The following is a 144,179-nucleotide window of genomic DNA, read 5'->3' on the forward strand; positions in this document are numbered from 1 at the left end:
TAACATGCTGATATATATATATATTTTCTCTAAAGGAGAATTTAAATTAAAAACAAGAGGATTTAGAATTGGATGATAACAGAAGTCATTGGTTTTCTTTTTTTCAGTTAATGGAAAGATTTAAATTTGATAAGAAGTAAAATAGTAAGATTGATGTCTTTGATATATGGTATGTTTGTGTTAAGATATTTTCCAAAGCCTTCATACCAGAGTGTTTTGTGTAGTTATATGTCCATGGAGAGTTATAATTCTTCTTTCTTTCATTTCAAGGGAAACATATTTCATAGACACATAGAATTGGGAGATATTATAGAGATCGTCCAATACAATATCCTGCTTTATGCAGAATTCACCCCAGGAAAGCATTTCCCAAGCTAGATAACTCTCTGATATGTGGACCAACTCCCTGAATTTATCAGCCAATATAATTTTTGTTTAGGATTCCGGGAGTTGTATTCCACATATCACAATGATGCCAATTTGGGAAGTACTACTTTATAATATTTCTTACAGGTGACGCAACAACCTGTTGGAAAACTCCTAGTAAAGGAGAATTCAGCTGTTCTACTGGATGACAGCCTGTCATTTTTCTTCTTTAAGATTTCAAGTTCTTGCATCTGACTTAACTTTTTCTACAGTCTGCCAAAATCCATTGTTCTGAAGTTTAGAACAAACTCTCTCAGTTTCTCCTTCCTCGGATAATATACATTGAAAAATGACAATTTTCCCAAGATGCCAGTCACTTCCTCAACCAACTTGTGACAAAAGAAGTTATTAAAAAGAGAGGACAAAGATTTGTTGAATGACTGATTCTTGGCAGAAATTCCCAACTTACTATAAGAAAATTGAACATCTCATTATCACAATCATATAGGTATAATGCCTCTTTGAAAAATTGGCTATCTGATGCAAAAAATGCTTCATCTGTATCTTTGACCTGCCTAAGTCTCACATATGACTTTTGTTCCTCTCCCCTTTTATTTTTACACGCACCCTGAACACAATGTCATTGATCCAGTCCCTTAATTTATATGCAACTTAATTTTTTTTATTTATGTACACTCCAACAGTCCTTCTGCTTCTTCTGAATGAATTGTAGTCTTTTACTGTATGTAACGCATGTATGTATGTATGTATGTATGTATGTATGTATGTATGTATGTACAGTATATCGCTATAGAGCACACCACACCAAGATAGCTAGACACAAGGACAGATTTTTCCCAAACATCACCACTCTGGTAAACCAATAATACTAATAATAATAATTTATTAGATTTGTATGCCACCCCTCTCCACAGACTCGGGGTGGCTCACAACAACAATAAAACAGTATACAATAAACAAATCTAATATTTAAAAAATATCTAAAAGACTCATTATTTTTTAAAAAGCATATAACACAAGCATACCATACATAACACTATATAAGCCTGGGGGAGATGTCTCAATTCCCCCATGCCTGACGGCAGAGGGGTTTGCCAAAGGCAGGGAGGGTGGGGGCAATCCTAATCTCCGGGGAGAGCTGGTTCCAGAGGGTCGGGGCCACCACAGAGAAGGCTCTTCTCCTGGGTCCCGCCAGACAACATTGTTTAGTTTACGGGACCCGGAGAAGGCCAACTCTGGGACTTAACTGGTCATTGGGATTCGTGCGGCAGAAGGCGGTCTCGGAGATATACTGGTCCGATGCCCTCACCATTGTCAAACTATTTGCTAAGGTTGCATTACTATTATATTAGTTTTTCTCATCATATTCTCCCACTTATGACTGTATGACTGTAACTTGTTGCTTGTATCCTTCTGATTTATATTAATATTGAGTGTTTCCTGATTTCTTATTTGAACCCTATGATAATCATTAAGTGTTGTACTTCATGATTTTTGACAAATGTATCTTGTCTTTTTATGTACACTGAAAGCCTATGCACCAAAAACAAATTCATTTTGTGTGCAATCAGCCTTAGCCAATAAAGAATTTTATTCTATTCTATCCTACAATCATTAAGCCATCAAGTTTCAGTAATGCCTATCATATATGATGAATTAGTATCGCTAGCGCTATTTTATTGTCCATGGTCTGTGCAGTGATGTTTGATTTTTTATATTTTGAATGGCACCACTCACTGATCACTCTGTTGTAGATTCTTGCAAAACTGGCCTTCTCCTTCTCCCTTTTTATTCTGCTGTCTTAGCATCTATTGTTCTAGTTTAATGAGAATTCAGTGAATCATAACCCTTGTATATTTAGAATAGCCCTACTTGGAAAGGCTGGTGTGAGGGGTAAAACTTAAAGAATTTGTGGTTCTAACTAAGGTCCCAGTATTTATGTTGGCAGTAGCAAAGATACTGTAATTTCTACCTCACAGAAATCCCATTTTAAAATTAGATCTGAAGGCATGCATCTTTTGTAGTGTTTTTTTTTTTAAAAAATTTGCAAATGCCATTACGCAGCTGAAAGTCCTTTGCAAATTTGGTGACTTGTTGAAAGTGACAGTTTGGAGATAATTTGGAGATAGTTGGAGATAGTTACTTTAGACATACTATTAGTTACTTTAGACATAGTTGGAGATAGTTATTTTAGACATACTATTATCTGCATTGGAAACATTTTGTGAGCAAGCGGTTCCCACTTGGTTCTAAGCACATCGAATGTTTCAATCATATGAATCAGGCTTGGTTATGTGGCTCTTTTCAGTCAGCTATCCGCCACAGTGAATAATCGAACAATGAGACACTGCCTCTGTTATTGAGCTGCGGTCATTAGGAAAATCTATCCACGATTGACCTCTCCAGGTTGCTAAGAAGTCAGTAAGGGGCGTGCATGGGTGCACTTTTGTGCCTTTCGTCCCCTGTACAATTGTCTCTCCTTTATCTCATATATCTTTTCTTCCTTTCATATATCTTCTCCTCTATTTTTATATCTTTTCTTCTATCCTTTTCTTTATATATACAGTGATCCCCCGCTCGTTGCGAGGGTTCCGTTCCAGGACCCCCCGCAACGAGCGGGTTTTCGCGAAGTAGCGCTGCGGAAGTAAAAACACCATCTGCGCATGTGCAGATGGTGTTTTTAACTTCCGCAGCGCTAGCGAGGAGCCGAACATTGGGGGCGGCGCGCCTGCTTTAAAACGATCGGAGCCGGCTCCGATCGCTTCCCCGCTTTAGGAGTCAGCGGAGAACGGCGCGCCTGCTTTAAAACGATCGGAGCCGGCTCCAATCGCTTCCCCGCTTTAGGAGTCAGCGGAGAACGGCACACCTGCTTTAAAACGATCGGCCGGCTCCGATCGTTTTAAAGCAGGCGCGCCGTTCTCCGCTGACTCCTGGCGAACTTCCCGGGCGAAGGGCAAAGGGCGGGCGAGCGGGTGCTGGGGGGGCTTCGCCCTCCCGCCAGCAAGAGGGGGAAGACCCAGGGAAGCCGCCCAGCAGCTGATCTGCCGGGCGCCATCTACGCATGCGTGCCCATAGAAAAAAAGGGCACGCATGCGTAGATGGTGTTTTGACTTCCGGGTTCAAAAATCGCAAATTACCCTGTTCGCAATGGTCGGGGACGCAATAACCGGGGGATCACTGTATTACTACTTGTCTATTATCTTCAATATGTATTGTGTATTGGACAAACAAACAAACAAACAAATAAAATAAACAATATCCAAAGATACTTCACCAGAAGAGCCCTTCATTCCTCCACTCAAAACAGAATAACCTATGAAAATAGACTAACAATACTGGGTCCGGAAAGCTTAGAACTATGATGCCTAAAACACGATCTAAGTATTTCCCACAAGATCATATGCTGCAACGTCTTGCCTGTCAATGACTACTTCAGTTTCAACCGCAACAACACAAGAGCACGCAACAGATTTAAACTTAATATTAACCACTCCAAAATTGACTGCAAAAAGTATGACTTTAACAAACAAGTTGTAGAAGCGTGGAACTCATTACTGGACTCAGTAGTGTCAACCCCTAACCCCCAACATTTTCCCTTAGACTATTCATGATTGACCTCTCCAGGTTCCTAATAGGTCAGTAAGGGGCATACATAAGTGCACCAGTGTGCCTTTCGTCCCCTGTCCAATTGTCTCTCCTTTATCTCATATCTCTTTTCTTCCTTTCATATATCTTCTCCTCTATTTTTATATCTTTTCTTCTATCCTTTTCTTTATATATATTATCACATATCTATTCTCTTCAATATGTATTGTGTATTGGACAAATAAACAAATAAAATAAAATAAATAAATGATCTTCCTATGAGACTGGTGAATCAGCTATCAAATACTTCCTTCCTAGTCTTTGAAAGATGTGGTTCATCCCTTCCCAGGATTTCCTCATAAAGGATGGGATCTTTCCTTTCCTTGCATAAGATCACCTTTTAAAAAACAGGATGGCACAAATCTGAAATTCTTTTTCAGGTGCAGGTTTCTGCTTTTTCGGTTACATAGACTCCTCGATTAGAACTAAAACCAACTCATTGTGCACCAGTTGCGGCCCTATCTGGACCGGGACTCACTGCTCACAGTCACTCATGCCCTCATCACCTCGAGGTTCGACTACTGTAATGCTCTCTACATGGGGCTACCTTTGAAAAGTGTTCGGAAACTTCAGATCGTGCAGAATGCAGCTGCGAGAGCAGTCATGGGCTTACCTAGGTATGCCCATGTTTCACCAACACTCCGCAGTCTGCATTGGCTGCCGATCAATTTCCGGTCACAATTCAAAGTGTTGGTTATGACCTTTAAAGCCCTTCATGGCATTGGACCAGATTATCTTCGAGACCGCCTCCTGCCGCACGAATCCCAGCGACCGATTAGGTCCCACAGAGTGGGCCTTCTCCGGGTCCCATCAACTAAACAATGTCGGTTGGCAGGCCCCAGGGGAAGAGCCTTCTCTGTGGCGGCCCCGGCTCTCTGGAACCAACTCCCCCCGGAGATTAGAACTGCCCCTACTCTTCCTGCCTTCCGTAAACTCCTTAAGACCCACCTTTGCCGTCAGGCATGGGGAAATTAAACATCTCCCCTGGGCACGTTTAATTTATACATGGTATGCTTGTGTGTGTGTCTGTTATTACATGGGGTTTTTCTTAAATCTTTAAATATTTTAATTAATTGGATTTTGTGACTGTTTCACTTGTTGTGAGCGGCCCCGAGTCTTCGAAGAGGGGCGGCATACAAGTCCAAATAATAAATAAAATAAATAAATAAATAAAATAGAGGGGGGGGATGAGGGTTTAACAGTAGTAAAAGAAAAACAGTAAAAATGCACATTGACATTTGAGAGGAGGGAAAAAAAAATATTTTCTTGATTTCAAAACAGCTCCTAGAATGGATCTTTCCTTTTCGTACAATTTTCTCTCACCTTTCTACTTACAGTTCCACTTCCAAAGCCATTATATTACCATAAGACTACAAATTAGTTTTGTTTATAATTTCAGAAACATCTTACAATATCATTAATTCCTTTTTGGTTATTGCTGGGAATAAGAAAGTATCGTTTACAGTTCTTGGTGATTAATGGAGAGTCTTATGGGACAACTTGCTGCAACAAATCCAACATTTAGTGCCAGTCCAAAGGGAATTTCCCCGCCTCTCATTACTTTTCTTCTTGTTAATTATTTTAAACTTATTGTTTTATATCTGTGTAAATCATGCAGTGAAGTCATTAGTTCTTATGTAGAGACTTTCTTTATATTTTCATTCTCCGTGATGGATTCTATTGTTTCTGCTTGTAATTACTTTTGAAATTGCTTCTGTAGTTCTTGCCCTTCCTTTTATTGCAAGATTTGCATGGCAGACCAAAAACAATACATTTAATGGAAAGCACCTTTATAGAGCCTGTTATTGATATGACAAACACTTCAGCACTAATAGTGACATGCTGAGGAGCAGCCTTTCACTAACTCCGTTCTCTTTCTTCTTTTCCCTGTTTGGAGGGCTGATTCGTATAGAAACACACATCACCAAATAGCTAATCAAACTGAATGTCTGAACTATTTTTGTTTGAAGATTCTCCTCTGAAGCTAATGCCATCATCCTGTCCCCTAATTGTGACACAAACACGCCCAGGCAGCTATTTTTGAATGTCTTAATCATGATGTTGCCTTCATCTCATACCCACAGCTGAGACATCTTAACATTGTTTTTGATTATTCCAACTTCAAAGTTGGAACTGTTCCTATTTGGACAGGGAGTCATTGCTCACAGTCACTCATGCCCTCATCACCTCGAGGTTCGATTACTGCAACGCTCTCTACATGGGGCTACTTTTGAAAACTGTTCGGAAACTTCAGATCGTGCAGAATGCGGCCGCGAGAGCCATCGTGGGGCTTCCTAGATTCGCCCACGTTTCTGCAACACTCCGCGGCCTGCACTGGCTGCCGATCGGTTTCCGGTCACAATTCAAAGTGTTGGTAAGGACCTTTAAAGCCCTACATGGCATTGGGCCAGAATACATCCAGAACCGCCTTCTATTGCACGAATCCCAGCGGCCGATAAGGTCCCACAGAGTTGGCCTTCTCCGGGTCCCATCGACCAAATAATGTCGTTTGGCGGGCCCCAGGGGAAGAACCTTCTCTGTGGCGGTCCCAACCCTCTGGAATCAACTCCCCCCAGAGATTAGAATGGCCCCCACCCTCCTTGTCTTTCGCAAATTACTCAAGACCCACCTTTGTCGCCAGGCATGGGGGAGTTAGGATATTCCTTCCCCTAGGCCATTAAAAGTTATGTATGGTATGTTTGTGTGTATGTTTGGTTTTTTTATAATAAGGATGTTTAGTTGTTTTATTAAATTGGATTGTTACATGTTGGTTTTTTTTATCATTGTTGTTAGCCGCTCTGAGTCTGCGGAGATGGGCGGCATACAAATCCAATTAATAATAATAATAATAATAATAATAATAATAATAATAATAATAATAATAATAATAACTTTCTCTCCTGACACAATTTTTTGCCATGAATGTATGCTAATATAGGTAGCCCTTGATTTACCACAGTTCATTTAGTGATCATACAAAGTTAAAACAGCACTGAAAAATGTGACTCATGACCGTTTTTCAGAGTTACGACCTTTGCAGCATTCATAGGATCAAAATTCAGATGACTGGCGATTGGTTCATATTTATGGCCTTTGCGGCATCTCCAGATCATGTGATCACCTTTTGCGACCTTCTGACAAGCAAAGTAAATGGGGAAGCCAGATTCACTTAAAAAACAGGTTAAATAACTTATCAACCTAACAACTGTGGCAAGAAAAGTTGTTAAAATGGAACAAAACTCACTTAACTAATATCTCACTAATATCACTAATATACAACTAATATAAGAACAGAAATTCTGGACTCAGTTGTGGTTATAAGTTAAGGAACCTTACAATGATTTTGAACCTTGAACATTTAAGACGTCTGGACTTCAACTCCCAGAATTCCACAGCCAGCCATACTAGCTGTGGTTTTCTAGGATTTGAAGTCCACACATCTTAAAGTTGCCAAGGTTGCAAAATTTTATTCTAATATATTTTGACAATGGGGTTTCTGATGCAGTTGGGTTAGACACAGTGGTTCTCAACCTTTCTAATGCTGCAACTCCTTAATACAGTTCCTCATGTTGTGGTGACCCCCAAACATAAGTCTAGTGCCAATTCTCCCAACAGAGCTTTAAGCTGATTGGCAAGAAGGTCAGAGGGACATCCCCACTATAAACACCTGGTTGGCTGGATTGTAAAAATATGTTCTAAGGTGCCAGAATAGAAGCTTTAGTTTCTGACACCATGGGAAGTTTGTCTTTTTCCAAGGTCTTAGGCGCCCCCTGTGAAACGGTCGTTCGAACCCCAAAGGGGTCCCGACCTCCAGGTTGAGAATCACTAGATTAGAGGCTGTCCAGTTTCTCTTGGCCATTTTAGTTACTATAGGTACAAGTAGTCCCCGACTTACGACGGGGATCCGTTCCCACGGCCCATCGTAAGCCAAGTTTGGTATAAGTCAGAATATTCCGATTTACATGAATATTCCTACTTACATGGCGGCAGCAGCAGCGGTGGCTTCTTCAAGGGACCAACAGCTGGTCCTTCTCAGTGCTGCATTGCTGTAGCCTCCGAGGCTGCCCACCACGGAGATCCCCTCGCCCAAATGGAGGCGGCGACGGCGGCGGTGGTGGCAGCAGCCTCGGAGGCTGCAGCAACTCAATGCCAAGAAGGACCGGCTGTGGGTCCCTTGAAGCCGGTCCTTCTTGGCGCCGTGTTGCTGTAGCTCCGAGGCTGCCCACCGTGGAGATCTCCTTGCCTGAACGGAGGTGGCGGCAGCAGCAGCCTTGGAGGCTGCAGCAACGAAGTGCCGAGAAGGACTGGCTGTTGGTCCCTTGAAGCCGCCGCTGCCTCTGTTCAGGCGAGGGGATCTCCGCAGGGTCTCCGAAGCCGCCACCCATCGCAGAGATCCCTTCACTTGAATGGAGGCAGCAGCAGCAGCGGTGGCTTCGAAGCTGTCCCCGGGTCATTGTAACGACGAAACGTCGTACATCGGGGATGACGTAACCTGGGGACTACCTGTATATCCTATTTTGCCTCTTAGAGCTGCCTTATATGATTATTTGGTTTCCAGGAGAAACTAAACACCTGGATTCTGAAAAGGTATCTGTCTACCTAATACTAAACAAGTCCTTTGCAAAGTGCTTGTTAAGTCTTATGCTGACTTATTATAAATACAAGTTTAACCTCATTTGAAGCAACCCTGTGGAGAGCTTTTTACAAAAGTCAAAAGTTAAACTCAGAATGACAGTCAGGTTCTGACTGCTGTATAATTGCTCCTTCCATCATTATAAGATTTGTCATATATTTTTCTCTGCTTCTTTCAACAAAGGTTTTCAGGTGTTTATACTTTTCATTAAGCATAGGAGGACACAGAATCGTTTCGCCCCTACTAGGGGAAGGCAAAGTTGGCTCGTCTATGATTTGTGGACTTCAACTCCCAGAGTTCCTGAGCCAGTCATACTAGCTCAGGAATTCTGGGAGTTGAAGTCCACATGTCACAGAAGAGCCAACTTTGTCTACACCACCCCGGTGCCATGATCAGAACTGAAGACAGAATTGAACAAGCTGTCCATTCCTGTCAAACCATTCAAGCCATAGAAAAAGTTTGCTTGTATTTTATTGGTACCAATATTGCTATTTTATACCCACATCTCTCCTCTTCATGTGAAACTTGATGCCAGGTTTAGATCTAGGTTTAGCACTCTTTCCAAACAGTGCTCGACCTACGTTCAATAGTAATGAGCAAATTGATAGGACACAGGTACAGGGTGCTCCAAATCTGTGATTGGTTAATCCAGCATTTAGCAAGAGGCATACAGTATTTCTCCAAGCATCCATCTATGCTTGCTCAACCTTATCCCATTACATATAAAGGGCAGGGATTAGTTAATAATAATAATAATAATATTAATAATAATAATAATAATAATAATAATAATAATAATAATAATTATTTATTGGATTTGTATGCTGCCCCTCTCCGCAGACTCGGGGTGGCTAACAACAACAATAAACACAACATGTACAATCCAATAATAAAAACAACTAAAACCCCTATTATAAAACCAAATATACACACAAACATACCATGCATAACTTGTAATGGCCTAGGGGGAAGAGCTATCTCAACTCCCCCATGCCTGGCGGTATAAATGAGTCTTGAGTAGTTTACGAAAGACAGGGAGGATGGGGGCAGTTCTAATCTCTGGGGGGAGTTGGTTCCAGAGGGCCGGGGCCACCACAGAGAAGGCTCTTTCCCTGGGGCCCGCCAAACGATATTGTTTAATCGATGGGACCCGGAGAAGGCCAACTCTGTGGGACCTTATCGGTCGCTGGGATTCGTGCGGTAGCAGGCGGTTCTGGAGGTAATCTGGTCTATTGCCATGTAGGGCTTTAAAGGTCATGACCAACACTTTGAATTGTGACTGGAAACTGATCAGCAGCCAATGCAAGCCACGGAGTGTTGAAGAAACGTGGGCGAATCTTGGAAGCTATTACTGTAGTTGCTATTTTCCTGCCAGGGGTGAAGCTTGGTGGAGGGAAAATGAAGCTGAGGGGATTTGTCAGTCATCTTCTTAACTTGCTCTTCCAGTTAAAAGTAAGGACAGCATCCATTACTTCACTTGTTATTGTTACAATGGGGTAGCAATGTTCTGCTGCTGTCAGCTCAAGTGTTGGTGAAGAGCAGTTTTACATTGCCATCTGACATTGCCCATAATGAAATTCTGAAAGAATGATGGATTTTGTGAATCCAAAAATGCCATTAATATGCTCCTGGAATACAACATGTCTGTCCCGTTGAAATGCATTGGAGTCTTCTAATGGACATATTTCTTTTGTTATGCATCTGGGATAGAATGACACTTCCAACTAGTTGTATCCCATCTATTCAAGGTTTCAGCACAAGAGAATATCCTACTATATCCAGTTAGCTAGAGTCTGAGTCTTCAACCTGTCTCTAGGAAAAAAAAATAGATAGACGCTTTGATTTTTTTGCCCTAGAGCCAGCAACTCAAAGAAATTCATGAATGATCTCCAAGGAAATCTTTGCAGTTGTTCAGATTTATGCATTATGAACATTTTAAAAGAAATCTACTTTAAAATAAGACTCTTCTGTGTTCAGATATAAAAAGTTTATTTGAGGAGGGAAAAACCCCCCAAGAGACTATAATAAAGATATAGAGATAATCCCAAATATAATCAGTCAAAGCTCATTCATTATATATTAATTGAAAGCAGTCTTGAATTTCAGAGTTCATGCAGAATTGTGCATAAGAGAATGGTCTTGATGGCCTCATATAATACACTAGAAACAATCACAGAGCAATCTTGCATATTTGTAAAAATAAGGTAAATGAAACCCAGAGTTTTACTGGAGAAATATTTCCAGTTTTCTATTTATTTCTGGTTTTTAATTGAAATATGTAAGCTTGCCAAATAAAATACTATTTGAAGAAAAATAAATCCCATGAAATTTTAAATACATATTTGGGGGCAAAAGATCTGGCCCTTCCAAATTTTCAACATAATGTCATCTTAGCAAGGACTCTTGGGCCCAGTGTTGTTTCTGCTAGATTTTAAAATAAAAGGGACATTTGTTACAATTGTACCTTCTATCCTTCATGTTGTTCAAAGTATCAGACCTGATATCATACCTGAACAAAATCAGACCTGATATCATATCTGAAAAAACTACAGTAGTACCTCTAGATACGAGCTGCTCCACATGCGAGTATTCCAAGATATGAGCCACGAGAGGAGAGAAATTTCTTTTCGAGACCCGAGCTCAAATTCGGGATACGAGCTGAGCGTCCACTAGGTGGCGCAAGAATCCTTGCTTCTGGTTATCTCGGAGGGGAAAAACAAAGTCTAAAGCCATTTGTTCCAGATACGAGTTGTTTGACATACAAGCTCCCTTCTGGAATGAATTAAACTCGTATCTAGAGGTTCTACTGTATTAGTTTTTTCTCATCATTCCAATAACCCATTTCCTCTGACTTATGACTGTATGATTGTAACTTGTTGCTTGTATCCTTAAGATTTTTATTAGTATTGATTGATTCCTCATTGCTTATTTGACCCCTATGACAATCATTAAGTGTTGTACCTCATGATTCTTGACAAATGTATCTTTTCTTTTATGTACACTGAGAGCATATGCACCAAAGACAAATTCCTTGTGTATCCAGTCACACTTGGCCAATAAAGAATTCTACATCTTCCCGCCAATCTTATCTGATTCCATTGGGTTAGTATCAGGGGTGAAATTCAGCAGGTTCTGACAGGTTCTGGAGAAATGGCAACGGAAATTTTCTAGTAGTTCAGAGAAGTGGCAAATACCACCTCTGGCTGGCGGTCAGAGTGCGGTGGGAATGGGGATTTTGCAATATCTTTTCCCCAGGAGTGGGGTGGGAATGGGGATTTAACTAAGACACCTTAAACAAGATCTAAGTATTGCCCACAAGATCATATGCTGCAATGTCCTGCCTGTCGGCAACTACTTCAGCTTCAACCACAACAACACAAGAGCACACAACAGATTTCAACTTAATATTAACCGCTCCAAACTTGACTGTATAAAATATGACTTCAGTAATCGAGTTGTCAAAGTGTGGAACTCATTACCGGACTCCATAGTGTCATCCCCAAACCCCCAACACTTTACCCTTAGATTATCTATGGTTGACCTATCCAGATTCCTAAGAGGTTAGTAAGGGGTGAGTACAAGTGCACTAGAGTGCCTTCTGTCACCTGTCCTATTGCTCTCCTATATTTCCTATACCTTTCTTCTATTCCTATATCTCTTCTTCTATTCTTTCATTGATATGTTCTATTACTATATCTTCTTTTCTATTCTTTCTTAGATATATTTTACTATGAGTATCTCCTCTATAACCTTCATCATGTATTTTACTATGTGTATACACACTAAAGCCCTCATTGTGTATTGGACAAAATAAATAAAATAAATAAACAAATAAATAAATATCCTTCCTTTGCCACGCCCACCAAGCCACTTAACGCCCACCAAGCCATGCCCGCAGAACAAGTAGGGAAAGTTTTTGATTTTCACTCCTGGTTAGTATGGCAACTAGGTCAATAAGGTTTGTGTTGATGATGGGTAGTGGGTGGGTTCCACTTACATTCACCACCATTTCACATTGTGACATTTCACGCACATCCCCTCATGCAATTCTGCTTCCGCACATGCTCAGGAGTTATAATCAGCCCAAAACACAGCCGAGGAGCTGATCAGCTGTGCTTTGGGCAAAAGAATAAAGGTAATTATAAACCTGAGGGCAGGCAGGAGGGCCCTTTTTTCAAGCAGCAGCAGAAGGAAAAACTTCCAAACAGTAAGAAATATATTGGGAAAAAAATGAGATGGTGACATCCATGGATTGGCACCAATTGAACTGGATCCATGATGCCATCATGGTGTCACCAGCGGGTCGCTACCAGTTTGGCCGATCCGGTCCGAACCAGGAGGAACCCACTCCTGGTGATAATAATAATGGGCACAGTGCCAAAGGATCTCAACGGACATTTGAAAACCATTGGAATTGACAAAATCTCCATCTGTCAATTGCAACAGGCCGCTTTACTGGGATTGGCAAACATAATTCGCTGCTACATCACACAGTCCTAGGTGCTTGGGAAGCGCCTGACTGGTGATGAAATATGAAATCCAGCATAGTAGTAGTAATAATAATAATAATAATAATAATAATAATAATAGTAATAGTAATAGTAATAGTAATAGTAATAGTAATAGTAATAGTAATAGTAATAGTAATAGTAATAGTAATAGTAATAGTAATAGTAATAATAATAATAATAATAATAATAATAATAATAATAATAATTTATTAGATTTGTATGCCGCCCCTCTCCGAAGACTCGGGGCAGCTCACAACAATGATAAAAACAGTATTATACTGAAACAAATCTAATATTAAAAAGAAATATATAAAACCCTGTCATATTAAAACCAGACAACACATACATACCAAACATAAAATATAAAGAGCCTGGGGGAAAGGTGTCTCAAATCCCCCATGCCTGGTGGTATAGGTGGGTCTTGAGTAGTTTACAAAAGACAAGGAGGGTGGGGGCAGTTCTAATCTCTGGGGGGAGTTGATTCCAGAGGGCCAGGGCCGCCACAGAGAAGGCTCTTCCCCTGGGGCCCGACATTGTTTAGTCGACGTGACCTGGAGAAGGCCAACTCTGTGGGACGTTATTGGTTGCTGGGATTCGTGCGGTAGCAGGTGGTTCTGGAGGTACTCTGGTCCAATGCCATGTAGGGCTTTAAAGGTCATCACCAACACTTTGAATTGTGACCGGAAACTGATCGGCAGCCAATGAAGGGCTTCAGATGAGCCCTTGAAATTTATAGTGGACTTTAAACCTGTGAGCATAATCCATTTAATGTGGAATAAGCTTTATTAAACTGAGTGGACCTTGTGGGAAATTCAGCTTGCTTGCATGCATTTATTTCTCAGTTGCTTTTCCTGGCTTTCTATTCAGGCAGTTCTTCAAGAAATTGTGCTTACTGTAGCAAGTTGCTCTGAAAAGCAGAACTAGAAAAGTCATACGAACCCCCAGAAATACCTTCTTAATCAGAAGGATTGAATTAAAAATTTATGTAAACTGTAGTTACGAAGTTTAGTCAATTTATACCAATGTGGGTTCCCCCCAACATATGCTGATATGGAATCCTTGGAGGTGATGTGAATAATACACGTAATGATAACATGCAGCCAGCAGATGGCACTGTTAAACCTCACTGTATCTTCAAAAGAAAAATTCCAGGAGAGTGATATAATTGCAACAGTCTTATATCGGTATATACTGTACAACAACTATGAGGGAAAAGCTTTATTCTGAATATTTATTGCATACATACCCCAATCATTCCTTGGTATCAACAGCTAGTAGTCTGACCATCTGCTTTATTCCACCTTCTGAACCAGTAACTACTAGAGGAAAAGAGCAGAAAAGTACATATTTGAAAAGCAATTTAAAAAGTTGATTTTTTTTTCTTGTTTCTAAAAGAGTTTAAAGCAGTAATAATTAGTTGTTTGATATATTATAGCAGCATGTAAGGAGACAGTCAGTATGCTGCATATTAGAACAATACACTGGCCCTTCCTTCCAAATCCAAGATTTGATTTTGCAATATCTGGAATCATTAACTGGATACCTTTGGAGGTTGCCAAGGTGAGGAAAACTGTGTAAGAGGACTATCACATAGAATAGAATAGAATAGAATAGAATAGAATAGAATAGAATAGAACAGAACATAATAAAATTCTTTATTGACCAAGTCTGATTGGACACACAAGGAATTTGTCTTTGATGCATGTTCTGCTGGAGTGTTTCAACTGCCCATAATTACAGGGAAATTAGTCCAGGAAGACACACACCACACGATAAAAGGAAAACCCAAAAGTTTTTATAAACAGAAAACCAGAAACAGCTCCCTTTTTAAATGTCAAAGGGATTTTCTGGTACACACAAGGCACAGATTAAATGCAATCCAATTGCTCACCGAATAACTGGGAAATTGAGTCCAATTCTAAAGTCCAGAGAGTCCACACACAATCTTGAACAGCACAAAAACTACGATATTGACGAAACAATGAATCAGATAAACTGACATGAGGCTAAAACACCAAGCTGCACTTTTATCTGTAGCACTAACTACAGCAGCCCCACCCAACCACAGGTGGCCTCATTTTCTCTTGTAATAATCCTTCAGTTGTTGTCTCGTATGCATCACTCTACGCATGCGTGGATGTGTCATTAATTCTTGTTCAGAATCCAGGGATGATACAGATGATTGATCTCCTCCTGGGCTGTCTGCCAAATTCCCCTCTTCCCTGTCACTCACGCTTCCTTGGTCAGAGGAGGCTTCGTCGTCAGATTCCATCGGGAGCAAAACAGGCCTGCGGCATGTGGATGTTTCCCCTACATCCACCTGCACATTCCTTGGGGCAGGAGCTGGGCCAGAGCTAACCACAATAGATGCATATACTCTCAGTGTACATAAAAGAAAAGATACATTTGTCAAGAATCATGAGGTACAACACTTAATGATTGTCATAGGAGCAACTTTATGTTCATTAGTCCTTTAGGAAATGCAAATCTTCCTCTTAAAGATGCAATGGAAAACCTGAGTGAATGTTTGATAGCTCTGCTATTTGTCATTCTTCCTACTCTCTTACCCAAGGTCTTGAATGCAATTTAGTGGCCAAAATGTTGGACTCAATGGTCAGTGGTTAAATCATTGACAGTGGTTGAAAATAGTCTACAGTTGACATTATATCATCTTTTATTTACAAATATTAATATAATGATAAGGGGAAAATTAGAGGCAGAGGTTCAAGGCCCTTCTCAAAAGAATGAATAGGAAGACCACTGAAATATTAATGAGTGGGCTTTTCATCTCTTTCAATAGGCAAGATAATATGCATTTATCCTCCCCACAAAAGGAAAAAAAGCCCCCCCTCGAGACTTCAAAGTTTAATATTGTTCGATCCGCACTACTGTAACAAAGACATTGAAATCCTAGGAAAAGGTTAATAATGACTGCTGAGACACTGTGGAATTTTTTTGCTATTGGAATGGAAATGAAAGCTTTTAGAGTATTACCATTAGTTGTCACCAGGGACAAGGCTCATTTTGAAAATGCAAAATATTCCCAGTGCAATATGAGAGATTCGGTTGGGATACTTATCAAGTAAGCTGAAAAACTGAAAATGTATTGTTGAAGTCAGATGGAGTCATCTGGGTGGTTAAAGAAGCTTCAATGTTCGGAATAAGGGAAAAAAACCCGTTTATAATGGAAGAAATAAACATGCTTGTGAAAACATGAAAATATATTTCTAAAATAATAATACAACAAAAGCTCTTCGGCTATTGGGTTTCAAGCATTCATGCCTATAAATCTCCCTTCAGTTCCTTTTAATAAAAAAACAACATGCCTTTTCACTTGTGTTGACTTGTTCATTTTGATTCACCGGACTACTTACCAACGTTGAGCTTACTAAAGCCAGGATATTCTGGGAGCAATTGCAGCTTTTTTATTGACTTTACTGAAAGATAGACAGCCTTCCCAAAACTTGCCTGTTCCAGATATACTGGGATTGAACAGTGGTGGGTTGGAAATAATTTTACCACCGGTTTGTGTGCACGCTTGTGTACATGTTCAGAAGCATCCCGGGTGGGTGGGTGTAGCCTCCTGCTATCAGTTTTAAGAACATACAGTAGTCAAAAATGAAAACCAAATACATATGCAATAGTTGTGCACTCAGGATATCAGATATTCTAAAACACATTACTAAAATGATTGCTCATCTGGAGGAATAGTCATAACAGCTCTTTTCCTAAGGCTTGGTAAAATAATGCATACATGTTGTTTTGTATTAACTCTTCATTCATATATCAAAAGGAAGCATAGAGATTTTACTCCTTGTCCCCTCAAAGTTATGCTAAAAAAGGGGAAAAAAATCTTCGTTTCATTATGAATATTATTATTATTATTATTATTATTATTATTATTATTATTACTTATATCAATACAACACAGCAAACAAGATCACTATGCTGGATTTCGTATTTCATCACCAGTGGCCTTTTGCAATTGACAGATGGAGATTTTGTCAATTCCGATGGTTTTCAAATGTCCGTTGAGATCCTTTGGCACTGTGCCCAGCGTGCCAAGTACCACTGGGACCACTTTCAATGGCTTATGCCAGAATCGTTGCAGCTCAATTTTTAGATCTTTGTATTTCACTAATTTCTTTAGCTGCTTCTCCTCAATTCTGCTGTTTCCTGGGATTGCAATGTCGATGATCCATACTTTCTTTTTCTCCACAATCAGGATGTCTGGTGTGTTATGCTTCAGAATTCGGTCAGTCTGAAGTCGGAAGTCCCACAGTAGTTTTGCTTGCTCATTTTCGACCACTTTTTCAGGCTTATGATCCCACCAGTTCTTTGCCACTGGTAAATGGTAGTTCCGGCACAAGTTCCAGTGGATCATCTGTGCCACAGCATCATGTCTATGCTTGTTGTCAGTCTGTGCGATCTTGTTTCATCTGTTTCTTTATTTATTCATTATTATTATTATTATTATTATTATTATTATTATTATTATTGTTGTTGTTGTTGTTGTTATTATTATTATTATTATTATTATTAAGATTTTTTATGCCACCACTCTCCGAAGACTTGGAGACTAATTGAGGTAGAAGACTAATTGTGGCAGACTTTTTGGAAAGTATTCAAAACATTCTTTAGAAAGACTTGCCTTAAATTCTGAGTTACCTTCTGTTCTGTGCATGGCCACTGGAGCGAACCCCCTGACTCAAAAGTCCCTCATTTCACGGTAAAATCACACTCCTAAGAACATAAGAAGAGCCATGCTGAATCGGGCCAAAGTCCACCGAGTCCAGCATTCTGTGTCACACAGTGGCCCACCAATTGTCCATGGGGATCTTGAGCAGAAAGAGAAGGCAAAACCCTCCCATTCCCTTGACCCCCCCCCAACAAATGGTATTCAAGGGAATCCTACCTGCCTCAACACTTTCATGCAAAAACAACAGCAACAACACTTTCACTTCCTTTATCCTGAATCCTTATCAATCAGCTTCCCTGAATGACCTCAGATTCTGCTATTATGAGAGGGAGAAAAATACCTTATAAAAGAACATCTTGTAATTTTATAATCCTTCATCCTTTTCTGAAACAGCACCGCCTTTTTCAGCATCACTTCTCAATTTCCCGCCTATATGACAGTTAACACAAGAATAGTTTTCTGATTACGGTGTCAGCAGAGGGACGATATTCTACCATAGTATATTTTTACACTGTGGTGTAGATGCTGCGGTATCTGACACAATAAACATTTCCAATGTTTTTGTTTTGTTACATCTTTCAAAGGATAGAGAAGGGTTAATTGAACTGATTTAAATTTGCCACTGGCACCAGCAGACCTGTAGCAAGGTTTCAGAACCTCCAGAACTGCCTGCTACTGCACGAATCTCAGCGACCGATAAGGTCCCACAGAGTTGGCCTTCTCCAGATCCCACCGACTAAACAATGTCGTTTGGCAGGCCCCAGGGGAAGAGCCTTCTCTGTGGCAGCCCTGGCCCTCTGGAACCAATTCCCCCCGGAGATTAGAACTGCCCCCACCCTTCCTGTCTTTCATAAACTACTTAAGACTCACTTATACCACCAGGCATGGGGGAGTTGAGACACCTTTCCCCCAGGCTTTTTTATACTTTGTTTTATGTTTGGTATGAATGTTGCTGTTTGGTTTTTTAAATAATGATAGGGTTTTATATGTCTTTAATATTAGATTTGTTCTACCGTTATATTGTTTTTATTGCTGTTGTGAGCCGCCCCGAGTCTTCGGAGAAGGGCGGCATACAAATCTAATAAATAAATAAATAAATAAACGAACGAACGAACGAACGAACGAACGAACGAACGAACGAACGAATAAATGAATAAATGAATAAATGAATAAATGAATAAATGAATAAATGAATAAATGAATAAATGAATAAATGAATAAATGAATAAATGAATAAATGAATAAATGAATAAATGAATAAATGAATAAATGAATAAATGAATAAATGAATAAATGAATAAATGAATAAATGAATAAATGAATAAATTTATGTTATTTAGTGCAGCTTGTCGACCTGACCCTGGTTCCCTTTCTTCTGTTGTCTTTGCTGTGTTTTGAGTCTGTTACTGTTCACCTTGATGACCCATGACTGCTATGTCAAGTTTGCTACGAATCATATTGTGAAGTATGCAGATGACATGGCAGTGGTGGGTCTTATTTGGGATGACAGTGAAGATTCTTATAGGAAAGAGGTGAAGGTGAAGGAAGAGGTGAAGGTTTTGGGTGGACTGGTGGAATAAAAATAACCCAGTTTTAACAAAACAAAGCAGATTGTTGTTAATTTTAGAAAGAGCAGGCATAGTTAAATTCCACTTTGGCTGCAACCAGAGGTAGGCTGGTGCTGGAACGCATAATTGTGCGCAGCTCCGCAGCTCTGGAATGTGAGCGCGGGATCGAGCACATGCAGGGAAGCAAAAACCTCCCAGAAATACGCCTGCATGAGCATCCCTGTGTGTGATTTTGTTACCTGCAGAGGTGCAGGAAGCATAATTGTGCTCGATCCTGCACTCACATTCCAGTGCCACAGAGCTGCGTGCAGTAAGGCATTCTGGCAGCAGCCCACCACTGGCTGCAACTATGGAGGCGGTCAATAGTACTAAGTATCTGGTGGGTACAGATAACTAACAATCTGATTTGGTCTCTCTATACGTCATCCTTAGTGAAGCGTATAAATCAGCGCCTGCATTTCCTGCGTCGGATGAAGAGAGCAAAACTTTCTCCTTTTGTCCGGACCAATTTTTATAGAAGCACAATTGAGAGCATTTTAACAGACTTCATCCCTGTTTGGTTTGGTGGCAGCACTGCCTCAGATAGAAGATCCATACAGACAGTGGTAAGGACAACGGAGAACATTATAGGAAACTCACTTCCTGTTATTCAGGATACTGCGCTATTAGAGCTTAAAGCATTGTTAGCTACCCACACACCGACTTCACCATCTGTTTCTATTGTTCCCCTCTGGGAGGAGGTTTCGAAGTATCTATAGCAGGACTACTAGATTCTGTAACAGCTTTGTTCCTTATGCCACCTATTGTGTAAATTCACAGGATTATTTTTCCAGCACCATGTACTGTATTTTTCCGAAGTATAAGATGGACTGGAATATAAGATGCACCTTAGTTTTGGGGGAGAAAAACAAGGAAAGAAAAATCTGCCTCTGCCTCCCAGCAATTTGCCTCCCAGCAAACAGTTAACAGTACAGAGGATATATACTATTTGCTGTGTATTTCTGTGCATGTGTGTCTGACCCATAGAAATAGCAACAAATTGGAGAAATGTATCTTGTGGCAGTATATCAATGCCAGAAAGTTTTCTTAAATGTAGTCACACTAACTCTTCCCAATTATTTAAATAGATCTACTCCAAACATGACTAAGTCCGGATTTAATACAGCTGCCTTATCTTAATACTAAAATAGGAAATTGTTACATTTCAGATTACATTTTTACAGATCTTTAAAATTGATGTGGCTTTCTGGAATTATTATTCTCTGCTATAGGTACAATAGCCCTGGGCCTCTTCAGATCAAGCATTTATTTTAAAAAGCGTTTTCATTTTGTTAAGTTGTCTTGAACAATAATAAAGCAGTCTTTTAAAAAACAAGTCTAATGATTTGAACATTCTACAGACATTTATAGTTATTGATTTATCTCCTTGCATCCAGCTTCAGCAATCCCATTAGCACAAGAAAATAAAATTCTGCCTCTGCCTTTCCCACTCAGCAATTTGCCTCTCTGCAGCTAGTTTCACTTTCACTTTTAGCACGTGGCCTTCCTGCAGCCTACTGAATCAGCTGTGGGTTGGGAGGCTGAAAATCAGTTGCTTCTTCTAATCAGGCTCTGCACTGTTTATTGCAAGGAGGTAAATTGCTGGGAATCAATAGCTAAAGGGTGGGGTGGCTGGGTGGGTGGGGCAACATTTGGGGTGTATACTCTGAAAAATATGACACACACACACACTCAAACTAGATTGTGGTGTTCCTTTGAGTCATATATATGTGTGTTATCATTCCAAGTAATGAACTCCGGGAGATCAGGACTTTGACACTGTGTTCAGGTTCAAGTAACCCTTTATTGAGCACATCATATCGGTACTTAGAAAGATGAAGCTAGCTCTAAATTATATCCAGGCTTAGGGATAGTTAAAAGAATGAGATTTTCCCGCCACTCTATATCTCTCAGGTCACATGAACCAATCAGTCCAGATGCAGATTCCCATCCAGCTTCAAAATGTATCCATTGACATGAACTTTCATGTTTCACACACTGGTAGATATTATGGCTAGCCAGCATAACATTCCCAAGTCTCTCCCCCCTCCTCCTTTGAATGGTAACCAAGAAACGAAGCAGAAGTAAGCATGGCTTCAGCTGAAGTTGTTTTGCAGTTGTTGACAGTGTGTCTATGTGGGTATGCATAATGGTCATCATTTGAGAGCTGAATGCAATGAAATTTCATTTTAAAGTATGCTGATTAGTGTACATTTAAAGTGACAATGAAGTTTTTATTCTATTATAAAACATGGGGGGAAAGAAATGCAATGTGAGAAATTCAATGACATTGGCAGAAGAGTCTGAGAATCATGGGAATGCAACAGAGTGTATCATGTTATAGCACATGTAACCTGATATAATTATTTGAATGAACCTATTGCATTTGGGCAGGGCATTCGATTTTTGTCCCACACTATAATTTAATAATATATTGGATTTTCTATGTATCCAATGAAATGCAAAAGAAAATGTCCATATGTGTTAGCATGGTGAAGAACATAAATACTGAATATATTATAGTAGTTAAAGAAATTAAACATAACACAGATAATTAAGTAAATGAAAAGCTCCACTGATAAGCATAGATATTTACATGAAATTAATTCAGTTGTGCTTACTAAATCTGGGACATGTAGCAACATAATGTGTCATTTTCTCATTTTTCAGCTTGAAGATTTTTCAAAGATAAAGCAGAAACTGACATCTCAGATTCATTTTTTAAAGTGATTTTCTTTCTGTTTTTTTCTACCTGTAATTTGAATTGGTACAGATATCTATTGGTCTAGTACAGTAGTTCTCAACCTTCCTAATGCTGCGACCCTTTAATACAGTTCCTCATGTTGAGATGTATCCCAACCATAAAATAATAAAATTATTATCAAACTCAGGGGTGGGTTTTAACTTACCTTACTGCTGGTTCGCTTCCTCCTGCGCTGTGTGACCACAGCCCTTTGTGCATGCCAATAATTTAAAAATAAAATTGCAAAAAAAAAAAAAAGCAAAAACCAAGATGGTAATTCATGCGCAGTGCCGTAAATTTGGCTTCTGCGCATGTTCAGAAGTTCCCATAGTACATATTTTTTTTCTTTTGCAGTAGTCTATTTGCATATGGGTGGATCTGTCTGGAGATGGAGCTGTGTCTTTGTTCCTAAGACCATGGACAATGGAAAACATGTGTTTTTGGATGGAAAACATGTGTTTTTGGATGGAAAACATGTGTTTTTGGATGGAAAACATGTGTTTTTGGATGGGAAACATTGTTTTCGGGTGGTCTTAGGTGATCCCTGTCAAAAGGTCGTTCGACCCCCAAAGGGATCATGACCCACAGGTTGAGAACTTCTGATTTAGTGAACTATTTTTCTAGTGCAGAAAGGAGACATGGGAACCTAATTAGGATTACAATTAGAAAGGCCCTGAAAGCTGCAACAACCCTGAAAAAGTGACTTATGACTATTTTTTACAGTTATGATTGTTGACGCCTTCCCATGGTCATATGCTCAAAATTTGGACACTTGGCGATTGACTCATATTTGTGACAGTTGCAGTATCCCAGGGTCACGTGATCACCTTTTGCGATCTTCTGACAAGCAAAGTCGATGGGGAACCCAAATTCACTTTTAACAACTAATTTAACAATGCAATGATTCAAATAACAACTGTGGCAAGAAAGGTTGTAAATTAAATTGGGCAAACCTAATTTGACAATTACGTCACTTAGTCATAGAATGGTTGGGTTCAGCTGTGGTTATAAATTGAGGACTACCTAGATGTTGAGATAAGACGCAATGACTTGTTCAACATCACCCACTGAGATTCCATTGCTAGGGTTGGACTTGAACCCCAGCCGAAGTGCCCGTTTTTGCGCTGCTGGGATTCCCCTGAGGTTCCCCTCCATAGGAAACCCCACCTCCAGACTTCTGCGTTTTTGCAATGCTGCAGCTTCAATTCAACACTCTAATCACAGTGGTTCTGTGTGGTAAAAGCAAAATGGCTTCTCTTTTTGCCTTTTACAGATCACAGATCACTGATCTATAAGCAAACCAACCTAGTGCCTTCTTCCACTACCTTCTGTTGCAGCCTTAGTAATTTTTTATTTTTTTTTTATTTTTATTTATTTATTTATTTTGTCCAATACAATAAATTACTTGCTTGAACAGACCTTTAATCACATGGATTCCTGGCAACTCTTCTCCAGACACATTGCAATGCAGCTACCTCAGAGATGAACTTCTGCCAGGAAAGACCAGCTGGATCTGTTCCATCAAAGAACTTTGAGACTATATCAGGAAGGTCAGAAGGTCAACCTTTCTCTTAAAACATGGGCCTGTCTTGCTGGAGTGTCTTGTAGTTGGAATTTGGGCTCTGCAATGTCCTGCTCATCAGTCAATACATTATTCCTCAAGTAAAAAGCCTGTTTTCTTTTTTCTGCCATGCAGAGCGTACTGTATCTAATGCTTCCAAATAATTTTAAATTATGTTTGGTTGTAGGTCAGACTAGTGTTATTTCTATTGCTCTAGTGGAAGTATGAGGCTTATCATATTAAAAGTACTATTCTGTTCTCCAAGTGAAGTTGAGGAGTGTTGATATTGTGTCATGCCATTCTATGTCCGTGGCTGCTTTAAAGCCACAGATCAAGTTAACACATTACAAATATAGAACATGAGCCAATCTGGAAAGCAACATTAGCATCCTGGCAAGTTTAAACAAATAGAGATATTGAACTGACCAACAGCTATGTTTCTGTAAACAACCTCAGACTTTTCCAACATACTTACTGCATAGGTACGTTGAGGAGCTTTGCGCAAAAGTGATCCTTAGGTGCAGGTAAGTACTTGTTCGGATAATGACTGAAAAGAGGAAACTTGAAACCTGTAGGAATCATATATGAAATGTCTTAATTGCTGCTAGATCTGTTTGACTCCTGCCAAAATGTAGATGTATTTGGGTGCAAGGAAAAAGAGAAGCAATATACCGGTAAATACAATATAATTACTATAAAAATAGTAATCAGTCAGATTACTATGAATTTTGAAGCATGAAATGTTTCTGATGCATAGCTTAAAAGGCTCATATTACTCAACAGTTTCATCTGAGAGTAAGTTGATATAGTGTATTAAGTGTGCTTTTATAAATTGTTGCTACTAATTCTGAAATTTGCTGTCAAATAACAAAGATGATACTGCTGTATATCTTAGATACCTAAATTGGAGCAACAAAAATTTATTCTAAGAAAATATGGACATTTTATCTTTGTATGTCAGAAAGTTGAGGGATATTTAACAGGTTATGGAATATCTGCTTCTCAGGACTATTTCTGTACGTGAAACAAAAAAATAAAAACTGTACAAAATATTGCATGAGATCACCAAATTATCAGCTGGTTCCTTTCACTTATAAAGGTTAGTTGAAAACCTGCACTATACTTCAATGATATAAATATTAAGATTGGAAAGAGACATTGGGCTTAATGGCTATTATTATGATGAACATATCTTCTAAATACCAGTTGCTGGAATATAGCAATAGCGCTATTGACCTCAGTGTATATATATTTCATATTGGCACCTTCTTGGTTAAAATGAGAAGCAGGACAACATATTAGATACATCTTTGATCTGATCCATCGTAACATGTTTGCAGTAGTTTATTTCCCTCTTTATGCAAAATGAATATGAAACAGAATGATTATGTTTTGTATTACACAATGTTTTTCTTGTTTCACATATTGTGGAATTAGTTACACTGATGTCTTTAAAAAAAATGTGCAGATTTTTCTATTGATTCAAAGTTTTGTTTGAAAAAAAATTGATGTGGAGATGGGAAGGATCATGCAGTCATATGTGAAATTAAAGCTGTGATACGGAGTATGACTTCAGAACTCACAAAAGATATTTCTTCTCCCAACAAAATTGCATTTTCAGCACCTATAAAGTGCAGTGCCAGCGCTGAACCTTTAACACATCTGGAAGGCCCTGTTAAGCTTTCTGCAGGACTATGAGCTGCTGTGGTCTATGTACTCAGTTAGGACAGATGGCATCAGAGAAAATGTTCAGAAACAAATACGAACAATTGTATTCAACACTGAACTTGACTGGAACAAGCTTAGTCCCAGCCTGTGGCATTTGAACCAAATATATTAGTCAAAGGGGATGACTGCTATTTGATTCTAACTCTGGGAAGTAGAATATAATAATATAATATAATAAATATAATATAATATAATATAATATAATATAATATAATATAATATAATATAATATAATATAATATAATATAATATAATATAATATAATATAATATAATATAATATAATATAATATAATATAATATAATATAACATAACATAACATAACATAACATAACATAACATAACATAACATAACATAACATAACAATATAATATAATATAATATAATATACTTTTATTGGCGAAGTGTGCTTGGACACACAAGGAATTTGTCTTGGTGCAGATGCTCTCAGTGTACATAAAATAAAAAGATACATTTGTCAAGAATCATGTGGTACACCACTTAATGATTGTCATAGGGTCAAATAAGCAATGAGTATGTTTGCTTATTGTAACCAGTATCATTAAAAGGCTGATGCTGGGATATGCCGGCAAGTTGTACTTTCTCATCATCAGTCTTTGTTACATGGCAAAGAACCATTCTGCCTTGAGAAAGCAGGAGGCAATGGTGGCCAAAATTATTGGATACGGGCCTCACCTTCCATCTACCACAAACTAGTGAAGTTGAAGAATCTTCCCTCAAAATCAGCATCTGGAACTGAATCATGTACTTAATTTTTCAAGTCTTAATAGATGGGTTAGGTTTTATTGACCACTCAATCCTTTTTTATATTCTCTGTTGTGACGTTATGCGTTTCCTTCTCATGCCAAAAGCTGAACCCCAACCAGTGGTAGAGTGGAACATGTAGGTTTCCTATCCCCATGCTTATAGGAAGAAGAAAGGAAGAAGGCTAATGCAGGGGTGTGCAATTATCGCAACTTTATGACCTGTGGACTTCAATTCTCAGAATTCCCCAGCCAGCCATGCTAATTCAGGAGTTCTGGGAGTTGAAGTCCACACAGTCATGGGCTTCTCCACCCACATGGGGGTGGGGGACGCTGTCTGGCCAGTGGAAATGGCCCAGGAATGGCATAGCCGATAGATTTCGGCCAGTGATGGGTTACCAAAGTTTTTACTACCACACTGTGGATGTGGCTTATGCATTTTGTTTCAACATCTTTCAGTGCAAATCGAGTCTACGGTGAGGGGCGGCATACAAATCTAATAAATACAAATAAATTCAAATCTAATAAATACTAATTGTTTGCTCCTTGGTGGAGCTCCAAATTTTGCTACTGGTACTGCGTATTGGACTGTACCCGTAGGAGCCCATCACTGATTTTGGCCCAGAAATGCCACAATAAACAGATTCCTGGTGAAAATCGCCGGGTTTTTGCTTAGGTGCATGCACAGAAGCAAACATCCTGGTGAAAATAGCTGAAATCTCATTTGCGCTTGCAAAATTTAAGTTATTTTCACCGTTTTTGCTTCTGCCCATGCACAGAAGCAAAAATCCCAGCGAAAATAGCTGAAATCTCATGAGATTTGGCTTGCTGCGCATGCACAGAAACCAAATCTCACGTGAGGTGAACATGCGCTTGTGTTGGGAGTGTGCATACCTGCGCTGGCCGCCATAGACCGTCCGGGTAGCGCGGTGAGTGGCTGTGCACCGCTGAGTCCAAAGGTCATAAAGTTGCCATAGTTTCCCACCCCTGCAGAAAATAACATCTCTGCAGAGCAGAGACATGCAGCCTGTACATGGGTCCCAGGCAGGGGTGGGTTCCTCCCAGTTTGGACCAGATCATCCAAACCGTTAGTGACCCGCTGGTGATGTAATTTTGGCATTATAGATCTGGTTCTGTTTGTGGCAATTTGGGTTCGCTGCCATCTTTTTTTCTGAATTTTTGACCAATTTTCCTGTGTTTTGATAAAAGGCCTCCAGCCTGCCCCTAGGTTCTATACTTGAAGCACAGCTGATCAGCTCCTCAGCTGTGTTTCGGGCTGAATCCACCTTCTGAGCATGAACGGAAGGGAAATCCCATGAGGGGACATGCGTGCAAAACAACGCAATGTGAACCAGGTAAATGGAACCCATCCCTGGTCTCAGCATATTTTAACCTTCCAGTCTATCTGCATCCATTCTTTTGCCATAGGAATAAGGAAACTCAGAATTAAATACGTAAACATGCCAGCATGTCATCCAGATGCTCTATTTTTTATAGTTTCATAATATCTTACCAGAAATGAGATTGGCACTTGCTGTCTTACTTCTGCTCCAGTGAAGCATAACCACTGTTGTTTGCCAGAGGATGCTTGCTTGGCCTCGACGTAGTTTTTAATCTGACACTTGTCACATGCTGCATCGTGATAATTTCAGAAGGGCCAGCTGGCCTTTGGAAAACTTCAACTTCTGACCTGGCTGCTTGCTCTAATCAAGTGTTTACTTGAGTATAGGCCAAGCTGCTCTCAGGTTATACATATTGGTGTTAAACTTGGCTCATCAAAACTTTTGTCAATATAATTAAAATTATTCAGTTATCTCAAAGAACCCGAATTCCATTTTGCAAGGATGATTGCCAGTTCATGGAAAATAAAAGGAGGTGGGAATCTGTCATTTTACATCCTTCAGCCCAGTGGCAAAGATATTACAGTAATGCTGAAAGAGCAAGAGGGATGTAAGAAGGTTTCTCATATCAACCGTTGTTTAATCCATAATTAAAGATATTAATTAGCATCTCTGTGAGGAGTTTAGACTTGACAGCACAAAGACTGCAGCTCTCAAGTGAACCTTAATGACGAGATAATTTTCTTTCATGAATCCTGAAATATCTCGCTGGAAATTCGGTATTAGTGGCACTGGTACTTAGCAGCACCTCACAAGGGACTGCAAGCTGTGGATAAAGTTAGAAATTAACTCTGTATCTCCTCTTTGCCTTTCATTCTGCCTGCTCTATATCTTGAGATTGATAATCTCAGACTCTTTGTTATCAAGGTCTATATGTATCTGGTTATGTACATACAGGGGTGGGCAGCAGGCAGGACAGGGTGGAACGCAGTTCCACCTGTGGAAATGAAGCTGTTTGCCCAGCTCCAGCTGACTATCCCCCCCTCCCATCCTCTTCCTGCTCCTTGGAAAGCAGCAGGGAGACCAGCACTGGCAGGAGTTGCAGGGGGCCCATTTCCTCCCCCCTCTTTTCTCAACAATCGGACCCATTTGCCTAGCTACCCAGCATGAGGCAGGGGGCGACCCAGGAAGGAGAGTGCAGGAAAAGCAAAGCAAAGCAAATTGTCACCCCAGAGAGCGACACTGGTGAGGTTGTAAGTCGAGGACTTAACAATTCACTTGAACAATGATGATTGTTCAAGCCACTCCCACCTGGTCACATGGCCGGCAATCCACTCCTACCCAGTCACATGACCATCAAGCCAGACCCACAGTGTGGCACTAAAAAATTTAGCTGCCCATTACTGCATACATCCATGCAAGGATGTGCATACACACACAAACACACACAGAGACACACATATACACGAGTGCCTACAGAGATCCTAGTGCCCACAGATTTACTTCCTGATAGGATATAGCTGACTTTGTCTATTTTCACTATTTCTTTAAATAAATATTTTTTTTCCAGTGATCAATCTACTTCACTAATCCTTAGACTACTTAGACTCGTCAAATTCAACACCATATTAATGCTAATACCTCTGAATATTTATTTCCTTACTTTTGGAGGTGCATTGCCATGATCTATCTGCAGAGAACAGATAGGTTTGGGTTTTAATGTGTGATAATCTAGAACAGCACTTTATTAGGGTTATAATTATGCTAAGTTAGGCTTGGAAGATTAACTTTGAGAAAGTTGATCGTGTACAAAAGTTTCATTATTCAAAAAAGAACACCAGCCTCTGCATCAAAGGATGTTGAATTAACCATGTAGGCTTCCTACTGTATTAATAAATTGAGGAAAATATGTGGACTGCAAAAAGCTTACAAAAAAAGGAATGATAGCAGGACCAATCAGTATAATACATATTCTGTTTCGGTAGTCTTTAACAGCACATCATCCTGGGAATAGAAATATTTCTGATCTGACACCTGGTAGCTGTCTGTTGAATAAAACAGCACTTTCAATTGAACAATTATGAAAATGGTAGCAGTTCCTTTGAAAATGTGTATATTCTCTGGTTTTCATAAGCTTTAAGAAGCAGAAAAGGGTTTTGCAAAAGCAATGAATTTCACAGTTGATGCACTGACTCATTTCTTGCATAAATCTGTTGAAACTCTTAGAGGGAATGAATCTAGCTCATTGTGTTAAACATGAGAGCATTGATTGAGGCTTGGCAAATTTTTCATGTGTAAACAAGGCATTGCTGAAGCTGAAATTACTCCTAACTATAAACTCTACATACAGACCTTTGTCATTCATGGTATCATTGTAGGTTCCTTTTCTCCGTGTTTTATAGTCTTAGACCCTATCTTTTCAGTTTGGAATCTTTGCTTTCTTTTTAGATTTTGTGAATGGACCCAGTTTCATAACCTTTCATGAGAAATAAATTACAGAGATATACAATACTACAATCAATTTAATTTAATTTAATTTAATTTAATTTATTAGGCTTAATTTATTAGACTTACCGTAATTAAATTGGGCATCACCTAAGAGAAATACACCATGACCTAAACAGATGTTTGTTTATTTTATTTGTTTGTTTGTATATTTGTCAAACATGTATAGGATAGTAGTAGTTTGCATAAACGTAACTTAAGTAAAAAGTAATGATAAAAGAGGACAATAGGACAGTAGGCACAATGGGGTGCTTATGCATGCCCCTTACAGATCTCTTAGAAATAGGGAGAGATCAACTATAGATAATCTAAAAAACCACTTAAAAAGTGATATTTGCCAACAAGAATTGCATGGCTATATTTTAAACTACATATTAGAGACTATGGTTAATTATTCTTCCATTCAAAATGCAAGTGGTTGGAGGGGAAAAAAACCACCAAAAGGAAGGTAAAATATATTTCTGGCTTACTAACAATTCCTTCCATACCACAAAAATGTTAGAGAAAAAAGATTCATCCAGATAATAATAATAATAATAATAATAATAATAATAATAATAATAATAATAATAATAATAATTTATTAGATTTGTATGCCGTCCCTCTCCGGAGACTCAGAGCAGCTCACAAAAAAAACAACAATGTGACAAATCTAATATATTTAAAAGACAACTAAAAACCCATCATTAAAACCATGCAATACAATCATACCATATAAAAAGAATATAAGCCCAGGGGAATCTCAATTTCCCCATGCCTGATGACATAGGTGGGTCTTCAGTAGCTTACAAAAGGCAAGGAGGGTGGGGGCAATTCTAATCTCTAGGGAGAGTTGATTCCAGAGGTCTGGAGCCACCACAGAGAAGGCTCTTCCCCCGGGGCCCACCAGACGACATTGTTTAGTTGACGGGACCCGGAAAAGGCCAAATCTGTGGGACATTATCGGTCGCTGGGATTTGTGCAGCAGAAGACAGTTCTGAAGGTATTCTGGTCCAATGCCATGTAGGGCTTTATAGGTCATTACCAACACTTTGAATTGTGACCAGAAAATAATTGGTAGCCAGTGCAGGCCGCGGAGTGTTGACGAGATGTGGGCAAATCTAGGGAGCCCCACAATAGCTCTCATGGCCACATTCTGCATGATCTGGAGTTTCCAAACACTGTTCAAAGTTAGCCCCATGTAGAAATGTTTCTTGTACTTGTTTTACTTGTACATATAAAAAGTATGTACAAATAAAACAAGATCTTACTTTGGTAGGAGAGAGCTGGTTGATTAATGAAAATGATAAATTGTAAAACAGTCAGAGGGCAGTTGATAGGACAGAAAACAAAATAAACCTGTAGCAGAAAGCTATCTTGCCATAACTTCATTCACACCAATAAGAATGCACAATGCTTAGGCACACAGAAGAATTGCTCAGTGTTATGGGCATGCCTTTCTATTTTTCCACATTATGGTGTAATAATTTCTCTTTAGGAAGCGGTGTATTTTTCTTTAGAAAGTTTCTGCTATATCTCTGCTGTATCTCTTTAGGAACTCTCTGTTATATAGAAACCATTCTTATAAACCACAAAGCTGATAAAACAAATAATTCCAGCAAAGGAAGCAGTAAGAATTCCTTTTAATGGAAGGATGATATCTATGGGCTGAGTATATGTATTCAAAAAAGTCTACATTATCCCCAGCCAATGGCACTTCAGAAGAAACACTTTTTTTATTTCAAAACAAACAATAATGATGATGATGATGATGATGATAAGGAAATGATCAAGCAAAAGAGACATTGTGATAAACAATATCAAACATAGTGGGTTCTAGCATGCTTAGAATCAACCTGGGTATTGATTCAAGATGTTGATGTGTAGTATCGTTTTTTCTTAATGCTTTGTGAAAGTATCAGCTTTGTGTTGACTTTCCTATTATAACGGAAGTATAGCTAATTTGCAGTGCAACTTTAGCGAAGTCTCTGGCTGTTTGCCATTTCCATTATAAATGACCTCTTTAGGTAGTCATTGTAATGAAAAACATATCCCTGCCCTTTTGGAAATAACAGCCAAATACCGTAGTTTAAAATCAGAAAATCCACTTTACTTATCCAAAAAATGGCCCTGAATTTGACTCCCATCCCCCAAAGGATCAACCACAGGCTGCATACTTCAGGTACTACCTACCAAAATTGCCACCTAACAGATTCAGGAAGCAGATAACAGCATCTGCCCTCTGGAACATCATCTTCCCAGCTAAATGCATGTTTCCCTTTCAGGCTGTGCTTAAAAGGTCTTTGATAGTCTGGCTTTTTCCCATGGAACCTTGTTTTAAGGTGGCTGGTGGGCCTTTTATGTCTGTCTGTCTGTCTGTCTGTCTGTCTGTCTGTCTGTCTGTCTGTCTGTCTGTCTGTCTGTCTGTCTCTCTCTCTCTCTCTCTGTGTAGACATGTTACTTGGAATATTTCCTCTTCTGGATATACATCGTTCTGTTCTTTGTTTCTTAAATTTTTAATATTATTTGCTACCCAAAATCTTTATGGAATTGGTTAGCTTTCTAAATTAAGCATATACCAGTTGGAAAAAAAGGGTTGCCCATTTTAGTGTCTTCTTAGGATTCTTCAAAATATATTTTCCCCTTAATTCGCCCCATATTATACCAGTGCATAATATTTGCTTGTAGGCATGTCTAGAATAACAAATTGCCAATTCTCTCTAGCTGGGAGTTGACACCTTTGTCAATAAACAATCTCTGCAAATATTAGGCTTAATGCTGTAATGTGTTTATCCCTTTATGATGTTGTTATGAACCCATAGATACTTCTTTATACTATAACAAGCATAAAATAAACAATGAAAGCATAAGTACAGTAAATATTACTATTTCTGAAGCACATGCTATTACAGTATATTTGATGTAACATACAACTTAGTATTGATACTAATTGAGGGAGTTATTGAATAGCTATAAAATATGACAAGGGTGAAATATCACTTAAGGTATGTCTATGAAGATTCTCAGTCATTCAGTCATGGTTGTCTCAAAGATGCTTTTTCAAGGTGCAACTGGACTTTCTGGTTTTTCTTTGAAGATGTTTCACTTCTTAGCCAAGAAGCATCTTGGATGAGAAGCGAAACATCTTTAAAGAAAAGCAGAAAGAAAGTACAGTTGCTCCTTAAAAAGTCCAGATATATCCAGCATGAATCCCAGCAACCAGTTAGGTCCCACAGAGTCAGCCTTCTACAGGTCCCATCAACTAAGACTTCCATGTGGGGGGCCCAGCCCTCTGGAATCAGCTGCCCCCCCTTGGAGATTCATACAGCCCCACCCTTCTCACCTTTTGTAAGAGTCTGAAGACTCATTTATGCGGCCAGGCCTGGGGTCATTAGACACTGCCCCAGTCTGACAAATGCATTGTAAGCTTGCTGATTGAATGGGTATGAGAGCATTTTAATTGCTTTTTCATGTTTTTTAGATTATTAACTTTAATTAATTGGATTTGGATGTACACTGTTCCTTATATGTTGTAAGCCACCCTGAGTCCTCAGAGAGGGGTGGCAATCAAATCAAATCAAGTCAAGTCAAGTCAAGTCAAGTCAAGTCAAGTCAAGTCAAGTCAAGTCAAATCAAATCAAATCAAATCAAATCAAATCAAATCAATCTATATTATGTTTTCCTATCTCAAAGCTGTATATTTGGAATGGCCTCCCAGGGAGGTTTATTTGCTTCAGTCTTTAAGAAATAGTCGAACCCTAAACTTTTCAGGAAAGCATTTGGGGGTTGTTGTCATGATCTGTTTTGAAATCTGTATATATTTTATTTTTAAGTTTTATGATTATGTTATTGTTCTTCTTTGTGAGTCACTGAGAGTTTACTACGATTGTGGTGAGATATAAATCTGATATAAATAAGTAACACAATGTTTTGCACAGCAGAAAGCTTTTAACTGCTCTTGCAGAAAGGTTGGTCATAGATTAGAATTATTTATAGTAATAAGAAAGACTGTGAAAAAACAGATGAGATACGTTAGAATTCTTTATTGGCCAAGTGTGATTAGACACATGAGGAATTTGTCTTTGATGCATATGTTCTCAGTGTACATAAAAAGAAAAAAATACATTCATCAAGAATCATAAGTTGCAACACTTAATGATAGACATAGGGTACAAATAAGCAATCAATCAGGAATCATATCAGGAAACAATCAATATTAATAGTAAGGATACAAGTTACAATCATACAGTCATAAGTGGGAGGAGATGGGTGATGTGAACAATAAGAAGATTAATAGTAATAGTAATGCAGATTTAGTGAATAGTTTAATAGTGTTGAGGGAATTATTTGTTTAGCAGAGTGATGGCATTTGGGAAAAAAACTGTTCTTATGTCTAGTTGGTCTGGTATGCAGTGCTCTATAGCAGTGATTTTCAACCTTTTTTGAGCCGCGGCACATTTTTTACATTTACAAAATCCTGGGGCACACCACCAACCAAAATGATACAAAATGACACTCTAAGACACTCTCCTCTCTTTTTCCATCCCTGTCTCCTCCCCTCCCTTGTGTGTGTGTGTATATATACATACTCTTGAACCATTTCAAAAAACAGGTGAGGACTGGAGTTTTTCTCTCTCTTATTCTTTGGGTGCTTTTTATCATATGCTTTAAATCAAGAGTCACTTCTCTCTCTCTTTTGTTTCTCTCTCTTTCCTCTGATTCTCTGTCTCAATCATTTTCTCATTTCTCTTTTTTCCTCCCCCTTTTGCTCATTTCTCTCTCTCTCTCCCCCTTCCTCTCATTTTTCTCTCTCTCTTGCTTTCTTTCTCTTGCACTCTTTCTTTCTCTCTCTCTCTCTTTCTCTCAGCAAAAAGTTGCAAAACTCGAACCTGAGCTTCCTTCTTCACGGCACACCTGACCATGTCTCGCGGCACACTAGTATGCCACGGCACACTGGTTGAAAAACACTGCTCTATAGCATCATTAGGACTTGAAGCAATGTATGCCCAGAATGCGAGGGGCCAGTCAATATTTTCACCGCCCTCTGTTTGACTCGTGCAATATACAGGTCTTAAAAGGAAGGCAGGTTGGTAGTGGTTGTTTCTTCTGCAGATACAATGTGGAAAAGTAACAAAATATTTAGTAGGAAAAAAAATGAATGAGGAAGAGCAAGACACTTTTTAATCCTGCATTCAAAAGTTCTACACATCCCAGAAGAATAACTTCAATAAAACTATTCATTCTGTGCTGTCCAACATACTGAACCAATAATCAGAAAATGAATGATGTCTTTAAAATGTGAATATAGTCAGAATGACTAAAATCCCTCATCCATGAATATATCTAATCTTTAAGAAAATGAAGGGGAAAAGGTTGATTTGTCTTTCATTGGATTGACAGTTCCCGACTCTCTACTTAACTTTAATAAAGATAATATCTAATGAAATTTCAAGATATGTAAAAAAAAAAACCCTCTGGGTTGAAGCAATTATTCTTGAAAGGCTTCCTGACTTATGTGCAGCATCAGAATTCTTGCAAGCTGACTTGGTGAATGATTTTATGAATGAACAAGCAAAACTCAATCCAAATATATTACGGTAGTTGTATTTCTTGGTAGAAATCACACCACCTTCCGCCATTGATTCTAAGCAAGGGAGAAGAATTCATTATTAGGCTTCTATTGTTCGTGACATCTCTGGCTTGCCACTGTCAATACTGAAATAATGACTCGGAACTCTAATATGACACTCCATTGGAGGTCATATCTTTGGACAAAATAGAAAGGCTGGATCTGTAGGTTATAAAAGAGCTCACTGAGCCCTTTTCAGAAGCAGAGATATTATTAATCCCTTAGCACAGAGGTCTTTAAACTTGGCAACTTTAAAACTTGTGATCTTCAACTCCTAGAATTCTGGGAGTTAAAGTCCACAGGTCTTAAAGTTGCCAGGCTTGGGGACCCCTGCCGCCTAGCTAATTATACCTGGAATTTGGCCACTGGTTTTCTCAACAGATGAGGCTCAGCCTCTGAAAACAATTAATTCACCCCAAATTTAAACCAGTAGTTACTAAAAAAAGGTGTACAAACCTGTTAGATGTGTTTCTCCTGTGTAAATTAGAATAGAAACATAGAAACATAGAAGACTGATGGCAGAAAAAGACCTCATGGTCCATCTAGTCTGCCCTTATACTATTTCCTGTATTTTATCTTACAATTGATATATGTTTATCCCAGGCATGTTTAAATTCAGTTACTGAGGATTTACCAACCACATCTGCTGGAAGTTTGTTCCAAGGATCTACTACTCTTTCAGTAAAATAATATGTGTACATTTTCTTCTCCAAGCAACTCCAAGAAGAATTTTAGCAGTCTGCATACCATGAAGCAATTGAATAAACTTGGAGAAAGATACAACTGCTTTAATAGTGTGAAAAGAGTCATTCTTGCTACTTTACGGATGGATGTATCTGCATATATTATCTTTTCGGTCATCAATCAAATAGGAATCAGTTTCCAATGCATTACTTGAGACAGTGCTTATGTAGGAGAAAGTTCCATACATTTCAAACATCTTGTGACTCAATGTAAACATTGCAAATAGAACACACATATCACTTCCTCTCATGAATTGAAACATATACAGTGTTCCCTCACCACTTTGCGGTTCACCTTTCACAGACTCGGTGCATCGCGGGTTTTTATAAAATATTAATTTCTCATGGAGCATCATTTCATTGCATAGGTTTAGAAATTCAAAACATTTTACAGTATGTGCAAAGGTACAATACATGCACAGAACAGTGTGGGAATGGTTATTAAGGGAATGGGAAAGGTTTATGTAGGGTAAAAGTGTGGGGGAGGGTTTATAAAGTCTTAAAATAGTGTATAAATACTTAAATAAATATAGCGTCACTACTTCACCAATTTTCATTTATCGGGGTTGGTCCTGGAACGTAACACCCATGATAAACGAGGACACACCGTAACAACTTTACTTTGTTGTCAATAATGTGGTTTGGACATGAATGGCAAGGTATTGCCATTGTAATGTACTAGATTTTGCTTTATACCAGTAACCATAATATTTACTATCAATCCTGATGAACTCCAGTTAAAGTTTATGGTTCTCTAAGATCATCCATATTATTTTAGCATCTAAGCTACAAAACAAAACCCCATGACAGGTAAGTCTCCCAAGTTGAAAAAAGAATGAATGTATAAATTTAAATTATTACCAATTTCACACTCTTTTATGATGACCAAATCAATTGCCTTATATGCCTGAATCCAAGTTACAGTTGGTTAATAAATTAAGCTGCCTCTTCTCATGCGTAGGATGATAAATAAAATTTAATGGTTAAATCAATTCAGGCACTTGTAGGATTGGAAAAAATATAACTATGTATTTTAAAACAATGTACACTGTATGACATACTGTTTGCTGGTTTTCATTTGTTATTTTACTTACTTAAATAAAATGGCTTTCTTAGATATTCCTGTTCCTTATCATGACACTTTCCCCCCCCAGATAATTTTAATGCCAGCATTATGGGACATCAGGTGATAATATTTGACTTTTCAGCCATAAGAGGTTTATGGGAGATTCGAGTGAAGAAGCACAAACAAAAACAAAAACAGGAAAAAGAACGAATAGCTCATAGTGCATTAGAGAAGTAAGGAAATATTTACTTTATTGTTATTTCAATGTTAACGTATCACTGTTTCATTATAAATTAAGCCATTGTACACTACAGCCACCAATAGCTTGCTTGCATGTATGTATGTATGTATGTATGTATGTATGTATGTATGTATGTATGTATGTATGGTATGTAAGTATGGTATGTATGTATGTATGGTATGTATGTATGTATGTATGTATGTATGTATGTATGTATGTATGTATGTATTTTTCTTAAACAGCATGGCTGTTCATCTTAGCATAGTGTTTCTGATGACTAATAGTCTGTATTTGATTGGAATTTTTGTTTTGGGAGGATGGATTCACATAATTGTTTGGGCCATTGCTATTTTCATTTGCTATTTTCATTTGCTTACACTATTCCCCAATCAAGCTGTTTCAGAGACAAATCCAGGGGTGGGCTGCTGCCCGGACATGGGGGAACGCAGTGGGGTAGCGAAAATGGAGCTCCATCCCAGAGCACCCAATTTGTACTGAAAGATGTTGAAAGAAAAAGCAGGGTGTCCTGTATAAGCCATGCCCACAGTGTGGTAGTAAAACTTTTGGTAGCCCCTCACTGGGCGAGTCTCAATTGTTCCCTCTGTATTATTAATGGTACAACTATCTATCATGAAAACATGATCCCAAGCAACAGTTACATGAACTCAAAAAGAACGATGATGGGGCAAAATGAAGGTACATCTTCAGGATTGAATATCTCATGTCCTGAGATCATTTGAAATCTTTTGTTGGGTTTCTTTTTGGAAGAATATTTAGATATTTATCACGCGTATTTACATTGGAGGGAATTTCTATGTCTTGATTTCATTTTGCTGAATGGAGTGCAACCAACTCACACACCACTCTAATGCCAAATGTGACTCTTAGCACTTTCCTATCTTAACTTAGGAAAGCAAAGGAAAAGAGCATGATAAAAAAAGGTGAAAGGGTGAATAACATAATTCTCCATAATAAGGGTTTGGGCTTAAGTGCTGTGCATGGGATATGCATGTGAACTTAAAAAGTACTCATTCAAGTAGCTTTTAAAAAGCTTACAGAGTCCCGAAGGTATTGTTAATGGGGCAGGAATTCACTATGTTGTAAAAAACACTCTCATTAATGAGGTCTGCAACTCTTAAGATAGTTACAATGTGCTGAAGAAGCCCGTTATATTACATGTTTATGACAATTTACTTTTAATTGTGGGAGAATTCTCTCTCCTACAAATAAAGATGCTTTGGAGATAGTTTTTAGGCAATGCATAATGCATATCATATTGGCTGTATGGTAGGCCTGATTATGTTAGAATTGGATATTATGTGCAGCAAATCAGGGATCATCTATATCGTGTCTGAGATCCCAGTAGTTTTCCACAGAGGTCCAGAGGGAACCATGAAAAGCAACATAATCAGTTCATTTATGATTATGAAATGAAATGCAAAACTTAACTTTCATATTCTGTTAAGAGGAAACATGTAACTGGTAATTTGTTTGACTTGAAAATGATTCTACCCTAAGGAAATTACCATTATAGCTGTATGTGAGCATTGTCTATTTATCTTAACATTAGTACAATATTTCTAAATTGTTCTCCTTAAGAATAGTTGAAATAACCCTCCTCTTCCTCTTCCTCCTCCTCCATCTCCTCCATCCTTTAATTAAGAGAAAACCAGTATTGATCTGTTAGTTCAACACAGAAGCCTAATTCACAACTGGCTAAGACATGTTTTAGCATATTTGCCTGTGGATATTGAGTTATATTAGAGGTGGGTTTTTCCTGGTTTGGACCAGTTTGCCTGAACCAGTAGCAACCCACTGGTAATGTCACAATGATGTCACAGAACCAGTTTGGTTGGTGCCAATCCTTGATGCCGCCAGCTTCTTCTTTGGGAAAAAAAAAGATTTTGGGGAATTTTTTTCTGTTTTTTTTTCTTCTGAGCAGTAGCCAAATTTCCAGCACTGCACATGAGTCGCCATCTTATTTTTGGCTTTTTTGGGGGCAATTTTTATTTCTTTGGCACTGCACATGTGCACATGTGGCCACACAGCTCAGTCACATGGCATGGGAGGAAGCAAACTGACAGCAAGGTAAGTTGAAACCTACCCGAGTTATATATACACTGCTCAAAAAAATAAAGGAAACCCTTAAACAACACAATATAACTCCAAGTAAATCAAACTTCTGTGAAATCAAACTGTCCACTTAGGAAGCAACACTGATTGACAATCAATTTCACATGCTGTTGTGCACATTCAACTTTGTAAAGAACAAAGTATTCAATGGGGATATTTCATTCATTCAGATCTAGGATGTGTTGTTTAAGTGTTCCCTTTATTTTTTTGAGCAGTATATATAGCTTCCATACTTTGAAAATCTTAACTTATGGCTTTTCATTGGGGGAAACCAACCAATTTTGATTCATCTAAAACAAACTACACTTTATGTGAATTAGATCAACTTGAGCCCATCTTCTAAAAAGCTCCCATTTCACAAACTGGTTTGGGAAGTCTTCTTTTACTGTTCCATGAAACTATTTCTGAAGTTCTAGCAGTTGGAAAGAAACCAACCAGGGATTTACTTCACCTTAGATAGCTTGGAATAGACCAACAGCATATTTTCAACATGGATCAGAATGGTCATGAATTATAGTGAAGCTATCATCCTTTGCCTTCATGAGAATCAAAAGCATTTCCATATACTTGTGGATAGATGAACTAGGGGTGAAGTAGTGAACACAGATAGGGCCAGAATAATTCTATGTCTTGATTTTGTGTTACTTAGCTGGTACAATTTTTAGATCCCCCCCCCTGGAGTTATTTTCATCCTTATTATTTCCCACCCAAACTTAGAGGCGTTCTTGCTTACAGAAATGGTTTATGAAATGGCCAGCAGTGAATTGGATAGTATTTTTTTGGGCCAGAAGTCTGCATCAATACTTTTGGTTGGCAATGATGACCCAGCAGCTCAAATGGTGATAGTTTGTGATCTTGAAATAGGCAGTAATTCAGAGATCTTTTTATGACCAATCGTTGAATAAGTTGATAGATGATGGCTAGCGAGGTAGTTACTAGATAGATAGATAGATAGATAGATAGATAGATAGATAGATAGATAGATAGATAGACAGACAGACAGATAGATAGATAGATGGACAGATGATAGATAGATATATGATAGATAGATGACAGACAGACAGACAGACAGACAGACAGACAGACAGACAGAGATAGTAGCCTGCTGGCTTATGTGGAATCAAAACCTTTTTTTGTCTCAAAATAATGAAAGTGTTGCTGTGTTGGCATGGTGCAAACTCCATCATTTCATATGTTGATGTTATGTCACAATGCACATACTTACAGAGTGATACTGTTTTTGTCATTTGCTTCCTTGATGCCCTCTGAAATGAAGGTGTGTAAAAGTGTTCTCTTTTTCTTTGTTGATCACTTGGGCTGGTCTTGTAATATTTTGTATTTCCTAAATGCAAAATAGTTTATCAGTCAGTCGTAATTTGCAAAACATTGCAAATGAAAACAATTTTTAAGCTGGATAAATGTCCTATCCCAGATGGCCCTGTAGCATTAACCTTGATTACTTTTGTCTTTTTCTGATGGCACTCAAGCTGCTGTGATAAAAATTGTCTAGAAATGTTACCAATATAGCCAATTTGTGGTTTCTTAATTTTTGCATGGAATTTTTTTTTAAAAAAAGTATACATAACTGTATTAGCTGTTAGCGTGGTCCAAACAAGACCAAATGAAAGTAAACTGATTAAAGGAAACAGTAAAAAAATATAAAAATATAAAATCAATTACAGAATAGATGTGAAGCAGAATTTTAAATCATAATGTGATGTATTATTGTAATGTTTATATTTTATATCTGTTTTGAGGCATAGGCTTCAAAGATCGGCTTATTTCAAAATAAACACACACTGAAAAACAGAACATTAAGATTTGTGGTTGCAATTCGGTTTTACAATAAAATTGAAGGGAAATTTATCATGCCAAAGAAAAATAATCCTTATTTTAAACATAGTTTACAATGTATATAGTTTTAAATACGGTAATTGTAAATTAATGCCAATTCAAAATTTCATATGGAGCCATTATGTGGCTCTTGTAATGGGCTACTGATATGTTTTGCCTACCTTCCAATATGTTGTCAATTATTTTACTGATTTTTAAATGTGAACTTCTTTAGAGCACTGTGGTCACACACCTGTGGGTAATTGTAAAGCTGGCACATGCTGCTCAATGCATTATTTTTCCAAAGTGGCAAATGTATATTGTGATGAGACAGCTTCCCCCAATTCAAATTGCAATCTAAATTCTTGTGCTATGCTTCCATCATTCCATCCTTAGTCCGGGCTCAAGTTTTTCTGCTGGTTTGTACTTGCCTCCTAGAGTTTGAGGAATTATTTATGTGCTTTGCAGATAAGGTAGACAGCCCCCCCCCACCTGGGATAGCAACTTTTATTATTATTTTGTTAAATTATATACCGAATTGTTTGTATAAACAGGGAAAACAAATAAAATATCACAAAGAGCTAAGAAAGAGACTGTCCCACAGTCATCAATGAATCTCCATATCTGATACTGAATTTGGATTTTCTTGCTCTTAGACTGACATCTTAACCATTACATCACCTCACCTCTTTACAGGGAATATTAATAATAGGTTTTACTTTAGCACTAAGAATAGTTATATCTTATCATCTGCCCAGTAGTTACAATTTCCTTTGTTTTGCAATTAGAGATAGAACAATATTTACTATTGTCTCTCCAGTCTCCATCATCAAGCCTATAACTGGTGATCCTAAAGCAGTGATTTTCAACCTTTTTTGAGCCGTGACACATTTTTTACATTTACAAAATCCTGGGGCACACCACCAACCAAAATGACACAAAATGACACTCTAACACAGTACATATTATACATATAGTTAATAATCTATATACACCATCAGGATAGACATAACCAGCTGAGGCTCAGGCTTCATCTAGTGATGGCAACATTTACCTCCAGTCCCAACCAGGATTAAAAATCGGGACCATGGGGAGGAGTAGCAGCTTCAACTACTTAACTGCCACATGATGATAAGTCTGCAGCAGCCCGAGCGGGGACCTTCCTGGGTGTGGATGAGAGGCGGCCTGCTATTGGTTCATTGCTAGTGGTCGGGATGAATCCTAGAAGGTGATTGTTCAGTGAGCATTCCCTGTGCCTCTACTCTTCCTGTCGCTGATAGCTGACGGGATTGTGAGGGGAATGTTTATGTTTGGATGCAGGCAGCTGGCGGTGGGCTGGATAAATGGCCTCCGTGGGCCATATCCGGCATGCAGGCCGTAGTTTGTGGACCCATGTTTAATTTCCCCATGGCACACCTGACCATGTCTCACGGCACACTGGTTGAAAAACACTGCCCTAGAGAACTAGTAAGCATATTTGGGAAGAGAAATTACAAGTGATCTGATATTTGTCTGTAGCAGGTTCCTGGTTCCCTTCAAATGCATTGAATTATTCCTATAAAGTCCAGAGAGTCTGGTGAGATTAAGGAGTTCTGGGAATTGCAGTCACAAATTTTTGAAAGATGCTAAGCAACGTTAGCATCAGAACTGCACTAAAATACCAGCACTGTATAAACTCTTAATTAAACGGTGTACGTGCTTTGAAGATTCTGAAGTAATCTGTTGAAGATTATCAGTGTTCATGCTGTGTTTGATCTTCTTCAATAGATTAGTTCAAAGTCTTCAAAGCACAGATGAAACAAGAACATACGTGAGCACCAAAAACACCTTAAGTCAACCAAAAGAATCACTGATAATGTGCTCTCATTCTTTTTATATTTTGCTGTAAAGAAGGCCTTATAATCTAGAACAGGGGTCGCTTTGCTGGCTGGGGAATTTTGGGAGTTAAAGTCCTCCAGGCTTAAAGTTGCAAAGGTTGGAGACCCCTTATCTGGAAAACCAGGCCCATTGTATAAAGAACATGAGATGGACTGAAGATGATTCAAATGCATTCGGCACACAATTTATTTATTTGATTTGACATATTCCACAATTTGCTCATAATGCTTAAACAATCCCACTTGTGATTTGGTTGCAAAACAAGCTTTTATAGCATGGCTTTATTCTCATTGTTTGCTCATTTAAAAAATCTTAGCATTCTAATCAATTACATCTAGGGAAAGTATTGTTTGTTTTTGCAAGTTGTCAGTAGCAGCCAGACATTCTTACCTCTTTTCATTTTGCATTGTGTATTGTTCTCCATTGTGCCTCATACTATTCTCTTAATTGCAAAGGAGAGTGAAAAGCTTTCTCTCTCTGACAACATGCGATTTGGAATGCTAATATGTATCATCAGAAAAAAAGACATAGAACCAGGCCTAGTACTACAAATCTTCAATCATCTAAACAAGTGACAATTAAGGAGTGGTTAACAGCAAAGGAACTTCTGAGCGACCTAAGTTAATTAAGTGATTCAAATATTTGGAATTTTGCTAATAGATTTGAGACATTGAAGCAAGAACCTCTTCTCTAATGTGTAGGATAATTTGCATCCCCTTTTATCTTCTTGAAATCAGTATTTTTGAAATGAGGATGGAAATGAGTATTTTCTAAAGAAGATGTTGAAAAAGTGGATAAAAACCATTCAAAAATGACAACATTACTTTACAAGAACAACTACATGAAAAGATTTTGTGGGTGAACAATGCCTTTTAATTGCTGGAACTGTGACAGCTATGTTTGAGCAAATGGCAGTAATCTGTAGCTGAAATATGTATGTGAAATTTTGATAAACCACATAATGAAGATCTCTACTAGCTCCCAAAGTTAAACATTCCAACACTGATTAATAAAAGAGCACTGAAGGTTTTGGTTAAAATATAGCATATCCCTGAAGGAGATGGGAGAAATTCCTACTTCTAACTGTCAAACCAAATAACATTAAATATCACTTTTATCAAGACAAAGAGAAATGGCCCTTTAAGGGACTCATTATTTACTTTCTAAGCAACTCATGAGTTGCAGAATATATTCAATTGATCTTAAACAATTAAACAAGTGGAATGGTTGCTAAGCTAGAAAAGGAAGAAAAGAGATTTGCTAATTATTGTGCATAAACTACAATCCTAGTGAAGATAAGGTTGCCCATTTTTGATAGCTTTCCAAAGTGTATTCAAAGTGATTCTTCCAAGCAAAGGGGGGGAAAACCTCCTATATTCTTGAATTATAAACATTCAATACTTCTTGGAAGGTTAGGAATGAACAACCAGCCAACTACTCCCTACTATCTATGACTATTGTAACAGGAGTTAGATTCCCCTAACTAGCAACCAAAGAGAATCAAGCCTGGGCTCATTTGAACATAACTCCTTAAAACAGTTGTTTTTATGCTAAAGATGGAACCAGTGGACATTCTAGAAAAGACTGATGAATTCAGGCAAGGTATCTATGCAATATGAACCCCTGCATCAGAGGTAGGTTCCTCCTGGTTCACACTGGTTCTATAGAACCATTAGCAAACCATTGGTGACATCACAAAGTCAATTCTATTGCTGCAGGTCTTATTTTGGGATTTTTTTGGGGGGTGGCGTTTTTTTGGCTGATTTTATTCTTCTGCACATACACAGAACCCATGTTTCTGGCACTGTGCATGCGCCACTATCTTGTTTTTGGCTTTTTTGGGGGGAGGGAAGTTTTTAAAATATTCAGCACTGTGCATGCACATGTGACGCATGCATGCAAACACGTGGTGTGACCATGTGGTATGGCCATGCAGCACAGCCATGCAGCATGGGAGGAAGCGAACTAGCTGCAAATTAGTAAGTTAGAACCCACCCCTGCCCTGCATAAGTATTCAACACAGAAGGATAAAGGAAATATAGTTGGTCACATAAAATAACAGTGAATTTCCAGTCAATTAAAACCTCCATTTCCCTCATTAACTAAGATCTTAAACAGAGCATCAATGAAGACATGGAAGATTACATTCAGCCTCAAAGCAAAGAGCAGCAAAAAAGAGATTTTGATGGAAATAAGTTGCAATATAGAAAGAGAGAGTGCAGAATGGGTTAATTTTTAAAAAATTGAAATCAAGAGGTTTTGTTCTAGCCACACATTAGTGAAATGTCCTCTCTGGAGTTTATTCCTATGCATGATGCCTAAGACAAATTCTGTGGCAAGTTCACTATGGAAGACTCAGGAGGCTGAAGTAGGGGTGGTAACATCCCTAAAAATATAACTATTCAATCTCCCATCTGAGGATGACATAGCAGATCATGGCAGTGGTGGATTTCTACCAGTGTGGTCCGCCACTAAGCACCACCACAATAGTGGCCCGCCAATTACGCAATTTTGGTGCAATGGCTCTGGTGCTGTCCAGTGCTGTTTGTGCTGCCATCCTTTTTTCCTAATTTTCAGCAATTTTTGGGCTCTCTGAGCATGCACGGAGGTAAAATCATCTCTCTGTGCATGCATGGAAGCAAAATCGTGGTAGGAGATTTATGTGCGCACCTGAGTATATGAGGTTGCTTGTGGGCAATGTCACGATGCGCACCAGTAGGAAATTTAATAGTGGATTTGTATATTGTATTGTTTGTTGTGAGCCACTCCGAGTCATACAAATGATGACAGCATACAAATCTAATTAATAATAATAATAATAATAATAATAATAACAACAACAACAACAACAACAACTATTATTATTATTATTATTATTATTATTATTATTATTATTATTATTATTATTATTATTATTATTAAATGGCAAGAGGAACCCTCCCCTGGATCATGACTGATCTTTCTACAAACTGGAAATCTTTTTTTGACGTATCCCCTTCAACAAGTTATCTGAGAGTGCCCATTAATTGATAATGTAAACATTTCCAGGAACTAACCACAGTTTACCAAGGAAACTGGAGCCTGATAATTATACCACATAATCTCTCAAAGCTAGTGCGTCTAGAAAGAGGAAGAACGCAAGTGGAGAATTATGTATTAGTCTCAAAATTAGATCATCAGCAACTGAATGGGAAATCTATATAGCCTATTTGCTATGGTTACAAATTTCCAATTTAGATTTTTTCCACGTTACAGTTATAAATATTTATTTTTCCTCCTAAGCTCTTACAAAAACAAGTGAAAGAAAAAAAAACACCATGTATTAGAAATGTATGTAGCATCTTTAATAAACAGCTGCCAAAGGCACTGGTGACACGAGCTGAAGAATTTAATGCCAGGATTGGTACAAATGATTATGTGCTTTATGAACAGTGTAACTCTTACCTTGTTTTAAATCCAGAGGGAGACATCACCCTGCACATTTACGTATATGTAACTGCAAAGACAGAGGAGTTAACTTTGCAGAATAGTGCCTGACTCAATTGGTTAATATCTTAGATTTGTTAATCTTGAATGGTACCTGGGAGAACAATATATCTGGATATTATACTTTCTGGGAATGAGATTCCCATAAAATGATAAATATGATCTTTAATTTCAGAATTGGTTTAGTGACCACTTGACTTTAAATTTACATTTGCTTTCAAATGGGCAAATTATATATACTTAAAAATCTTATTGCATTGAATAGTCCTCAAGTCCTGAAATACGTTTGTGTAAAATGGACTGAGAAGGTGGAAATAACATGGAAATCTATATATAAATCTGGCAAGGGAGACAGTTTGTACAATTCTTTAATTAAAGTCCCCCAAAAGGATTCTTAACACAGTTTGTACTATTATTACATTTACTGATTTGCAAAATTAAATGAGCTCCAGCAAAAAAAGTTATCCAACTATGGTTTGATGGGGAATATGCAAAAGGAAAGATCTCTTTAATTGAAAAATTGCAATTAATATTAGAATAATGACTGCCCATTACTCATGAGCAACAGAAAAGAATATAAAGTTTTGCTAAAAAAGAAAAAAAGATATGAAAGGTATTGGGTCAAAATCACAGCTATCATCACTGCCTCCACATAGGAAGTGGTAATCTAAAGAGGCACAGATGGACTTGCCAGATTGACCACCTGTTATGAATGAATGAATGATTTAATTTATATGCTGCCCAACTACAATTAGACTAGAGGTGGTTTACAAAATTATCTCAGTTGAAGCTACTAAACCATGGGTCTGCAACTTTAAACACTCAAAGAGCCACATGAGCCTGTTTCCCACAGAAAACAAAACACCAGAAGACACAAAATTTGGGTGGGTGTGGCCAACTCAACATCACTCACACCCACCCAGTCACACGACACCTCAACCATGCCTGCCCAGGTTTTGTGGATCCGCATTTTCTTTTCTATGGGAAATAGGTATTTCCTTCTCTCTCCCTCCCACCCTCCCATCTCTTTCTCTTTGTCTACCTCCCTCACTCTCATATCTTTCTCTCTCTCATCTCTCTTTCTTTTTTTCTCTATCTCCCTCTCCTTCCCATCTTTCTCTCATATCTCTTTTGTTTTCTCTCTATCTTCCTCTCCTTCCCATCTTTCTCTTTCTCTCATATCTCTTTTGTTTTCTCTCTGTCTCCCTCACCCTCTCATCCCTTTCTCATTTCTCTTTCTCTCTCTCTTTTTTCTTCTCCCGGTCTCCCTCTCCCTCCCTCTTAACTCGCTTTCTCTTTTTCTCTCTCCCCCTCTCTTCCTCTCATCAACCTCTCCTTCATCTCTCTTTCTCTCTCTTTCTCCCCTCCCATCTGTCTGCCTGTCTGTCTCTGTCTCTGTCTCTGTCTCTGTGTCTCTGTCTCTGTCTCTCTCTCTCCGTATGTCTGTCTGTCTGTCTGTCTGTCTGTCTGTCTGTCTGTCTGTCTGTCTGTCTGTCTGTCTGTCTGTATGTATGTATGTATGTATGTATGTATGTATGTATACCCCTTTCTCTGTGTCTCCTCTCACTCTCCCAGAAATCCCTGTGTGCTCTCCTTGTGTCTCTTCATTACCCCTCATTCTTTTCTTGCTCTTAGAAATTCGGGCTGGGTGAGGAATGAGCACAACCCACATGGAGGCTTCCTTCCCCCCCTCTTCTAGACACTCCCTAGATGAGTGTGGCAATAGAAAATGGTGCATTTCAAAGGTGGCAAACAGCATTCCACTGTGAGAGCTGGACCATATTTCTCCATCCAGCTTGCCAATTGTGGTGCTTCTGCTAGGCCATATCCCCCGTGCTGGGCTGTTGTGCTCATTTGCTTGGCAGGGGAGAGGAACTCTTCCTCACCCTGACCTCTTCTTTCTCTTGCTCCCATCATGCTAGGGGGATGGCCCCTACCCCGCAAGGTCCACTCCCGCTGTTTTGTCCCAGCCCTCTTTGCTGGTGGCAACAGCAAATATGCTGCGATGAAGGCGGAATTCTGTTGCTGCGTAAAAGCAACACTAAGGGTCCGACCATGCCACTGCCATGGCAGGATGACAGATCTATCTATCTATCTATCTATCTATCTATCTATCTATCTATCTATCTATCTATCTATCTATCTATCTATCTATCTATCTATCTACCTATCTATCTATCCATCCATCCATCCATCCATCCATCCATCCATCCATCCATCCATCCATCCATCCATCCATCTAGTCAAGTACATATTGATAGTATACACAAAGATATAACAATGTTTATATGTGTGATATTGCTACTAATAATAGAGAAACATTAGGACAGGGATGGTAGGCACGTGGTACACTTATTGAGATTTTGTAATATCTTTTCCCCTGGAGTGGGGTGGGAATGGAGATTTTGCAGTATCCTTCTCATGCCATGCCCAGCAAGCCACGCCCACATAATTGGCAGTTTGAAGAATGGAAATTTTGTAGTATCCTTCTCATGCCACACCCACCAAGCCATGCCCCTTACTGACTTCTTAGGATTGGGTGAGGTCAACAGTATAAACAGAAACAAAAAAAGCATATGAAAATAGCAACTGGGGATACATTTATCTGTAATAAATAATAGAGCAGAGCAGTGTTGAAATCCATTTTTTCAAAACTGCCAATTATGTGGGTGTGGCTTGCTGGGCATGGCATGAGAAGGATACTGCAAAATCTCCATTCCCACCCCACTCCAGGGGAAGGATATTGCAAAATCCACTTTCCCTCTCCACTCCAGGGGAAGGATACTGCAAAATCCCCTTTCCCTCCCCACTCCAGGGGAAGGATACTGCAAAATCCCCTTTCCCTCCCCACTCCAGGGGAAGGATACTGCAAAATCCCCTTTCCCTCCCCACTCCAGGGGAAGGATACTGCAAAATCTCCATTCCCTCCCCACTCCAGGGGAAGGATGCTGCAAAATCTCAATTCCCTCCCCATTCCAGGGGAAGGATACTGCAAAATCTGTATTCCCACTCCACTCCTGGGGGAAGGATATTGCAAAATACCCATTCCCTCCCCACTCCAGGGGAAGGATACTGCAAAATCTCCATTCCTTTCCCACTATGGGGCCAGCCAGAGATGGCATTTTGCTAGTTCTCCAAACTACTCAAAATTTCTGCTACCAGTTATGCAGAACCTATCAGAACCTGCTGGATTTCACCCCTGCATCAGAGGCTCAACTAACTTCCCAGCCTCCGTGACTGGGAGAATCGCTAGACCTTTCTAAAAAGTCCACCGAGCCAGTTGATTTGGCTGAAATGCATGCAATTTCTGGTAAATCTGTAATGTGCAACAATTTCAGAGCATCTTGTGGCTACTTTCTATCTTGTTTTGGTCCCATCCTCTTCTCCAAGCATTGCTGCATTTTGAATGGAGCACCAGTTTATTCTGCTCTAATATATATTTACTTGTGAAAATTGTTAATGTTTTCTCCAAGACACCCCCCCTCCCATCTATTCCTTCCTTTCATAAAAGTAGTACATTGATTTGAAAATATTTTTAAAAAATCTTTGTGGTTTGTTAGCAATTGTGGTTTAGGAATAGCTTATGTAGAATGCTTGACTCTCTTGAGCCTATTTTTATTCAGTAATACTAGAAGGACATTTGATCACTTATCTTAGTAAAGCCTGCACAACCTCTTCACCATTGTCCAGCTTGGGGGAATTCCTTTTTGCACTCTGACCTTTACGCTGCAAAGTCACTCTCAGCAAGCTATATGGCAAAGGTGAACTTTGGCTCTTATTATTTAGACCTGTTACTGCAACATCATTTTGGTTTTGGGTATCAAAGTGCTTGGTAGAAATAGGAAAAGAAAGTAGGCATGAGAATAGCAGCCGAGTCTTATCAGCTGCTTTAATTTGTGTAGCAGAAACAGCAATGCACTACTACAAGGTCATCTTTCATGATTATGTGACTCTAGACTCATGTTTAAATGACTTTTAGGCCCCTAAGAATTGCTTTGAAAATGTACCCGCGTGCCTTTAGTGTTTTGGTCTAGTCCTTGGCACAGAAAGGCAATATGTATACATCTAATAAAGGAAGAAATAATCTTCATGTGTTTACCCACAACTGACAGCTCTTTCATCCTCGTTGCTACTGCACATATCAGGATAAAATTGGTTTGGGAAGAAATAAAGATAAGGAGGGATAGCTTAGAAAACAGCTTTCTAATTCAATCCCAGAGATGGATGAAAAGCAAGAACCAATCACCCACTGACATCCGTATAATTCAACTTTCTCAATCTGGCACTTTGCAGATGTATGGACTTTTAGTGCTCCTCAATCCCCAAACCCATTGATGAAAATCTAAGGAGTTCAGCATGGATTGGTTGACCTATACACAAGTCCAACCTAAATATCATAAAGATATAAAATTGTATGAATTCCAGAGAAAAAAACTAATGACCTTGATAGGATATTACTTAATAGGCAATATCTATAAATTTCTTATAAGATATAAAATGGAAGAGGAGATAGTTAAAGACACGATGATTACATGGGTGAAAATTTTTAATCACACTATTGATTTGGAGAAACGGGAAAACATTTGGACAACTAACTGGAAATTAACAATGTCAGTGGCGTACAAGGAAAACCAGTTCTACAGAGGGCATTTACCACCTGTAGGAATTGCCAGGATGTTCCCAAATTCATCCTCAATAAGCTGAAAATGTAAAAAGGAAATGGAACCTATTATCATTTATGGTGGACTTGCTCAAAGGCAAAAAAGTATTGGAGTAAAATCAGATCCTGGCTGATAGAGATAATAAAAGAAGATATAGAGAGGAAGCCTAAATTGGGCATAATTGACAAAAATCATAAAAAGGAAATAAACTATTTGATTATAACATATAACTACGGTGGCTAGAATAACATATGCACAATTTTGGAAAAAATGAGCTAACACCAAAAGATGAGGACATAATTTAAAAAAAAATTGGATTGCGTTGAATTGCACCAACTAGTGACAAAAACAAAGTAAAAGAAGACACCGAATACTACTCAGTATGGGATGAATTATATGAATGGCTGAAAGAAAGAATGGATAAAAAATGAACTAGAACTGTCAATACCAGAAAGAATAACATCAAAACTTTATGGATCATTGTGTAGAATTATGTAGAAGAAGAAAGTAGAGAGAAAGAACAAATAATGTATAAAAATGTAAATATATTTGTATAGGGAAAGTTTATTGGTGGATACAAACCTAGAGATGCTTACTTAAACATGGGGGAATTGTATCCATATATCTTTGTGTGTCTTGTTTATGTATGTGTTTTATGTGTATATAATATATTTTTTTAAAAAAAGAGAATCTAAGGAGTTGAAGTTCATAGGTTTTCGATGACATCAAACTTGGTGAATACTAAAATAATGTATGGGTGCTATGGCAAATTAGTTAAGAGTACATAGGATTAAAACTTAACTACAGTATATATATTGTTATATTTAAATATATTAAAGGGTTAAATAAGGTCCAGGAGGGAAGTGTTTTTAATAGGAAAGTGAACACAAGAACAAGGGGACACAATCTGAAGTTAGTTGGGGGAAAGATCAAAAGCAACATGAGAAAATATTATTTTACTGAAAGAGTAGTAGATCCTTGGAACAAACTTCCAGCAGATGTGGTAGATAAATCCACAGTAACTGAATTTAAACATGACTGGGATAAACATATATCCATCCTAAGATAAAATACAGAAAATAGTATAAGGGCAGACTAGATGGACCATGAGGTCTTTTTCTGCAGTCAGACTTCTATGTTTCTATGTTTCTAACTTCTCAGGAGCAGATTTCATCTTCTTAATGCCAATTTATGTAAATGCATTGGGAAGAAGGGATGACCCTTTAGATCTTTTGTCTTTAGCCAATCAGCATAACCAAGATGATCATCTTTCTGACTATCTCTTAAGCACAGGAGATCTCCCTTCCCTGCCCTTAAACCACCTCTTTAGCAGCAGAACAAATGGTTACAAATTCCTTTGAGTGCTTAATGAGCCTTTCTTGGTGAATTTGATGTAATTGCAAATTTGAAGAAGGTTGGGGGGGGGGGGGGAGAGAGGCAGGAATAAAATGAAAATGCTTTCATTTGTACTTTTTCAGGATAAGGCAAGAATGGGATATTATGCTAGACTGCAAAAGAAAAGGCATTCCACAGGCTGCATATTTGAATAATGGTTTCATAGATACTAACAACATTTTAGATAAACTTGAAAAGAACTCGCCACTGATTAAGAAGATTGCCTTGCTGAATGACAAGGAAAGAAGCAAATTTATTTTTCAACTTTCAGGCGAACACTGGACAGTAAGTATATTATTTGAATTACTGTGTGCTCATTCTTTGTTTATGATCATTGATATGGACAGATTTAAATTTGTCTAAACCTTGCAAGTCATTAATTATGTCTCTGCTCCCTTTCTTTCTTTGTATAAATGACACAGCATTTATTCTATTTTAATAGGTGCTCCAACTCTTTAATGTTTTCCGTTTTATCTTTAGCAACCCAGCAACCATTGCAATGAGATTTTTTTTCTCATTGATATTGACATTGACATTGATATCTTCTCATTGGTAGTGACACCACCAAGGAAAGACAGAGTTTGATGCCTTGCTTTTTTTTTTGCATCAGAAGAACTGACATTCCCACAAATTGAATTACACTGTATTATATTTCTCACAATTGCTTGGTAGTAGTAGAAGTGGCAGTGCAGCAATGGCTCCTTTGTTGCTAAAATAATGTGTGTGACATTTCGCACATATGACATGCCATCAGGGTTCTAGCAGCTGATAATACCTTCTCTTATATATTTCTTCTTCTTCTTCTTCTTCTTCTTCTTCTTCTTCTTCTTCTTCTTCTTCTTCTTCTTCTCCTCCTTTTTCTTCTTCTCCCCCCTCTTCCCCCTCCTCTTCCTCTTCCCCCTCCTCTTCCTCTTCTTCTTCTTCTTCATCAAGCAATCTAAACAGAGCCATCTCTTAGAGTGTTTACAACATGGCATCCTTCAGGATGGGTGGAAAGCATGATAGGATATTAAACTTTATCCCTGATAACTTATCTTGGTTGGCTCTTCATTAGGTATCATGTTACATTAAGTTTTGAAATTGTACAAATGTGTCAATAGTTAGCTCGTTGGCCTCGGAGAGCAACTGATTTGCTTCCTATAGGCATCTGTGTACTGAAGGTTATAGAAAAATATAGGGGGACTAAAAAGCATAGACAAAAGAATGTGTGTTTTAATTCCTGTCACAAATTAACCAAAGATCAAGGTTTGTATGCCAAGAGCTAATATGACCGATGGATTGATTTATAGGTCTAAGCTCTGACAAATTATAATTATTTCTGTGGTAGTAAGCAAGAATCTGGAAATATATTTTGCTGTGAGCCGCCCTGAGTCCCAGGAGCAGGGCGGCATAGAAATCAATCAATCAATCAATCAATCAATCAATCAATCAATCAATCAATCAAACAAACAAACAAACAAATTATGTAAATAATGTTTGTATAATCTTCCTCTTTCCCTTTCCCTTACAAATGTTAAAGGTTTGTTGCTCTTTTTTGTTTTGTTTTAATATTCTGAGGTAATATTATATCTTAAAAGCCAATTCAATTAATCTTATATAATTAGCTGGGGGTGGGGAATACATGCCCATCCACAAGGGGTTAGTTTCAACATTTTAGTGATAAAGCAGAAACAGGAATTATAAGAGCACACTTGAGCATATTTTAGCTCCGGTTCTTTATTTTCTTTTCAAAGATTATTGAAGATTTAAATGTATATCAAATTAAAGTGAAATTCTTAGCTGAATAGATCTGGATATAGCAATTTATGTAGAGCCATATTCATACACTAGTTTTTTAAAAATATTTTTAATTAATTTTTAACAAGTTTAATATACACACAACATAAAACAGTGCATAGTGAAATGTGCCCACCACCCCGACACATACAAAACCCCCACCACCAATCGGTTTTTTTTTAATATAATCCACTTTGACCCAAGAGCAATATATCTATTTACATGTTATAGAGTGATTCCAATTTATTTCTTGTAGCTTGGTCTCGGATTCTACTCATCATATATCGTCTTACCTTGTCCAGCCATACTAAAAAAAGAAATAAATAAAATTGCAAAAGAGGATAGCATGACCCCAGGGCACAGTAACTATCACAAATATGAGTTGATTACCAAGGGTCTGAATTTTGATCACATGACCATGGGGATGCTGAAAGGGTGTGTAAAATGATCATAAGCTATTTTCCCCCCAATGCGGTTGTAACTTCGAATGGTCATTAAATGAACAGTTATAAGTCAAGGATGTTCAAAGGGAAAGCAGTGCTCCGTGCATTGAAAAGTCATTCGTAGCCAACGAGTGTGGCTTAATTCAAATGTCTTTGCGAAGGAGAGGAAGGTAGAAATGCTGTTGTTGCCAAAGATTTCTTTACTGTCCCAAATCTTCTTTTCTTAGGAGTTTCCCGATTGGCTGAAAGAGAAAACATACCTAAAAGAATGGCACGTAAACAATACTAAGATCTCGAGCATTCCAAGTTACATTGCCTTGTTTCAGGAACTGAAAATTCTCGAATTATCTGGTAACCAGATTACAGACCTTCCCATTGAAATTGGTAGGTGCCCCTTTTTCTACTACTACTTCTTCATTTTTTAAAAAAAATAATTTTTATTAAATATATACTTTAAAAAAACACAACCAAAACAAGACACAACAAAGGTACATATAATGCACGATATCACAATCATAGGTATCATATTAAAACAGGGACAGAAGAAAAGAAAGAAGGAGAAAGAAATAAAAAAAGATATAGTGAAAAGTTGTAGTAGACAAAGAAAGAGGTTATAGAAAGGAGAACGGAAGAAGGAAAGCGTGCCAGCTATTTAGCCGGCATTTCAGTAATATACAACCTCTGAGTTAATAAGTTTCCCTTTGCTTTTATTTGCTCATGGTGTAGTATTAATTAATTTTAATAAATATAAGTAATGCTTATCTAATAAGTATGTTCTTTTCCCCTTTTTCTTCTTCTTAAACATTTATGTCTGTTAATTTTATCACAATCACTAAGGATTAAAAACAAAAGAAGCAACTTGGGGGGTACATCTTATAAACAAATATTTTTCCACGTATGATAATGTGAAATGACAATCATAGTATCTTACACATGTGGAGACTTCAGATCCTAGAATTTCCAGCCCTATAGGTAACAGTCTGGGGGATAAAAAACTGAACGGGGGCATTGTAATTCACAAGAAGGTTGATGTTTCTGCATTACAGCTATGTACTCTTTTATAATTGATCCATCAGGGCCACCTGCCAGATCCATTTACTGAAATGATAGATCCTTCAGGCTTCTGAAACAGATATGGGACTCTTCTTTATGGCTAAATTAAAGTGCCAACTATCTGTGACTAAGCTGGCAGAAAACTATCTTGGTGTAACAATTGATGAGTTGACCCCTATCCTGACCAGGCATGATGCTAGAAAATGCTGCTCTTATTTACGGTGGACAGGGCACATTAAGAAAAGTAATTGTTAGATTATCCCAGCTTTCTTTTCTTCCTTCCCACCAATTCTCACCTGCTGACAGGGAAATATCCACCAACATAGAACCAGAGAGGTTGCCTTGAAGTCAATATTCAGAAACCATTATGAAACCAATCAACACAGAAACATTATTTAAGTCCTGGGAAAGAAGATAGCCTTTATTTATTCTTCCAACTTTTTAAATATATAACTCAAGGTGGCAAACATACCTCCTATTTGCCCTACAACAACTCTGTGAGGTAGGTTGGGGCTGAGAACGAATGACTGTCTCAAAGTCACCTAGATGATTTTCATGTCTAAGGCAGACCTAGAACTCAGATTGTTCTGGTTTCTAGGCCAGTACCTAAACCACTACACCAATTTGGTTTTCTAAGTATTAGGATTCTTATCTCCCCCCTCCTTCCTCCCCCCATCATCATCAATCTTTAATCTCTTAGAATTCAAAGAGATTCAACTTCCAAACTCGTTGGAGTATAAGAGAGAGACGTGGAAAAATATTTCATTTTTTGTGGGGAAGTCTACATTATAGAATAGAATTCTTTATTGGCCAAGTATGATTGGACACACAAGGAATATGTCTTTGGTGCATATGCTCTCAGTGTACATAAAAGAAAAGATAAGTTAGTCAAGAATCATGAGGTACAACACTTAATGATTGTCATAGGGGGTCAAATAAGCAACAATCTTAATCAATATTAATAAAAATCTTAAGCATAGGAATGGAACTTCTTCTTAAAAGTATGCTATACAGGTAGTCCTTGATTTACAACCATTTATCTAATGACAGTTCAAAGTTACAATGGCAGTGAAAAAGTGACTTATGACCTATTAAAGTTTGTTGCAAAAATCAAAACCGGAAGCACACACAGATGACTGATTCATCTGGATCCATAAACTTCTTTATAAAAATAGTAAGATATGAATTTACAATACCATAAGCAGAGTTCTTTAAGCAGACACAAGCAGGAAAGTTAGTTTCACTTCAGCAGAGCAGACAAGCACAGAGAGTATAGAGTAGACAGAATACAGAGAGGTCTGGAGCCACATCCAGCTTAAGCTTAATTTTTAGTTTCAATTCTCTGCACAGACTCAGAAGTGTTTAGCTCTCGTTGGCTGACTTAGTTGCTATGCTTATTCATTGGCTGATCTTGTTAACATTGGCTCTCCCAGTTCATGAATATCTTAACACGACCAGTTCTCACACTTACAACAGTTGCAGCATCCCCACAGTCACATGATGTAACTTTGGGTGCTTGACAGACAGAATGTGTTTACAACGTTTGCAGCATTCCAGAGTCCTGGGATTGTCATTTGCAATCTTCTTTAGGGTGACAAGCAAAGTCAATGGAGGGAGTCTCCAACAGCTAAAAAGGTCATAAAATGGGGTACAACTCACTTTGCAATTGCCTTGCTTAGCAACAAAATAATTGGGCTCAATATTGGTCATAAATTGAGGACCACTTATAGTTCAGGGAGGAAGTGAGTTTAATGAATCCCTAGACCAATAGCTAGATTAATCAATTGGTTTTTGGGAAGTCTGTAGTCATTGCTGGTCAGCTGCTGGCTGTGCTGATTGACATCTCTGAGCCAGGGATTGGCTTAGAGACTGGCAATTATAAGGTTTGAAAGAACAAGATGTTCTTGCATTGTGAAGCACAATGGCTCTTGAGGACTGTGCCAAAGGCTGGGATCAGCTCATCTCCTGAGGGTCACTTGATTCTGAAACAAATCAGATACTGGCATGTCACTTGCTTAAAATTAAGCAAGCGACTGGCATGTCACTTGCTTAATTTTAGCATTGGAACAGATATGATATGGACAACTTAAAACTATCTCATAGGTGGGCTGGGGAGGAGAGTAAGGCAACATGAAAATATGGCAGAAAAGTGAGGTTGTATGCATATTCTTCTTATTTGCGCAAGTGGGCATATATCCAAAGTTATACTAGTTAAAGTAGGATGCATAGAGCCTCAGTGGTGTAGTGGTTAGAGTGCATTACTGCAAGCTACAGTACTTCTGCTGGTCACTGGCTGCCAGCTCAAGGTTGACTCAGCCCTCCATCCTTCTGAGGTTGGTAAATTGAGGACCCAGATTGTTGGGGGAAATATGCTTACTCTCTGTAAACCACTTACAGAAGGCTGTAAAGCACTGTGAAGGAGTATATAAGTCTAAATGCTAAAATGTTATTAAGAAATCAGCGAGAGAAGTACTTCCCTCTGTAATATGCACTTTCAAGAACTACCAAATCTTGAAGGTATTTGCATCGGGATGATATAGGAACAAAGGGTTCTATCAATCAAGGACGTTAATCTAGAGCATGTAGAGGAATTGGGAGATGTGATCATGATTTAAAGGCCCAAAATATAGGTGATAAAATATCTCTCTTTCTGAATGCGTGTACATATGCACGGGTACGCACACACACACATATACACATAAACCAGAGATGGCTTTCATCAGGTTCTGACCAATTCTGGAGAACCAGTACAGAAAATTTTGAGTAGTTTAGAGAACTGGTAAATACCACCTCTGATTGGCCCTACTCCATATATTCTCTATTTCCCGAGTCCCAGCTGATTGGAGGAAATGAGCTTGCAGTAACCTTCCCATGGAGTGGTGAGGAAATGGAGATTATGCCGTATCCTTCCCCTGCCATGCCCACCACGTCATGGCCACAGAACCAGTAGTAAAAATTTTTGAATCTCACCACTAACACAGACAAATGTTATGTATAACTTGAATGCCATTATGCCTTGGTAAGGCCACACTTGGAATATTGCATTCAGTTTTGGTCGCCGCGATGTAAAAAAGTTGTTGAGATTCTAGAAAGTGTGCAAAGAAGAGCAACAAAGATAATTAGGGGACTGGAGGCTAAAACATATAAAGAACAGTTGCTGGAATTGGGTATGTGCAGTTTAATGAAAAGAAGGAATAGGGGAGAGCAGCGTTCCAATATGTCAGGGGCTGCCACAAATAAGAGGGAGTCAAGCTATTCTCCAGAGCACCTGAGGCAATGGGTGGAAACTAATCAAGGAGAGAAGCAATCGTAAACTAGGGAGAAATTTTCTGTCTGTTAGAATAATGAATTACTAGAAAAGCTTGCCTCCAGAAGTTGTGAATGCTCCAACACTGGAAGTTTTAAAGAAGAGATTGGGCAATCATTTGTCTGAAATGGTATAGAATTTCCTTCCTGAGTAGAGGGTTGCACTAGAAGACATCCAAGGTCCCTTCCAACTATGTTATTTTGTTATTCTGAATAACTTTTATTTTTAGTTAAATCAAGGAAGTCATTTTTTAGGGATTTCAGAATTTTGGATTAAAGAAAAATGGTAACATAAAAAGAAGCAAGTAATTCTCCAATTTGCTGTTCCAAAGCCTTCCAAAAATTCCACAACATTTTTTGTGAAATTATTTTTAAACAGTTTGGGATATTTTATCTTTCTTTTTTTAAAAAAAGGGTATAAAAATGGCAAACTGAAATAAAACTATATCCTTTTTTGTACTTTGGGGGGACTTCTTGAATAATCTCTAGGATCTCTAAGGATCTTTTTTCTTGATTTCTAGTTATTGGTTTTAAAGTCTGCTGCCAGTTTTGGTACTCAACTTTTAAAGCAATAACAGTGAAAATAATTTGTGTATGTCCATTTTATTTCATAAAGATAGTTGCCAACTAGCATCCATGTCTTATGAGAAAACTAGAAGCAAGATATTTTACAATAACTTTAATGACTGAAAATCAGTATGAAACAAAAATTGAGTTCCTCTCTTATTGGTATTTTTTAATCTTGGGGATGAAACAAAACAGACTTAATTGATTTATGTGTTCCACAAGGTGGCAGTGGAGAATAAGATAAAAATGTAATCATTTCACCAGATTAGATCCTATCTTAAGTTGTCCTCCTACTTCTTCTTAAAAATCATACACAAGATAGAGATTCATGTGGGTGATTTGCCATATAAAAATGGGTAGTTTAAAAAAAATCACTTGAAGAGTTTCTGAAAAACAGATAGTGGAGTTTATAAAAATTAGTACAATGAACTACATTATTCCAAAATCAAATCAGTGTATTTGCTAGAGAAGTGGAAAGACTTAAAGTTCTGCTAGCCTTTTAAAAAAAACCCTTCCTTCACATTAAATGGAAATATTATATGTGATGTGAAGTCAATGCCCCAAGAGTGGGCAAGGTTAAATAATATAATTTATTTTAGATAGAAAGGGCGTATCAATCTGGAACAGCTGTTACATGTCATACATAAATGGCTTGTAAAGCCACTAAGCAACTGTGGAAGTTTAATTCTTGGAAGTTAAATAGTGTTTGTTCCAAAGGTCTAATCCGCACATCACATTAAGTCAAAACCAAAACTCATTATGGTTAGTGGCTTAATGGCTTGCAGTAATGCTATGACATAATGGATAAGATCGTACATCCGACTACATCCAAGACAAACCAGCCACATAATAGCTTAGTGCTCTGTGAAAATCAATAAAAAGGAAAGAATCAAACAAATTTTCCGAGCTATGAAAAAAAGGAACAAAGATACGGAAGAAGGAAAGTAGTTTCTCGAAAAATCATGAGGGAAACTTTTAAAAAGAATCTTTTGGAAAATGCACAGCATGGGAGCAGTCCCAAAAAATCAAGTTCCCATTTGTAATACTACTGTACAGCATGCAACCATTATGATGACTAGACATTTAACTTTGAAATCCAGAGATAGGTTACCAGCAAAATTGACTAGTAGAAGACTTGGTTCTTGCATAGTCTTTTCCACAGATACCCTTCCTTTTGGTTTCTGGGATTCACTCCCCTTTCTACGTTGTATTCTACCTAGACCTTCAAAAAATGTTCCTACTCAAGTTGAGCTGTTCTTTTTTCTAAACCCTTTAAAACCCATCATGACATCCTCACAGTCACTCATGCCCTTATCACCTTGAGTTTCAACTACTTCAATACTCTCTACATGGGGTTACCTTTGAAAAGTGTTCAGAAACTGCAAATTGTGCAAAATACAGCCACACAAGTGGTCATTCGCCTTCCTAGGCATGTCCATGTTTCTCCAGCATTCTGCAGACTGCATTAGTTGCCAATTGATTTTTGGAAGCAATTCAAAGTGTTGGTTATGACCTATAAAGCCCTACATGGCATTGGACCAGATTACTTGTGGGACCGCCTCCTGCTGCATGAGTCCCAGCGCCCAGTTAGGTCCCACAGAGTCGGCCTTCTATAGGTCCCGTCAACTAGACAATGTTGCTTGGCGGGACCTAGGTGACTCTAGCCCCGTGGGCGACGAAGGTAATGTATGTCTGTTGTTGAACGGGAATGAGTGATTTTTAATGTTACAAGGGATTTTAGAGTAATTAGTTAACTTAATTGGATTTTGGATATTTATAATGTTTCTTTTATATCTTGTAAGTTGCCCTGAGTCCTTGGAGAGGGGCGGCATATAAATCCAATAAGAAAGAAAGAAAGAAAGAAAGAAAGAAAGAAAGAAAGAAAGAAAGAAAGAAAGAAAGAAAGAAAGAAAGAAAGTAAAGTAAACAAACAAACAAACAAACAAACAAACAAACAAACAAACAAACAAACAAACAAACAAACAAATAACTGGGCTTAGAAAACTTAGAACTACATCACCTTCAGCCTGACCTAAGCATAGCTCATAAAATTATCTGCTACAATGTCCTTCCTGTCAATGACTACTTCAACTTCAACAACAACAATACATGAGCGTACAACAGATACAAACTCAAAGTGAACTGGTCCAAACTCAATTGTAAAAAATGTGACTGCAGCAACAGAGTGATTAATGCCTGGAATTCACTACCTGACTGTGGTTTTCTCCCCAAATCCCCAAAACCTTACCCTTAGACTGTCTACTGTTGACCTCACCCCATTCCAAAGTGGTCTGTCCCTTACTGATTGTATTTGTACATGTTTTATGTATTCAAGTAATTTTATACTTATATATATTATCAAATACGTACTTGACAAAATAAATAAAACAAAAATAAATAAGTAAATAAATAATCTTCCAGTCTTTTAAAGGAAGTTGTAAAAATGGCTCTACTTATAATTCTTTGAACAGCCACTTAAGAACTCTTATCCAGCTTTCCTACTTCTTAAAGTTGCATTGCTATAATGATAATAGCCATTGCCTATTAAAAATTAAAAGCTGTGGTTTAATTATGGGATTTAAGATTTAAAAATGATTAAAAAGAAATGAGAATAAATCATGACCCAAGCATGACTGCACTGCTAATTAAAAATAAAATATTATTAGATTGGAAATTACCACAGAAAATACATTCCATTATTACTTTTGACTATTTCTAATATGATAGCACATAACAATAATAAAAATGTGTTTATTGTTGTTTAATTCTGAATGGGGTATGTTATTCTTGTTGATGGCAATATTGTGTCATGAATCACTTAAATCCGAACCATGTTCAAAATCTCCAAACTACAGATTAGTAGGTCTCACTCACCAATGGCATTGGGACTAAGAACTCAGACACTAAGCAATGTAAGGGCCAATGTCATGTGATTGCACTGACAAATGATGGCAGTTCTGGCAGTCCCAGTTGCCATTGTTAGGCAAATCTTGCATGGGCACAACATTCCATCACCCCATGATCACCATTTGTGACACATGATCACCATTTGTGACTTTCTGCCAGCTTCTCCATTGACTTTGCTTGTGTGCCATCAGTAGTGAAGGCTCCAAATGGTGATCATGTGACTGTGGGATACAGCAATGTTATAACTGCAATAAGTTATCAAGCACCCGAATTGGGATCATATGACTGTAGGGAAGCTGCACCACCTACAACTATGAAGGCCTATCATAATTCGCTCTTTTCAGTGCCATATAGACAACAATCAGCGTGGTCATCAGAAAACTGTGTTGATGATCAGCTAGCCTGTGTTTGAGACCCAATTGCTGCTGTATGGTGTGTTGGGCTCCCATCATTCGCTCCAGCTCCTTCCCAGCTAGCAGTTTGAAAGCATGTAATTGCAAATAATAATAATAATAATAATAATAATAATAATAATAATAATGATGATGATCCAAAGTGCAGACTCTGTAAAGAAACAGATGAAACAATCGATCACATACTCAGCTGCTGCAAAAAGATTGCACAGACTGACTACAAGCATAGACATGATGCTGTGGCACAGATGATCCACTGGAACTTGTGCCGGAACTACCATTTACCAATGGCAAAGAACTGGTAGGATCATAAGCCCGAAAAAGTGGTCGAAAATGAGCAAGCAAAACTACTGTGGGACTTCAATTCTGAAGCATAACACACCAGACATTGTGATCGTGGAGAAAAAGAAAGTATGGATCATCGACATCACAATCCCAGGAGACAGCAGAATTGAGGAGAAGCAGCTAGAGAAATTAGTGAAATACGAAGATCTAAAAATCGAGCTGCAACGACTCTGGCATAAGCCAGTGAAAGTGGTCCCAGTGGTACTTGGCACGCTGGGCGCAGTACCAAAGGATCTCAGCGGACATTTGAAAACCATCGGAATTGACAAAATCTCCATCTGTCAATTGCAAAAGGCCACTTTACTGGGATCGGCAAACATAATTCGCCGCTACATCACGCAGTCCTAGGTGCTTGGGAAGCGCCCGACTGGTGATGAAATATGAAATCCAGCATAGTGATTTCATTTGCTGTGTTGTACTGACATAATAATAATAATAATAATAATAATAATAATAATAATAATAATAATTTATTAGACTTGTATGCCGCCCCTCTCATGAGTACCATTTTGATGGGCACATGAAATGAGGCCCTAATCGAGTGTCCTCTGAGCAACAGTGACGTCACTGACTAACCCTTTCAACCTGGAAGTGCTTCAATTCTTCCAACATGAAAGCAAGTGAGCAGCTTGAACTTCACCCAGAAAAGAACTTCTGACTTTTGGAATAGGTGGCCCAGGAGATCACCCAGCCCTCTCTTTGCCTTTTAACCAATTTTAAGCTCTTGCTTCCCGTTAAATTTTTTGAAAACTTTAAAAAAACTTTTATATATACTGTTTTATATTTTAACATTTTATTGTACACCGGTCAATATCCCTCAGACACTGAGATGTTATGTGAACTCCTATTGACATCCATCATAACCTACGCTGTTAGATTCTGCACTAGTTCAAGCATCTGATTAGCCTTCAAAGGTAGTGTATTATACAAGTAGGAAGAGGGAGATTATGATCCCGCTATATAGAGCGCTGGTGAGACCACATTTGGAATACTGTGTTCAGTTCTGGAGACCTCACCTAAAAAGATATTGACAAAATTGAACGGGTCCAAAGACGGGCTACAAGAATGGTGGAAGGTCCTAAGCATAAAACGTATCAGGAAAGACTTAATGAACTCAATCTGTATAGTGTGGAGGACAGAAGGAAAAGGGGGGACATGATCGAAACATTTAAATATGTTAAAGGGTTAAATAAGGTCCAGGAGGGAAGTGTTTTTAATAGGAAAGTGAACACAAGAACAAGGGGGCACAATCTGAAGTTAGTTGGGGGAAAGATCAAAAGCAAGATGAGAAAATATTATTTTACTGAAAGAGTAGTAGATCCTTGGAAAAAACCTCCAGCAGACGTGGTTGATAAATCCACAGTAACTGAATTTAAACATGTCTGGGATAAACATAAATCCATCCTAAGGTAAAATACAGAAAATAGTATAAGGGCAGACTAGATGGACCATGAGGTCTTTTTCTGCCGTCAGTCTTCTATGTTACTATGTTTCTATGTTTCTGGGGCTGCAATTCTATAATCTCTTACTTGGAATATGCTCCATTGAATTGAATTTAAAGGGCTACATGGATCATGAGGTCTTTTTCTGCCGTCAGTCTTCTATGTTTCTATGTTTCTATATAGTCCAAACCAAAAGTGACTAAGCCATGAGTAACTAAAAAGGGGGTCTCATGATCCAGGTAACAATAACTGACATCCAGTAGTAAGTCTGGAAAGATAATTTTAGCTTATAAATATTATCTGATCTTTGTGCAGGAACTAGTAGTGCAAATAAACCCAATGGAATGCAAACCCATCCACAAAGAAATATATAGTTCTGATATTAGCATGTCCCAGAGTCACAGTCACTTAATCCTGCTGAGATTAAGCTCAAGCTTTTTTTTAGTGTTAGACTGGAGGATTACCTATAGGTTGTTTTCAGTGGGACAATGAGTTTAAATGTTAGGCAGTGGTCTAGCTCTGGTTGTGGTTGGAGAAGTGTGTATGAGTTTAGGAATGTTATTGGATTTGACTAAGTGGAGTTCTAGCACAGGGTTATTGCAAGTTACAGTATGTCAGTCTTAGTTGGAAACCTGGACCTCAAATACCTATTGAGATGGGTTTGTGGCATAGAGAGTAGTAGCAGCCAGTTTGCATTGAATGTCAATTGAAGGTAAGAAATAGAGCCTGTATTATTGTTATTGTTGTTGCTGACTGAATAAGTCAACAGTTGTGACTGGATTGGTGTCTGGAGTTGATAGAATGATCACAAAGTGTATTAATTGGGGCAAGTAATCAATGTATCTTGATTTGCCCACGTGACATCTCTTTGTGAGCCACACTGGTCCTTGGTTGATTTCTGGATGCAATTCAAGGTGTTGATTGTAATCTGTAAAGCCTTTCATGATTTGGGTCATGGTTATTTATGAGTCTGCCTGTCTTCAGCAGCTTCTGCCCGTCTATAAGATCTAGCTGGATAGGAAAAGATTATTTTTCATGTTTATTGGACAGCTCAGAGAATGTTTAGAAACAGTTGACTGTCAACTTATTGAAATGTAAAATGATGGAATGAAAACCTACCTATTTGATATATGCTTGCTGCACTATGATCTCCGCATTTTAATATTCATAAGTTTGCTAATACTATTTAGGGAAAAAATAAAGTTTAAAGATGTGTATGTAATTTGAAATATATTAAATTTTGGTACTATTAATATATGAAGAGACACTGATATGAGCATGATGGAAACACTATGCTGTTTTGCTGTTATAAAGAAAGGCTCCTCTCTCCTCTCTTACTATTTTATTATTAGCTTTTTTGTCACAATGGAAACACAGATATTCTTTTGGGACAGTTTTACTATAGTATTTAAAATATAAGCATGCCTTTTACAGGGAATGCCCCAGGTTCATGATCTGATGGGGACTGGACAAGGGCATCTTTGAGCACATCTTCTTCACCTTCAAGCTCACAGAATTGTAGGGTTATCTACTAGTTCCATTATGGTGTTTCTCTTCAACCTTCTTTCTCTCCTGGACTGACATTTTTTAATCAAAGGAATCTGTAGTGTATCCAACCTTGGCCAGGTAGACACTATGGAAATGAAAAAAAATACACAAGCACAATTGAGTTTCCATTGTAATCATGACAATAGTTAGGTGAGATGTGCTCCATTTTACAACCTTTTTTGCCACAATTGCTTAGTACACTTGGTAAGTGAACCCTACAATTGTTAAGCTAATCTGTCTGTCTCTATTGACTGTGATTGTTGGAAGCCAGCTGGGAAGGTTACAAATGGTGAACACATTATCTTGAGACGCTGCAACTGTCATAAATACATGCCAGTTGCCAAGCGCCCAAATTTTGATCATGTGATCATGGGGAGGTGGAATGTTGTAAGCGTGAAAACTGGTCATAAGTCACTTTTTCCAGTGCTTTGAATGGTCACTAAACAAATGGTGGTAAGTCGAGGACTACCTGTAGAGAAGCTCATTAGGAAACTAATAAAGGTTGGTGAAAAGTCCATTTAATGCTAAGTATTAAGAAGACAGAGCGGCTATATAGTTAAGCTACAGGTATATGCAGTGAAGGACTACCAAATGTTTTACTAGCACACTGTGGGCATGGCTTATGCAGGACGCCCTGCATTTTCTTTCAACATCTTTCACTGCAAATTGCGTGCTCTGGGGTCGAGCTCCATTTTCGCTACCCCACTGCGTTCCACCCTGTCTGGGCAGTAGCCCACCCCTGGGTACATGCTTAGTGAATTTATAGCTGATAATGAACAGGTTAATATTTTGCTTTTGTTTCACTGGATTCAATAATTGATAAAAGTGATTGAAACACTTTGAGATATCAATCGGGACTAGTCCTAGGAGGAAAGACAATGTCAAATTTAGACAAGATAGAAAAAAGGGTATTTTAGTGTCAACAAATATTACAATGCCTAAAAGAAGCCTTCCGGTGTTAACTTTCACTATGAAAATTGGCCATTGAGAAACAAATGATAAAAAGGGATGTGCTATTGATTGGGAGACAATTACTCAGAGTCCTGTGGCTTACAAAAAGTCCCCAAGTCATTGAAAAATACATAGTGTATAGCTCCATGGAAAATCCTAATTAACACATATTGAAAAGTTCATGCAAACAATAATGTTGTAACACCTGGTTACTGACAAATAACAGTAGCCCTGATTTTAATCACACACACACACGCACACACAGCAAGCAGAATCTTATGGAAGCTATCAGGAACTGATGCCATTGGTTAAGGGAGGCAGTAAAGCACAAAAGTACAAAATTTGTATATATGTGAATCAATTTCAACTTCCCTGAAAGGAGGAGGCTTTGCACAAAATGTTTGAAAAGCAATACTTTTGTATTCCTAGAAGGCATTGACCGAATTTTGTTAGTGCTTTTACCCAACCCTTCCTCTGAAACTAAGCAGTGATGCGATTTCAAGTAAGAACTTCTACTAGGTATTTCTATTCCCTTCCTCCCTTCCCATTCCTTTTTTCTTGGACTATGTATTATGTCTTTCAGATTGTAAGCCGCAGGGCAGGGACTGTCTCATTTCTGAAATTTGAACGCTGCTGCAGAAGCCTTGTCACAATTTGTGAACCAAAAAAGCCAAAAGTGAATTAACTCAGTCTGTTTTTGCCAACATATGATCCTCTTGCATAATTCCCCAAAGATTCATAATCATTCAAACAATTATATTTAGAGCAAAGAATTTAAAATCAACTTTCAGGCCAAATGCATGGAAGAGTTTTACAGTAGTCCACTTCCAAATTCCCCAGGAACACACTTAATTGTTTAAAATTGGCTAACATTATGATTAAACATATGATTTATACAGTATTTCAATTCTCTCTTACATGGATTTTAAAAGTATGGCAATCTTAAATTAAAAAGCAAAATGCGGCTTGCATCCACCCAATTTTTTTCTTAGGAGGATTATAAAGGTATCTGGCATAGTCTTTTCCTTTGTCAAGTACATTTTGAAGTATACAAAGGTATAACAATGTTTACATACATGATACTAGTAAGAGAGAAACATTAGGACGAGGGATGGTAGGCACACTGGTGCACTTAGCCTTAATAGGCATTCATAAATAACTAGACAGCAATTTAACTATGATTTAAGAAGAAATCAGATTAATACTTATAAAAACATGCTGACTGTGGAAAAAATAGATTGTGCTACTTTGATGCCTGCTGTGACACTTTGCAACTATTTTCCTTAATTCTGTGGAACACAAAGGAAGCTCTTCTGCCTGTTTTACAGAGAAGCAAAATAATTGTATTCTTTTGTGGGGCAGGCTTATTTAAACAATAAAAAGTTGTCTAAAGTTAAAGGTCCTTTACATTAACAGATAATCCTCAACCACAAAATTTTATAAATACAGTTTAGCAGTTGGAGTGGAGTTGGATTGAGTAGAAGAGGTAATGCTAGCTATAATGGAGTCTTTAAACCTTCTTTAAAGTAGGGTTTCTGTTGCTTTTCTTGTGATTTTGAGCTCGGGCAAAAAAAAAAACAGTGAAGAAACACAGCTGATAGCATATTATAAGTTCTTGAAGCTGCACAGCAATTTATTGTTGGTTTGTCCTCATTTGGAGTCCACAAAATTATGTATAGAGTGGTTTAAAAGAGCCTGTGACCCAGTTTTAGAGCAGGCAGGAGGGTTTCCCTCCCCCTTGTCTCAGAGAAGAGTGTGTAAATTAAATAATGTGGCTTTGGATGCATTGGATCCAAAGTTTCATTATACTATACCCAGTGGAAGGCTACCAAAATTTTTACTACCACAATGTGGGTGTGGCTTATGCAGGACTCCCTGCATTTTCTTTCAACATCTTTCAGTGCAAATTGGGTGCTCTGGGGTGGTGCTCCACTTTTGCTACCCCACTGCATTCTCCCCCCATCCGGGCAGTAGCCCACCCCTGACTATACCCCAACGTTCTTTCTGAAATGACTGTATTTACTCTAACTGCCAATGGGCAACTTCTCACTGCAGAAGGATCTCTAAAGAGAATGTATTTAGCAATCTTTTGTACCAGAATTCCTAGATGGATATGTACAATATCTAATGGATACTATCCTACAGACAGGGCTGAAATGCTCCTGGTTCACTCGTGCTGGTTGGTCATCAGAGAGCTGGTTGTAAAGGCAGCACAAAGCTCTGCCTATCTGTCCAGATGCTGCCATTTGGGTTTGTTTACCCTCTGCACATGCACAAAGCATTCTGCTTTGGGCGGAGCCCTGCACTGCCTTCGCGACTGGTTGTCTGATGACTGACAGGCATGAGCAAACTGGGAGCATTTATTTATTCGATTTATTTATTTATTCGATTTTTATGCCGCCCTTCTCATTAGACTCAGAGCGGCTTACAACATATTAGCAATAGCCCTTTTTAACAGAGCCAGCCTATTGCCCCCACAATCCGGGTCCTCATTTTACCCACCTTGGAAGCATGGAAGGCTAAGTCAACCTTGAGCCGGTGGTGAGATTTGAATCGCTGACCTACAGATCTACAGTCAGCTTCAGTGGCCTGCAGTACAGCATTCTACCTGCTGCACCATCCCATCTCATTTCACCCCTGCATTCTCAAACATGTTTAGGTAACAGCTTCAGAGACATTTAACTTACTCAAAGCTATCACTAATTCTTATAAGACAACCTCTGCAGTTAGTTTTTAACAAAGATTTTTTTTTATTGAGAAAGCAATCTAAAGACCAAATTTTAAACAGATTGAATGGAATGGAATTTTGTTCATTTGATGGGTAACTGTGTTGATGTTTGCAACAAACAGGTCAATAGAATTTAGATTACAGCTTATTCAACAGCAATAACAAACCAATCTTGAATTTACTGCATTTATAAAGAAAAGGAATTAAGGAAACATGCTGAATGAATGAATCAGGATATTTCTGCGATCATTTCTGCTATATTCTGGGAAGAAATCGTTGTACACATTAATTTGACTGGCTCAGGGTTTCATAATTTCAGATTTCCATATGCTTTTGAACAATGTACTTGATACTTGAAAATGAATGACTGGCAATGAAAATGAATTCCACATGCCTTATTTATTGCTAAAAGACTTGTACTTCAATATTGGAAAGATAAATTTATGGTCTCAATTATTCAGTGAATTAAAGACTGATGTTTCTTGTAACTTATGAACAAGTTGCTTACAACGTAGATTATATTTGGACAGTTATAATGAAATATGGCCATCCCTTATTGACACATTATGTCAAACTTTAAATAGAATAAGACATCCATATACAGTACATATATGGTGTCCCATTCTCTGTATTTTTTTCCCTTTTGTTTAACTAAATATGACTTTTTTTTAAAAAAGGTAACAGTCCTAATTAGTGATGGGCGAACCCAACAGTGTTCGGGTTCGGCAAGTTCGGACGAACTTTACACAAAATTTGGCCGAACCCGAACCAAACCCGAACTCGAACCCGAATGGGGAATCCCTCCTATGAAGAGATTCCGGGGGCAGAGGTTTGATGTCACCGGCAGGTTGCTAAGGACGCCAAGGTGATCACTTCCTGGATTCCATGGAATCCAGGAAATGATCACCTTGACGTCCTTAGCAACCTGCCGGTGACATCAAAGCTCCGCCCCTGGAATCTCTTTGTGGGAGGGATTCCCCAGCTCCTTCAAAGGGAGGTCTTCACGTAAAAATAAAATTGTTATTTTTACGAAAAAGTACACTGCAACGGCGCTGCATGCAAAGGGCGGTCCTTTCACGTAAAAATAAACATGTTTTATTATATGAGTCAAAGCTCCGAACGCTGAACACAACCCCGAAATTTGTCCGAAGTTTGAAAAAATTTCAGGTTCATGTTCGGCATACCGAACACTTCAAAATTCAGTATAGACCCAAATTATGTGGGTTCAGTTCGCCCATCACTAGTCCTAATTATTAATTTATTATTAATTTTAAATTTATAATACTCTACTCCTATTAACATGACCATACCTATTCCTGCATTCAATTGAATTATTGCTCAGTTAATTTTAACTCACTTTCTTTTGACAGGTTGTTTAAGAAACCTAAAAGAGCTGAATGTAAGTTTTAACCATTTGAAGGCTATCCCTCCAGAACTGGGAAACTGTGAGAACCTTGAAAAACTTGATTTGTCTGGAAATTTAGAACTAATGGAGCTTCCATTTGAAGTAAGACTTTGAGCTCACTTTGATATGTTGATCAACTGAAAAATGGAATGTTTAAAGATAATTTGTTTCCCAATTAACTAAGGCCATGTTAAGTATTACATCATTACAAATGTATCCTATGGCTCAATGGGAATTTAATTACCTCATTTTTTAGAAGTCATGTAAATAAAGGACCTCAGTGAATTAGATATGAATTTGTTTACCTATGACAGTTCTGAATCTGTATGTGCTTGTGGACAGAAGACCAAATTATGCCAAAACATACTTTGTTTAAGGCTAATTGTGTGAATGGCTTTGTGCCATGAAAAACAAAATTATGCAGACAGCTGGAGCCATGCTATGCCATGAAGACTTGGCTGGTGAAAAATATTTGGCTTGGTTTCAAGACTGCCATTAGCAGTAAAATATGGCTTGGTAAAAATTCAGGGCATTTCCAGACAACCAACATTCCTGTCATATCAGACTCCTGACTTGACTAAGAAGTTGGGATGGAGGAGATCAAATTTAGAGTTATTTATTTCATTTTAAGTCTGCAGTCCTTGCAGGGAACTAACAAACAACTTTTCAGGACAATATACAAACAAATTTTTATATTTTATTTTATTTTATTTTATTTTATTTTATTTTATTTTATTTTATTTTATTTTATTTTATTTTATTTTATTTTATTTTATTTTATTTTATTTTATTTTATTTTATTTTATTTTATTTTATTTTATTTTATTTTATTTTATTTTATTTTATTTTATTTTATTTTATTTTATTTTATTTTATTTTATTTTATTTTATTTTATTTTATTTTATTTTATTTTATTTTATTTTATTTTATTTTATTTTATTTTTTTGTCATATAAATATAGTATTGTATTGTAATATGTTTAACATAATATAAGTATAAAGTAGAGATGGAAAAGATAAAGAAACATTAGAACAGGAACGGTAGGCACAAAGGTGCACTTATGCACGCCCCTTACAGACCTCTTAGAAAAGGGGAGAGGTCTATTGTAGATAATGTAAGGTTGAAGATTTTGGGCTTTCCTTCTGCTTTATAGAAAGCAATAAAGAAGAAAAGACTTTCAAATGCCTTTCACAATAGCAACCTAGTTAGCCTTCTCTCCTGCCCCATTACTTTTGTTGACTATAGAGCTGGGTTAAAGCTGTGTAGTTCAAAGAACAGCAGCAAACTGTTGTGGGTTTAATGAATGAAGTTTACAGAATATAGTCGAGACCTGAAATCTGAAATCACGGCATGTTGTGATTGCATCATCAAGAAGCATTCAAACAGCATCAATTCTGGGTCATTTCTGTTAGTTTAAATCTTAGCCCCTTGATGACACAGTTACAATATGCACTTCCAGATGAGAACGGAGGTGATCCCCACCATATGTATAGTGGGGATCAGTTCAGTCCTGAAAAGATATACATCCCCATCAGGAAGTACCCACAGTTGTACACTTTCGTGGTGCAGCCGAAATCTTTTACAAATTGCTTAGATGCTTTAGGAAAAGAAAAATTATTTAATATTCTATAAAAATATTAGAAATATGTACTCAATCCATCTGATGTGGCCAAAATCCCACAGGATACATATGTCTTGTTATATGCCTAACATAGGGCAAAGTGAAATCATAATAATTGTATTTTTCTATTGCTCCCTCTGCAAGATGAATAGAGGCATGGTTACTGAAGCCCATTTCTATTGCATTTGATTATTTTATTTCATTAAGAGCTCCTAAGGTCTTAGAAGTCTATTAATTTTTACTGGAGATGTTAAACACTGAATAGCATTACTGATTTAAAGAAGGCATAATTTACTTAATGTGTTATGAACTTATGATGCAATTGGAATATTAAGTCTAAGGTTGCATTTGAAGATTTAATCTGATAAAATGTTACAAAGAACAAAAAGTTTTAAAATATTTTTAAAAATGATATGATTTAGTCTTTGGTTCAATTAACACACATAGGTTTGCAATTATGTGATGATTTTAAAGAACTTTGGAGGATTTGGTGATAAAAAGTTCCCATACTAGAGATTGGTGCTAAATTAGCATAACACTGTCTAACATGTACACATCCATGAATACTGTACCTCCACAAACTTGCCACTTTGTTTCAGATGTCGTCCAGGAAGGAAGCACAAATATTGCAACACTAAAATGATGGGGTGTGTGTGTATAGTAGGGCTCCTCAAACTTTTTAAAGGGGGGGGGGGGCAATTCAAAATTCCTCAGACTGTTGTGAGGGCCGGACTGGGTGGGTGGGCATGGCTAGGTGGTCATATGACTGGGAGGGCATGGCTGTGTCATGTGACTATGTGGGCACTGCCAATTTAACAGTCCATTAAACAATGCACACAAATTAAACTTTAATTTGTTTTGCTCCTGTTGGTGTTTTATTTGCTTTTGTTTGCATGTTGTTCTTTTGATTGACTTTTCTTATTACTAAATCGTTTTTTCAGTTGTTCAGGAGTCTCCTGGTCCACTTCAGAAAGCTCTGTTTGCAGCAATTCTTCTCAGCCCCAAGGAGCTTGAGAAATCTCTTTCTTCTATCTTTCTTCCTTCCTCTCTTTCTCTCTCTTTCTCTCTCTCTCTTTATCCCCCCTCTCTGTCCCTCCTGTCCTCCACTCTGTTTCTTTCTCTGTTTCTTTCTCTGTCTTTCTCTCTCTCTCTCTCTCTCTCTCTCTCTCTCTCTATGTTCTGGAGGTGGGAGAAATGAAAAACAGTCCCATTTTTGGCCTCCTGGGGCATCCGCATGCCCTGTTTATCACCCCCCTCATATCTCCAGGAGTATTCTACAGGCCAAAATTGTTGGCCTAAATTTTCAGTTTCAGTGTGCCTCATGCACCCCAACGGCTGGTCAGATCCCACAGAGTTGGCCTTCTCCAGGTCCTGTCAGCCAGACAATGCCATCTGGTGGGACCTAGGGGAAGAGCCTTCTCTGTGGAGGCCCCGGCCCTATGGAATGAACTCCCTCCAGAGATCTGCACTGCCCCTACTCTCTCCATCTTCCATAAGTTTTTAAAAACTCACCTCTGCCAACAGGCTTGGGGCCACTGAGTTTTCCAATATCTAGCCCTGGCCAACGATTGAATGTATAGTGCATGATGGGATGAATGGGATTGATTAATTTTAAGTATTGGAATTTTAAGATTGTATTTTAATCTAGATTCCCAACATGTTTTTGCATTAATTTTTGCTGTAGTCAAGGAAGTGTCATTTTTAATACTGTTTAAGAAATATAGAAACAATAGAAGGGAACCACAGAGAATGTTCTTTCTGGTACAAATTCCCCCCTTCTATAGAATCGGAACATTATTATTTTATTATTATTATTTATTAGATTTGTATGCCGCCCCTCTCCGTAGACTTACATAATCACATAATGTCACATAATGTCACATATAAAAATGCCCTTTGGGTTTCTTCAGATTATTTGGGGCACTCGGTTGTTAGATAATGGCATGGCAAATTGTCAATTATAAGGAAATTACATTCTTCCGCAAATTAATACACAGTATTTCATCATTGAATTATTTTTTTCAATTTGCAGGAATGTTTCCTGCGGTAACTAATGACATTTGGACAATGTGTGTTGGCTTGTGTAAATATCAAAGACATCTGTCAGCAAGTGTCTATGGAAAGTGAACCCCATGTTATAATAGATTGTGACACACAAACAAATCAAACTGAATATTGCTTTTAAACATGGAACATGCACTTCTTTTCTATTATTAAATATGAGATGGAAATGAAAACACTTTTTCTTAGATTAAAGGCATGCAGGAGAAGCCATTCTGAGAAAGAACTATATTGAGGACAAAGGCTTAAAGTTTCACAGCTAAGAGCTCACTTCCTATTAGATTTCTTGTAAGTTAAAAGAAGAAAGATTTACCAACATGCTTTTTATAGATAATTGTTACTTTCTTTCTTTGGTATATGTTTTAACGACTGAGTGCTACTTCATTATACTATAGAGGTGCAACAATTCTCATAAAGGCTGATCCAGTCTGTCAGGAGCCCCCAGATAAAGTTCTACCACCGAATGTAGAGGTCTTTAATTAGCAATGTATGAAGCTGTTAAGATACAGCCAGCTTCCCCAGTATCGCATTCTCCTTTGTGAAGACAAGCTACACCTTTATTTTAAAATAAATAAAAATCTAGGTTGACAGGATGGAGGTCAGAGTCCCTAGTGACAAAAAGGGAGATGACAATACAACATACCACCAGAAATAGACTTTCTAGAGAAGCTCTTTTCTTGTAGAAACGTTATGGTTGCCCATCTCTAGCTAGCAGAATAATTTTCTGTCTGCATTCACCAGACCTAGCTGATAATTTAGCTAGAGAGAGGCCTCAAGACTTTAGGTCTGAAATTTTTAAAAATGCTGAGTTTTGGCCAATCACATATTACCCAACTTGTTTCATCATTTTTATTGCAATTATCTGCACTTCTAATACTGGTCAATGACTACAACAACAACAACAACAACAAATGTGGAATGTGGACCCAATTAATGAATCTGAATGGAGCTATAAAATTTATATAAATAAGAGGAGGCACAATACAAGCAAGGATTGCAATTCTTATTGTCATTTCCAAACCAATGGCTCCTAACATCACCGAGCAAAATACTATTTATTTATTTATTTGTTTGTTTGTTTGTTTGTCTGCCTGCCTGCCTGCCTGCCTGCCTGCCTGCCTGCCTGCCTGCCTGCCTGCCTGCCTGCCTGCCTGCCTGCCTGCCTATCTATCTATCTATCTATCTATCTATCTATCTATCTATCTATCTATCTATCTATCTATCTATCTATTTATTGGATTTGTATGACACCCCTCTCTGTAGACTCGGGGCGGCTAACAAAAGTGATAAAAAACAGCATGTAACAATCCAATACTAAACAACTAAAAAACCCTTATTATAAAACCAAACATACAAACATACTATGTATAAATTGTAAAGGCCCAGGGGGGAAAATATCTTAGTTCCCCCATGCCTGAAGGCAAAGGTAGGTTTTAAGAAGCTTACGAAAGGCGAGGAGGGTGGGGGCAATTCTAATCTCTGGGGGGAGTTGGTTCCAGAGGGCCGGGGCCACCACAGAGAAGGCTCTTCCTCTGGGTCCCACCAAACGACATTGTTTAGTTGACGGGACCCGGAGAAGGCCCACTCTGTGGGACCTAACTGGTAGCTGGGATTCATGCAGCAGAAGGCGGTCCCTGAGATAATCTGGTCCGGTGCCATGCAGCTTTTCTATGGTTCTTTCCTTATGTCAGGATTCCAAGTGACAGCCCATAGGAAATCAAAACTACAAGACAAGGTCCCCCAAAGTATAGATTTATTAGACATGTCTATTAGCACAGCTGGTGAAAACTAGTGAATCTGAAGTCTCCCGGGTTTTGCCCCACATTATACAGAACCACCACATGCTCCATCAGTTCTCTCTCCCCATCCTGGATGACTCCTATCCAGGATAGTGTTGATAGAGTCCTTGGTTCCTGTTCTATCCTGGGCCTACGCGGCTTGAAAAAAAAGGAGGAATCCACGCATTGATATTTCAAATCAATCTTTTTATATAGAAGTCTCATTTATACAAGCCAAAATCATGCATGTGAGTTCATCTTGGCAGTTTCTCATTGAGGGTAATTAAGAGATAAGGGTAATTAAGAGATAAGATCAAAGGTCAGTGCAAATTTCTTCATGAGATAAGGAGTCTTCAGTTTCACAGACTTACTTTTACAGCTTCCCAGCATCTCCGCAGAATAGGGCACTTTTACTCCAAGGATTTTCGCAGGAAAATAACAGGTGGCTAGAGTAACCTGGCTAAAACTTCAAACATCATTGAACTCCATTGCAAAAAGTTGAAACTCCACCACAAATTACCCATAAATACCTATAGCAAGTGGTCAACAATTCCCTAGATTTAAAAACTACAGACTACTTCCTTTTCCCATACAAGTATTTGTCTTTTTCTTAAGTCTTTTCAAGTGGGCATCTAGCAAAGGCTCCTGATCTTCCTCCTACTCTAAGGCAGACTCCAGTGTTCCTTCTAATTTTTTTTGGGTGGTGGTGGTGGAAAAGTATAGTGTCTGAGCAGCAGTCCCTTCGGGACTGGGCGGCACAGAAATAATAAATAAATAAATAAATAAATAAACAAACAAACAAACAAACAAACAAACAAATAAAAAACCCACCCTGTTTTGCCTCAGAGAATTTCAAAATAAAATACTGTACTGTGTGTCTATAACAGTGAGCTCATAATAGGGCAACTCTATCAATATCAAAATGCCACTTAAATAGTTGAGCTAGTTTCAAACTAGATTTTGATTTTCTTTCTCTCTTCCTGACTCCCATTCTTTTTCTTTCTCTTTTCCTTCCTCTCTTTTTTCTATCTGTTTCTCTCTCTTCCTCTCTTCCTCTCTCTCTCCTTCCCTCTCACTCTTTCCCTCTCGGCTTCTGGGCAGGTTTGGAAAACTCTGAGTTGATGATGATTTTTAAGTGAGTGATTGCTCACTGCTCAGCTTAGAGGGAACTATGGCAGACTCTATTGTCATTGGCATATCTGCCACCTCTGGTGTGTCGCAGTTTGTGTAATGATTAAAGTCTGTTACAACCTTAATCCCTTGGAGTCAATGGATAAAAGCCTTAGTTATTTGTTCAAACCAGATATATTTATTATAAAAAACCAGAAATAAGCAAAATAAAGATTGTCTCGAGGGACAACATAAAATATACGTCTTACATGATGGAGGATTAGAAGAGAAAAAAAATGAGGAGTGAAGAAGAAGGAAGTGAGTTGGCAGGATATTACATCATAAGAGGAGGATCTAATAAGGCACACAGTTAACTCTTTCATTACTAAATGTCTCTGAGGGGCTGTCAATATACAGCGTGACATGGTAGTCCTTCAGATCCATCCAGGTCTATTTCTTCCTCACTCTCTGCATCAGCTGGCAACACCATTGGCCCAGGGTACCAAGATGGGCCTGGCTCATTCTCCTCAGAATCTATCATTAACAGAGTTGGATGAAGAGCACTCACAATTGTTACCAGGAGAAATAATGTTATTTTGGCTGCATATCCCCATCAGCTATTTCTACACTTTCCTCCCTTTTTCACACTTCCATCAAGCCTTGCTGAAGATACTCAAAGATGGCTCCAGGGTTTTTTGTGTGTCAAAGAGAGAACACAATCCAGAACAGTTGAGAAAATAAGGGTTTTTTGGGTGGTGGTGGTTAGTAAACATTCAATAAATAACATCATCTAAACACCCTTCCACTACTAGTCCATGTTTTAAGTAGATGAATTGTACAATTAAAACCTTTACAATCCCATTTTTCAAATGGACATTTTTTCCCTGTGAACAGGAAGGCAGATGCAGGTAAAACTTGTGCCAAACCTTTCACTCTCCCTCTTTACCAAATGTCTGACAGTTTATGAAAAGGAACAGCTGAGTCCTAGAGAAACAGGGTGTTGATATTGACATCACCCATATTTTCTTTTTCCAATATTAGTAGGAAGGTGTGAAAAGCAAAAGAGCAGGTGTGAGGGGTCAAATGTCAAGTGGGCTTCCACAGAAGCATTAGCACCACATGAGGTCCTATAAATGTTTGGAGAGATTAAAGAAGAATGTGCAAAGAACCCAGCGGAAGAACATAAGACAGTCTGATTTAAAATCGATTATATATAATTTTATTTATTTATTTATTTATTTATTTATTTATTTATTTATTTAATTTATTTATTTATTAGATTTGTATGCCGCCCCTCTCCGTAGACTTTATTTAGAGTGTTCGGAAACTTCATTTCGTGCAGAATGCAGCTGCGAGAGCAATCATGGGCTTTCCCAAATATGCCCATGTTACACCAACACTCTGCAGTCTGCATTGGTTGCCGATCAGTTTCCGGTCACAATTCAAAGTGTTGGTTATGACCTATAAAGCCCTTCATGGCATCAGACCAGAATATCTCCGGGACTGCCTTCTGCCACACGAATCCCAGCGACCAGTTAGGTCCCACAGAGTTGGCCTTCTCCGGATCCTGTGAACTAAAAATGTCATTTGGCGGGGCCCAGCGGGAAGACCCTTCTCTGTGGTGGCCCCGGCCCTCTGGAACCAACTCCCCCCAGAGATCGGAATTGCCCCCACCCTCCTCACCTTTCGTAAGCTCCTTAAAACCCACCTCTATCGTCAGGCATGGGGGAATTGAGATATACTTCCCCCCTAGGCCTATACAATTTATGCATGGTATGTTTGTGTGTATGTTTGGTTTTTAATAGGGGCTTTTAGTAATTTAAATATTAGATTTGTTTTATGCTGTTTCTTCTTATTGTTGTTAGCCGCCCCGAGTCTACGGAGAGGGGCGTCATACAAATCTAATAAATAAATAAATAAATAAATAAATAAATAAATAAAATTTATTTGTTTGTTTGTTTTGTCAAGTACATATTGGAGGTATGTAAAGATATACTAATATTCATATACATGATACTACTAAAAGAAAATAAAAAAGAAACATTAGGACAGGGGATGGAAGGCACGTTGGTGCACTCATGAACGCCCTTACTGACCTCTTAGGAATCGGGACAGGGCAACAGTGGATAGTCTAAGGGTAAAGTTTTGGGGGTCAGGTAGTGAGTTCCATGCATCAACTACTCGGTTTATTTATTAGATTTGTATGCCGCCCCTCTCCGTAGACTCGGGGCGGCATGCAAATCTAATAAATTAAATTATTCTTAAAGTTGTATTTCTTGCAGTTGAGTTTAGAGCAGTTTACTTTAAGTTTGTATTTGTTGTGTGCTCGTGTGTGGTTGTGGTTGAAGCTGAAGTAGTCATTGACAGGAAGGATGTTGTAGCAGATGATTTTATGGGCTATGCTTAGATTGTGTAGTTCTAAGCTTTCTAAGCCTAGGATTGTAAGTCTAGTTTCATAGGGTAATTCAAATAAGAACATTGTGAATATTACCATTTTTCTTCACAGGGAAAGGCAAGTTGGATATGTTAGGAGAGGCAAAAAGTTGAGTTTCATTGCAGTGCATCAAAAGGAGATTGATCAAAAGGACTCATCATTTTCTGGCAGTATCTCTTTATAGCTTTGATCAACAGCAGCTTGTTTGGGGGAAACATCCTCTCTGGTTCAATTAGGGCTAAAGGACAGATTTTCCCTAAATTGAAAGAGTTCCTGATTCAAGGCAGATGGGCTCATTGTATCTGCAGATGCTAAACGGTTATAAGAGAATTCTACAAGCATTAACCTCATTTGCTGTGTTCTTTTGCTTCAAGCTTTAATGAGCATAACTGCATCCTGTGATTGCTACAAAACTTATAGGCAAACAAACAAGCTGTTCTGCATCAAAACTTTCTTGAACAAATCTGTAAGGACTCCCTAAGTAACCCAAAATATTTTGCTCCAGCGAAGGAAAACTCAATCCAATCTCAAAAAAAAAGAATTCTATTCTCCACATATTCTAGGCTTTAGGTCAAAGCCAAGCAAACCTTATTTTAACTGACTCAGCAGGTGCTTTATTTTCTACAGAAAAAGAGAGGAAGCAATTTTGCCCTCAGTTTGCTCTTTTAAGCAGAAAGACTTTAGATCCAGAAGTACTTCACTCACAATTGTATATTTATTTATTTTTATTTATTTATTTTGTCAAGTGTGTATATGATTACAGATGAAGTATGATTGTAAATATATCAGATGTACAAATATGGTTATGAGTACATGATATTTTAGGAATACAAGGGGATGGTAGGGCAGGGATGGTAGGCACGCTGGGTGCGCTTATGCAAGCCCCTTACAATATATGGTATTTCTGATCAGTCTCCCTTCGTGGTGCTTCTTGTTGCAGATAGATCCAAAGAGAAGGGTAGAATCTGGAAGTTTTATAAATGGGCAGGATGGAAGATCCCAAGCAGTTATTCTAATGACTTGGTTGTAGCTCCTAAATATTCTTCACATTTGTTTACAAATTGAAATATTGTTTAATAGGACAACCCAACACAGAAAAAAGGTTAAAGACACATTTGGAAAATAATTATATATAACTTATCACATTTTTAGAGTGTAAGATGCACCCTTTTCTTCCCTAAAAGAGGTTGATAACTTGTGTGTGTCTTATACTCTGAATGTAACTTTTTTTTCTAGCCCTAACTAGCTGCTAATAATCTTCCCAGTTTTTACCGGCTTGCAAGCTCTTTCATTGCTACTCTCTGCAAAGAATGTTTTCCAAGCCCTAAGTCTTTGCAGAGTTTTTTTTCCCATTGGTCTAACTTGCTCCAAATATTTCTATCCAACCCTAACCAGGTGCTAACAATGTTCCCAGCTCTTACCTTCTTGCAAGCTCTTTCATTGTTACTCTCTGCCAAGAATGTTCTCCAAGCCCTGGTCTTTGTAGTTTTTTTCATTGCTTTGCTTGCTCTGAATGTTTCTTTCCAGCCCTAACCATATATTAACAATGTTCCCAGCTCTTACCAGCTTGCAAGCTCTTTCATTGCTACTCTCTGCAAAGAATGTTTTGCAAACCCCAAGTCTTTGCAGGTTTTTTTTCCCATTGCTCTACTTTCTCTGAATGTTTTTTTCCAGGTGCTAATTATATTCTCAACTCTTATTGGCTTGCAAACTCTTTCATTGTTGCTCTCTCTGAATAATTTTTAAAGCCCTAACTAGGGGATAAAATAATATGCTGAAGCTGACCAGACTAAGGACACTAGCCAGATGAATACCCGGTAAGCAGATTCTTTTCCCTATTCCCTCCCAAAAAAACCTAAGGTGTGTTTTATACTCCAAAAATACGGTACATCCAAACAGAAGAGAGTGCAGATTGATTTAGGTTTTTTCTAAGTTGCAACCAACAATATTCAGAAGGAAACTCATGACATTCCTTTCAAATGATATGCACAGCTCTTAGTTTAAAAAAACCACTTTGTACTTTGAGTATGTATATTGGGGAGCTGTCTTAGCACTAGCTCAGCTCCTTGACTTGCTAAGTTTGAAACAGAATAATTGTCCTGGCTGGTTTTTTTTGTAAAGTTATGTTTTATGTCTGTAGAGATTCTCAATCATCCAGGTCATAGTTGTCCCGAAGGTGCTTTTTCAGGAGGTAACTGGACTTCCTTATTTTTCTTTCTTTTTGAAGATGTTTTGCTTCTCATCCAAGAAGCTTCTTCAGCTCTGACAGCATACTAGGGAACGAAGGATTATATCTAAAAGGTTTCTACAGACTTTTAGCTACACAATTTGGGATGAACACCCTTTGAATGGTGTGGGAGTAGAATGGGTTAGGAGAGGAAAAATTGCAGACTACAGGAACCAGGAGCACTACTCAGGTGATCCCAGGACACAGATAAACCCCCATGTGGCTTCAATGACCTTCCAAAATGATGCAGATTACCAGCTGTTTGGAAGGGATATAAATCCTTCCATCCCACGCTATCCTGTCAGAGTTGAAGAAGCTTCTTGGATGAGAAGCGAAACATCTTCAAAAAACAACAAGAAAGTCAAGTTGCCTCCTGAAAAAGCACCTTTGGCACTACATTTTATGTGTTAGTCAAGTGTTGCCACGTAGAGACCCTGAAGCTCAGGAAACCAAGCATCAAGGCATTTTTCTCAGTCCCTTCTTCTTATCCAAGACTTGGTCACATCGTAAGTAACAGTTGGAAACATTCAGATTTCAAGAATGGTTGTGTGAAATCGAAACAGCAAAGATTAATTTGACTTGCTTTGGTCCAAATCCATCAAACTGATGATCAAAACATTTAAATATATTAAAGGGTTAAATAAGGTCCAGGAGGGAAGTGTTTTTAATAGGAAAGTGAACACAAGAACAAGGGGACACAATCTGAAGTTAGTTGGGGGAAAGATCAAAAGCAACATGAGAATAGCGCCGGTGGACTTACCCGATGGCGCCGTTTGCAGGAGGGTTGGGCAGACACTGGACTCCTGGCAGCCGCCATTTTTGGATCTCGGCCGAGGTCTCGCGAGATTGCGAGACTTCGGCCGAGAGTCAGGCTAGGGTGGCCTGATTGCTGACGTGTCCGGGCGGGGCTTGCCGGCCCTATTTAAGGGCGTGCAGGCCCGGGATTGGCCTTTTCGCCCGGACTTCGTCAACCAGCAGACACCCGCCCGCCCTCCCTATTTTGCAGTGTGCTATTATGGGTCGCCCTAGGGGGCCGAATGGGAATTTTTTTACGGCCTGGCCTCTTAGCCGGGCCGTTTTTTCACCCATTCCACACTGGGGAGAAGGATAAGTGGTTAGGGGGTGCTTGCATCCTTTTAGGCTAATTGGCTTACCTTTGGTCATTTGGGTAGGCAGGTTAGGGACAGAAAACTGGGTGGTGGTTTAGCAACTGCGTGTTCTCCGTTGGGCATCTTTGGGGATGATTGACAGGTTCTCTCCAAGCTTGTGGTTTTGGCGACCTGAGCAGTTGGGGGGAACCTGTCTTTGGGTCCCGCACCTTTAAGTCCCCTGTTAGGGGTTAGCCGGCGGGACCCCCCTCATGCAAGTGCATGGCAGGGTCTCAGGTGAGGGAGGGGTCCCTCACCTGGACTAGCATGGAGCTACGTCCATATGTTGCCCAGGAAGTTTATATGACGTCATTTTCCGCCCCGGAAGCATTTGTTTGACCCTGCAGGTCCATTGTTTGGGTCATAGTTAGGTATGTTAATTATGCTAATTTAGTTGCATAAATTATGCTAATTTATTTAAATAAAATGACCCAGTTTTAAATCCAGCTCTTGTGTCCATGTCGTTACTCCGTCTCTTCTGCAAAATATTATTTTACTGAAAGAGTAGTAGATCCTTGGAACAAACTTCCAGCAGACATGGTAGATAAATCCACAGTAACTGAATTTAAACATGCCTGGGATAAACATATATCCATCCTAAGATAAAATACAGAAAATAGTATAAGGGCAGACTAGATGGACCATGAGGTCTTTTTCTGCCGTCAGATTTCTATGTTTCTATGAGCTCCCCAACTTTATTCTTGATTTCCTAGTAGCAACAATAAAAACGTATATTGGGAAATAGAGACATTGGCTTACTAAATGGCAATTGATTCACTTTGACATAAAAACAGATCTAAGCTGCTATATACCCCAAATCACATTGCATAAAAAACAATACTATGTTCCTACCTTTTCTACAGTTAACTATTTTTAATAAGTATCTTCCTGTGTTTGGTTCAACATCTATACAGATATAAAAAGTTCATAATTATGATCATAAATGATTTTGAAAAAGCGTAATGCTGTTTTGACAAAGCATAAAAATATAGGTTACTGTGGAAATATGATTCAATAATTCTACTTCTAAGCAATTGCCATTTTGCTACACCATCATCCATCAGCCCAGCTGATAGCATCTTCAAAGTATCACCCACTGAAATGTTGCTGCTATAGTAGCACATTGCTAAAGATCACGGGTTTTTTTTAGTTATGCTTTAACATTTACCTCCCATCTTTCCCTTGACATTTATTTCTCATCTGACATTCCTATCCCCTTCCAGAGGTCTATTCTGCTGATATTATCTTTTAAAGCATTCTCAATATTTTCAACCCTGAAATGAACAGTCATTGTCTCCCCCCCCCAATAAAATAAAAGGATCTTGCCAAGAAGAGTTTTATCATGCCCTTTGCAGTGAGTGGGTTGTTGGTGGATTGTATTAATTCAAATGTTTGCAAATAAAATGACTTCAGTGAGAACATTCTGCTTGTCCTCTAGGAAGCAATGATTGATTTACCTTATGCTTCAAAAAAGATTTTTTATTTTTTTTGTGAAAAATAACAGCTTCCGTCGCTGGGGTTTCTGGTTACATCGAATTATTGTTGATTAGTAATTTCAGAGTCTTTTCCTCTGAGGCAACATTTCCATATTAGTTGATTCTGCAAGCTACAAATGGGAATGTTTTTTTTTTTTAAATAGCAATTAAAGGGAAACATGCATTTAAAAGAATTCAGGACAAGGCTGGGATGGGATGAATTTAGTCTTATTTACATAGTTTGCCCTTCTTCTTCTTTTTTTTTTTTTTAAAAAACTAGATTTCTCATGTGGTTTTAATTACAAAGGAAAAAATGGATACACAGCAAAATGTAAGTAATTTTGAATCAAATAATTCTGAACATGCACTCTTGTTTTGAAGCCTTAGATGTATCTTCCTGGATGATATCCAATACCATCTGATACCAGCTAGTAACGTTTGCTATCTGATACCCTGCAGCCTACCACTTTCTCATCTTTGATTTAAAATGGATGTTGTCAGTTTAATCTGAAAGCTGGTCCTGGTATGCTGCACAATCTGAAAGCTGGTCCTGATATGGAGCATCCCATGAAGTTAGGTCCTACCAAAATTATAGAGAATAGCAAGGAGTAGCTCTGTTATTGGCTTGGTTTCCCATCTCCTTGAACAGCTTTCAAGGCTGAAATTTGTTGAATGTAATCTCTTATCCTGGAGACCATATTTAGTTCCCCTTACATTATTTTCAACCTTTCTTTAAAATCTTCACTCTTTCAACTTTCCTTCCATTGTGTTCCAGTATTTTTTTTTTTTAAAAAAACTTATTTAAAGTATTTAAATATTAAATATTTAATTATTAAATATTAAAGTATTTAAAAAAATACTTTCCTTTTTTTTAAAAAAATACTTATTTAAAGTAAATATTAAATATTTAAGTATTAAATATTTAAGTATTTAAAAATACTTTTCTTCTTTTTTTAAAAAAATACTTATTTTAATTTTCATACTTTTTACCCCTAACCCTCCCCCTCCCTTCACTCAGTTCTTCCTTATTCATAGTCAGGTCAGAGTTCTAGACAATTTCTTCTTTATGTCTTCATTGGCCTTATCCCTTTCCACCCATGCAAAATAAAGTTTCCATTTTTTTCTTATCCTTTCAGCTTTTTCATCCCATGAACAATTCAGTGAGATAATATGAGTTATTTCCATTTGTACTTGTTCAAATATATAATCATTTCATCGTTTTAGTGTCCATTTACTTTTATCCTTCCATCCATATACTATACAGTAGTTGCATGAGCAGCTTTTATCATAGTCCTTAATACTTCCAGTATTTTCTGGTATCTTCTTTCCTTCTTGTTTCTAATCTGTTTTACAGAATTGCAAATGCAGCTGCAGCAAGAGTAAGAGCAACAAGAACTGTATAAAAAAAGGGTTTTGAGGGACCCTGAACGTTTTATGCCAAGCATTCCTTTTGTTCTTTCTACCACTAACGCTTTCTGTTTTATAGAGCATGATGCTATTAGTGATTGTTTCTTAAGTAGTCATTTCCTATTTCACACATCCAGGGCTTTCCATTATTGTTTTTCTTATACCAGGCACAAGACCTTCAAAATAATACTGTTTCATTATATGAAAGAAAGAGGAAATTAATTTAACAACACCAAAGTTGGAAGGGACCTTGGAGGTCTTCTAGTCTAACCCCCTGCTTAGGCAGGAAACCTTACACTACTTCAGACAGAGGGTTATGCAACATCTTCTTAAAAACTTCCAGTGTTGGAGCATTCACAACTTGTTTCACTGATTAATTGTTCTAAATGTCAGGGAAATTTTCCTTAGTTCTAAGTAATTTCTCTATTTATTTAGTTTCCATCCATTGCTTCTTGTTCTACCCTCAGATGCTTTGGAGAATAGGTTGACTCCTTCTTTGTGGCAACCCCTGAGATATTGGAACACTGTTATCATATCTCCCTTGGTAATACTGAACCCTATCATCATAGTCATGGTAGAGTCATTGAACTGAAAGGAGGCAGAGCAGTGGTGAGATTCAATTTTTTTTCGTACCAGTTCTGTGGGTGTAGCTTGGTGGGCACGGCATGGCCTGGTGGGCATAGCAGGATACTGTAATATCTCCATTCCCTCCCCATTCTAGGGGAAGGTTACTGCAAAATCCCCATTTCCTCCCAATCAGCTGGGACTTGGGAGGCAGAGAATAGATGGAGGCAGGGCCAGTCAGAGATGGTATTTACTGGTTCTCCAAACTAATCAAAATTTCTGCTACTGGTTCTCCAAAACCGGTCAGAACCTGCTGAATCCCACCTCTTATGCAGACACTACAAGGGGAAATTCATGACAGTCTTCAGTACACTCATGCTAATCTACCGAGAGCCGGGGTCTCCAACCTTTCAGCTTTGCTGAGGAATTCTGGAAGTAAAAGTCCACAAGTCTTAAAGTTGCCAAGTTGGAACCCCCTGGCCGAGAGGAAAACATCAACAGGCCAGCACTTCTCAGAATGCCAACGGGGTCTTATCCCAATTGCCATTTTTATTTCCTTCACATCATTTTTTTTTCCAAATGAGAAAAACCAATATTACTTTAGTAATTGTTGATTCCCCCAGCACACATTCAAAGAACTGAGCAGGATTCATATTGTAGAAAATCTTTATCTACAAAAATGATAAAAACCCCATGATGCAAGCAAACAATACCAATGCAGCTCTTGCAATGTGGTAGAGAGAGGAAACAAAATCAGAACACAGAAGAGTTAAGCCACATCCAGACTAAAAACTGCCCACGTGACTCTCACAGTAAATCCTTTGTCTCACTCAAAAAGTAGTTCCCATTGGCTGGTTTGTTGCCAAGGCTATTCGAGTTCATAAATTCTTTATACACCAACATTATTATCCTATCTGAACTGAGAAGGACCAGGTTTCTTTAACTCCCCCTTTGGTTGCGCAATCCATGGAGATCTATTTCCTATTGGAGGGAATCTTGCTTCCTGGATCTTTAGCTCAGTCAATCATTATGGTAGAATTTTCTCTCTACGCTAAGAACAAACTTAGTTCCTCATTGAGCTTCCAGGATTCTATTGTTTGTTTGTTTGTTTGTTTGTTTGTTTGTTCGTTCGTTCGTTCGTTCGTTCGTTCGTTCGTTCGTTCATTCATTCGTTCATTCATTCATTCATTCAATTTTTATGCCGCCCTTCTCCTTAGACTCAGGGCGGCTTACAACATGTTAGCAATAGCACTTTTTAACAGAGCTAGGCTATGGCCCCCACAATCCGGGTCCTCATTTTACCCACCTCGGAAGGATGGAAGGCTGAGTCAACCTTGAGCCAGTGATGAGATTTGAACCGCTGACCTTCAGATCTACAGTCAGCTTCAGTGGCCTGCAGTACACCACTCTACCTGCTGCGCCACCTCGGCTCATATAACAATGTATTGTTATTTTCAAACTTATCATCTTTCAGCTCCTCCTTGGCAATCCCACACCCTGGGGCACTATGTTCCCACGGACATATTTAGAAAAAGTATCTGAATGAAAATAAATAAATAAATCTCAGCTTGCCACAATCACATACATGTCATTCCACAATAATGTTTGGAATGTAATGAACAGTATGGCACCATGGCAACTGAAGAACTTTTCAATGCATTCATTTCCATATTGATTTATTTTTTTTTGGGGGGGGGGGTTGCTGCTGATCCTCATGTACCTGTTTGAGAAAGAAAGGGCAGTGAAAACAGCAACAATAACTGTGTGCCTGTTTGAAAGTGCTATTGATTTGTTAAATGTTATTTTTGTGGGGGTGAGGTCTAAGAAAGCTTCATTAGTGCACAGTTGATGGAAGCTAAGAAATGAGATATAGCAATTTGAAGGCAGAAGGGAAGAATAAAAGAGTAGCATTTGGTGCTGAAAAATTCTAAATGCGCAGACGGGTGGCTGGTTAAAATAACGTGGTAAATTGTTATAGCTACTTTGATTTGCCTATTTTTGTAAAACTAGTGTACTGTCTAGAATCTGTGGTAGTGGCAGTATGTAAGATTTTGTGATGAATAGATAAACTTCATTTATCCTTAAAGATGATGATAAAATGAAAATAAAGCACATGTCAATTTAAGCTGAATTTTAAAGTGTTGAGAAACAGGATGATTGTGGGATGGAAATGCCCATCATTAAATTGCCTTTTGCTGAACAATAACAACCTGTAAAATATTGCACTTGGGGAAAAGGAATCCTCAATCTGAGTATTGCATTGGCAGTTTTGTGTTAGCAAAAACTTCAGAAGAGAAGGATTTTGGGGTAGTGATTTCTGACAGTCTCAAAATGGGTGAGCAGTGTGGTCGGGCGGTAGGAAAAGCAAGTAGGATGCTTGGCTGCATAGCTAGAGGTATAACAAGCAGGAAGAGGGAGATTGTGATCCCCTTATATAGAGCGCTGGTGAGACCACATTCGGAATACTGTGTTCAGTTCTGGAGGCCTCACCTACAAAAAAATATTGACAAAATTGAACGGGTCCAAAGATTGGCTACAAGAATGGTGGAAGGTCTTAAGCATAAAACGTATCAGGAAAGACTTAATGAACTCAATCTGTATAGTCTGGAGGACAGAAGGAAAAGGGGGGACATGATCGAAACATTTAAATATGTTAAAGGGTTAAATAAGGTTCAGGAGGGAAGTGTTTTTAATAGTAAAGTGAACACAAGAACAAGGGGACACAATCTGAAGTTAGTTGGGGGAAAGATCAAAGGCAACATGAGAAAATATTATTTTACTGAAAGAGTAGTAGATCCCTGGAACAAACTTCCAGCAGACGTGGTTGGTAAATCCACAGTAACTGAATTTAAACATGCCTGGGATAAACATATATCCATTGTAAGATAAAATACAGGAAATAGTATAAGGGCAGACTAGATGGACCAGGAGGTCTTTTTCTGCCGTCAGTCTTCTATGTTTCTAACCTGTGATATAAAACAATTTTGGGTATAAGAATTGGCATTGCTAGACAATAAGTGGCATTCCACATTGTTGTGCAGAGTCTTTGTTTTACTTCTGCATCCTGTGGTTTTCAGAAAAGTAATGCCTTCCAGAAAAACTGTGCATTCCAGCAGAGAGCCAAGAAATGCACAACTTAAAGAAGTAGAGGTATAATAAATAGAGTGGGAAGGCAAATGATACTGAGGACAGCAGCCAGGTTTTTCTTCATGCATTCGTGTCTCCTTTAGGATTTAACTCATCAGACGTTAACTCATCTAATGGCTTGAATTCAAACACTTGTCACGCTTAAAATTCTGACCCACTGAAGTCAATGCACCATTCAATTTTGTCGGCTTATACTATTATCCAACCCAATGTATTTAATGGTAACATTTTAGAAAAGCGAATCAACAATTGAAATTATCATAGAGCTTTTTATTTCTGATATGCTATGAAATGAGAATTTCCTGCTGAAACCGCAATCAAGCGACCTTATCAGCCAATCCTTTTCAATGACACAAATAAATAAAGTACAACCGAAAAACACATCCATTAATCACACAATTCTTGCCACTTAGGAAAGGGAGCCGGGAAGCAGTGGGATCTTTGAAATGTGCACAGGCAGCATTTTAAAATTAAATGATGAAGATCAAGAGAAATATTGGTTGTTTATCAAACAAAGATGACAATTGTTAATGAAAATCAGGGCAGAAGTAAAGGTGTCTGGGAAGTTTAACTGGCACAGATTCTACTTTAAAGCTGATTTAAAGTTGGAAGGGAAAGTACTTGAAAGAAAGGGAGGTAAATGCTGCTAACAAGGAAACGATGAAGAGTTGCAGAAATCTACTTATTTTCTAAAAGGAATAAAATATATAGGACTTCCTTTAAATGCATTATATAACTACCATAGTTTCCTCTGGGTCCATGAGCAAAGGGATTAACTAACAAATCCATCAAGCCAGGGGTGGGTTCTAACTTACCTTGCTGCCGGTTTGCTTCCTTCCATGCTGCATAGGCACACGTGCTTTGGAGTGCCGGGAAAAAAAAGGTGAAAACAAGATGGCAACACACACGCAGTGCCGGAAACTCAGCTTCTGTGCATGCTCAGAAGAAAAATAAATTTAAAAAATTCTAAAAAAATAAATATTTTTTTGAGGGACTGGCACTGACCGAACTGGTTCTGTGACATCGTCATGACATCACCAGTGGGTTGCTACTAGTTCAAGTGAACCAGTCTGAACCGGGAGAAACCCACCTCTGCATCTAGTTCAGTATTGGGTTCCTACTTGGATGGTGTGTGTGTGTGGGTGTGGGAAATGGCATCCTGGTAGCGAAAATTTATTTTATTTATTATTTATTAATTAGATTTGTATGCTGCCCCTCTCTGTAGACTCGGGGTGGCATACAAATCGAAATACATACATACATATGAAAATGGAGCTGCGGATGCAGCTCTGGGTGACCGATGGGTGGGTGCAAGGCGTCAGAGGAAAATTTGGCTTCTGCACATGCGCAGGAACAAAATTTCATGAGAGGACATGTAGGTGAATGAGATTTTGGCGATTTTTTGCAATTTTTTGCTTCCGTGCATGTGTGGAAGCAAAAAATAGCTGAAACCTCACATGTCTTGTTGCAAGATTTCCTTCCTGTGCATGCACAGAAGCCAATTCTCACTCCAATGCAAGCGTGTGCATGCCCACTGGTCACCTGGAGCTGCATGCGCATCAGCACTAGTAGCGGAGGTAAGTTGCAACCCCGCCTGATCTAGTGTCAGGCCCAAAGTATTGTGTGAAGTCAGAGGTTCTGGCCTGACACAGTTAGCAGTGATAAGGAAATGGGAGGTGTGTGTGTGAGAGAGATTGATACCAACACACATTCCTTTACGCAGGGTCCGAGGTCAACTGAATAAATGAAGAAAGTCAGTGATCCCTGCACCGGATTGGTCCACATGATTGCATTTGTGGGTGTGGGGATGTGAAATGAACTTTAACCTGGATGGGAACTAAAGGGAAATTCAGTGTTGGAATTTTTTGTCAGCGAACCAAATAGCATTTGAGAAATAAATCACATTCCACTCCTGTATTCTCACACAAGGTTTGATTTATTAACATGGCAATTTTGGATTCATGGCTTGTTCATTCCAACACTGAATTTCCCTTCAGTTCCCATCCAAGTTAAAGTTCATTTCACATCCCCACACCCACAAACGCAATCATGTGGACCAATCCGGTGCAGGAATTACTGGCTTCCTGTTTCCTTATCATTGCTAACTGTGTCAGGCCAAAACCTCTGACTTCACACAATACATTGGACCTGACATCTAGTTTCAGTATAGAATGGAAAGGAACTGCTATTTCTTAAATACCGTATGTATGTTTTCCTTCAAATAAGTTTTAACTCCTGCAAATTGACAGGGTTTTTTGGCATGTTTTATGGAAGTGGTTTGCCATTGTCTCTTTTTTGGGGCCAAGAGAAGAGTGACTGACTCAAAATCACCAAGCTGAACTAAGGCAGGACTAAAATTAATTGTTTCCCAGTTTCTACCCTGTTGCCTTAACTACTACACCAAACTAGCTCTCATTTCTTAAATATAGCCTCAAACAAAATATCCAATTTCTTGTTTCCTATTAGTCCACCCATTCATATTTCTTATTCAGATCTATTTCCAAGGGAGTAGAAAGTTTAAGGAAGCCCGTGAGTAGAGGCATAAAATGAAACAGGAATGCCATGACCTTTGCCTACGTTTCTTCAAACGAGCAAACTTAAAATGCAACAAGTGAATCAATTGCTCATCTGCTATGTTTCCATTTTGCTTTTTAGCATTTTTGTGAGTCCTTTGTTAGTTGTGAAATATTGTTAAGATTAATTTTAAATATTTTTGCTGTCCAGCAGTTGTCTTAGCAAAACCAAGCAAAGTTTTTAAACTCTGTGATTTTTGAACAAGTCTTTCTGGAAATAGGTGGACAAATATCTTCTTAAGGAGAAAATGGATAAACAGTTCACTGTAATCTTTTTGATGGAATGATTATTTGTGTTGACGGACTCTGATGTATATTTCCTTTTGATCAAATGTTTTGACAAGAAACTTGTGGTATTCCATTAAGTGCCACATCCTGTTCAGGATAGAAATGTAGAAATCTAATTCCTGATTACTAGCTATCTAACCTTTGTTGAATATATTTAGAAAGGGTTAGTTTTCTTAACATTTGGCAAGAATTTACCTTTTTATAATTTATTCTGAATTTGGTATTCTGAGTCAGCCTTTTTTTTATGGGACATCCTTTCTGAAATTTGCATACTGCTGTTGTACTCCTTCCAACAAATGTATGTAAGTGGAAGCTACAGCTTGTCAGAGGTAACATATGGTTGACCATCAGAAAGGTGGAATGAAGAAAAATCAATGCATTTGAAGTGCAAATGGTTGAGAATTAGACAGCCCAGAGAACAAATCAGTCAGTACTAGTGCAGCTAGACAACTCCATAAAAGCAGTAATGGGGAAGCTAAAATTTTGGACATATAACATGGAAGGAAGAGTTTTTCAAGTACTGTAGACTGATATTTGGAAAAGCCGACAACCACAAAAAAGAAGGCAGCAAAAGAGCAATTTGGTTGAGTGCTATCATTAACATCACAACATGATATTACAAGAAATCAAAACAGTTACTGACAGATACTTCTGGTGAAGTGTTGTCCATCGAAGTAGAAAAAGTCAGAATTGTCTGCACAACAAAACGTCAAATTTATCTCTCCCTTCAGTCATCTTTTCTAAAAGCAATGTATATCAAGTTCACCCAGGCTTCTCTTCTTATTTTCAGTCTCTTCCTTTGCTTACCTACTGGTTTGACCAAAACTTTAAAGTATATAGTATTCAAGGTGAAGTTTGATCAATGAAGAAGACTGTGCAACTATTATTTTCCTATGATTTGAAACACTATCCCCACTCCTTTATCTGGATATTTAATTACATTTTTCTAAATGACAAGGTATATTTTCACCTTCTTCCTTTAATATAAACATCCTGAATATTGTTTCTGAGTTGTACAACCAACCCAATTTTTATCTTGTGTAAATTTGATAAGAATGCTCTCTCTCTCACCCCATCATTTTCCATAATAATTTAAAACAAATCTTGAAAAGTCCTGCAAACTTTGTGGATTGTTACTAGATACTTCATTCAGTTTACCTGAAATCATATAATGAGCACTTTTGGAGTGAATGGGTTTCTTTTTTTTTGCCAGGTACAGTTCCATATAATTGTCATGCCATTCAGCATATTACTTGGCTAGCTTGTTAATCAGAATGTCAGGGGAATATCATTCAATATCAAGTTATATGTTAGAGAGCTTTTTCTTGTGATAAGAATAATTGGCAGTGGAACCAATTAGCTAGAGAAATAGAGGTGCTTCATCAATGATTGGCCAGAAAGTTTATTATCCAGAATTTTTGAAGTAATTCAACTTTCTACAACTTAGCAGCTACTGGATATGGTATGGAGGGGGAGTTGTTCTGAAGAAATGAAAATACCAAAAAGAATCCATACATATAGCAATATTTGAATATTTTCATTTGATATGTGAACTATTCCTAGAAATTTAATTGCTTGAAAAAGATGCTATATGACCTGCAGAGATACAGGTAGACATCAAAATAGTGTAATAGCAACAAAAGAATTTGTGATGGTCATTAAACTGTTGTACAGAATACTTGGATAGCATTGGTGCACACAGTACTGTATATTCATTCTCTGGATCTCTAGAAATAGTTCAGAGAAGAGCAACTAAGTTGATTAGGGGACTGGAGTCTAAAACATGAACAGTTGCAAGAGTTGGGTATATCTAGTTTAATGAAAAGAATGACTAAGGGTTACATGATAGCAGTGTTCCAGTTACCACAGCCCATTCTCTAAAAAAGTGTTTCCCAACCTTGGCAACTTGAAGATATCTGGACTTCGACTCCCAGAATTCCCCAGCCAGCATTTGCTGGCTGGGGAATTCTGGGAATTTGAAGTCCAAATATCTTCAAGTTGCCAAGGTTGGGAAACACTGCTCTAAAGCATCTGAAGATAAGACAAGAAGCAATGGATGAAAACTAATCAAGGAGAGAAGCAACCCAGAACTAAGCAGAAATTTTCTTTTAGAACAATTAATCAGGGGAACAACTTGCCTCCAGAATTTGTAAGTGCTCCAACACTGGAGGGGATGTGTTATGAATAGATTGCATGCTCATTTTTCTGAAATGGTATAGGGTTTCTTGCTTGGACTGGAAGACCTCCTTAGGACCCTTCCAACTCTGTTATTCTGTAGCAAATTACTTATGTGTGGATTCAGTGTATACCAGTGATGGTGAAAATTTTTGGTTTGCATGATAAAAGAGCAGGAGGCAGGGGGGGGTTGTGCACACCTGTGCCCACACCCATAATTCCATGCGCCCCCCTGGCATGAGATGGCACACTAATTTTTTCCTCTACCCAGGCTTCAGAGCCTTTCTAGGAGCCTGGGAAGGGCAAAAATGGCCGTCCCACTCAGCCTGGAGTCCCTCGGGAGGCAGAAAATGGCCCATTTACCAACTTCCTGTTAAACCGGAAGGTCTATTTTTTTGCTCTCCCCAAACTCCAGAGCTTTTCTAGGAAGCTGGGGAACACAAAAATGGCCTCTCCCCCCTAGAGGTCCACCAGAGGCTGTTTGCCGATTTCCGGTTGGACTGGAAGTTCCATTTGTTTTTTTGCTCTCCCCAGGCTTCAGAGCCTTTTTAGGAGCCTGGGAGAAAACGGCCTTCTCCACCCCTTCCAGAGGCCGGAAACAGCTTGTTTCCCAACTCTCAGTGGGCCCAGGAGGCCCTAAAATCACCTGGCCAGATCTGGCCAGATCACGCATGCACACTGGACCTGAGCTCACATGGCCACTGATATGGCTCTGTGTGCGACTTATGGCACACGTGGCAAAGATTCACCATCATGGTGAGCTCAGGTCCGGCATGCATGCATTTTCTGGCCAGCTGTTTTTCAGGCCTTCAAGGCCCATTGGGATTCATATGCTTTGAAAGAGACTAAAATGCACTACAGTGGTACCTCTACCTACAAACGCCTCTACTTACGAACTTTTCTAGATAATAACTGGGTGTTCAAGATTTTTTTGCCTCTTTTCAAGAACCATTTTCCATTTACAAATCTGAGCCTCTGAAACCGTAACCGGAAAAGGCAGGGAGAAGCCTCTGTGGGGCCTCTCTAGGAATCTCCTGGGAGGAAACGGCTGGAAAAGGCAGGGAGAAGCCTCCACGGGGCCTCACTAGGAACCTCCTGGGAGGAAACAGGGCCAGGAAAGGCATGGAGAAGCCTCCATGGGGCCTCTCTAGGGATCTCCTGGGAGGAAATAGAGCCTCCACACACGCACATACCTGTAGTTTCCCCAATTGCATGCATTATTTGCTTTTAAATTGATTCCTATGGGAAAAATTGCTTCTTCTTATATTTCTACTTAAGAACCTGGTCACAGAATGAATTAAGTTCATAAGTAGAGGTATCACTGTATTACTACTGACAACTTCTTTTTATCTAGTAAAAAACCTCATTATAGGAATGAGAAGATTGGTTGGACAGAATAAGGTAACATGCATAAAGTACATTGTTTTTTTCAAATATAATTCTAATAAATATAGTGCATTGTTGTTAATGAATTATTTAAACAAAATAATTTTCTACTTTTGTCATAGCCATAGCAGCAACTAATTGACATTGGCTCTCAGGAAAGCCAAATCTCAGATATGGTTAGCATTGGGATAAGAGCTCACTGGAAAAATCTCACAGTTAATGGCTAAAATAAGAGCTTAAAAGCACCCCCAACCCCCCCCCAACCCCATTCCAAAGTACTTATGCAGTGTTTGGCAACTTTGGCAACTTTAAAGATGTGTTGACTTCCACTCCCATAATACTCTAGCCACCACACTGGCTAGAGAATTCTGGGAGTTGAAGTCCATACATCATAAAATTGCTAAGGATGAGAAACTTAACAGTTACAAATTGCTCCTCCAAAATCTAGATGGAAAATTCCATGAAATCACGGGGAGACATGCTCAGTTTAATTTGCTTTTGTTAAATCTGGTTTAGAAAAAAAGATTATTTGATATATTGGCTCTAAGGCGATGTTTGCTCTCAAGAAAAATAATTACCTTAAAAACAAAGCATTATTTTATGCCAGTCAACAAAGAACTGGAGATATTAACATTCTGATCCTTAATCTGTTTCCTGAGAGTAAATTCGATTGATTTTACTATAATGAATGTTATCCAGGATAAAAGAAACTACTTAGTGCCTTTTATGTCCCATTGGTCTCCGTGGGGGAGAATTCAACATTTAATTAATGTATTCAAGTAAGCAATGATAACTTCTTTATGTCTTAGCATTATGAAATATTAATGTATTAACCTATAACGGGACCATCTATTTCAGCATTATGAAATACGTTTAATAGAAGCCTACACATGTTTACTTCAAAACAAAACCTACTATATTGAATCTTGTTAATGAGCACAGGCTGCAACTTTATTGTGAAAATCTAGGCATATTATTTAACAGATTGGAATTAAATTTAATCTTAATGTCATTGGTTTCAATCAGATTATTTGGCTAAAAAAGACTTTTGTGGAGGCATGGCAAAGTAAAGACAGCAAAAATGGAGCCAATGTCTAGGACAAAGACCAGGGAATGGTACATAGATCTGTTTCTTAAAACGTCCCAGTATAAATAGAAGATAGGTGATTGTCCACATGTTCTATGTATGGTTGGTACTCACGAGGACATGGTAGGATAGTGTTGTTGCTTTAAAAAAAAAATAAGTTTGAACCAGTGGTGAAATCCAATTTTTTATATTACTGGTTCTGTGGGCATCGCTTGGTGGGCATGGTGTGGCTTGGTGGGCATGGCAAAATCTCCATTCCCACTCTCTTTGGGGCCAGCCAGAGATAATATTTGCCAGTTCTTTGAACTACTCAAAATTTCCTCTACCGGTTCTCTGAACTACTCAAAATTTCCGATATTGGCTCTCCAGAACTTGTCAGACTCTGCTGGACTCTGGGGACAATACATGTTGCTCACAACTGTGGCAGAGACTTTTAAAGAACACTAAGTTTGCAAACTACTTTCTAATCACTTTTGGAAATTGCCTATTAATTATCTTAAACTTAATTATCTTAAACTTATTAAAAACCTTTCGACAAGCAACTTTGAACAGTTTTTATCAGGTGAGTTTATCTTCAATTTGAGAAAAAGAAAAATTATAAGCAAGAGGACTTTTGATCTAAGAAAGTTATAAATGGATGGAGGTTCCAGATAAATTTTAAATATTGATTAAATTTTAAATATTGGTTTATTTTTTACTATATCACTATGGAATTAATTATAAATTTTATTTATTTATTGGATTTATATGCTGCCCCTCTCCGAGGACTCCAGGTGGCTTACAACATATTATAAAATTATATCCTTTATAAATTTCTTGTAGGAAACAGATTATTATTTATTATTGCAAGGCATTTTTATTATTAATAAAATTATTTTATTATTATTTATTATTGCAATGCAATTTTATTATTTTAGAAACTAGAGGGCATTAAAGTTGCTAATCAGAGGTGAAAAAAATTAGATGCTTTTATTTACATTTACAAATGATGAAAATTGCTATAACGCTAGAAATAGTAAAGGAGATTTTCGAAGAATGCAGCCAGAAATTATTAGCCATAATATCATCAGGATTAGTAATGATGTCTACATCTATGGATAGAATATATCCAAAAGATTATTGAAGAAATGACAAAAATTAAACACATTTTTATGAGAAGACAGACCTGTATCAAAAGTTGATTTACAAATGACAAAACAGAGAATGACTGGATGCTTTAGTGAATTCACAAAAAGAACCTGAATGGTGTTCCAAAACAGAGACCTAGATTATTTATTTTCTTTTTGGATTTATGAAAACGGCTCAATAAAGCTTTGAAGAAATTTGCAAAGAAGAATTGAAGAGAAATCAATTGTACAACAATATTTGAATTAACTACAGATTGATGCCATTAAAAATAAAACTTGATTTATTTCATAAAAATATAAAATATAAAGTTGATTTATTTCATCAAGGTCAATATAAGATATATTATTATAAAGCTGGCAACACCAGTTCAGACTTGTTTGGAAAAGCTGGTTGTTAATTTTCTGCGCAATTCCGTGAACTGGCTGATTGCATCATTAGATGGCCTTGCCCCACCTTACCCTGCCCAGCCCCTACCAGCCCCTCTTTATTTTGCCTTGGCCGCGTGCCTAGAGTCACACTCATGGGCCAGCTGTACTCTGATTGCTTTCTGGTTCCTTGCCCAGGAGGTGTTTTCTTGTTGCTGTTTGGACTGAAAAGTTGTTGTACTATGGATTTGTCTGTAGATAAGATGCAGAGAAATTTGTTTGTATCCTTATACTGTAGGGGTGGTTTATATCTGTGATGAATTTTGGAAGTTACTTTTTTATATATTTCTTTTCTCTCTGTTATATTCTCATTTTCTCCTTTTTTCCCCTTGCATTTTTTATTTTTTCTTTCTCTTCTCTTGTAAGTTTTTAGTATTATACTCAAACTTTTTAAAATCAAGTTTATATATCAAAAAGTGTATTTTGACTAAACATGGGCCCAACACTGCATGTACTTTGAGGGTTACTTTCAATTAATGTCCTCTGTGGCTGCAATTCTATAATCACTTATGCTCCATTGAATTGAATTTAAAGGGCTTTTATACAATTGATATGTCACTGTTACAGTATTGGGGAGCAATCCTGATTCCCAATATTTATTTATTTATGTATTTATGCATGTATGTATGTATGTATTTGTTTGTTTGTTTGTTTTGTCATATACATATTGGTGGTATACAAAGATATAACAATGTTTTATACATGATACCAGTAAGAGAAAAACATTAGGACAAGGAACGGAAGGCATGCTGGTGCACTTATGCAAGCCTCTTACTGACCTCTTAGGAATCGGGAGAGGTCAACAGTGGATAGTCTAAGGGAAACGTTTTGGGGGTTAGGTGATGATATTGCAAAGTAAGGTATTTAGTTCCATGCATTAACTACTCGGTTACTAAAGTCGTACTTCTTGCAGTTGAGTTTAGAGCGGTTTACTTTAAGTTTGTATCTGTTGTATGTTCGTGTGTTGTTATAGTTGAAGCTGACGTAGTCATTGACAGGAAGGACGCTGTAGAAGATGATTTTATGGGCTATGCTTAGGTCGTGTTTAAGGCAACGTAGTTCTAAGCTTTCTAAACCTAAGATTGTAAGTCTAGTTGCGTTGGGTATACTGTTGTGAGTAGAGAAGTGGAGGGCTCTTCTAGTAAAGTATCTCTGGACATTTTCTAGAGTGTTTATATCAGAAATGCAGTGTGGTTTCCAGATAGATGAGCTGTATTCCAGGATTGGTCTGGCAAAAGTTTTGCATGCTCTGGTTAGTAGTGTGAGATTACCAGAGCAGAAGCTATGTAGGATTAGGTTAACAACTCTTGAAGCCTTTTTGTGCTCTCCACCAACAACATTTTACTTCTGCCTGGAGAAAGTAAGCTGTTGAGGTTTTGTGACTGAGGTTCTCTTTTCAAAATCACTGGCAGAGAAGATGGAATAGCTAGAGAAGTGACATTGCAGACAAACATTCTCCTGGATAAAGTCATACATACAGTATGTCAGCATCCCACCCCCCGCCAATTCCCATCTTTGAGTCAGAAGCTAGATGGTTAATGTCAAATCATCCAACCAGTTGGAGTTAGTTCAACTGATCCTCAGCCATGGCCAGACTGTCTTTAAAGCTTGGAAGAACAGTTTTAGATTCTACATGCCACTAATAAATCAACCAGATTACACCGTTGGGTTAGTATTTTTACCTTTCTTCTAACAACCATATATTAAATAGTTTCATACATTTTTGACAATGGAGATTATTTTGTTTGAGTAAGAGTAAAAACACTATTTCCTTTAATATCTGTTTTGGATTGGATAATTAATTTTGAATCCAGCAATATAGTTTTTAAAGAAAAAAACATGCTTTGTAAAAGTGTTATTCAGGCAAAAGAATTTAGTGTACTGCCATAAATCATTTTTATTGTAATAATAAAATGGTGCTACTGCTGTGAGATTTCCTTCAAATATTTATTTCTAAAGTCGGTTAGCAGTTTCTTAGTCATATAACATTTCTCTCTGTCATCTTTTAAAGGACTATTGAAATCTATGATTTTGAGAGTCTCAATGTTTATGAGGGAATGTGCATGGTTTCTCATTTAGATTTGTTAACTGTTACCATCATGACTTTTAAGCTAATTGATTAAAGATAATGATTATAAATCCCGGTAGGGAATCACCCAATCTATGAGAAGAGGTATAATTTTGGGTTTTTACTGCAAGAATATACTATTCAATAGCAGTAGTAATAGCATTTAGACTTCTCCACCACCTCATCACCTCTCTAAGCAGTTTACAGTCAGCCTACTGCGGTGGAAATGTGGGTCCTCATTTTACTGACTTTAGAATGATGGATGGCTGAGTCAACCTTGACCCAGTCAGGATCAAACTCCTGGCAGTGGGCAAGAGTTAGCTACAGTACTTCATTATAACCATTGTGCCCCATGACTATTCAACCAGTGTGACCAGTCTTACTATGTCAATATCCTAGAAAATATCCCAGAAAAAATATCTTTATGGTGCCCCTTACAGGAGAATTACCTTATAGAATTTTAAGTTTGTAAAAATAAAAGACTGAGTTTCCTTTAACTTTTGGTTTCTATCTTGGATTTATATAGATATTTGGGGCCCAGATATAATCTTTAGTTTTATGAACAATTTATATTATATCTGCCTTTCAGCTAATCTTTAAAGAATAAATAAATAAAAAATAGACATGACTCAGCCATAAAGAAATTTTCTTGGGGTGTCCTCAGAAATGATCTGCAAGGGGGCAGGCATAACATTGCAATTGAAGCTATGTGCATGTGACAAAAGAGACAGGGCTTGAATTATGACAGTGTTCAGCCATCTTCCAGAATTTGATTCCCCCTATGGACACCACTGGAAATGGCAAGTATCACAATAATTGAGATACAAGAAGTACAAGCAAGGGTGGTTGGGAATGTATGTTTCTCAAAATTTCGGGAATATACTAATAGCAGTATTTGAATAATCAGACTGTCTTTCCTGAACTTCATCTTGTTGGATTTGGAGAAATTGCAAATGAAATAGTTTTTGTGTGTGCATGTCAAACACATTTATCAGATTTTTACAGTTATTACTTAATCTTTTGTTCATCATTCCCCTCAATATGTGAAAGACTCCACCCCCGGAATCTCTTTGTGGGAGGGATTCTCCAGCTCCTTCAAAGGGAGGTCTCCACGTAAAAATAAACATTGTTATTTTTACGTGAAAGGAACCGTAGCGACGGCCGAATTTTGCGTAAAGTTCATCCAAACTTGCCGAATCCGAACAACGTTGGGTTCGCCCATCACTAGTTTCCAGTTCTTGGTAACAGGTACCATGGTACCATGGTAATTAGCTCTCCCAGTTCATGAATATCTTGACACTACTCTATTCTTCCTAAGGTCTCAGGATTTTGGAGGACAAAAATGTCTGAGGTATTTAGCTTGCCTGTTATCTCCAAATGAATTAACTGTCAAAAATATCTGCAAGGATCAAAATTGGCAAGGTTGCAGTTGAAGTAGCCAAGTTTTGATATTTTTATATGTTCATCAATGTTATACACAGTTACAAAGAATCAAATACCATATTCACCCTTTTTTGTCCTGAGCCCTTTCTTCAGGTAGTACACACTATGAGGAAGAAGCAAAGATATTTACAATGTATGTGCAAAAAAGGCAAGTTGGCTGCAATAATGGTGAAATTGAAGCTCTCTCTGTGCCTTATGTTGCAGACCTAAAAAGATATGATGCTTCAACCAGGCCACTGTGATCACTAGCTCAACATTTTTGGTCCTAGCCTGTGGGTGCTCCTGGAAAAAAAGCAGCTTATTTTTTTTAATTATTTTTTGTAAACAAAATTAAAGTAATTGAACATTTTGAAATTACTGAGAGGTAAAGGCATACTCCAGAATAGGGCAGCATAGAAATCTAATTAACAACAACAACAACAGCAACAACAACAACAATACTCATTTAAGAGATATAAATCTAGACATGGCATTGGCATAATCATAGAATTGTGTCATTCAAAATCCTATTCAGTAGGAATTACTGTGAATACCAACATATAAAATATTGTTGTTTCAGTCAGATAAAATGCAATAGTCTATTAAACATAGAACTTCAGTGACGGAAAGATGAACATTGTATGCAACAAATAAGAAACACTGAAATTGTTTAATTCTTAACATGGCCTCATTTTTAAAATAACGGAGTGTGTAGCCTTCTGTCAAATATGCAGCATACCACAATTGACCTCATTCAGCCAGAAAAATATCAACTATAATTGTAGTCTATTTCCCCATTTAAGCCTTTATTAAATAACATTCTGTTTCTTTACAGCTAAGCAATTTGAAACAAGTGAGCTTTGTAGACGTATCAACAAACAAATTCTTTTCAATCCCAATATGTGTACTCCGGATGTCAAATCTGCAGTGGCTTGATATAAGTAACAACGGTCTCAGAGATCTCCCACAAGACATAGACAGGTAGATTTTTATATGGTTTCTGCAGTGACAGTTGGTTTTAGCAAATAAAGCATTGCCTGGCTATTTTGTCAACATTTGTAAGTGATTGGAAAACTGTCAAGCTCATTTATGCTAGAGTCACGAAGCTCTGAGTTTACAATGCTGTTGAAGACAGGGCTTCCTTTTCTCCTCTTACAAAGCAATCTGAAACTGATCCACAATAATCTTCACTTCTCCCATCCTCAATTGCCAAGAATATACCCAGATAATATCACAAACCAATCAGAATTGTTCCTCAATATCCCTGTGAGATTCTGCACTGAAATCCTAGCAATTTTTCAATCAAATGTGTTTCCCAGTACAGACGACCCAGGCTGTACGTTGCTAGGATTGTTTGATGTGGAAGGACAAAGATAACTTTTAGCCAATGTATAAAGAGATGTTCAAAGATTAGGATGGTATTTCCCTAACAGTGTGGAAAGTAAACCGAGCTTTGGGGTCCATGAGAAGGGCCTTCTCTTTGGTTGCACCAGCCCTCTGGAATATCTTGTCCTCCCCACCCAATGTAAGGACAGGGCGCAGCCTTTTGTAAGAGGCTGGAGTTTGGAGCTAGTTTGGAGCCCAAATGGGGAAGCACCAGAGTGGAGGTGTAACAACAGATCCCATCTCCTCCCATCATGCCCCAGCCATTCCCATCTGTAATTGGATTATGGCATTGCTCATCCTAAATTAATTATTGCTTTTATACATATACATATACGTGTATATTTTTTATGATTGTAAACTGCTTAGAGTTAATCTGTGGTTAAATGGACAGCCAATACATTTTATAACCAATAAAGAAGAATATTTGCAGCTCAGGGTTGAAATGAGGGATTACTGGTGTCATTCATACCTCTGCACCAGCACTTAGCCAGATGAGCATAGATTAACTCCAAGATTAATATCAGACCCAACAATCAAGTAAACAATACCCCAATCAAGGGACTGACAGCAAGCCAGCAGTAAGTAGACCAACTAAACTACTTCCAAGACCACTCCTAGCAACACTGATCTGGCAAGCCATTAGAATATAGACAGAGAGCGAACTACATCCTTGCCTGCACTGATGCTGCTATCTACTTTGGATAATGAAATATTTGCAAGAAAACCATCAAGCACAGAGAGTATCAAGGACCCTTTGGAAATAAATAAATAAATAAATAAATAGATAGATAGATAGATAGATAGATAGATAGATAGACAGACAGACAAACAAACAAACAAACAACAATAAACAAGCAAACAAACAAATAAAGAAAGAAAGAAGAAAGGAAGGAAAGTGGGAGGGAGGAAAGAAAGAAAAAGAAAGAAAGGGAAAAAGGAAGGAAGGAAGAAAGAGAAAGAAAGAAGGAAAGAAAGAAGGAAAGAAAGAAAGAAAAAAGAAAGAAGAAAGAAAGAAAGAAAGAATAGGTTGAAGCAATCCAGCTGATTGGTAGATGGTGACAGTTTTCAGCTCAGATATGTTAGGCTTATTTTCCATTGTCTTAGAGGTTTACCTAGAAGGTCAGGGGAAGATAGAGAGAGAGAGAAAGAGAGAGAGGGAAGGAGGGGGAGAGAGAGAGAGAATAACGTTGTCTTGAGGTTTGGAACAGCATGAGTCCCTGAAAAACAGAGTACACAAAATTGGTAGATCTATATTTATCAACAGAAAATACCAACTTTACAACAGTTTCCAATAAACTAAGGCAAACTTAGAAGTAACTTGTCTGAGCTTCTAAAGCAGATGCTGTAAGATCAATCAGGTCTGAACGAAAATGAGGTAGAAGTGTGCTTACTCAGATACAGTAGAATTCTGCAATTTACTCACAACTCAAGTTATGTTTTTTATAGTTTAAAGTACAGATATCAATCAAAGGAGAATGTTGATAACATTATATGCCCACAGGATTCAGAAGTCAGTTCTCTCCAACTAATAATTTCAGATTTAAAGCAATCGTACTGGGTTTATGCATACACATGCTTTCCTGCCTCACCCAGCAGCATCTAAGCATCCTTTTAAACTAAAAAATTCAAGCAAATTTCTTTTGATAAATGTAAGAAAACAGCATACGTTTGACTTGTTTCTCACAATCCCACCTTTGCAACCCAGAAAGAAATGAGTAGGTAAGCTGACATTCATAAGTTTTTAATTAACTGCTCCATTCATTCCATTTTAATTTCATATTCATTACAGAATATTGTCCAAAACAAAAGGCAGTGAAAGTATGTGTGATTTATTGTTTGTACATCCTGGGTTTCATGTAGCATATTCTCCTATGTGCCATATAAATAGTTATGTATAAGTTATGCATAAATTGGAAACTCTGCAGAGATAATGGATTGAGAGGCCACAAAATGGTGTTCATTGTTTCTGCCTTTCAAAAAATTATATATCAACAATCTTTCTGCTCCCACCAATGTGAAATCAAACAGCTGTTCTGCCTTTTAGCCTAGGATAGAAGAGAACATCAAACAAATAACACTTTTAACACCCTGCACTTATTTTGTTAGTTTTGCACATTCCTCTTACTTTGTGAGCTTGGTTAAAAATATATCAATTATTAATATACAGTTTGTTATATTACAGGTATTAAATAATATGATTATAAACACACACACACACACACACATATGCATAAACATTTACGATTCTATAATGCACATTTAATTTTGCCATTTTATTAATTTTCTAAGGCTAGAGAAGTTACAAACTCTTCTTCTGCAGAAGAACAAGCTGACCTACCTTCCACAAGCCTTGGTCAACTTGCCAAAACTCAGTTTATTGGTTGTCAGTAGTGAAGATTTGGTTCAGATGCCCACAGCCATCTGTGACTCTTCCACCGGCTTAAAGTAAGTCAATTACATTCAAACACATTTTCTTCCTTTGCATTTTGTCTTGCTATTTGTTGGATTCTGAAATGGGTGGATCTTAAATAAAAGACATTATGTATCATGATTCTACAAAGTTGCGATGTACCAACAGTGCATTAATAGGAGCAAATACAGTAGTTTAATTAGTTAATGCCACACATCTTAAACATATTAGAATAAATACATGGCCTGTAATGGCTTGTGGATCCCTCCAGTTAGTGTCTTTGTGAAGTGAATTTAGTTTCAGAAAACAATTATCCTGTAACCTGCAACTCCTACACTGCAAAAACATATAGGCTATACATCTTGATCAGGGCAAATCGATAGATGCAATTTACATAGACTTCTGTAAAGCCTTCAACTCAATTGTATACAACAAACAACTTATGAAAGTGAAATCCTATGGCATATCTGGACCCCTACATGACTGGACAACTCCATTCCTATCAAACAGGCAACAAGTGGTCAAAATAGGGAGTGCCCTATGTAATCTTGTTTATGTTAACAGCGGTGTACCCCAAGGCAGCATACTAGGACCAACACTCTTCATACTCTATATAAATGACCTTTGCTATCATATTACAAGCAACTGCGTGCTCTTCGCCGATTATGTAAAACTCTTCAACACCATAGATAACACTGCTACCCTCCAAAAAGACCTTGACTTTGTGTCAGAATGGTCAAATATCTAGCAACTTCAAATCTCAATCAATAAATGCTCTGTCCTACACATTGGGAAAAGAATCAGAACACCAAATACAAGCTGAATAGACAAGACCTTGCAGACAACTCTCACTCTGTAAAAGACCTTGGAGTACTCATATTAAATGACCTAAGTGCCAAAGCCCACTGCAACAACATCACCAAAAAGGCTTCAAGAGTTGTTAACCTAATCTTACATAGCTTCTTCTCCAGTAATATCACATTACTAACCAGGACATAAAATACTTTCGCCAGACCAATCCTTGAATACAGTTCATCTGTCTGAAGGCCACAACGCATTTCAGACATAAATACATAAGAAAGTATCCAGAAATGCTTTACGAGAAGAGCCCTCCACTCCTCTATTCGCAACAGAATATCCTATGCAACCAGACTTGAAATCCTAGGTTTAGAAAGCTTAGAACTACATTGCCTTCGACACGACCTAATCATAGCTTATAAAAATCATCTCCTACAACATCCTTCTTGTCAACAACTACTTCAGCTTCAACCACAACAATACATGAGCACACAACAGATACAAACACAAAATAAACTACTCCAATACGACCAGCAACCAAGTAGTTAATGCCTGGAACTCACTAGTAGTCACTACCTGACTGAAGTTTTGTCACCAAATCCCCAAAACGTTTCCCTTAGACTATCCACTGTTGACCTCACTCAATTCCTAAGAAGTCAGTAAGGGGCGTGCATAAGTACACCAGCATGCCTGCAGTCCCTGTCTTAATGTCTCTCCCCTTTTAGTACCCATCTCCTGTATATAAACCGTGTTATGTCTATGTATACTACCAATACATACTTGACAAAATAAATAAATAGGCAGTACAATATCAGATTTAGCAGCTATGTCATAATCAGAAAGGAGGTTGGCTAAGATAAACATTTAAGAGCAATTATTTGCATTTATGGTTTAGAGTGCAATTATGTGTCATCAATGCATAAAGTAAAATCTGTGTAAGCCTGGTACATTGCATAAGATTTTTTTCCAAAATCACGCACCCAATCCTACTAGCATATGGCCAAAGGCCTCTACCTCTGAAAACAGTCCTGTTCTCAGAGGCTAGTCAAAAATCATTAGGAATAAATATTCCACAAAACAAAATAAGGAGGATCAGAGCTCTTTGTTAACAATACACAAATGAGATTCTGGACATTACATTGCCCCATATCTCCTGCTATAAGTTGGCAATAGTGTGTGTGTGTTTGTTTTTTAAAAAAGCCATACAAAAGTCGGCAGTTTGGCAGTTCAGATCTCTAGCGCCACAAACGGATTGAGCTCATGTTAATTGCCTCAGCACCTGCCAACCTAACAATTCAAAAGCATGTAAAAAATGCAAGTAGAAAAATGGTGGGAAGGTAACAGTGTTCCATGTACATTCAGCATTTAGTCATGCCAGCCACCTTTTTATTTTATTTATTTTATTTATTCATCTTATTTATTTATTTTGTCAAACAATTATAGGGTGGTAAATTGTACAAATAAAACATTAGATAAGTAATGATAAAAAGTAACAAAAGAAGGCAATAGGGCAGGGACGGTAGGCACAGTGGTGCGCTTATGCACGCCCCTTACAGACCTCTTAGAAAGGGGGAGAGGTCAATTGTAGATAGTCTAAGGCTAAAGGTTTTGGGGTTAGAAATAGAAACCACAGAATCAGGTAGTGCATTCCAGGATTGATTACTCTGTTGCTGAAGTCGTATTTTTTGCAGTCAAGTTTGGAGCGGTTGACATTTAGTTTAAATTGATTTCATGCTTGTGTGTTGTTGCGATTGAAGGTGAAGTAGTCGTTAACAGGTAGGACATTTTGGTATATGATTTTATGAACTATAATTAAGTGGGAACGGAGACGACGGAGTTGTAAGTTGTCTAAACCAGGAATTTCAAGTCTGGCGGATTAAGGTATTTTGTTGTGAGAAGAGGAGTGAAGGACTCTTCTTGTGAAATATTTCTGGACTCTCTCAATTGTGTTGATGTCAGATATGCAATGTGGGTTCCATATAGGTGACCTATATTGTAGGATTGGTCTGACAAATGTTTTGTAAGCTCTTGTTAGCAGTTCAAAATTACCAAAGAAGAAGCTGCAAAGGATTAGGTTAACAACTCTTAAAGCCTTTTTGGCAATGTTGTTGCCGTTCGCTCTAGGACTTACGTCATTGGATATGAGTACTCCAAGGTCTTTGACAGATTGAGGGTTATCAATAAGTTCAATTCCTCCAAGTTTATATTTAGTATTCTGATTCTTTTTACCAATGTGTAAGACAGAGCATTTAGTGGTGGAGATTTGAAGTTGCCAGATTTTGGACCATTCTGCTACGTGGTCAAGGTCTTTTTGAAGGGTAGCATGGAATGGTCATCAAGCAGTGCTGGCTTAGAAATGGAGATGAGCAACCCCCTAGAGTTAGGACCCCTAGAGTTGGGAACAACTAGCATGTACAGTATGTGCAAGGAGAAACCTTTACATTTGCCTATGCTTGCTTCTAGAAAAGACACTTCTTAATTAATATTTCTAATAGATAATGAGTGTTAGGAACACTGAACATTGTAGCAAAGTTTTGTTCATGGACAAAATTGGCTTTGCTCTGCAATGAAGTAGGAAGAGGAGGAAATTTATAGGGCTACAAATCATGTGGGTATAGCAAGTAGCAATCTGCTCGCGATAAGAAGCATTAATATAACCTTTTCATGGTAATATGTCATCCCCTTGCAGATTTATAAGCCTGAAGGATAACCCTCTTGAAACAACCTCATTTCAGGAGATTCAAGAAATAACAGAAAGTGATCGCGATCGTGAACTGTTTGAAAAAGAATTTATGAAAGCCTACATTATGGATATACAAGAGAGAGGTATGTATGTATCTAAATGAAACTCCAAGCTAATTTTCTTTTCATTCTAACTGATTTTCTGGACACATTTTGGAAAATATTGAATCGTATATGCCTGTTTGTTCCATGTAAAGCATTTCACGCGGAATCTGGAATTTGATAGAGACAGCTAAGCATTATGGGGAGGGAGAGTACATACCCTCAATCCAACTGTCTGCTAAATTGAGGAATCTGTCAGCTACAGCACTATAGACATTTCACCCTTTACTAAAAGTGAAAAAATAAAATAATTGTATTGAAAGTCAGCGTAGCAATGTCAGTGTTTCTATTTTTAAAAAGAGAGCTAGTCTCTAACTGTTACGATAGAAAAGCGCACACAGCATCTCAGAAAAGAAGGTGAGGGCAATTTTAAAAGGTTTCTCTTTCCTCTCCAGCATCTAGCATGCTCCTTTATAGTAAAGCAAATATTATCTTCTTGCTTAAGTCCTGGCAGACCATTTTATTTCCATATCTGCCGACAATTACAGAATGAATATTAAAGCAACTTCACAGAGGTGATGGTTTTCCAATTTTACTTTTGCCCTTCTCTGTCCCTTGTCTTTTTTTAAACCATGTAATCAAAAATAAAAAATTGCTCTTTACTTTTCCTTTATGCCTTTAATAGCAGAATGACACAAAGAAAGTTAAAAAGGTTAAGATTTTTCCATTCATGTAAAATTTATCTAGAAAGCACTCTATATGTGTCAGGTTTCTTTTAAAATCAGAAGTGCAGATCCAACAAAACTGAAATATACTGTAGAATAGAATAGAATAGCATAGAATAGCATAGAATAGTATAGTATAGAATAGAATAGAATAGAATAGAATAGAATGGAATAGAATAGAATTTTATTGGCCAGGTGTGATTGGACACTCAAGGAATCTTAATGCATATGCTCACAGAAAAGATAGGTTCGTCAAGAACCATAAGGTACAAAAATTAATGATAATTCTGATACAAATAAGCAATCCAATCATATTAGGAACCAGTCAATATAAAATGTAAGGATCCAAGCAACAAAATTATAGTCATACAGTCATTAATGGGAGGAGATGGGTGATGGGAACAATGACAAGATTATAGTGCAGACTTAGTAAATAGTTTGATAGTGTTGAGGGAATTATTTGTTTAGCAGAGTGATGACATTCAGGAAAAAACTGTTCTTTTGTCTGGTTGTTCCGATGAGCAGTACTCGGTAGTATCGTTTTAAGGGTAGGAATAGAAACAGTTTATGTCCAGGATATGAGGGGTCTGTAAATATTTTCACAGCCCTCTTTTTGATTCTTACAGTATACAGATCCTCAATGGAATGCAGGTCGGTTTTTGTGCAGTTCTGATTATCCTCTGAAGTCTGTGTCTGTCTTGTTGGGTTGCAGCACCAAACCAGACAGTTATAGAGGTGCAGATGACAGACTCAATAATTCCTCTATAGAACTGTATCAGCAGCTCCTTGGGCTGTTTGAGCTTTCTGAGTTGGTGCAGAAAGAACATTCTTTGTTGTGCTTTTTTTATGATGTTTTTGATGTTAGGTGTCCATTTTAGATCTTGTGATATGGTAGAACCTAGACATTTGAAAGTCTCTACTGTTGATACTGTGTTGTCTAGTATTGTAAGAGGTGGAAGTATGGGAGGGATTCTCCTAAAGTCTACCACCATTTCTACAGTTTTGAGTGTGTTCAGTTCCAGATTGTTTCGGTTGCACCACAAGGCTAGTTGTTCAAATGAACCATTGATACATGGTAAGTGATGAAGATAGAAAACTAATACTCAATCAACTCCTGACATTTAAGATTAGGTCTCCTTGGAGCCAGGCCCAAAAAGTAATGTCAGGGATAGATTCATAGGGGTTCTGCAATGAAAGCATCAGTTAAATCTTTTCTTTTCGACTTGTTTATAGAAAATGCATGGGAAAATTCCATTGCCAATGAAAATAAACTTTGGTTGAGTTGCCAGTCAAACTTTCTAAAATGTTATCTAAGGAAATGAACTGTTGTAGCTTTTTGTTTGGACTAGTTTATGGACCATCACAGACTTGTGTTCATCCAGAAGAAGCAAGTTTCTTCCAGTAGTAGAACAGATTTTTCCCCATTTACCATAGTTGTTTTTGCATCATCCTAACTTCCTTTAATCTGTTAATTTTTGCATCAGGATAATTGTTTGATATAGACATAAATCTATATTTGTTTTGTTTTGTCAGAAGTTGCCTAGACCACAAATGTTAAGATATTTGTTTTTATTCCCGTTTAGTCAAACTGTGCCATAAGTGCTTACCAATCATTGTCATTTTTAGAGCAAATAGATTATTTGCACAACATGAAACTAAATATTTACTCCAGCTGGGAGCCATTAAAGGAAGGAGCTGACAAATGGATTACAAAGTGATGGTATGAGGCAGAATGTTTTTGGATAATGATCAGGAAGGTTATGTGTATAGTTGTCAGTATCAGGCCACAAGCTATCAGGTATAACAACCATGTTACAGACTTTATTGTTGCTGTTGAAGGAAACTAATATAAGTACAGAAACCTAAAAGGATATAAACAGAAATGGGGAATGTTCCTTCAAACCATTATCAAGGTATGACATGCTATCATAAAATAAAAAAATGAGTAAGGTCTTAAATTGCCTTAGTGACTGACAGTCACCTGTTTTAGTTTGCTTTATGCTGTAATAAGGTTGTCTTGATTTTAGTGAACTTGTTAAGTGATCAGAGATACTATGGACAGTAATTTTTGGTTCAGTGTGTGTTAAAAACATTCATTTTACCACTGTTCTGCCCCAGCTACAAACCACAAAGAACACAGCACACACAAATTCTGTCCAAACCTTCATTTACTAAATTAAAGACTACCAATGAGCTTTCTTAGTAGTCAGCAAACACAAATACAGTATAAAACAGTCTTTGCTGAACAATGGCTGTTATTCAACTTCATTAACAGACAGCATGAGTCCATGAAATAATAAATCATGGCACTGGACCAGATTATCTCAAGGACTGCCTTCTGCTGCACGAATCCCAGCGACCAGTTAGGTCCCACAGAGTGGGTCTTCTCCAGGTCCCGTCAACTAAACAATGCCGCTTGGCGGGATCCAGGGGAAGAGCCTTTTCTGTGGCGGCCCCGGCCCTCTGGAACCAACTTCCCCCAGAGATTAGAATTGCCCCCACCCTCCTTGCCTTTCGTAAGCTACTTAAAACCCACCTCTGCCGCCAGGCATGGGGGAATTGAGATTCCCTTTCCCCCTAGGCCTTTACAATTTTATGCATGGTATGTCTGTATGTATGTTTGGTTTTTTATATTAATGGGTTTTTAATCGTTTTTAGTATTGGATTATTATTGTACGCTGTTTTTATGATTGCTATTTGCCGCCCCGAGTCTTTGGAGAGGGGCGCCATATAAATCCAATAAATAAATAAATAAAATAAATCAATCAATCAAGTCTGAGCAAACAGTCTTGGAGATATCAGGAAGCTTACAATAGTTAGAAAAATGCCCCAAAACAATTTGTAGGAAGAATGCCAAGAGCCAAGCAGACGTTTCTGAATTTCAAACACGAAGGCATAGGAATTAATATTGTTTTCCTGTAAAGTGCTGGCAGCATTGTTATTCTTTAAATAGGCTAGGGGAGTGGCTAATTAGCCCCAAACCTACTCTCGAGGAGATCTCCTCCTGAGGAACCACTCCTGCTTTTTGGCAGCTCTGCATGCCTGTGCATTAAGAATAGGCTCCTCCTCTTCTTCCTCATCACTGATGGGAAGTTTTGAGTATTCTGAAGGTCCTGGCTGAATCTCTACCTCTGGCACCAAGCTCTCTCCAGCATCCTCACTGTCCGACTTGGGTGTCAGCTGCACAGGCCACTGACTCATCACTACATCAGCCTCTTCTCTGGTGGGATCCGCTACTAGCTGCATGGGCTGCTTGCAGACCACAACAACCACAGTTTATTCAATAAACCAGGGATTTGTGTAATATGTAAACTCATCTAATAAAAAGACACGGAATGCCCGAACCAATGGCAACAGTTGCTTATCTTGGATAAGAGTGGTGGGTGGCAACTTAAAAACTTCACAGGCGGAACATTCAGGTCATGTGGCCTCTGGATTGATTTCGGTGGAAAAAGGATGAGATGAGGAAGTAGGTATGGATTGTAATAAAATAGAGAGAAGAAAAAAAAGAATGAAGACTAGGAATTAGACAAAAAAGGAGAGAGGGTAATGGAATGGCTCGGAGACAAGAGGGTTAATTATACAGCAGTCTTGATTGAGGTTTGTTGGAGATGCTTAATTTCCTGTATTAAGCACTGAGACAGACTAAAGTCAAATTCAAAATTTTTAGAGAATTCCTGAAAGCCTGACACTCAAACAAATCATCCACCAACAAGCACATATGAATAAACAATATCTACATACCATTCAAAATAGATAATCAAAAAGCTAAAAAGGATTGATATAAGCAGAGATAAACACCAACATTAATTCTAGACCAACAATCAAGGAGTAAACAATACCCCTATAAAGGAACTACCAACTCAGACAAACTGTAAGCAACAACCTAATAAAGGAACTGCCAAGAATACTTCCACCACCATTGATAGGGCAAGCAAACTCCACTCTCTTCTAATAATGTTACCTAATTGGATTGCCTTGTTATTGGAAGTCAATATCTGTGAATAAAATCATTTTATTAGCTTCTTGATCTTCAGGAGAGGCCAACAGAACATGAGCAGAAGAGCCTTATTTGAAGGCAGTGAGGAACTTAACTGGCATGTGGGAAAGAAGCCTATTTTAATGTATTTCTCATACTTTATCCCAAGCCAGGATCTGGGAATCATTTCACATGCAAAAATGTTGAAATTTCAAAAGATTTGACGATCTCACAAGATTGGGATGTTTATTAATTTATTAAAAACAATTGGGGGGTTCTGGGAATTATTTCCATATTTTATAAATTTTATTTATTATCATATAGGTATTATTTATCACACCTGGCACATCTTTAAACATTTTCTTGCATGGTTTCTTGTTGCATGTGTCTATTTTAAAGTAGATTACAGTGAATTCCATGCATCAGAGATGGGTTCCTTCTGGTTTGGACCGGTTCGCCCAAACTGGTAGTGACTAGCTGGTGATATTATGATGATGTCACAGAACCAGTTCAGTTGGTGCAAGTCTGTGGGCGCCACCAACTTTTTTTGCATTTTTTAAAAAACTTTTTTTCTTCTGAGTTTATGCAGAAGCTGAGTTTCTGGCACTGTACATGTGGTTGCCATCTTGTTTTTGACTTATTATCTTTTTTTGGATTTTTCGGCACTGCGTATGTGCGCCCCCAGGTGGCATGCCCACATGTTGCAGGAGGAAGTGAACCCACCCACGTCATGCATCCATTAGAGACTCAGAATCATCTCTCTTTTGATCAACATATTATTCCCTATGAACAGCAGTTGTATTTCAAGCAAGAACAGTATTAAAAATCATGGGATTTTTCTATTTTAAATGGTACATGCATTTCGGTCAAATGATTCATAATATGAAAATTAGTTTTGAACAAAAGAGATGGATTCTTTCAGCTATATTAGAAACTTGGTTTCAATATCTGCCTAATTGTTTTCAAAAAGTTACGCTATCCCCAAAATGACCACTTAATGTGGTATATTTATGCTTTGTCTTTACAGAGATTGTTCCTTGCTATACCACAAAAGTATCGCTTAGCATCCAGATATGAACAGCGGAATTTCTATAAACAGGAACTCTTTATAAATACTTACTTCTGCCAGATGAATTAGAAACATACAATAGCAACAAAAGCTCTTTTGGAGAAGAAAAGAATAAACTATCAATAGTAACAAAAGTTGACGCATAATGGAAGATTTAAATGACTGGGTGAGAGCATATGATAGTTGCAATCATAGTTAACCATGACTGCATTCACTTTGCAAAATGTTTCTGTTATGAAAAAAAAAGATATGATTATACTTATATACTTACATGAAAAAAGTAGAAAGCTTTAGGTTATAAGGCTTGTGTTGTAATCTTTTTTTTTTCAGATGAAACAATAAATATTCTGATTCTTTCCTATCCCATCATCAGGAATAGTCATTTGAGCCCTGCGATCCACCAGAGAATTTCAGACTCAAGGTGTAATTAACTGTGCTACTCTATGCATTTTTATTCAGTTTCTACTCTGCACAGTTCACTGCCTGGAAAGTAAACCTATTTCCTGGATTCATTACATCTACTGTACATTTCTTGCAGAAGAGACGGAGTAACGACTCGGACACCAGAGCTGGATTTAAACTTGGGTCATTTTTATTATAATAAATTTGCATAATTTATTAATTAAATTAGCATGAATTAGCATAAATTTGCATAAATCAACATACTCAACTATGACCCGGAAACAGTGGACCTGCAGGGTCAAACAAACACTTCCGGGGCGGAAATGACGTAAAAGGTCAACATTCCTGGGCAACTAAGGGCGTAGTCGATGCTGGTCCAGGTGAGGGACCTCTCCCTCACCTGAGACCCTGCCATGCACTCGCATGAGGGGGGTCCCGCCGGCTCACCCCTACCCTGGGACTTCAATAGCGGGACCCAAAGACAGGTTCCCCCCAAGTGCGCAGGTAGCACCCACCATGGTCTTGGAGAGAACCTGTCAATCATCCCCAAAGATGCCCAAGGGAGAACGCGCAGTTGCTGAACCACCACCCAGATTTCCGCCCCTAACCTGCCTACCCAATGACCAGAGGTAAGCCAATTAACCTAATTAAATGCAAGCACCCCCTAACCGCACATCCATCTCCCCAGTGTGGAATGGGCGAAAAAACAGCCCGGCCTAATGGGCGAGGCTGCAAAAAATTCCCATTCGGCCCCTGAAGGCGACCCACCAGGCACACTGCAAAATAGGGAAGGGCGGGTGGGTGTCTGCTCTTCAGCCAGGTCCGGGGCGAAAAGGCTTTCTTCCCGGCCTGCTGCCCTTAAATAGGGCCAGCAGGCCCCGCCCGGACCCAACGTCATGCCCACCACGTGGGCGAAGCATTCTCGGCCGAAATCTCGCCTCGCGAGATTTCGGCCGAGGACAAGATGGCGGCCGCCATCGGAAGGGTCCGAGTCTGCCCGGCCCTTCCGCAAAAGCGCCGTGGGGCCGGTAAGTCAGCCGGCGATAATCTTTCACCTTGGAGTTCGCAAGTGGTTGCAGGGATGGGTAATTGGATCTATACCACCTTGTGATACAGATCTGTCTGACACATAGTGATTAGCCCGAAAGTCACCAACTGATCTTCATGGAATGTAGACCTCAATCTAGATCACCCAACAACTTAATTACATTTTTAGATGGGAGGAAAGATTTGCAAATATATTTTACAGACTTTATTTTTCAGAGGTATTTTTACATAGTTTACAATGGTTGCCCAGGGATTGTTTAGGTAGCCTGAGAGGATATACATCAGTAATGGATTCTAAAACCTGTTGCTACTGGTTGTGCACACACCTGCGTGGGCACGTGATGCTTCTGCACATGCGCAGAAGTGTCCCAGATGGGTGGGTGGAGCCTGCTGCTTCTGCTACTGGTTCACAGAAGTGGGCAGAACAGGAAGATGGGTGGGTGGAGCCGGAAGCTACCGCATATATGCATGAACTTGATGATCAACACTGCAGTTATATTTCTGAAATGTTATGTTGTCCCAGTTCCTAAAATGCATTTCCCTCCTAGATTATTTTGAATGGTAATCTCAGACAAAGCTATGGCTTACTTTCTCAGTTGTGTAATGGCACATAAGAAAAAAATGAGATGATTGCTTAGTTAACTTTACGATAATTCTCCAAAATTTCTTTTTCCATTGTAACTTTGAAATATATGCTAACTTCTAGTAATTAGTAAAAAACTCTGTGCGTTTCACCTGCATAGTAATTTTTTCTATTTGTCATTGTTAATAAAGTTTGCCTATGAAGATATTAATAAATTTAGAGCTGATCTACATAAAATGAAAACATTGGCAATCTTTGAGATGGTAAGAATTTGTCTTGATAGGCACTCATTTGGAAAGATACCATAAAACTTTAGACATATAAAAAGAGATAGACATATTTCAGCAGTTCAAATCTAGAAGAATATTTAAGAACTATGCACTTTCATTAATATTTGGTAGCATTATTATTTGTTGGTCATTAAATGTTTTGATCTTGTGTATAAAACATAATTGTGTTTATTTTTATTTGAAATTTTACTTGTTTTGTAGTATGTCATTTTTTTTTGTTTAGTACACATTAAACTTGTAAAATAATTTTGTTTTGCATAATCCCCTTTTCCATTCAATAAATACTCTATATTGGTAATCCAATTAATCTGATGTACTGTACTTTCATTTGTGTACTGCGTGTGGTCAATTTTCATCCAGCCTCCTCTCTCTTCCTTTTGGAAAATTTGTTGAAAGAGTGGTTGTAGCTTCAAATGGCCCTGGGAGAAGCAAGTTATCTGGATCCCCTTCAGAATAGGATACTGAAATAGTATTGATCATGGTTGTTGATTATCTCAGATAGAACGTGGTTTGGGGTGGTGCACCCATTCTAAATCTCCTTGATCTCTCAATGGCCATGATGCCATAGATATAGTATTTTGGGTTGACTGGGTGGGATGGGAGGGAGGGCAAAGCATTATTCTAATTCCCTCAGGATTGATTTCAGTAGCTCTTGGTAAGATAGGTTTCAAAGGTCCAAGCTCTGGATCCAAACCAAAATCAGGATGTCACTAGCCACCTTACTTGTGGATCCCTCATCCTCAGGTCTCTCTATGCTCCTATGTAAGCATCCACACAGAGTTGATGAGTAAGATCATCCATTGACATATCATCAGTATCACTGTGCTGTCAATTAGTGCACAGGCCTCCAACTTTTTGGACACCAGGGACTGGTTCTGCAGAGAAAGGTTTTTCTGTGCCTGGAGGGTGGATGGTTTTGCATGCTGCCTACACCCCACAGATAGTCCAAAGCAAGTTGCTAAATAAGTAAGTGTATGTGCCAGATAATTTGCTCAGTGCTTCCTAAGCTGTTACATTTTGAAATTATGTATGGACTCTTGTTCCATGAAATCTTGAAGATAGATTCTGTTGCTAGACCAATCATGTCTTGAACATTGAATGGAAGATCAATTTCCTGATCATCTCTGGAGCAAAATGGATCTCTGGACTTAGAGAGCATGGTTCAGTCTTCACACCCTGCCTAAGTCCATTCACACATCATAATAAGCCATGGTGGTACAGTGGTCAGAGTGCAGTCCTTCAGATTGCTTCTGCTGGCTGCCTGCAATTTGGCAGTTGGAATCTCACCAGGCTCAAGGTTGACTCAGCCTCCCATCTTTCCGAGGTGGGTAAAATGAGGATCCAAATTGTTGGAGGCCATATGCTGGCTCTGTAAACAGCTTAGAGAGGGTTGTAAAGTATTGTGGTATATAAGCAGAGATGGGCAGCAGGCAGGACGGTTGGAACGCAGTTCCACCGGCAGAAATGAAGATGAGTGTGCAGCTCCAGCTGATCGGCAGCTGTCATTTCCTAGATTACTGGTCTCGGTTCGGCTCTCCTTTTTTTCTCTGCTGCTGCGTCTGGGCTCCTTGCTTTTTTCCTCTTTCCTCCTTCCTGGCCTCGGATAAATTTCCCTCTCTCCTGCCCAGCTCCCCTCCAGCATCGCCCCTCCAGTGTCTTGCACTGAGGTGCAAGCAGAAGGCATAGGTGGAAACGACGCTGGCAGCATTTATGCTTCTGGAAGCACCCATTCACCTGGCTACCTAGCCTGAGGCAGTGGGGTGACCCAGGAAGGAGAGTGAGGGAAACACGAAGCAAATTGTCACCCCAGCGAGTGACACTGGAAAGGTTGTAAGTCGAGGACTTAACAGTTCAGTTGAACCATGATGATCGTTCAAGCCACTCCCATCTGGTCACATGGCCGGTAAGCGACTCCTACCCTATCACATGTTAATTAAGTCACACCCACAAAATAATCCACACCCACAGTGTGGCAGTAAAAATTTTGGCTGCCCATTATTGTATATGAGTCTAAGTATTATTGCTATCATAAAAATATGGAATCATAGAATTTAGAGGGGACCATTTGGATAATCAAGTTCAACCATTCATTCACTGCAGAAATCCAAATGGTTCTTCTAGCTGTCTAGCTGTCTACATCCAATGAAGGGTCCCTTCTCCAATTTGAGCCACTCCGAATTTCCGGAGAGGGGCGTCATGCAAATCTAGTAAGTAAGTAAGTAAGTAAGTAAGTAAGTAAGTAAGTAAGTAAGTAAGTAAGTAAGTAAGTAAACAAATAAACTAACAAATAAATAAATAAATAAATTTGGATCTACCTTTAGTGCTTGATTGCAGGAAAGAAGCAATCACTTATAAATAAGCTCAAATTTTAAGAGGTAACTGAAAAAGTTAGTAGGTCTTAGTTGGCTCTAAATCAATCAAGTTTAAAAGAAAATATAATTATCTTTTCTTTCCTCTTGACCAGTGACATTTAAATGCCACCCAGAAGTGTATTTTTCACTGTTGCAGGGGGTTGGAGAAGAAGAGTATCAATTTATCATAAGATCTGACAGTTTTTCATATAATGTGATTTGTTACAAATGGACCTCTGGTACAAGATGCTAAGAGGCCACAAAAATATAAGTTTGCTTTGCTTCAACCGAACAGTTAACACAAGGTTCACAAGCAGAATCAGAATACACAAAGGAACAGTTTTTATTTTTTAATTGCATTACCTTAACTTTGTTTGACATCTGTTCCACAAATTCCACCTGTTTTCTTCCCCTTCATTAATCCTTACTTATCTTTCTTCTGTCAACTTGTGAATCTCCAGAAGGCTGTTTACAAAACTAATTTGCCACTAATTACAACATAGGGTTTTTTTTCTCTGAGTTTAAAAGATGAAGCTCAGGAAAAATCAGCATTGAAAGAGCAAAACAGTCAAGAATAGTAATACAAGTCAATGGGATTTTTACACGCATTCATGGGGTTAGGCCAGAATTAGCTAAAAAAATCCAATGCAATACTCCCATAACAACATCAAACCATTTATTTGAAACCAAGAAAAGGTTTATTTACTTATTTATTGCATTGATACAGCAAAATTGATAGATGATTTATCTTCCCACTGGTAAAAACCAACCCTTAACCTAAAATCCCTGGTCATATTGGTAAGGGAACCTGCTGCTAATTGCAGTGATGAAAAATGGTGGAATGTCTATTGTAAAACCAGAGCGTTAAGTCTGGCCTTTCCTAATAACAAATTGATACTGGGTGCCTGTATTTAAATCACAGGGTTTTGGTTGGCACTTTGAGATATAAATTTAATCCTTTCTCCACAAATACATATGCTGGGGACTATTTGTAAATTATACATTTCCATTTACTCCATCTAACCACTATGCTAGGAATTTTGCCTATACTGCAAATTTCAGGAAAATACATGGTGTCATTTCTTCATCACAATCTACAAGAGGTTTTTCATTTAGAAATACAGGTAGTCCTTGCCTTACAACAGTTCACTTAATGATAGTGTTGGACGAACCCAACAAAGTTCGGGTTCGGCACGTTTGGCCGAACTTTGCAGTGAAGTTCGGGTGAGTTTTCCGAACCCAAACCCGAACCTGAATTCAAACAGCAGCAGCGCCCCTCCTTTTCCGTAAATATAAACAAGGAGGTGGGGAATTCTCCACCTCCTTTTGCTTCCTTTTATTTTTACAGAAAAGGATGCTGTAGCAGTGCTGCAAGCAAAAGGAGGTGGGGAATCCCACGATGGGATTCCGGGGGCGGGGCTTTGACATCACGGAGATTCCTTCCTCCCTGTTTCGGCCAGCCAGGAAGGAGTCTCCGTGACGTCAAAGCCCCAACCCCGGAATCCCATCGTGGGATTCCCCACTCTCCTTCCGGGCGGTGAACGCCGAACGCCAAACTTTTTTAAAAGTTCGGGTTCGGCATGCTGAACACTGCAAAGTTCGGCACGAGCCCAAACTTTGCAACTTCAGTTCGCCCAACACTACTTAATGACCATTCAAAGTTACAACAGCACTGAAAAAAGGGACTTATGACCATTTTTCACAGTTACGACCATTGCAGCCTCTCCATGATCATGTGATAATAATTCAAATGCTTGACAATTGTTTCACTGTGTCTCAAGGTCATGTGGTCAATTTTTGCAATGTTCTGACATGCAATGGGGAAGCCAGATTTGCTTTACAACCAAGTTACTAGCTTAACAGCCGCAGTGATTCAATTAACAATTGCGGCAAGAAAGGTTGTAAAATGAGGCAAAACTCACATAAAAAAATGTCTCACTTAACATCAGAAATTTTGGGCTCAGCTGGGATTGTATATTGAGGCTTACCTGTATTTATTTGGTAGTAATTACCCTTCCTTCCTTCCTTCCTTCCTTCCTTCCTTCCTTCCTTCCTTCCTTCCTTCTTTCCTTCCCTCCTCTCTTCTTTTCTAGAATCGGAGAATCAGCAACTCCCATTTTAGCATTTTAGCATTTTTGATACAAGACAAAACAATTAGATAATACTTTATGCTTTGATTCATTATCAAAAGGGAAGCATTAATTTCATCATGGTGATTTCTGTCTGTTCTCAGACATTTAAGGTTTAGAGATGCAAAAATGAAGACCAGTTTCAATGTAAAATATTGGGATGTGCACTAATCAGTTATGGAAATGCCTGAATCTTTAAAATGCAGGTTCACAATGTAATTCTCTATTTGTCTTCATGGAAATAAATATGTGCATATTCCTTAATCTATATCATTTTCCTCTTGCCTTGTGGTATATGCCAACAGACTAAAAAATAACTGAGCAGAACTAATACATAAATATCAATACTTTAAAAGCGCATATTAATGCATATTATGCATCTAAAACATTTTTAGAACATCCTTCATTGAGACAGGATGTTACATCTCGGGCAATCGATCAAGATTTTTTTAAAAAAAACCCATGCCAAAGTCAAATTAGGAGGAATTTGATTATAACACCATAGGCATTCAAACTACATTTGGAGTTTATTTTGTAACCCTTGGGAAAAACTACACTTTTTTTTTGCTCTGGTATCTGTCTGAAATTCTATAAAAATCCCAACTTTTACTTATATAAGCCCTCTGGAGTGGTCGTGTCTTGGAAAGCGATATAAATCTTCTTAATAAATAAATGATAAATAAGATTCTTTTATTTGATTTTAATTCAAAGACAGAAATATGATTTGAAATACATATAACATTGCCAGAAATGCTTTAAATCAGCTAGGTTGTTTCTTGGTATCACAGGACTCTGGTTCACAGCTGTAGTAAGATCCTATGGAAAGACCCATTTAGTAGACAGAAAGCAGTTATGGTTAAGGAGAGCTCAAAGAGTTTTTACTTACCTTATAGTTATAAGGTAACAGGTTAGCAGTTCACAGTTCACAGCTTCAAATATGAGGAATTCAGAAGCAGTCTGGAGTCTGTGAAAGCAGTCTGGAGTAGTCTCCAATCGTCTCGGGCCAAAGAGAGTTGCAAAGCTTAATTCAGAAATCAGTCATAAGATCCACACATACGACCAGATGCTAGAAAGAGCAGAAGACCATAGAAACATGGTTGTGGAACAGGAGAATCCTTCTGGTCAAGAGGAGAAGATATGAAAATTGGTCTTATGTAGGCATGGCTTAATTAGAGGAATTGCTTCCTCGAGGAGTCATGTTCACCACTTCTGGCCTCCTTAACTCCTAGTGTACTCTTGAGTTTGACATCCTATTGGAATCTTCTTCTTCATTATCTGTGCCATCCTTTGGTTTATTATATCTGAGATGTCCTTCATCACCTTTTGGCTTCCCAGGTTGACAGTCCATGAATTCTCCTTTTTCAGCATCTGAATCAGAGTTAGAAGATGCCATAATACCCATGTGCCCTCTGAAGCACCTTTGAAGCTACAGGGTTTATTCTGTGCTTTTCATCTATATTTCAGGGAACTGAGATTGTGAAGCAAGTGCGAGTGACATGTAAGCAAGAATTTTGAAGCAGTGGTAATATTTTTGTCCATGGAAGACAAAAACCTTTTTCTAAATTTTTATCCTGATATAGGTATATTCTGTCTTGCTACCATAGTTTTTCAATGAAGAGCTATTAGGAGCACAATCAGAAATCAGTAAACATCCAGAGATCAAAAATCAGGAAGGGACCAAATGCAAACAGAAGCCAAATAAATAATAAATGAAAAGAGCAACTTGAGATTCTGAGTGCAGGAATAGCCAGAATGTCAAAAACAAGAATATTGAATCCCTGTAATGCAGCTATGCCTTTGAGAGCTATGTACACCGATTCATTAAGAATCTTTCAAATTCCACATCCTATTTGTTTTTAATTTTGAGTAAATATCACATTTCAGTATGTAGATTTTTTGAGATGTTAACTAATTTTTGAAAAGAAGGAGAGAAACCTGAAGTGCCAATCCCATATAGAAATCATCAGTAAATAAAAGAATAAGATCAAAGCTTTCCATTGGTCAAGCATGTATCTTAACTTTTTCACATTTCACATTCAGTTATTATTTTGATAACTTTTGCACTTGCATTGGTATTTTTCACTGAACACGTTTCCCTTTGATATTGGAAGGAAACAAGCGCTGTTGAAAACTCTAAAGCTGACCTGTCATTAGAGTTGTCATTTCAGCTAGATGGTGTGGCCTGAATGGTTAATGTCTTATTATTCTATTTCATGTTGCTTATGAATCATCCTAAAACATTTTGAAAAACAAAAAAAGAGTGTGCATGGGTCAGACAGATCATTTTTAATTTAATTGCTCTTGTTACAGCTGACTAGTCTCAGAGGAAGGAATGTTCTTTATCATTTTAGTGTTGAGAAGGAAAATGTGTATAATTGAGTTCTGCCACTACCTTGTTTGGAGCGTCGGCTCTAGTAATTAATTTGTCTTTGGAACCATTAATTGCCTTAAGGCAACAGTCATACATTTAGATTCTTTACAATCCTTGGCATCCTGTTCATGCCAAATAAGATTAATATATTTCTACTCCTACTAAGTCAAGATATTGTTGGGATGAGTTATGGCTGATGAGAATCCATCATTCCACCTTCTAACTGGAGGAGAAGGGAGAAAAAAATAGAAAAAGCAGCAGTGGCAACCACAAGGTCTTCCCAAAATATAAATAAAATTACATTTTTATTTGAACTTGCAAGCATTATTTCAATGTATACTGCTCAAAAAAATAAAGGGAACACTTAAACAACAGATTATAATGCCAAGTAAATCAAACTTCTGTGAAATCAAACTGTCCACTTAGGAAGCAACATTGATTGACAAACAATTTCATTTTGTTGTCAGCACTTTCAACTTTGTACAGAACAAAGTACAGTATTTAATGAGAATATTTCATTCATTCAGCTCTAGAATGTGTTATTTGAGTGTTCCCTTTATTTTTTTGAGCAGTGTATAACACCTGCCTTACTCTTTCAATCCGTACCCCCATATCAGTTGATATTATACATGGAAACTATTGTCTTGAGCCTCCAGGTGAAGATTGGAGACAGGTAACTTGGATTTACATTAATTAAATGAATATTGGTTTCCGTACAGCATTTGCCTGGCATGCTTCAATCATGTGGACATTTTTCAAAATACAAGTCCCAATCTTAGTATGATACTTGATTTTGGCATCACCCTTTGAGCCGTCTCTTTTGAATACCCCTGACACAGGGGTGAAATGCTCATGGTTTGCTCATGCCTGTAGGTTGCTAGAGAGCCAATCGCAAAGGGAGTGCAAGGCTTTGTCCACTGACCTGGTTCTTCCTTTTTTATTCTTGCCCAAATAATGTCTGAGGGGCTTGGTTCCCTCTCTCTTTTATGTAGTGTGAAATAGACCAGGGGTCTCCAACCGCCGGTCCGCGGACCGGGACCGGGCCGTTGGGGGTTTTCAGCCGGTCCGCGGCGCCAGGGCCCCCTCGGCCTTTCCGCGCTGCCCACCGCCCGCCCGATTTGCCCCCTCTGCTCCTCTGCCACCTCCTGCCTTTCACCGCAGCTCCTCCCGCACCCGGAACGCACGCCCTGCCCGCCTCACATTTGCCGAGAGGACTTTCGCCCCGGGCTCTCAGCAAGGGGGCTGCATGAGAGGCGGGGCCGGCGGAAGGTGATATTCAATGTCGGGGGCGCACGGGCGGTTTTGCGCGCGCTCCCTATCTCCCTGCTAGCCCACTCGGAATACTGTATTCAAAATAAGAAAAGCCTTCGCTGGCAAAGGCTTTTCTTATTTTGAATACGTATTCCGAGTGGGCTAGCAGGGAGATAGGGAGCGCGCGCAAAACCGCCCGTGCGCCCCCGACATTGAATATCACCTTCCGCCGGCCCCGCCTCTCATGCAAACCCCCTTGCTGAGAGCCCGGGGCGAAAGTCCTCTCGGCAAATGTGAGGCGGGCAGGGCGTGCGCGCGTCACCGCTGAGAAGAACGGAGAGAGAACGAGAGTGAGTGAAAGCAACAGACAGCAAGATAGAGAGAAAGTGAGAAAGAGAGAGTGAGAGAAAGGGGGGGAGAGAAAGAGATAGCAAGAGAGAGAGAACAAGAGAGAGAAAGAGCGTGAGAAACAAAACAAGAGAGAAAGAGTGAGAGAGAGAGAAAGCAAAAGAGACAGAAAGAAAACAAGAGAGAGAAAGTGAGAAGAAGAGAGAGAAAGAGGGGGAGAGAGAGAGAAAGAGAGAGGGGGGGGGAGAGAGAAAGAGAGGGAGAAAGAGAGGGAAAGGGGGGAGAGATAGCAAGAGAGGGAGAGAGAAAGAGAGAGGGAAAGGGGGAGAGAGGGGGGAGAGAAAGAGGAGATAAAGGAAGAGGAGAGAGAGAAAGGAAGAGAAAGAAAGAAAGAGGGATAGAAAGAGAGAGAGAGTGAGAGATGCTCAGTGAGCCTTTCTTTGAAGTTGCCTTTCTTTCTTTCTTTCTTTCTTTCTCTTTCTTTCTTTCTTGCTCTTTTTCTTTCTCTCTTTTACCTTTCCTTCCTCTATTTCTTTTCTTTCTCCTTCCTACCTTCTTCCCTCCCTCCCTCCAGTCCTTCCTCTCTTACTCTCCCCTTTCATAAGTTTCCTTGCTTCCTTCCTCTGTTCCTGTCCCTTCCCTCTTTCCTTCTTTCTTCCTTCCTTCCTTCCTTTCCTCCCTTCCTTTCCTCCCTCCATTTCTTGCTTTCCTTTTCCTTCCTCCCTTCTTTCCTCCCTCATTCTCTTCTTTCACTCCTTCCTCTCTTACTCTCCCCTTTCACACCTTTCTTTGCTTCTTTGCACCCTTCTTCTGTTCCTGTACCTTCCCTCTTTCCTTCCTTCCTTCCCACCCTCCGTCCATTCATTCACCCATTCCTCTCTTGATCGCCCCTTTTACGGCGCCGCTGACAGCTAGCTCCCCCCCCCCACCGGGCCATGGAAAACTGGTCTAGCTGAAAGCCGGTCCCTGGTGCAAAAAAGGTTGGGGACCTCTGAAATAGACCACCAAAGCTGGTTTTGAAGCTCTTCCAATAACATGTCCTTGTCTTCTCCTGCTCTTCATCTTATTCTGAACTATCTGTCAGTATTCTTCTTCATTGTTGCTTTAATTTGTTCTTTCTGGGCTCTTGACTATTACACCTGCTTTCTCAGTCACAGCCCGCACTCCTTCCCTCACCTACCCTCTTGTTTCTTTGGTGTTTTGGAAAGCCTGGAAAAGATATTGAAAAGTTCCAGGAAGGAATGGAAGCTATGACTGAGAAAGAGGGTATGACATTCAAAAGAACCCAGAAAGAACAAATTGAAGCAACTGTGAAGAAGAACTCTTGTCAGGCAGTTCTGAATATTTTCAGTTTCTTTTTTGGTATTTCAACTTTTTCTCATGCCATCTTTGACTATATTCTCCACTGAGCAACAACAGGACAGTAGTTAACGGGTAGCAAATAGCCATAGTAGCAATATATTAGTAACGACGACCATCCTGAAATAGAATTATTATTTTCTTCTGTTCAGTTATCTCCTATTCTAGGAGATTGCTAAGACAAGTCCCTTTGGTTTTCTTGGCAAGGTTTTTCAGAAACTGTTACCTTAATTGTTAGTATACTGTATATAACTATGTTTGGTGTTGCAATACAGGAGCTAACAAATGTCAGTTTAAAACTGTACCTTTAAGAAACATTTGCTGGTTGCCCATAAGAGGGAGCCAATGCCGTTTGCAGCAGAGGCAGAGTAACGACATCGACACAAAGAGATGGATTTAATTAAAATGGGTCATTTTTATTATTTAAATTTGCATAATTTATTCATTAAATTAGCATAAATTTAAATAAACCCTAACAAGGACCCGCAGGGTCAAACAATTACTTCCGGGGCGGAAAATGACATCAGAAAAACTTCCAGGGCAACTAATGGGCATAATTCCATGCTGATCCAGGTGAAGGGCCCCGCCCTCACCTGGATCCCAGCCATACACCTGCATGTAGGAGGTCTCGCTGTCTAACCCCTACAAGGGGATAGAGATGGGCGGGACCCAAAGACGGGTTCCCACCAAATGGTCAGATCGAGCTAAAGGCACCATGACCTTTGGAGAGAACCTGTCAATCATCCCCAAAGATGCCCAATGGAAAACACGCAGTTGCTAAACACCACCCAGTTTTCTGCCCCTAACCTGCCTACCTAAATGACCAAAGGTAAGCCAATTAGCCTAAACAGGGGGCGAAGCACCCACTAACCACCTATCTGTCACCACAGTGTGGAATAGGCGAAAAAACGGTCACAGAAAATACTGAGACTGCCAAAAATTCCTATTCGGCCCCCCTAAGGGAGAGGGGCGGCATACAAATATAAATAAATAAATAAGTAAGTAAGTAAGTAAGTAAGTAAGTAAGTAAATAAGTAAATAAGTAAATAAGTAAATAAGTAAATAAGTAAATAAGTAAATAAGTAAATAAGTAAATAAGTAAATAAGTAAATAAGTAAATAAGTAAATAAGTAAATAAGTAAATAAGTAAATAAGTAAATAAATAAATAAATAAATAAATAAATAAATAAATAAATAAATAAATAAATAAATAAATAAATAAATAAATAAATAAATAAATAAATAAATAAATAAGGGCGACCCACAGTGGCACACTGGAAGATAGGGAGGGTGGGTGGGTGTTCGCTGCTCATCGTTGTCAGGGCGAAAAGGAGGCCCAAAGCCTGCACAGCCCCTTTTATAGGGCTGGCAGGCTCCGCCCCCGATGACATCATCAGCCTCGGCCGATGCACCCAAAATGGCCGGGATCTCGCGAAATCTCGCGAGATCCTGGCATACAAAATGGCAGCTGTGCCGAGGGCTGTGTCTCCCTAGCCCTGCAGCAAATCCGGGCCGGGGGGTGAGTCACTGGCCATGCATTCTCTTGGGGGGAGTTCTTTACTAGAGATATTTGTATTTGCTGTGTGCTATATTTTTGCTGTGTGCATTAACCTGATTTGTAAACCATTGTTAGGCATATGTGTATGATATTTGGACTGTGTAACTAGTATTGCTTATATGCCTATCTGTAAATAATAATATTTTTCTATTTTGTACTAAGTCTGATTCATTCACTGACTGATCCACATTGCTACATTAACTCTGCTTAAAGTTTGTTGAAGGTTTACTACCTAGACATTCTAACAATAATGAAACAATTTATAAACTGTAAACATGAAAATAAAGAAGATAAAAAAATCAAGTTGAACTGCAAATAAAAACTAGAATAAAACTCAACCAAAATTTAAATGGTTGTGGAAATGCACACGGGCATCCATAGAAGGCCCTGCAAAAGAGACAAATGACCAACTTGCTTCATGACATCATTGTGAAAATGATGTAAATGATGTATTTAATTCATAGAAACATAGAAGTCTGACGGCAGAAAAAGACCTCATGGTCCATCTAGTCTGCCCTTATACTATTTTCTGTATTTTATCTTAGGATGGATATATGTTTATCCCAGGCATGTTTAAATTCAGTTACTGTGGATTTATCTACCACGTCTGCTGGAAGTTTGTTCCAAGGATCTACTACTCTTTCAGTAAAATAATATTTTCTCATGTTGCTTTTGATCTTTCCCCCAACTAACTTCAGATTGTGTCCCCTTGTTCTTGTGTTCACTTTCCTATTAAAAACACTTCCCTCCTGGACCTTGTTTAACCCTTTAATATATTTAAATGTTTCGATAATGTCCCTCCTTTTCCTTCTGTCCTCCAGACTATACAGATTGAGTTCATTAAGTCTTTCCTGATACATTTTATGCTTAAGACCTTCCACCATTCTTGTAGCCCGTCTTTGGACCCTTTCAATTTTATCAATATCTTTTTGTAGGTGAGGTCTCCAGAACTGAACACAGTATTCCAAATGCGGTCTCACCAGCATTCTATATAGCGGGATCATAATCTCCCTCTTCCTGCTTGTTATACCTCTAGCTATGCAGCCAAGCATCCTACTTGCTTTCCCTACCGCCTGACTGCACTGTTCACCCATTTTGAGACTGTCAGAAATCACTACCCCTAAATCCTTTTCTTTTGAAGTATTTGCTAACACAGAACTGCCAATACAATACTCAGATTGAGGATTCCTTTTCCCCAAGTGCATTATTTTACATTTGGAAACATTAAACTGCAGTTTCCATTGCTTTGACCATTTATCTAGTAAAGCTAAATCATTTACCATATTACAGACGCCTCCAGGAATATCAACCCTATTGCACACTTTAGAGTCATCGGCAAATAGGCAAACCTTCCCTACCAAACCTTCCCCTATGTCACTCACAAACATATTAAAAAGAATAGGACCCAGAACAGACCCTTGTGGCACACCGCTTGTAACCTGACTCTGCTCAGAATACTCGCCATTAACAATAACTCTCTGATGTCTACGCTTCAGCCAGCTGCAAATCCATTGAACTATCCAGGGATTAAGTCCAATCTTCACTAATTTATCTATCAGCTCTTTATGTGGAACCGTATCAAAGGCTTTGCTGAAGTCCAGGTAGGCAATATCCACGGCACCACCTTCATCCAACACCTTTGTGACATAGTCAAAGAAATCAATGAGATTAGTCTGACATGATTTGCCTTCAGTAAAGCCATGCTGATTTGGGTCCAATAAGTTATTGTTTTTTAGGTGATGATTTATCCTCTTTTTGAGTAGAGTCTCCATCATTTTAACTACAACTGATGTCAAGCTAACTGGCCTGTAGTTACCAGCTTCTTCTCTACTGCCCTTCTTGTGAGTAGGCACAACACTGGCCATTCTCCAATCCTCAGGAACTTCTCCTGTTAACAAGGATTGGTTAAACAAATCAGTCAGGGGGGTAGTAATGACAGAACTGAGTTCTTTAAGAACTCTGGGGTGGATGCCATCTGGACCCATTGCCTTATTTATCTTTAATCGTTCAAGTTCTTCTAAGACATCGGCTTCTAAGATCACTGGAGCTGAATCTGTACAGCTGGAAGCAATGCTATATCCCTCTATAGTATTATTTTGTAAGGTGTCTTTTGAGAAAACTGAACAGAAGTAGCTATTGAAATTCATATAATTTATATAATTTATATGGTGATGCAATGATACATGCAATGGAAGTTTTATGAAATTGTGCCTTCTACTGAATAGTTTAGTTTTAGTTTAGTTTAGTTTAGTTTTATTGGATTTATATGCCGCCCCTCTCCGAAAACTCGGGGTGGCTAACAGCAATCATAAACAGTATACAATAATAATCCAATACTAAAAGCGAATTAAAAACCCCTTAATATAAAAAACCAAACATACATACAAACATACCATATATACAATTGTAAAGGCCTAGGGCAGCGGTCCCCAAACTACGGCCCGCGGGCCGGATGCGGCCCGCTGAGGTCATTTACCCGGCCCGTGGCAGCGTACGAGATTTTACCATCTATAATATACTAAGTTCCGAATGTCATCTCCACTCTGCTGCCGAGCGTCTGGCGGCGGCAAGGAAGAGGAAAGCCAGGAGGGCGGGGAGGAAAGCACCCTATGGCAGAGCAGCAACAGTTCCTCTGAGAAAGAAATTGGCCAATTGCTTTCCTCCCCGCCCCCTGGCTTTCCGCCTCCTCCTCCTCCAGACGCTCATCTACAGACCGTCTTTGTCCCTCCAGTGCGGCTTTTTTGCTTTTTTTTTTTTTTTTGCACCGGTGAGGTTTGCGCGCGCTTGGGCACTTTTGGCGTGTGGGGGGTCTGCTGCGGAGAGGGAGAGAGAGAGAGAAAGAGGGAGACATAGAAAGGGAGTGTGAGAGAGAAATAACGCAAGAAAGAGAGGGAGAGAGAGAGCGGGAGAGTGCTGCTTTTTTGCTTCTTCGCTGCCCGCGGGGAGCCTGGAAGCCCTGCAAGAGCGTCTGGAGGGGGCAGTAAACAAGACCGGCTCTTCCCGCGGGCAGCGAAGAAGCAAAAAAGCAGCACTCTCCCGCTCTCTCTCCCTCACCGGTGCAAAAAAAAACGCAAAAAAAACGAACGGAGGCGGCGGCGGCGAGCTCAAGGAACCAAGAGCCGGTCTTTCTCCGCGCTGAATTGTTGCAGCTTCTGAGGCCGCCTCCGCCTCCAGGCGAAGGGATCTCCTCGGTGGGCGGCCTCGGTCCGAAAAGGACCGGCTGTTGGTCCCTTGGCGGAGGCAGAGGCGGCCTCAGAGGCAATTGTTGCAGCCTCTGAGGCCGCCTCTGCCTCCGCCAAGGGGCCAACAGCCGGTCCTTTTCGGACCGAGGCCGCCCACCGAGGAGATCCCTTCGCCTGGAGGCGGATGCGGCCTCAGAAGCTGCAACAATTCAGCGCGGAGAAAGACCGGCTCTTGGTTCCTTGAGCTCGCCGCCGCCGCCTCTGTTCGGGCGAAGGGATCTCCTTGGTGGGCGGCGGCGGCTGCAGCTTCAAGAGACCAACAGCCGGTCCTCGTTGAGCTGAGCTTCCTTTGGCTTCCTTCGAGGCGGCAGGTGAGCTTTGCAGTTTTGCCTCGAAGAAAGCCAAAGGAAGCTCAGTTTGGGGGCGGGCCTGAAGCCACCGCCGCCGCCTACTCTGCCCCGCACTTAGTCTGCACCGGGCAGCTCTGGCGGGCGCGGGGCAGCAGGGCAAGCCGCGAAGGTGGCGCAGCCAAACGTGGGTCGAGCGGGAGGGCACTGAGCAGTTGCGTGGGGTGGCGGTGGGGCGGTTGGCTGCAAGGCACTGGCGCCGGCGGCAGCTTGATGTGTTGCAGGACGCCGCACATTGCTGGCGCTGCGCTGGGCATGGGGCTGGCACCTCTGTCCCGGCCCAGCCAGTGGGCCAGTGCCAGTCCGTGCCCATGCCCAGCGCAGCGCCAGCAATGTACTGCGACCCGACGTTGGTGCCACTGTCTTGGAGCTTCTGCTTGCAGCCGACTGGCTCGCGGCGCGTTGCAGGGCAGAAAAAAAAAGAAGAGAGGAAGGAAGAGAGAAGAAAAGGAGAGAGAGAGAAGGAAAGCATGAGAGAGAGGGAGAGAAAACAAGTGAGAGGGGGAGGGAATGTGAGAGAGAGAAAGAGAAAAATGAGAAAATGATGGAGGGAAAGAACGAGGGAGAGGGAAACAAAACAAATGAGACAGAAGGAAAAAAAGGGAGAGGGAAGAGAAGTGGGAAGGAGGGAGGGAGGGAAAGAAGAAGAAATGGAGGGAACAAGGAAGGAAGGAAGAATGAAATGAATTGAGGGGTGGAGGAAGGAAGGACTTTTGGGGGGGGGCGGTGTAAATTTTTTAAAAAAATTCTCTCAACATACATTCAAACAATACAATGTACCATCTAATTTTCCCTGAATAAAATGCAGTATTTTGTCAGTAACTAATATCAATCATCAAAAAAGTTGCAAAAGTTTTTTTTTCTAATGTTGTGATCCAGGTACATACTTTTCTTTTAATTAAATTCCCTCCTTAATGTTCCTTCTAAAAGTACAACACCAATTATATTTCTAACTTAACCATTATGCCAAAGTGCTTTCTTCTTTCTTTATATATTTTTCTATAAATATTTTTCTATATTTTTCTATAAACCAAGAAAACCTTGTATAACCAATCAGATGTTAACAAAAGAAAATTAAAAACAAAACATAAACATATATGAATCTCAGACTTCTTTCCCCCCCCAAATAGTACGTTCCCATTTTGTCTTTTACATTAAAATAAGGTATGTGCAGTGTGCATAGGGATTTGTTCATAGTTTTTTTTATAGTCCGGCCCTCCAACAGTCTGAGGGACAGTGAACTGGCCCCCTGTGTAAAAAGTTTGGGGACCCCTGGCCTAGGGGGAGAAGGAATCTTAATTCCCCCATGCCTGGCGGCAGAGGTGGGTTTTAAGTAGCTTGCGAAAGGCAAGGAGGGTGGGGGCAATTCTAATCTCTGGGGGGAGTTGGTTCCAGAGGGCTGGGGCCGCCACAGAGAAGGCTCTTCCCCTAGGTCCCACCAAGCGGCATTGTTTAGTTGACGGGACCTGGAGAAGACCCACTCTGTGGGACCTAACTGGTCGACAGAACAATACAAACAGAAATTTTTAAAGTTACTGTAAAATTCATCAACCTTTGATTTCATTCCACAGGGCAGTTATCTCCATGAACAAGGCTTGCTTCCATGTTTCACCAACAAGCACCTAGTATTGTGTCACAGATAACAAGGCTACTGAAAATAGTGGGTGTTTTAGATGACTGAACCCCTGATTTAAGATAGTTTCATCATGAACTACCTGAAATTTGCGTAGGAGACCAACATTCTGAAGGTGGTTCCATAATTGACTTTTGAACCATGTATTTCCATTGCATCTGAAACAAAACTGAGGTAAAGGAAGTGTTGGCTTGAGGAACTGAAATGGTAGCATCTTAAGGAAAAAGTCCTGCCTGAAACCTCATTGCAATCATTGTCGTGAATGACTAGCACGTATATGCAGTGATGGCCTCCTATGGGAACGGTCAGGAACACAGTTCTTGTTGTGTTTGTTTAAATAAAAAGGAGAAATTTACTGATTGATTAAGACGCGGCTAAATGTAAGTTGCCGCCAAAGTTAAACGGTTGTCAGTTAGAAAAGCCCGCGCTTTAGAAATAGTATAAATAGGGCAACTTGTCTTCATTGAATAAACGTGTTATGATTCAACTGAAGTCTCCGGTGCCGTGATTTAACAGTGGCGACTCCGGTAGCAAAATTTGGAGCTCCACCCCAGAGCACCCAATTTGCAATGAAAGATGTTGAAACAAAATGAATAAGCCATGCCCACAGCGTGGTATTAAAAAATTTGGTAGCCCATCACTGCATATATGCCAGGGGAACCTTTATCTTTACCTTTTAAACTTAGTTTAATATTATAAACAAATCTCTACAAAATTTTCAGTATACTATCACTTACTAATCAGTGTTAACTTTTTTTTTTTTTTGCTGCAGAATTGTTCTATTATGGCACATTTCTTCAAAAGACTCAGCTGGCGATATTTGCATTTAATCGTTGTCATCATGGCTACTAAAAATTAGCAAGAGTTTACAGTCACATTTTATTTGTGTTTCTACAAGCTGCTGCATCTGCTGTTCTTATTTTCATTTGAAGAAGAGGAAGAAAAATAATACTGAACTTATTAATGGGAAGATGATACAGCAATGATGATGTATCTTGGTAACAAGTAGACCAAGTTGCTTCGTGGAGACTCTTCCTTTTTTTTAAATAGGAAAGTGAACACAAGAACAAGGGGACAAAATCTGAAGTTAGTTGGGGGAAAGATCAAAAGCAACATGAGAAAATATTATTTTACTGAAAGAGTAGTAGATCCTTGGAACAAAATTCCAGCAGACGTGGTTGATAAATATCCACAGTAACTGAATTTAAACATGCCTGGGATAAACATATATCCATCCTAAGATAAAATACAGAAAATAGTATAAGGGCAGACTAGATGGATCATGAGGTCTTTTTCTGCCATCAGTCTTCTATGTTTCTATGTATCAATGTTTCCTTGAGATTTGTTTATAGAAATAGAAAAAAGCACAATAAAAATGATGTCTTGGCTCTGTTCATTTTAATAAACATATCCATGTATTATTGACCTAATAAAATCTTCTTTTGAAAAAATACTTGTGCATGATTTTTTAGAATTCTTGAAATTTACGTTTCCATTCTATCAGCAAAATTATTCCTTGCTATGTTTTTGAAAAGCAAATTGCATACAGCAGACTAGTTAAAGAACTAGAATATCTTAAATCTTCAAAGGAAAAAGAACAATAGTTCTTATTGTTTATTATTAAATGTGATTACTCCGAATGTGGTTCGGTGGATTATTTTCTATATTGTGCTTAAGTCTGCATGCTTACAAAAAAAGAAGAAAAATAGCTGAGTTTAGAAACCATTTAAAATGAAATATGACATGAATATGAATTCCAGTTTGTAAATTTAGCTTTGTAGCTGAAATGCTGAGTCTCCTGTGAATTTAGCTCTTTTTGCCTACAAACATTTTTACCTCAGTGGCTGAGCTTGTAGATCGAAAGGTCAGCAGTTCAGCGGTTCGAATCCCTAGTGCCATGTGTGGGTGAGGTCCTGTTACTTGTCCCAGCTTCTGCCAACATAGCAGTTTAAAAAAACACGTAAAAATACAAGTAGAAAAATAGGGACCACCTTTGGTGGATAGGTAACAGTGCTCTATGTGCCTTTGGCATTTAGTCATATCCGGCACAAGACCATAGAGACGTCTTCAGACAATGCTGGTTCTTCAGCTTAGAAATAGAGATGAGCAATGCCCCCTAGAGTCAGGAACAACTGGCACATATGTGTGAAGGGAACCTTTACCATTACCTCTTAATTAAAATATACTTGTAATCTAGAATGGAATAGAATTCTTGTGTGATTAGACACACAAGGAATTTGTCTTTGGTGCATATGCTCTCAGTGTACATAAAAGAAAAGATAATCAACTTAAAAACATGTAAAAATACACCTACAGAATAAAAAGCACTGATGGAATGTCAATTTTAAGACAAGAAATGGGGTAAAGGAAGAGTGAGGGAGAATGCAGGAGAGATATTTTTTGAAGCAAACCTGGGATAAGAATTGAATTTTCCAAAATCACTTCAAGAATAGAAAGTTCTCAATACTTTGAAGTTATAGAACCAAAAGAAAGCCTTATAACCTCAATTGCTGTTTGTAAAGCAAATCAAGGTATTTACCATAAGTAAAATCAATTTACTGTCTTTTGGATTCTTTAAATGTAGTTGAAGAGCTTATTGGAGGAAAAGTTGAACAGATCAAAAAAAGGAAATTTTGTAGAGATGAATTTTAACCTAGCAAATCTCTTTATATAAAAGCTATCATGCTCTATCTTTGATGGAGAAAGACTAGCTGACTTGAAAACCAGAGGATTACAAGGAACATATTCCAAATGTTTGAAGAGTTCTGTGTCTAATTTAGGAACAGCAACCCAATGTCCTTCAGCAGTTGGGCTCCATCTGTCCTAAACACACAACCCAAGGAATTGTGAAAACCAATTTCCAAAACATCTGGATGTCACCATCCTACTTATCCTAATTTCTAATGCAAATACTTCCTGCCAGAGAACTACTGAATACATGAAAACACCCACTCGACTGCCAAGTCATGGTAAGGAGCTAACCCATTTTAGGTTAAATTGACCATGACAGGATCTCAGTAGAATTAATCCATTTTGGAAGCTTTCCCACATGGGACTTGTTATAATACTTTTTCTTTAGCCTATAAATAAAAGATTAGCCATAGCAATAGCATTTTGACTTACAGTGCTTTACAGCCCTCTCTAAGTGGTTTACAGAGAGTAAGCATATTGCCCACTTCTGATCAGCAGAAGTAGCTTGCAGTACTGCACTCTAACCACGGCACCACCTCTTATAGGGTTGTAAAAGGGAATGTATTATTTAGTGTGGTTTTGGCATGATTTGGCCTGGCTTGAATTTATTTAAGTTGCTAAAGAATACTTCTTGGGGCTTCAATTAATCCATGGAACAGGCTATTGATCCATTTATCCTGCTTTAGAGAGGCTGTTTTATCCAAACTCCTGAATTCTGCACATTCAGTTCAGAGATCCTATAAGAACCCTAATTCAATACATCTCAAAGGCATCTGATTTGGAAAGTTGCTTTATATGAAAGTGTCATTTGTTCATTCATGGTGCTTATAATCAAAATTAATGGAGACCTGAAGAAGGTTCCATCTGTTCTGAGATTATGAAGGGGCTTAATGAGAACGAATAAATTGGTGCTGAAACTTGGTAAGATAGAGATACTGTTGATTGGAGAATCTATATCCCTACTACAGTACTTCACTTCCAGATTCTCTTTGAATAAAGTATGATAGTATTTTACTGAAAATTATGTTTTTGAGTTTGCTGGGATTTTCCTAAACTGTGCTTTAAATTTCCTGGTGATAACTAGCTCACAACACGCCTTCCACCATCTGCATGTGTATAGGAAGGCTACAGAGACAGAACTTAGCTTTTAAAGCATATTCTTTATAGTAGCCATATGCAGTCATTTGGACCTGGGGTTGTGCTCAGAAGATAATTCACTTAGACGTTTTTCAAAAATATGTTTAGCTTATTGTGTGGAACAAGCTGAATGGAACATATGGACTCATTTCATTGTATTTACAAGTACAATTTCTTGAGAGCTTCAGGACTCTTTTAAGGAATTATCTACTACTTGATCAGCTGGCTTTAACACTTAAATCATTTTAAATGACACTGAAACTGCCATGATCTAAATCTAAATGCTAAATCTGCTTATGTTAATAATGCATCTTAGATATGCAAATCGCATGTGAAAGCATTATATACGAGTCTTAGATTTAGCTCAGTGTAGGTAATCCTCATTTAATGAACACTTACTGACCATTCAATCATGAGAGCATTGAATGAGTGATATTAATGATAGGTCCCTGTGGTTGTGGGCATCTCAGCACACTGCAGTCATGTGATTACAATTTAGGGACTTGGCATTTATGACATCACAGTGTCCCCATGGACTTGTGGTTGTTATTTGTGATCTTCAGTGCTGGCTTTTGACAACCAAAGTCAATGGGGAAAAGAGCGGAAAGTGACAAATGGTGAGCATGTGATGTCACACTCAAAAATGGTGCAGGATTTCCTTAATGATGGTAATCAGACAGGCCGGAATAGTCACATGAACATTGTGCTTTATGACCATGTCACTTAGCAATGGAGACTTCAATATGAATTACTATCATTAAGCTCATGTTACCTGTATCAGAGTCAATATAACCAGCAGAAGGAAGAGATGATCACATTTGGACAAAAAGTCCTCGGAAAGGGATGGCATACAAATCCAATAAACAAACAAGCAAACAAATAAATAAAAAAGGAATGGAATTTGTTTGTTAGTAATTGACAAATGAATATAACATTAACAAAGTTGGAAGGGAACTTGTAAGTCATATAGTCCAACTCCCTGTTCAAGCAAGAGACCCTACACCATTTCTGATGAATGGCAGTCCAATCTACTCTTAAAAGTCTCAAGTGTTGCCTCTCAAAGGCAAGCCGTTCCAGTGGTTGATTGTTCTCACTGTCAGAAAGTTCCTCCTTATTTATAGGTTGAATCTCTCCTTGATCAGTTTCCATCCCTTATTATTTGTCTGGCCTTCAGGTGCTTTGGAGACTAGCTTTACCCCCTCCTCTCTGTGGAAGCCCCTCAAATATTGGAAGACTTCCTCCTCCTCCTCCTTCCTCTTCCTCCTCTTTTCTTCTTCTTCTTCTTTTTCTTCTTCTTCTCCTCCTCCTCCTCCTTCTTCTTCTTCTCCCCCCCCCATGATGGCCTCTGGGGCTTCTGAAGACCCTGTTTGAATCCTTGTCTCTGTCACCAAGTCTTGTCCTCACTGTCCGACTCTGGTGCCAGCTGCACAGGTCACTGGTGAATCATCACACCAGCCTCCTTGATGTCTGAATCATCTACCAGCGGCACAGGCCACTGGCGGAGCCACAACATGTTCGAACAACTGCACCACCTTGGCTCTATATATCAAAATGGTACTGAAATCCAAACATGGGATCTTTGTGCTGATTGCGCTGTATCTATGTAATCTGCCCTTCTCTCTTTGCAATCTTGATTTATTTCCACTCCAGTTTTTAGGGGCTGTTGCAGAGACCCTTGTAAACAAAGAGGTGGAGACCTGGGTCATGGGTAACAGAAAGTAAATACTGCACTTTTCCTTCATGTAGAAAGTCTGTTGAAGTTTATTCCCCCGCCCAGACTCTTTAACACTTAGGTATGGGACAATCCACAAAACAGGTTTACTGATGTCTCAGCAGTCCAAATCAAAAATTTAGAGTGGCACTCAAGATAAAATGTTAAACTAAGAAGGTCAATGGGTCTGGCAGTACCAGTTTGAAACTTGTTCTTCTTGCACCAATGGTTTCAATAAGTCTCCCAGTCTTGGCTGTGGACATATACAGGTGAAACTCAAAAAATTAGAATATCATGCAAACGTTCATTTATTTCAGTAATGAAACTTAATATATGAGAGATACTCAGAACATTCAAGGCAAGATAGTTCAAGCCGTGATTTGTCATAATTGGGATGATTATGGGGTACAGCTCATGAAATCCCCAAATCTCTCACCACAGAAAAGTAGAAAATTTCATGCAATCAGTAAAACAAGGATTGTACAATAAACAATACCGTACTTCTGAAAAGTATAAGCATGCATATACACTTCATTTTGGCCCCCTTTGCAGCAATTATTGCTTCAATATAGCGTGGCATGAATGCAGGAGTGGGCTACTAGCCGGAATGCTAAATTGCGCTCACCGCCGCAGCTGATAAGTGCTTGCGGGGCCAGCAGAATTTTGCTTCTGCACCTGTGGAGGTCACAAAATTGCACATAGAGCCGCAGATGCGCCCATGTTTCAGCAAGGTTTTGTTTGCTCCCGCACATGCCAAAACACGGGTGCACCTGCAGTTCCGTGCACAATTTTGCAACCTCCACAGGTGCAGAAGCAAAATTGAGCTGACCCTGCAAGCATTTATGAGCTTCGGCGGCGAGCACAGTTTAGTGTTCTGGCTAGTAGCCCACCGCTGCATGGATGCTATCAGCCTATGGCACTGCTGGATGCTTCAATAGTGACTTTCAGCTTTTCTGCACTGTTCAGTCTCAAGTCTCTGATCTTTCTCTTGGCAATGCCCCTTAGATTCTCTATGGGGTTCAGGTCAGGTGAGTTTACCAGCCAATCAAGTACAGTATTCCCATAGTCATTGAATCAAGTTTTTGGTGCCTTGGCAATGTGCTCAGGTGCCAGGTTCTGCTGGAAAATTTAAATCACTATCTCTATAAAGCTCGTATGCGGATGGAAACATGGGGTGCTTCAAAATCTCCTTGCAGTGTCTCTCCATTCTTCCTCCATACTCTGGGTTCTTGGTTTCCAAAGGAGATGCAAAAGTTTCCACAGTCTGTGCTGATTTGGGAAATCTGGTCTGATAAGGATAATTCTAGCAGGCATTTCCTCTACAGTTTCTCTTTGTCATCTTCTGCATCTCTCTCAAACTTCTTCTCCACCCCCTCCATCCCAACCTGCCATTTCTTTGGAGTAGCCTTTATGTTTAGCAAGCACTGGATCTGCAGGAATTTAGAAAATTGATCAAAAGGAAACTGGTGGTGTTCCTTCACTGCAAGTTGAAATAACAGAATTTCCAGCTTTTTATATATATTTTCCAATTAGCCAACTGAAGGAAATGCCAATTGGTTATTTATTTATTTGTTTGTGTTGTGGTTCAGCCTGAGGCTGCTTAGGGACCAGCTGTGTCTCTGCTGGCTCCATGCCGGGAGGAGGATGACAGTGAAGAGGAGGGGGCTGAGCAGTCGGACGGGGGAAGGGACAGCCAGGAATGGGATGAGGATGAACAGCATGAGAGCCCCAGGGGGGGGGCTCTCCCCAGCCAGTAGCTTGGAATCATTAGGGGATGACGCACAAGCTGTCACTGACATGCGACAGAGACGTTCAGAGCAAAGAAAGGAGCAGTTAAAGAAATATTATCACCATTGAATTAGAAACAGCTGGGTTTGGGTGTGGTCCTCATCAGCAGGGTTTAAAATGCAGGCAAGCCCTTGAAGCCATGTGGAGTGTTATCAATTGGAGTAACGGTGTCCTGCTTTGTTCTCAGTGTCTCTGTTCCTGGCTTTGTGGTCCAGCAGTTTGGAAGACCCGTGGGAGGTGTAGGTCTGCTATCTACAGCCTTGGCTTGGCAGCAAGAATCCTGAATTGCTGCATGGACTTTTGCCTTCGTGAATATATCTGAAGATACAGCATTTTCCTGTTTGTAAGGACATTTTCTGTTACCTGTGTTTTTCTTGAATTTTCTAAACTGCCGTTGCCTTTTACCGGTGTGTTTGGCTTCTCTTTTTGGGTTGGTATTGGCTTCCAGAGTGACTCAGACAGAACAGTTTGTTTGTTTGTTTGTTTGTTTGTTTGTTTGTTTGTTTATTTATTTGTTTATTTGTTTATTTGTTTATTTGTTTATTTGTTTATTTGTTTATTTGTTTATTTGTTTATTTGTTTATTTGTTTATTTGTTTATTTGTTTATTTGTTTATTTGTTTATTTGTTTATTTGTTTATTTGTTTATTTGTTTATTTGTTTATTTGTTTATTTGTTTATTTGTTTATTTGTTTATTTGTTTATTTGTTTATTTGTTTATTTGTGTTGAAAGGGACCCTGCAGGTCATCAAGTCCAACCCCCTGCTCAAGCAGGAAACCCTAACTCTCCCCAGTCCAATTTCCTTTTGAATATGTCGAGAGTTGGGGCATTCACAACCTCCACTGGCAGGCCATTCAATTGGTTGATCACTCTGACCATCAGGAAGTTCTTCCTTATTTTCAGGTTGAATCTCTCCTTGGTCAGCTTCCATCCGTTGTTCCTCGTCTGGCCCACTTAAGTACCTGTATAATGCTATCATGTCGCCCCTGGTCTTTCTTTTCACTAGACTATCCATGCCCAGTTCCTGCATCCTCTCTTCGTATGTCTTGGTTTCTAGTTCCCTTATCATTTTGGTTGCTCTTTCCTGTACCTTTTGCAGAATTTCTATGTCTCTTTTGAAGTGTGCTGACCAGAACTAAATGCAATACTCCAGATGAGGTCTGACTAGGGCATTATAGAGTGATATTAATACCTCCCTAGTCTTGGAGTGTTA

General features: G+C 38.6%; 1 protein-coding gene across 1 annotated transcript; it reads left to right on the top strand.

The window, feature by feature from the left end:
* Nucleotides 1-37,649: 37,649 nt before the first annotated feature.
* Nucleotides 37,650-116,736, top strand: LRRC2 (leucine rich repeat containing 2). The gene is made up of 8 exons (XM_070736287.1): nucleotides 37,650-37,774; nucleotides 53,252-53,453; nucleotides 55,615-55,771; nucleotides 72,018-72,154; nucleotides 104,413-104,558; nucleotides 107,253-107,408; nucleotides 110,861-110,997; nucleotides 116,687-116,736. The coding sequence occupies exons 1-8, from the start codon at nucleotides 37,650-37,652 to the stop codon at nucleotides 116,734-116,736; spliced, it is 1,110 nt and encodes a 369-aa protein (XP_070592388.1).
* The last annotated feature ends 27,443 nt before the right edge of the window (nucleotides 116,737-144,179 follow it).

This window comes from Erythrolamprus reginae, chromosome 2 (genome assembly GCF_031021105.1).
Source record: "Erythrolamprus reginae isolate rEryReg1 chromosome 2, rEryReg1.hap1, whole genome shotgun sequence".
Taxonomy (NCBI): Eukaryota; Metazoa; Chordata; class Lepidosauria; order Squamata; family Dipsadidae; genus Erythrolamprus; species Erythrolamprus reginae.

Excerpts from the sequence above, each read along its gene's own strand:
- LRRC2 (XM_070736287.1), top strand. The coding sequence starts at position 37,650 with ATGGGACATCAGGTGATAATATTTGACTTTTCAGCCATAAGAGGTTTA. Across the intron at positions 53,454-55,614 it reads TTTCAGGCGAACACTGGACA|GAGTTTCCCGATTGGCTGAA; the intron begins GTAAGTATATTA and ends TTCTTTTCTTAG. Across the intron at positions 110,998-116,686 it reads TATGGATATACAAGAGAGAG|AGATTGTTCCTTGCTATACC; the intron begins GTATGTATGTAT and ends TTGTCTTTACAG.